Source organism: Aquarana catesbeiana, linkage group LG01, assembly GCF_042186555.1.
Source record: "Aquarana catesbeiana isolate 2022-GZ linkage group LG01, ASM4218655v1, whole genome shotgun sequence".
NCBI lineage: Eukaryota > Metazoa > Chordata > Amphibia > Anura > Ranidae > Aquarana > Aquarana catesbeiana.
The window spans coordinates 903,076,659-903,220,837 of record NC_133324.1 but is presented as its reverse complement, the minus strand read 5'-3'; the positions used below and the strand labels follow the sequence as shown (position 1 = coordinate 903,220,837).

Below are 144,179 nucleotides of genomic sequence, written 5' to 3'. Positions count from 1 at the left end.
ATAATGTGATGCAAGGCGGCGACAAGCGCCCTATTGCTTCCGGGGTTTGTTCTTCAGTGACAGGTTGACATAGCAACGGGGACGGGAACTTCCTCCGACTCCACTATTGCTAGGGCAACCCAAACTACAATGCATGTGCCGTGCCTTGTGGGTAGCCAGCAGCACCTCTTCCCAGAAGAAAAGAGTGGGCTCCACATGCCCACAATTAAGATGGGAGCGTGCTGGCAAAGGAATATAAAGGTTAGTTTACATTAAAAAAAAAAAAATACAAAAGCGGCATGGCATATAACTTATTTAATATTAGTTTAGTGAAAAACATCACAGGGTGTGTGTAATGTATGTATATATATATGTGTGTGTGTGTGTATATATATATATATATATATATATATATAAATAAAATGTGGGTGGAACTACGCTTTAGATTAGAATAGGATAGAAATTCAGACTAATTTTTTTTGTTATTTGGAAATTCAGATGTTTCCGAATTACAATAGTAAACAAATCTGAAATAACGAAACTAAATTTTGGACGAAATTTCAAATAGTTTTCGAATCGCGTTTGAATTTCCGAATAGAGATAAAAATACAATATAATAGAGTAAAACAGAACAGAAAAAACATGAATGGAAACAATAGAATATAGTAAAACAGAATAGAAAATAAAGAAATAGAATATAACATAACTATCTTCTGAAATTTGAATTTCAAATAGAATAAATTTGAATAGCATATGACTGTTTTCTGAGATTCGAGTAGAATATAAAAAAAAAAAATAAATTAGTATATAACCATCTTCCAAAATTCTAACTTTGAATAGAATAAATTTGATTTCAATTGGAATAGATCTACATTTAACTAAACAAATTTATGTAAATACAAAACTATTTTTTTGTTTTTTTACGTATAATTCTTTATTCAAAGATATTTTTTTTTTTTTCAGTTACATTCAATCATATGAAAAAATGCCAAATAATGGAATAATCCTATTACAAATAAACTTCGCTAAGCATATATAACAAATAAGCCAACACTGACACATTAAATTTATAAACTAAAGATAGAGATAGGAGGTTAATACAGATTACAAATTAAAACACTATCCTAGTGCGAATTCATTATCCAATCAAATAGTAACCTCTGAAATCTGTCTAATATGCGACAGTTACTACAATTGTTAACCTATATTTACATATACCTTGACTTAACTATTCATAAATTCCATTGTCCTAATTTCGTCTATCCTAGAGAACCAATGTTTCAGAGAGGGTGTAATCGTAGACTTCCACAAACCTGGAATACAAGCCCTGGCTGCATTCAGCATTTGCGCTAACATCGTCTTTTTATAGTGATAAGGGGGTGGTTCATTTAAATACAGGAGATAGCCCCAAGAGTCTGAACCAAGGTCAACTAATGTCAATTGTTTAATCATCTTCCCCACGTCCTTCCAGAATGATGTGATTAAAGGTCACAGCCAAAAAATGTGTAATAAAGTCCCTGTCTCTTTATTACAATGCCAGCATAACTTGGAGGTTTGCGGATAGAGTTTTTGTTAAGGTAGGAACCCTATACCACCTCACCAATAACTTATATCCCTGTTCTTGAAAGCTGCTTGCTATGGAGGATTTATGAGCCAATAAAATAATCCTATTAATTTGCGGTCTTGTGAAAAAAAAGTCTGAAGGTCCTCTTCCCAGCGTCGTATATACGCAGGAATTTGGCCTTCTAGAGGCTGAATAATCTGTTTATACAAAAGTGACAACGTGTGGTACATGAAAGAGCCCATGTCTATAAAACCGAATAGAGTAAAATAGATTAGGATTTGAATTTCGAATAGAATATAGCTGTCTTCCAAAATTGGAATAGAATGACAATTCTATGAACAATGAATTTGGATCAATTCAATATTTTTGATTTGAATTCAAATCTGGTCAATAACGAATAAACAAAATTAAACTAAACAAATTTTTGTTATGAATGCAACAAAATGAAATTAGTAACTAAGCAAATTGATCCAAAACAAAACTTAATTTTTTCATTGTGCACATGTCATGGCTGGTAGACATACCCTGCCTCCATGACCATATAGAAATTTGCATAGCAGAGAGCCTTTAAAAGATTGACAGGCTCTGATGAGAAAATATCTTAGGTGATCATGTTCACATATAGGTCTTAAGAACCCTACTATCCATTAAAATTACAATGAATGTATTCCTGTCGCTTCACATTATACAGGAACATAGTGTTTCCAAAAAGATGTATTTACTTTAGTTTAATCCACCCATCCCTACGTCAATAGTTTTTCCTGCACTAATGTAGGGCCAGAAGGATGCTGAAGACTCTTCAGGCAGTGGCAGCTCTTCAAGAGAGTGACGATGCTTCCTTGTTACATTTTTTTTTGGAAGCAACAGTGTCACTTTAATTAAAAGCTGGCCACACTGTTTACCATTTTATAACTTTTACTCTTCTACTTTCTTAGTTTCCTGGTTTATGCACCATGTTCTAAACCATGATTGCTCAACCTGGATGCCATTGATTGCTTATAACAGTGATCAGATGATGGCCTGTTGACAGTATGTAAAGAAATAAAATAAAATTATGACAAAAAATTACAACTTCAAAAAACTCACTAGGCCCCTTACTAAATAGCTCAGAATGTCTATTTTCCAAAAACGGGTCATTTGGGAGGTATTTGTACTAGGGATGCACTGATACCGATACTGGTATCGGCGCTGATACTAGCCATTTTTGAGAGTATCGGTACTCGCGAAAATGCTCCGATTCCGGAAACCGATACCGGAAGTGACGTCGCTTGGAAGAGGACTGCCTCCTCCTCCCCCCTGGACAGTGCCATCCCTGCCCCCTCCTCACAGTGGCATCGCAAGGTGCAGACCCGCCAGCCTAACAGCCTACAAGACTCGTCTCCTCGCTGCACACCTCTCTCCTCTAGCTCTGACTTCCGTCCACACAGAGCACTGGACCCAGGCTCTCCCTGGCTGGATACTGACGCAGAGAACAGGGGGACTCTGTATGAAGACACTCAGCAGCAGGGCTCTCTCCCTGTACCATGCCTGCAGTCTCTGGCTCTCTCCCTCTACCATGCCTGTAGTCTCTGGCTCTCTCCCTGTACCATGCTTGTAGTCTCTGGCTCTCTCCCTGTACCATGCCTGCAGTCTCTGGCACTCTCCCTGTACCATGCCTGCAGTCTCTGGCTGTCTCCCTGTACCATGCCTGCAGTCTCTGGCTCTCTCCCTGTACCATGCTTGTAGTCTCTGGCTCTCTCCCTGTACCATGCCTGCAGTCTCTGGCACTCTCCCTGTACCATGCCTGCAGTCTCTGGCTGTCTCCCTGTACCATGCCTGCAGTCTCTGGCTGTCTCCCTGTACCATGCCTGCAGTCTCTGGCACTCTCCCTGTACCATGCCTGCAGTCTCTGGCACTCTCCCTGTACCATGCCTGCTGTCTCCCTGTATCATGCCTGCAGTCTCTGGCACTCTCCCTGTACCATGCCTGCAGTTTCTGGCTGTCTCCCTGTACCATGCCTGCAGTCTCTGGCTGTCTCCCTGTACCATGCCTGCAGTCTCTGGCTCTCTCCCTGTACCATGCCTGCAGTCTCTGGCTCTCTCCCTGTACCATGCCTGTAGTCTCTGGCTCTCTCCCTGTACCGTGCCTGCAGTCTCTGGCTCTCTCCCTGTACCATGCCTGCAGTCTCTGGCACTCTCCCTGTACCATGCTGCAGTCTCTGGCACTCTCCCTGTACCATGCCTGCAGTCTCTGGCTGTCTCCCTGTACCATGCCTGCAGTCTCTGGCACTCTCCCTGTACCATGCCTGCTGTCTCCCTGTATCATGCCTGCAGTCTCTGGCACTCTCCCTGTACCATGCCTGCAGTTTCTGGCTGTCTCCCTGTACCATGCCTGCAGTCTCTGGCTGTCTATCTGTACCATGCCTGCAGTCTCTGGTTGTCTCCCTGTACCATGCCTGCAGTCTCTGGCACTCTCCCTGTACCATGCCTGCAGTCTCTGGCTGTCTCCCTGTACCATGCCTGCAGTCTCTGGCACTCTCCCTGTACCATGCCTGCAGTCTCTGGCTGTCTCCCTGTACCATGCCTGCAGTCTCTGGCACTCTCACTGTACCATGCCTGCAGTCTCTGGCACTCTCACTGTACCGTGCCTGCAGTCTCTGGCTGTCTCCCTGTACCGTGCCTGCAGTCTCTGGCTCTCTCCCTGTACCATGCCTGTAGTCTCTGGCTCTCTCCCTGTACCGGGCCTGCAGTCTCTTGCTCTCTCCATGGACCATGCCTGCAGTCTCTGGCACTCTCCCTGTACCATGCTGCAGTCTCTGGCTGTCTCCCTGTACCATGCCTGCAGTCTCTGGCTGTCTCCCTGTACCATGCCTGCAGTCTCTGGCTGTCTACCTGTACCATGCCTGCAGTCTCTGGCACTCTCCCTGTACCATGCCTGCAGTCTCTGGCTGTCTCTCTGTACTATGCCTGCAGTCTCTGGCTGTCTTCCTGTACCATGCCTGTAGTCTCTGGCTGTCTCCTGTATCAATCGGTATCGGTGAGTACCTGCAAAAAAATATCAGTACTCGTACTCGGTGTTGAAAAAATGGTATCGGTGCATCCCTAATATGTACTGTCCTACCATTTTAAGGCCTCTGGAAATGACCTTCAGTACATTGAGATTGATCAATTTTCAAATATTAATACCATAGATTGTAGACTCTATAATTTTCACATTGACTAAATAATACAGTAAAACCTTGGATTGCGAGCATAATGCGTTCCAGAAACATGCTTGTAATCCAAAGCACTTGTATATCAATGTGAATTTCCTGATAAGAAATAATGTGTAGCACTTGCCCCTTGAGGACTGCTGAGAATTACCTGCTCATCTGTACAACCATGACCAAGTGAACTGTCCAACCCACCTGACACTCTGGGTTCAGACATCCTTGCAACACTGTGAAGCAAGAATCAAACAACTCAGTAATATTAGGTTCTGAAATATTTTACTTGAGCCAGATAAAGGAAGTTATTTCACAAACAGAGGTAATGAATCTGCTGAGCTGGCTTAACAGCGCCAACTCAGCAAACAAATTCCTCCCAAGGACACAAACAATGGTTCAGCAACGAGCAACATTATATACATATGTAGTGATATGGACTATTACCAGAAAGCTTTGTATCTTCCAGGGTTCTAAACATTGTTTGCCCCCGTGATTTTTTGCGCAGCCAGTGACCTCATACCTGTGCCAATGGAGTGAGTTATGGGGTGTATAGTCCTCTTTGAATCTGCTGCTATGCATCCTTGTACCCTAAGACTACAAATCCTAGGGACCCTTGCAGTGGTCTGAAGGTTGCTGGGAGAGATGATAAAGGGAGCTTAGAAGCCCATGCACGCTCTCTTTCTCCTGGGCCTGATGCCAGAGAGAGAGAGGTCGCAGCCTACCAGGCAGAACGCTGCTTCCACCACGAGACCTGGGAGGCCTAGTCCTGCTACCCGCTGTCAGACTTCCTGTTACTAGCATCATTTACAGCGCCTAGCTGTCGGTGCAGACGTGTGGAGAAAATGACCACAGAAGACCGAGACAGAGGATCTGTTGCCGAAGTGTTGCCATCCGTGTTCCTATCTAGAAGACTGCAGATCAATTTGGGTCGTTAGTGAGAGAGCAAGCTGCTCAATCTTTATCTGTTCTCTACCCCATACAGAACACAGTGCGTACACATCTCTACCCAAGAACACTTTACTGCATTGCTGGAACACTGTACTCAGATGCCTTGAGCCTTCACCACTTGGAATCTATTGTTTCATCTGCAACCAAACGGATTACAGTTAACGAGCTCCAACTAGCTAGCGAAGAATAAAAGATATATATATATATATATATATATATAACACCAGTGGGGAATTAGCTCTCCCATTAAAATAGCATAGGCTGGCTAGATTACATCTCTCTCAGTGTAGCCACATGTATAGTTAACTAAAACATCCACTAGGAGGTGATTTCGGATCCGAATATAGTGTATCCTTGTGTATATAGCATTATTCATTGTTTAAACATTGTTGTGTCTTCGGGAGGAGTCTGTTTGCTGAGTTGGCGCTGTTATAACAGCTTAGCGGATTTACTCCTTTCCTTGTGAAATAACTTTTCCTATTTGGTTCAAGTAAAACATTTCAGAACCTTATACTATTTAGTTGATTGATTCTTGCTTTATAGTATTAACAGGATGTCTGAACCCAGAGTGTCATTGCTGACATAGGTTGACTTGATGGACTTGTGTCTTTTCAACCTCACCTATTATGTAACTATGTAACTATGTCAGGTGGGTTGGAAGGTTCACTTGGTCATGGCCTGTGCAGATGAGTAGGTAATTGTCAGCAGTCCCCAAGGGGGCCGTGCTACACATATATGTACACTATATTTAGACCCGAAGTCACCTCCTAGCAGATGTTTCAGTAAACTACTTATGCGGCTACTTTGAGAAAGATGTAATCTAGCCAGCCTATGCTATCCTAATGAAAGAGCAGGTTTACTAAAGGTAATATATAGGTTTTCCTATAAGTAACGACAAAAGAGTTCCACGTTGCAGATCTGATGTTCTTCACTAGCTAGATGGAGCTCGTTAACTGTAATAGGTTCCTAGTGGTGAAGATCTAAGGTGTCTGAGCACAGTGTTCAAGCAATGCAGTAAAGTGTTCTTGGGGTAAAGATGTCTGTGCACAGTGTTCTGTAATAGTGACAATGAATAGATAAAGAGTCAAACAATTTGCCCTCTCACCAACCACCAAATCGATCTGAGGTCTTCTGGACAGGAACACGTGTAGCAGCACTCAGGCAGCTGATCCGCTATCTCGGTCTTCCGAAGTGAAACTTGCCCCATGCACCCACACTGACAGACAGGTGATCCAAATGATGTTAGCATCAGGATGTCTGACAGCTGACAACAGAACTAGGCCCCTTAGGCCTTGGATTGGAAGTAAGGCTCTATGTGGTAGGCCGAGACCTCTCTCTCCCTGTTACACAGAGAGGTCCATCTCGCATCAGGTCCAGGAGGAAGAGACCCTGCGTGGGCTTCTCGCTCATTATATGATCACTCCCAGCAACCTTAATTTCACCACGGAGATCCCTGGGATGTGTAGTCTTAGGGTACATGGTTGCATAGTAATAGTCTGAAGGAGAACTATTGTCCTATAATTCACCTTGTTGGATGCACAGATATGTGGTCACTTATTGCACTTATAACCAAAGGGACAAGCGATGTCTAGAAACACTGAAAGGTACGGTACTTTCTGCTGACAGTCCATATCGCTACATCCTCCCCCCACTTGAAAGTCTTTGGTCCTTAAAGACAGGGTATAACCCATAATCACTTTACTGCATGACGCTAATCAAATTTTGGTCTACCAAACTAGAGGCTGCAACAGCTAATAACTGGCTTAATGAAGCATCCTCTAATAAAAAACTATACATCGACGAAAGAGGAATTCATGTTAAAGCGGGGTTCCACCCAAATTTTGAACAATATCTGTATGTATTCTCTTCCTTGCCTAGATGCTGACATGCCATTTAAAAAAATTTCAATCGCCGTAATTACCTTTTATTTTTCTATTCTTCTTTGCACTTCCTGGTTCTCCTCCCGTGGGAGTAGGCGTGTTTCTAGCCTCTCCCAGACTCCTGGGAGCTAGTCTCAGGCTTCCCAGGATGCCACTGAGCATGTGCGGGAATGAGCGGTGAATGCTGGGAGCACAGCATTCACCACATCCAGGAAATAAATGCTTGTGGGCTTCAAATGGCCACAATGAAGATGGAAACTGCCTGCAGTGAATAATATAAGTTATTCTTTCTGACGAAATCTGACACAGGCAGACATATTACACACAATATGTGAGTATGTAATGCTGAGAAGAAAAGTTTGTGAATTAACTCAAAAAAAAAAAAAAACGATAGATAGGTGGACCCCCGCTTTAAGTTTATGACAGGCCAAAAGTAAATCAGTGGCCCACCCAGTAGTGTCAGACTATGGATCAAGGTCATCCTTCACTAAAGACTTGGTAAAGGAGGCAAGTGCTTTACTGGGGCGTTGAGCAGTGGGTATGAGTTCATCTGAGTTTTCTCCAAGGGTGTCATAGGTCATCCTCTTTGGGGGACATATCTTTTGACTCAGTCGAGAGCATGTCTTCCAAAGACTCAGCTTCCTGTTCTGTTCCCCAATTACAGCATCCAGCTTCTGGTTCAGACCCTACCTCGGTCTCTGGCTCCATTTCAAGTTATGTTTCTATTGCAGGTTCTGGTTCTAGGGCTATCTCTCTCTGTTATGTTAGTAGGAGGGATGAGTGCATCAACCGGATCAGACACTTCACTATGTTCCAGCTTGACTCCTTCAGTTTCCAGAGGCGGATAGGGAGCCATGGCCTCAGTGTCAGGCATGTGAAGGCCTGTCCCTAAACAGTCTTCTTCTCCAGCTTCAGAGACATGGGGATCATCTCCCGAAGAGTGGGGCCACAGCCAATCCAGAGGTACTTCCTCATCATCACTTTCTTCCTCCGGAGATGTGAGAAGACAAGGTTTTTTTGCAGTGCATTATGATGTAAAAAAAATTCTCCTGGGTAAATATTTTGGTCCACAGGATTCACCTCTAATCTATGGTAGTGACACGCAAACCTCATCCCTATTCTAAACCCACCACTACCGCCAGCACCATCATTGTGTCATTGAAAAGAAAAGTTACTCAGCACAGAGCCATTAGATAAGAGACTGCCATATTAGCTGCACATGTGGGAAACTTGCAGAATTTGGCAACAAAGTATTAATTAGAATTCAGATAAGGCCCCTTTCACACATGCATTTTTTCATCCATCCGTTGACAAATGAAAAATGGACATCATCCATTTACATCAGTTTACATCCGCATCCGTCATCATTGTTTTTTTAAACTGATCAAAGCTCTATTTTTCTTCCATTAAAAAAAATGGATCAGATAAAAAACGGATGTTAACTGACAAATGGCAAGTGAACAAATGATCACAGATGAAAAACGAATGAAAAACTGATGAAAAGGGGATGAAAAACTGATGAGCACTGATGAAAACCTGATGAATACTTCATCTGTTTTGACGTGACTGAGTGGATGAAACGAATGGTCCTCATGGGTGAAAAGATACGCAAGAGAGTCTTTGAAACTATGCCACATGCCTGCCTACCAGGTTTGCCAACTCTCAGTAAATTTACAAACAGTTTGTAAAATCCAAAATTTTTGCATCTGTCCATGTTACAGACAATGGGGGTGATTTACGAAAGCCGTGCGCCATCAGTGGAGGCGCATGGTGAGGCGCAATGAACATTTCCATATTTACGAAATGGTGCGCCGGTAACAGAACGCGAATCTCCCATTTACTATAGCGATCTCGGCGCATGGAAGAATCTGTGCTCTGTGGCAATCTGTGCGTCACCATGGACATGGCGCATGGCATCTCCAAATCAATATTGACAGAAGATGGAGGTGCCAATATTATGGGGTGATGTGAGAAAGTTTAGTAACAACTGCCCAAGTAACAAATATGCCCAAAATAGAATGAGAAAGTAACTTTTTCAGAGAAAGCCTGCTGTGCATGTAAGTACGTTTAGAACTGCGTGAGATCAATGTAAGCAGTGCGCATGCGCAAACAGCTGTTGCGCTCGTTCACATGCGTTTGTTCACTGCGCAGCCAAAATCTTAGAAAATGTTAAGCAATGTACATGCAATTGCATGGGTTGAACGGGCGCACCTCTAAACTTGGCAATTTTTTTTTTTACGCTGGTTCATTCACCTATATGTATTTCTTTAAGAGCCCTTGCACACTGGGGCGGTTTGCAGGCGCTATTGCGCTAATAATAACGCCTGCAAACCGCCCCGAAAGTGCCGCTGCTTTCATTCTAGTGTGAAAGCCCCGAGGGCTTGCACACTGGAGCGATGCGCTGGCAGGACGGTAAAAAAAGTCCTGCCAGCAGCATCTTCAGAGCGGTGAAGGAGCGGTGTGTATACCGCTCCTTTACCGCTCCTGCCCATTGAAATCAATGGGATGGCACGGCTATACCGCCGGCAAAGCGCCTCTGCAGAGGCGCTTTGCGGTGGTATTTAACCCCTTCTCGGCCGCTAGCGGGGGGTAAAACCACCCCGCTAGCGGCCGCATACCGACGGTAAAACGCCGCTAATAATAGCGGCGTTTTACCGCTGACGCCGCCCCCCGCCCCAGTGTGCAAGGGCTCTAAGGAGATTTTCACACAGGTCATGTTAGCATGCTACGTTGCCAACATGTGACATGCACCTTGTTAAAATTATGTAAAAAGACTCTCGCTCCTCTAGCTCCTCCTAAAAGGGCATTTAACCTTCCCCCTCTAATGCATTTGATTTTCTTGGGCTAGCTTTTGCTTTTAAAGGGGAACTCCACACTCTATTCTCCAATGCTCTTGTCTCCCCCCTCTAACCCCTTGGATTTCCATGGGCTAACTTTTGCTTTTAAAGGGGAACTCCACACTCTACTCTGTACCCACTAGTTTAAAGGGGTTTCCACATTGCGTAAAGCCCCCTGTCTGCAGCCCCCTACAACTCCAGCCTAGGGTTGTGTGGAAGAGGCCCTTGTCCCCCTGAATATGGGAACAAGGTGATTGACTTTTGGGGTGCCCGAGCCCCTCCTGCCCCCAAGCATCCACCCCCCTTTCATGGGCTGGCTTTCTGTGTGTTTGGCTAGGGGTTTGCTAGTGTGTGGGTGGGGCACAATATTTTTTTAGTTTGGGGTGGTATTTTTCAAGTAAGGGTTCTCATTTTCAGCCTTAACAGACCCAAATGGCCTTGTATGTATTGGGCTATTTTTTTTTTAGGTTAAAATCTTGCAGCCCCAATGTAGATTTATAAGTTTTCTCTAAAGCCGTACATCTTTGAAGCAGCATTTTTGATACATGCTACAGATGCACCACTTTACAGGCAGAGTAAGCCCCCACCCAAGTTACTAGCTTTTAAGCAATTTAGCATTTTTAAAGGCACGTTTCCTTGTTTCGTTTTTGGGGTTGTCCAAATTGGTGACATTGATATATGTCCCTCAGGGTGGGACCTGGGTCCCCCTACCTATTTTAAGGCCAATAACTAGAATATAAGCCAGCCAAGTGGGGACTAGCAAAATTAACAAGTCATTTCCCATAGACTGCAATGGTATTTTTTGTATAACTTTTGTTGCCCATGTTAGGCCCTTTGTTTGCCCCCCCTGGACCGGGGGGGGGGGGGGGGTTGTCCCATCTGTAGTTTTGTAGCATGCTGGATGATGTGCTTAATTTTGGACAGGGGGTGGCTTATTTTGTGCTAGCTGCATTTGGGTTGTTCTGGGCATGCTCAGGGACTTTGGTTTTTTGCTGTGGCTTTTGGTGTGTGAAATGCATTTGTGTTGGTCTGGGCATGTTTGGTGCTTTTTGTGTGTGAACAGCACTTGGATTTTTCTGGGCATGCTCAGAGAGTGTGTTTTTTGGGTTAGCAATTTAAGGACATCCTTAACAGGTGTACCCACTTTGAAGTTCGGTCTCTACATTGGGTGAACTTGCATTTTGTGTATTTCATGTGTTTTCAATTGCCTCATTAGCACACAAAACGTATGTTATATAAAGCTTGAAGATAACGGAAAACTGAATACTTACCTTTCCGTAATTTTCCTTTCCTGGTGCCTACCCATGGTTTCTCTGCCCCCAACCAACCCACAGGACCACTTAGAACTCTATAAAAAAAGAGTTCCCCCCCCCCACAGGCATTCTTGTAACTAGTCTTCAGAACCTTAAGGATTATAGAAGGCAGGGTGTATGCTGCCATGGGTAGGCACCAGGAAAGGAAAATTTCAGAAAGGTAAGTATTCAATTTTCCGTTTTCCTGGTGCCTCCATGACTGCATACCAATGGTAAATAATTAGCTTACAGGGAGGGTTACTGCAATAAAGAAATGTAATGAGATTACAGAACCGACAGTTGCAAGGTCTTTTTCCCAAAATCACGGGAAATAAGAACTGCTGGGTCTAAGCCATAGTGTGTCATAAAGGTGCTAAAGGAGGACCAACTAGCCGCCCGGCAAATTGTTTCAGGGGAGACCTGTGCTAAAGCTGTCCAAGAAGAGGCCATGCCTCGTGTTGAGTGATCATTGACCGCATCTGGGACTGGAAGACCACTAGCCTGATACGTCTTCTGGATTAGCCTCACGATCCAGCTAGCCAAGGTTGTCTTGGATGCTGCCATTCCTTTTTTAACGCCTTTAGGGATAACGAATTGATGTTGATCCTTGCGGAACTGCTGTGTCAGCTCTAAGTAGCGCCTTAGGGATCTAGCTAGATCCAACTCGAGCAATTTTGAGTTGGTTGGATCCTCCTCGAAGGCTGAAAGAACCCATTCCTGGTTGAGATGGTAGACCGAAGGCACCTTGGGAATGAACTGGTGAATGGGCTGCAAAACCACCCTGTCTGGAAAAAAGGTAAGGCTCCTGCGCCCCTAGTACTTGAATTTCTGACACTCTTCGACCTGAGGTGATGGCAATTAGGAGAGCCGCTTTCAAGGTAATATCTTCCAGAGCGCATTCCTCGGTGGGTGCAAAAGGAGGGTTTGTTAGAGCATTAAGCACGATGGTCAAATCCCACTTTAGGTATAGCGATTTCCTGGGAGGTCTTAATCTTAAGACTGCTCTTAAAAAACGCTCTATGAGAGGATTCAATGCCCACCACGTGTCCGTTAGAGCTGATAAAGCTGACACTTGAACTTTTAGGGTGTTAAGTCCCAATCCTAGGTCTAATTCATTTTGTAAAAAAAGCAGTACATTCTGGACTCCTGGTTCTAGTGGATTGAATTGGTTGACTTCTGCTAATCCTGTAAATTATTTCCATATTCTGTAGTAGGTGGCAGTGTTGGATGATTTCCTTGCATGTAATAATGTTTGGATAACATTATGAGAACGCCCTAACTCGCCCAACCTTTTCCACTCAACTTCCAGGCCCTTGAGTCTAGGATCCCTGGATGTGGATGGAAGAAATTGGCTTGAGATAGGAGGTTGTCCACGCATGGAAGGGGTAACGGCTTGCACAGAGCCAACTTGACTAGGAGCGTGAACCACGGTCTCTTTGGCCAGTATGGAATGACCACCAGAATCGTGACCTTCTTTACCGTTAGGCACTGGAGAAACCTCAGTATCAGAGGGATCGGAGGAAATGCATATCCCATCTGAAATTCCCAAGGTTGGACTAGGGCATCTACTCCTGCTGACCTCAGGGATGGGAATCTCGTAAAAAACAGAAGCGTCTTCGTGTTGTGTGGGGAGGCAAAAAGATCTAGCTGGGGGGTGCCCCACTGCTGACATATCCAGTGCAAGATATCCGGATTCAGAGACCCCTTGTTGCTGCTGAACGTTCTCGAGAGGCGATCGGCCAATTGGTTTTCGGGAGCTGGAATATAGGAAGCTCGCAGATTGGCTAGATTCCTCTCAGCCCATGTTAGAATTGGGGCTACCTCATTGGTTAGGGATCTGCTGTGCGTTCCCCCTTGGTTTTGAACGTAGGCTACTGCCGCCCTGTTGTCCATCTGCAGCAGTATGGACTTGCCCCTGAGAAGAGAGGCTAGATGTATTATTGCCATCCATGCTCCTTTCCGTGTACTAACTGATCTTTGTAGTGTGCACCCCACCCTGACCGACTTGCGTCTGACGTAAGAGTGGTCCATGAGATGGACCCAAGGGGGCAGTGATCCAGAAGGTTTGATGGTCTCGTTCCACCACCAGAGGCTGGATTTCATTGTGAGAGTGATCAGTATCATCTGGTCTAGGTGCTTCTTCCTCCACTGTGATACGAAACCTAGTTGGGATCCCCGTAGATGCCACCTGGCCCATTTTACCATTGGTATGCATGACGAGAGGGATCCCAGGAGACTTAGACAGTCCAATGCTGGCATGGACCAGCTTGCCAACGCCCTCTTTACCTTCTCCATTAATATAGGGATCTTTTCTGGTGGAAGTGACACTGCTCTCTTCGGGGGGTGTTGAATAATACCCCAATATATATTATTGTCTAAGTAGGCGTGAGTTGACTTTTTGAGTAATTGATCAGCCATCCGAATTTGATAAATGTGTTTAGGACCAGTTGCACATGCGTTTCCAGAGTCTTCCTGTGCTGGGATAGGATCAGTATGTTGTCCAAATAATGTAGGACCCGTATTCCTTTCTCCCGGAGGGAAGCTAAAATTGCCACTAATAACTTTGTGAAGGTTCTGGGTGCCGTTGAAATTCCGAAAGGAAGACATTGAAACTGGAGATGAAGATTGCCTATTTTGAACCGAAGAAAATGCTGGAAGTCTTGATGAACAGGTATGTGAAGGTACTCATCTTGGAGTTCTATGGAGACCATCCAATCCCCTGGTTGTACTGACAATATCACTGTGTTTAGGGACTCTATCTTGAAGTGTTCCACAATGTATTTGTTTAGCCTTTTCAGATCCAACACAGGCCTCCATCCTCCCGACTTCTTGGGGACTAAGAAGACTGGGGAATAGAATCCTGAGTGCTTCTCCGAATCCGGGACTAGTACTATTGCTTGCTAATGTAGAACTATTTGCACGTAATGAAACAGAATTTTTTTTTTTCTCTTTGGAGTTCGGGATTATGGTGGACTGGAAGGAAAAATGTGGAGGATGGCTCCTGAACTTCAAAAAATGGCCTTGAAGGACTGTGGAGGTGACCCACTGATCCATACAATTTTCCACCCAAACCCGAGCGAACGACCTAGCGGCTACTACTGGACCAGCTTTGGTGGGAAAGGCGTCAAAAAGACTTCGGGTTCTCATTCGTGGATGTTGAGACCTTGGGCTTCCCCATTTTGAGAAAAGTGGCCTGAGAGCCCTTCCAGCCTCTTTTGTACTCCATACCTGGGTGGTACGCCCTGGTATCCATTGTTCTATGTTAAGTGACCGGCCATAGGAAACTTACCTGCCTGTTGCAGCCCCTTACCTAGTTGTATGTTGAGGATCTTTTTGATGCGGCATCGGGCTACTGGAGGCAGCTAAAAATATAAGACAATCTAATTTGCATTGAGGGGGAAAGGGGAAAACAAAAAAGATTATTATTTTTTTTTTATAAAATATATTTAACTCCTTATGATGGCTACAGCCCCGAATGATGGCTACAGCACAGATCTGCTTTGCCGGGAGTACGTCTATTGAAGTTCTCCCCTTTGCAGGCTCGCCAAGCCCCCCTAAAGAGGGCGCGCGGCGCGCTCTGTGATCACCCGAGTCAATGAGACTCGGGTGATCACAGATCCAAGTAAGGGGCTGATCCCCCTTACCACGTGATCAGCTGTCAGCCAATGACAGCTGATCACGTGATGTAAACAGAGGATCGGTAATCTTTTTTTTTTCTTCTCACGCTGACAGCATGAGGAGAAAAAAAGCCGATCACCAGCTTCTGTTTGTAGGGACATCGGTCCCGAAGAGGAACAGAATGTTATGTGCCCACAAGTACCACCTGCCAGTGCCAGCAATCAGTGCCACCTATCAGTGCCCACAAGTGCCACCTATCAATGCCCACCAGTGGTGCCAATCAGTGCCTCATCAGAGCCACCTAGCAGTGCTGCCTATCAGTGTCACCTACCAGTGCCGATCGGTGCCCATTACTGCCACCCATCAGTGCCCATCACTGCCACCCATCAGTGCCACCTATCAGTGCCACCTATTAGTGCCCTTCAGTGCCACCTATCAATGCCCTTCAGTGCCGCCCATCAGTGCCACCTCTCAGTGCCCACCAATGCCACCTATCAGTGCCCACCAGTGCTGTCTTATCAGTGCTCATCAGTGTCACCTTATCAGTGCCCATCAATGCAGCCTATCTGTGCCCATCAGTGCAGCCTATCGGTTTTTCCTCATTAATGTACACACAGCACCCCATATTGACAGAAAAACACAGAATTGTTGACATTTTTGCAGATTTATTAAAAAAGAAAAACTGAAATATCACATGGTCCTAAGTATTCAGACCCTTTGCCCAGTATTTAGTAGAAGCACCCTTTTGATCTAATACAGCCATGAGTCTTTTTGGGAAAGATGCAACAAGTTTTTCACACCTGGATTTGGGGATCCTCTGCCATTCCTCCTTGCAGATCCTCTCCAGTTCTGTCAGGTTGGATGGTAAACATTGGTGGACAGCCATTTTTAGGTCTCTCCAGAGATGCTCAATTGGGTTTAAGTCAGGGCTCTGGCTGGGCCATTCAAGAACAGTCACGGAGTTGTTGTGAAGCCACTCCTTCGTTATTATAGCTGTGTGCTTAGGGTCATTGTCTTGTTGGAATTTAAACCTTCGGCTCAGTCTGAGGTCCTGAGCACTCTGGAGGTTTTCTTCCAGGATATCCCTGTACTTGGCCGCATTCATCTTTCCCTCAATTGCAACCAGTCGTTCTGTCCCTGCAGCTGAAAAACACCCCCACAGCATGATCCTGCCACCACCATTCTTCACTGTTGGGACTGTATTGGACAGGTGATAAGCAGTGCCTGGTTTTCTCCACACATACCGCTTAGAATTAAGGCCAAAAAGTTCTATCTTGGTCTCATCATACCAGAGAATCTTATTTCTCACCATCTTGGAGTCCTTCAGGTGTTTTTTAGCAAACTCCATGCGGGCTTTCATGTGTCTTGGACTTGAAAAGAGGGTTCCGTCGGGCCACTCTGCCATAAAGCCCCGACTGGTGGAGGGCTGCAGTGATGGTTGACTTTCTACAACTTTCTCCTATCTCCCAACTGCATCTCTGGAGCTCAGCCACAGTGATCTTTGGGTTCTTCTTTACCTCTCTCACCAAGGCTCTTCTCCCCCGATAGCTCAGTTTGGCCGGACGGCCAGCTCTAGGAAGGGTTCTGGTTGTCCCAAACGTCTTATATTTAAGGATTATGGAGGCCACTGTGCTCTTAGGAACCTTAAGTGCATCAGAAATTTTTTTGTAACTTTGGCCAGATCTGTGCCTTGCCACAATTCTGTCTCTGAGCTCTTCAGGCAGTTCCTTTGACCTTATGATTCTCATTTGCTCTGACATGCACTGTGAGCTGTAAGGTCTTATATAGACAGGTGTGTGGCTTTCCTAATCAAGTCCAATCAGTATAATCAAACACAGCTGGACTCAAATGAAGGTGTAGAACCATCTCAAGGATGATCAGAAGAAATGGACAGCAGAGTTAAATATATGAGTGTCACAGCAAAGGGTCTGAATACTTAGGACCATGTGAAATTTCAGTTTTTCTTTTTTAATAAATCTGCAAAAATGTCAACAATTCTGTGTGTATATTAATGAGGAAAAAAAATTAACTTAAATGATTTTAGCAAATGGCTGCACTATAACCAAGAGTGAAAATTTAAGGGGGTCTGAATACTTTCCGTACCCACTGTGTATATATATATATATATATATATATATATATATATATATATATATATATATATATATTAAAACTACCTTGGCCAGGCTCCATTTAATATATAGCAAGGCAGGGAGAGGTACCGTTCCAAGAAAATAGAGGGTACTCTCCTTGTGGAGATGTTTCCGCTCTGACAGCTGGCTCCATATGAGCTGTCAGCCTCATATATATATATATATATATATATATATATATATATATATATATATATATACACATATATATATATATATATATATATATATATATATATATGAGAGACGATTAGGGTGTACCAAGATGGCCGTCGTTAGTATCAACATGTTACTGCTCATGCGCCGTGACGCCATGCAGCGACTCCGCCCACCAAGATGGCAAAGCGTCGCCCAGAGGCGTGCGCGAAGCACTGAGCACACACAGGGAGGGTACACGCTGCTGCTCCATGTGGGAACACTGCTAGGAGCCTCTATACAGGGGAAAGAAAGCTGAGGAGACCCACTCACAAGATGTCCAGGTGAAACATGCCGTCAGTTGGGAAACAATGAGAAGAATACAAAGGCTCCTAGATCCCTTTATAGCCCTAAAAAAGATCCACAGAAAAACAGGGCTCCCATACTTATATGGTGCTTTTAGCAGTGATGGGACTCCATACTGCAGGGAAGCATAAACCTGCAATGGTTACACCATATGGCGGTGAGGCGGGGGCTGATCTGTGATCCTGCAGGAATGAGCACAGGAAAAAGAATGCCTGGGGGGGGACCAACTCTTTTTTTATAGAGTTCTAAGTGGTCCTGTGGGTTGGTTGGGGACAGAGCAACCAACCATTGTTATGCTGCCATGGAGGCACCAGGAAAGCATTCTTTAACTTGCCCTGAAAAGAGACAATATTGCTTGATGGTGTCTGTGTGGCAAGAGAGTACATTTGGGTGTTTTTATAGAGTTTGTATTTTCTTATTGTATTTTGTTTGTTATGTATTTGCAAAACAGATGTGCTTTAGAGCAAGTATTTTTGACTGAAAATTTCACTGAAATATTTTTGATGTTGTCAATCTGTGTTGTTTGTAGGTTGTTAGTTTCACTTTGATTTAACTATCTGTGCTGCATTATTTTGCAAAATCTACCTCAAGCTATTGTGACTACTAAATGTTTAAATCCTTAAGAGACTGTCTGTTTGTGGTCGCAGTCTTTTTAACTCCTGTTAATTTCCTCTGCAAAATGGTCTGACCTCAAAACCATATTATGTTAGTATCTCAAATTAACATCCATGTGTTTTTTGCTTTCCTTGCTCTTTTCCAAGTCCTGTTTTGTTGACCAATAAAATTTGTAGCAAATTTTTATGTTTTATGTGTTTTGTTAATAATTTGTTTTGCAGATGCATGCTCAATCGAAGTAATGCATTTTACACCCCCCCCCCTAAATAATTTTCATGCAAGCAGCTTAACTAGGCTGATTGGCTTGGCAAAACAAAAAAAAAGTGTGATTTGTCTAAAAGCAACTTTCCTGGTGCCTTCATGGTAGCATATGCATGGATTGTGCGTATGCTGCCATGGATAGGCACCAGGAAAGGGAAATTACAGAGAGGTAAGTATTCAATTTTCCGATTTAACGCAGTGGTTCTCAGCCTCAGTCCTCAAGTACCCCTGACAGGACATGTTTTGGGAATTTATCTTAGCTAAAATAGCTGTCCAAACTACCAAGCCATTGACTGTGATTTAAAGCACCTGTGCAAGATGAAGGAAAACCTGCAAACATGACCTGTTGGGGGTACTTGAGGACATGGTTTGAGAACCACTGATTTAGAGCACTGAGCTAAAATCTAGCTCAAGACAATCCTATTCTAATTGTGGGCATTTGAGGGAAACCAAGTGTGTGTTAGAGCCCCTGCTTGTCATTTTTTAGGTTGGGCTTTGTGTCCCTTTTCCGAAAATTCGCTTCACTTCCTGTCACATAGCCAAACAGGAAGTGAGGGTAAAACCCTACCAATGTCTTTCCTTGGAGACACACAGGTCAATCTAACTAGTGTCCCCATTAGGCAAATTGCACTCTAGCACTTTGTTGTGTACACCCCAAATTATTAGGTATTTTGGGGTTTATTAACCACTTGCCGACCAGCCGCCGTCATCATACTGTGGCAGGTCAGCACCATCCCACGAATCGTCGTAGCTATACGTCGGTCCCTTTAAGCGGGATAGCAGGCGCCCGCTGCACAGCGGGGGTGCCAATGCTCGAGACCGGCGGTCACAATGACCGCCAGCCACAAGCGATCGCAGGCACGAGAGGCAGAACAGGGACATGTGTGTGTAAACACACACATCCCAGTTCTGTGAGGAGAGAGAGATCGTGAGTTCCTACAAGCTGGGAACCACGATCTCTCATCTCCTATAGTCAGTCCCATCTCCCACAGTTAGAACACACACATAGGGAACACAGTTAACCCATTGATCGCCCCCTAGTGTTAACCCCTTCCCTGCCAGTGACATTTATGGCATTTTTATAGCACTGATCGCTGTATAATTGTCATTCGACCTAAAAATGTGTCAAAAGTGTCCGATGTGTCTGCCATAATGTCGCAGTCTTGATAAAAATCCCAGATCGCCGCCATTACTTAATGTATAAAAAAATAAAATACTAAAAATATATCTATCCCCTATTTTGTAGACGCTATAACTTTTGTGCAAACCAATCAATATACGCTTTTTGTGATTTTTTTTACCAAAATAATGTAGAAGAATACATATACTGAGCAAAAAAATGTGCTTTTTTAAAAAAAAAAAAAAATGGGGATATTTATTACAGCAAAAAGTACAAAATATTGTTTTTCTTTTTTCAAAATTGTCGCTCTTTTTTTGCTTATAGCGCAAAAAATAAACACCGCAGAGATGATCAAATACCACCAAAAGAAAGCTCTATTTGTGGGGAAAAAAGGACGTCAATTTTGTTTGGTTACAGCGTCGCACACCAGCGCAATTGTCAGTTAAAGTGACGGAGTGCCGTATCTCAAAAAATGGCCTGGTCATTGAGCAGCCAATTTTTCCGGGGCTGAAGTGGTTAAAGGCAAATCCACTCCGCAATACAAGTGTACTCGCTTTAAATCTGAGGGGAAGCACTGGTTATTTTATCATCCAATCATGTAGAAGCAAAGATGCATTTTTTTTTTTTTCATTGCATGTCCCCCTCGGATCTCCAGCAACTGCAGTTCCAAGTGCACTTGTAGTGCAAAGTGGAGTTGCCTTTTGTAAATAAACCCCAAAGTCCAAGATACCTAATAATTTGGGGTGTATAGAGCAAAATGCTAGAGTGCAATTTGCCAAATGTGGAAACTATTTAGATTGACCTTTGTGTCCCCAAGGAAAAACATTGGTAGGGTTTTACCCTCACTTCCTGTTCGGCTATGTGACAGGAAGTGAATAAATTTGAAGGAGAAACTGGCAAAATTTGGGAGGTGTCTTTACCCTATCAGGGGTGCAGACATCCCCAAAAACTGACAAGACTTCAGATCCCTCTGTACTCTATCCCCAAGCAAAATTGAGAGAGGATTTCATTTAGTTTAAGTTAGCAAAGATACATTCCTAAGTTCAACTGTGATGCATGTCAATGGCCCATTTAGACCTTGTTTAATAGAAAATACCAGTTGCCTTTCTCTAGAAACATTTGTTAGTCCAGTCCTGAAAATCTGCATCTGCTTTACTATTCATTTCCATAAAAATTGGGTTTCTGTAGTTAAATGCACCAAATACATCTAGATGCGTAAACTCTGTGTATGTGAGATGCGCAACTGCTGTGTGCGTGGAGGTAAGTACCCGCGGCGCATATCTGGTTCCCGGAAGCGGTGGCCAGCACACAGGAATGACATCACGCCCCTCCAGGAAGTTGCTTGTACTGCTGCTAATTTCTGCCCACCACCATTCCCAGCTCACTGTTCTCTGAGGAAGAGATGATCCTTATATGAAAATTAAGATCATTTTTAAATTATTTTTACATGGGGTGGTGTTTGTGTGGGTCATGTGTGTATCGTCTAAATGATTTGGCCTCAAAACACACACCTACTTCCCGTGTACAGATTCACTTCCGGGCCAATATATATTGTTTCCTGCTTCAGTGTGTGTATATATAGATATATCTATAGATGTAGGTTCTTGTGTTCACCAGCAGAGAGAAGTTGGGTATAAGCCACACTCCCAATTCTGGAGGCATAATAATGGTCTAGCACAGGGGTCTTCAAACTACGGCCCTACAGTTCTTTAGGAACTACAATTCCCATCATGCCCAGTCATGTCTGTGAATGTCAGAGTTTTACAATGCCTCATGGGATATGTAGTTCCGCAAAAGCTGGAGAGCCATAGTTTGAAGATTCCTTATCACTCCAGCATGTCTTGAAAAAAGGTGTTTTTTTCATGTGCCTTGTATAATGCCCAAGAAATATAATTTGGAAAATACAAGTGGGTCATGGCACATCTACATTCCAAATTTGGCACTTAAGATGGCCATTCACTATGCAATCTGATTGGCCAATCTCTGTACAACTCGATATTTAGGCAAAATAAGTAATAGGAAGACGCAGTTGAACAATTAATTCTAATTATAAGAAATCAAACAGGCTCTTGCACTAAATCTAATTTATTTAAGATCTAACTGATTGCAGTGTATGGTCACCTTTAAAGATCAAGATCAGAAAATATTAATTTATTGGGTTTAGAAACTCTTCTCTGTTCTTTGTAATGTATTGAAAGATTTGGGAAAAAAAATTAAAAAACACATTTCAAAGATATATTAGAAGTGATAGGAATAAGATTAGCATCAAAAGGGTTAATTACCTGAGAACACCTACTAATTGCCTAACAAGATACATCCAATGAGATGAAATTAACCAATTGTATTGGGTGTGTGTTATTATCAATGAGAAAACCACAGTTACCCTAGCGACAGTTGCAGTTTACATATGCGGGTATTTATTATCGCTATTTGCGCTTCAATGTGCGCCAGTTCGCATGTTCAATTAATGACTTTCCCGGTGCACCAATTAATGTATGAACTGGTGCAGTGCCTTCTTCTTAGTAAATGGCAAATACCCCATAATGACAACATGAAAGACGTATGTTTGAAATCTCTGCAAATTTATTAAAAATAAAAAATGAAAAAATCATGTACATAAGTATTTACAGCCTTTGCCACGACACTCAAAATTGAGCTCAGGTGCATCCTGCTTCCACCGATCATCCTTGGAATGTTTCTACAACTTGATTGGAGTCCACCTGTGGTAAATTTAGTTGATTAGTCATGATTTGGAAAGGCACACACCTCTCTATATAAGGTCCCACAGTTAACATTGCATGTTAGAGCACAAACCAAGCCATGAAGTCCAAGGAATTGTCTGGTGCCTCCAAGACAGGATTGTGTCAAGGCACACATCTGGGGAAGGGTACAAAAAAATGTCTGCAGCATTAAAGGTCCAAATGAGCACAGAGGCCTCCATCATCCATAAATGGAAGAAGTCGGGAACCACCAGGACTCTTCCTAAATCGGGCCGCCCAGACAAACTAAGTGATCAGGGGAGAAGGGCCCCGATGGTCAATCTGACAGAGCTACAGAGTTTCTCTGTGGTGAGAGGAGAACCTTCCAGAAGAACAACCATCTCTGCAGCACTCCACCAGTCAGGCATGTATGATAGAGTGGCCAGATGGAAGCCACTCCTCAGTAAAAGGAACATGACAGCCTGCCTGGAGTTTGCCAAAAGGCACCTGAAGGACACTCAGACCATGAGAAACAAAATTCTCTGGTCTGATGAAACCAAGATTGAACTATTTGGCCTGAATGGCAAGTGTCATGTCTGGAGGAAACCAGGCACTGCTCATCATCTGGCCAATACCATCCCTACAGTGAAGCATGATGGTGCCAGCATCATGCTGTGGGGATGTTTTTCAGGGGCAGGAACTGGGAGACTAGTCAGGATCGAGGGAAAGATGAATGCAGCAATGTACAGAGACATCCTTAATGAAAACCTGCTGCAGAGCGCTCTGGACCTCAGACTGGGGCGAAGGTTCATCTGCCAACAGGACAATGACCCTGAGCACACAGCCAAGATAACAAAGGCGTGGCTATGGGACAACGCTGTGAATGTCCTTAAGTGGCCCAGCCAGAACCCAGACTTGAACCCGATTGAACATCTCTGGAGAGATCTGAAAATGGCTGTGCACCGACGCTCCCCATCCAACCTGATGGAGCTTGAGAGGTCCTGCAAAGAAGAATGGGAGAAACTGCCTAAAAATAGGTGTGCCAAGCTTGTAGCGTCATACTCAAAACGACTTGAGGCTGTAATCGGTGCCAAAGGTGCTTCAACAAAGTATTGAGCATTGAATTGAGTATTGAATATTATGTACATGGGATTTTTTTTTCGTTTTTTATTTTCAATAAATTTGCAAAGATTTTAAACATACATGTTTCACGTTGTCATTAAGGGGTATTGTTTGTAAAATTTTGAGGAAAATAATGAATTTAATCCATTTTGGAATAAGGCTGTAACATAACAAAATGTGGAAAACGTGAAGCGCTGTGAATACTTTCCGGATGCACTGCATGCAGAATTTTTAGGAAGATAATGAATTTAAGCCTGGACTTAAGTGCCACCTAAATACATTAAAAAAAGGTATTTAGAAATAATTAAAAAAAAAATAGAACAACCATTTAGGACTGTACTATGGGTGGGAATTGTGAGCCATGGAAAATGTCAAATGGGTGGAACTTCGCTTTTCCTGATATAGCTGGGAATAATGCTAGCTAATAATTGATTGTCGAACAGATATATCAAAATGATTTTAATTCTTTATTTAACAGACCATGAGGGAGCAAATCGGAGAAATTAATTGTTGGAGTTTATATACACTTTAAAACTCAAGTAGATAGGTAGCAGGCCTCTGACAGGAGGTAAAGGATAATCCATAATTCAAGAAGCATTCCATATCATGAAGAGCTAAGAAATTTTTTGTTCCCAAAAAATAAAAACACAAAAAGTCCAAGAAAAGTAAATGAATACACATGTATTCTTTAATAGGCAATCGCAGAAAGATAAAACACACAAGGTTGGATAACCTTTTAAAACTCCTGATTTTAAAAAAATGTCCAGATACATCCACATTATTTACAAGTTTTCTTGTTCTTCAGCCTTGGGTATTCACATAAAATACAACATAAACATTCCACCAAGGTCATTATCCCTCGTAAAATATTAAATAACCTTCAACTTTAAAATTACACTATTAAACTTCAATGACCTTAACTGTGACTTTCTATGGGGGGATGACTACTTGCTCCATTTTGTTAGAAAACCTCACTATCCCATTTAATAAACTTGTTTAGGGCACATATGTTCTTTAGTTTAGTTAAAAATAAAATAAAATAAAAGCATTTTATACAGTATATATTACATGGTGACACATTTCTATAAAACTATTTTTAAAAGAAAAGTCTTAATACATACCAGTTCCACAGATGATGACTCTAACCTTCACTCTCTTGCAGAACTGCACTGACCAAAGAATTTCCAGCATCCAGCAATTTAAGTGTATTGGAGGCCTGCATCCCCCACTGCAAGTTGTGACTATATCACCACCGCTCTGCATAAACACTTTTATCTTCCTTTTGTAGACTAATATCCGCATCCCCCATTTATTGGAGATAAATAAAAGGAAGATATGTTTCGAAGTCCAGCCTGAGTAGGAACCACGGATTCCTCCATTGATACAGTGATGGAGTGACCGTAGCCCAGACACAGAAGGTGTGTGAGTGTTTTGTTTTTTTTTTGTGAATTGCCAAGTGAAAAAAAAAGGAAAAACACTAAAAAAAAGAGCTACATTATCTAAATTCTGATAAGCGTCAATACAATATATTTTTGGGGGTTTTAGATATGATTTAATTGTACCCACTGAGGCTTTTACTGTGGTCAGTGGCTGGTACAGGTCATGGTACATAGTCATGGTATTTGCATTCATTCACGTTTTTATATTATATTAGATTAAGTAAAGCTATGTAACATGCCTTTATTTTCTGACGGCTCCATATCTGCACAGTTGGGTATAGGCTCCGCCCCCCCATGTTTCCAGGACCTAACTCATATAAATTTGAGCCCACCTACAGCCTCGGCGTTCTTCATTTTTTCCACCTATGTGCAGGACCTAGGTGTGCGTCTCTACCTTGCTGGTCTAAACGGCTGGCCGTCTGTTTGTCCATGCGTGTGAATTAGGCTGGATGCAGTCCCTGGTGTCTTGAGTAAATGGCCCATAAACCAGGGAGCCCCATGGCTGGTCCTTGGGGTGGCTTTTGTCATGGCTAACAGCCTTGTCTGGGGTCCGCTGGGTCCATGTGAAGTGGGCAGCGGTGTCGGCACCCGTGCTGTGCCAGTGTTTACAGGCGGATGGTGGAGGTTGGGTGAGCGAAATCTAAAAATGCTAGTATTAAAATGAATACTGCTTTGCTGGGTATTATTGTGCCTTGCTCCCTGAAGCCACTATGCATACCCTGAGTGCCTCCACAGGGAGTACTCTGCATAATAGGTGCACAAAGTAATACTTTGTCTATTCACACATGGCATTAACCTGTTGGGGGCTTCTCATACCAGTGCCACCTCATCCCTTTAAAACTAAACACATATTAATTACACAGGTTCTGAGTCTAATATAATAAAGATAAGGCACCAAGTGAGTTTAATTACCACCTTAATCAGCCTCAGAACCTGTGTAATTAATATGTGTTAGGTTTTAAAGGGATGAGGTAGCAACCCTAATTCCCAGAGAAGGTGCAGGAGTCGCCTGTGGATGACTACTGTAGCCAGATATTGCCTGTTGAAATATAGGACATCCTTTTATATTTTTTTGTGCTCTCCAGTTTTTTACCAAAAAAAAAAGACAGGGGGAGAAGCCTTTTTTAATGATGTCTACAATTTCTTTGGCTTATGTACATTGAAGAATATTATTGTATTTCTGTTGCAAATTCCTAACTTTTTGTTGCTGCTCTGAACAAAACATTTTCATTATGTCCTGATTGCTGGCAGGGCAAGGTTTAGTTCATTAACCACCTGGTGAATCAGGGATGTAGATGGAAGCTTCAGTCTCCTACTATCAGTGGTTTACAAAGCAAACTATTTACTGCCTTTAATTTTTTTTTGTGGGCTGCTTTGTTAAGTGGCACGCAAAAGTCTGTGAAAAAGTTATCTCTATTGGTAAAGAGCAGTCTCAGAGCTTTCCCAGGCAAAACAGCCCTCTTCAGGCTCTTAAATAAAGAAGATGCGGATGAACATGACTACATGAATCTTGCTTTGTTTATATGTTCATATGGTTATATGTTCTGACAATGACCAGTCTCATAGCCTTCCCAGGCCAGACAGCCTCTTCAGACTCTACAAAGGGGAAGATGTGGAGGAACATGACTTTATGAGTCTTACTTACACTCTAAAGGAGTGGTTTCTGCTCACCCTTTGAAAGGGTTATCTGCTCTGGCAATAAGAAGCCGCCTTGCCATACCAAGCGAAACAGCCCATTTTCTGAGTTTCCGGATGGACATGACTGCATAAATTCTGCTTTGTTCAAGCAACCATGGATAAGACACCTAACAGATTGTTACATGAGGCTAATACGCTCTAAAGGAGTGTTTCCACTCACCCTGTGAAAGGGTTATCTTTTCTATCAGTGAGCAGTCTCCTAGCCTTCCAGGCAAACAATCTTCTGCAGACTCTTCCAAAAAGAAGAGACAGATGAGCAAGACATTATAAGCCCTGCTGGTTCAAGCAGCTAGGGATAAAGATGTCCACACCTGCCAGGTTGTCACAGTCATTGAACATGTGGTCAATACGTTCTAAAGAAGTTGCTTCCACTCACTCTGTGAAGGGGTCATATATTGTGCCAATGAGCAGTCTCAAAACCTCCTCAGCCAAATTAACCCTTGTCAGCTTCTTCCCAAGAAGATGTCAATGAACATGTGTTTCCTACTTTGTTCAGGCAGAGAGTGATTAACCACTTGCCAACCAGCCGCCTCAGTTTTACTGTGGCAGAATGGCACGGTTGGGCGCAATGACGTTATGTTATGTCGCTTCGCCCTGTGGCCACTGGGGGCGCGCGCGTCCGCTGCTCTTCCCCGGAGCCGATGCAAGTGCCCAGCGATCATGATCACCGCCGGGCTCCCCGCGATCGATGCTGACACACGGAGAACTGGGATCTGTGTGTGTAAGTGACAGACAGACCGCCTGTTCATACAGAGTATGAACAGCGATCTGTCATCTTTCCTACACAGTCCCCTCCCCCTTCAGTTAGAACACACACTATTAAACACAATTAACCCCTTGATCGCCCCCTACTGTTAACCCCTTCCCTGCCAGTTAAATTTTTACAGTAATCAGTGCATTTTTATATCACTGATCACTGTATAAATGCCAATGGTCCCAAAAATGTGTCAAAAGTGTCCGATGCGTCCGCCATAATGTCGCAGGCCCGATAAAAATCACAGATCGCCGCCATTACTAGTAAAAAAAATAATAATAATAATAAGGCCATAAAACTATCCCCTATTTTGTAGACTCTATAACTTTTGCGTAAACCAATCAATATACGCTTATTGCGATTTTTTTTTTTTTTACCCAAATATGTAGAAGAATACATATCGGCCTAAACTGAGGAAAAACATTTTTTTTTATATATTTTTGGGGGATATTTATTATAGCAAAATGTAAAAAAGAATTGCATTTTTTTCTAAATTGTCACTCTTTTTTGTTTATAGCACACACAATAAAAAAAAATGCAGAGGTGATCAAATACCACCAAAAGAAAGCTCTATTTGTGGGAAAAAAAGGATGTAAATTTTGTTTGGGTGCACGACCGTGCAATTGTCAGTTAAAACGACGCAGTGCCGAATCACAAAAAAGGGCTCTGGTCAGGAAGGGGGTAAAATCTTCCGGGGCTGAAGCGGCTAAGATGATGGTGACCCAGTTGTCACAATTAAGCATATGGTCAAGACACTCTAAAGGAATTGCTAAATTCATCTTCTGCAAGGGCCATCTATTCTGGCAAATGCCTTCTTCCTTTCAGGGCCATTAAAACTGGTCTCAAAACCTTCTCAAGCCAATCAATCCTTCTGAACAGGAAGATAAGGACGACCTTTGTCCAGATTTTTTTATTCCACCTTTGGTAAGTTTGATGAAATGCCTTTAAATAGAAGTGAAGCTGTAGAAGTATTTCAAGTGCCTCCAGAGGACAGCTTGACAATTCCCTTATGGTGGATGAATCAAGTGCTCGTTCTACAAGATTGGAGTATGTTGTCAAAGTTAGGCCCTTTTGAACTGAAGAATTTGGGATCACCCCTTTGGTCAGTGTGTGTTCCTTGTGGGACTGGCCAGATACATGACCTTACCATCAGAAGATGTTGTGGCATTCAAGGACGTACTCAATCACTGCATTTTTCTTGATCTTAGATGGTCAAGCCTAAATTTAACAGTGGTCAGTTTAGCTTCCTGCCTCAAGATGAACATCTGCTGAGTTAAAGGAGACTGAAAGGCTCAAGAGTCAGTTTCACGCTCACTTCAGTTTCTGCATTTCTGGCTGGGAGTCCAGGAAAAACTGGTAAGCCAACACATAAGCCAAATCAGTAAAGAGCTCCATGTTAGGATGCTTTCTGGTATTTTGGGATTGTGCCACCCATACATGCCTTATAGGGACTTTGTGGCTCCTCTGTGGACATAGGTACAGCTTTGGTGATGGACACGTGGTCCCTTAAGGCAAACATTTTAGGCCATATTTGAAGATCTTTCATCCTTCACATCTAAGATTGAGCTATAGGAATCGCCTCTTTCCAGCAGCTCAGGTAGGCTCATTTGAACTCTTGCTCTCGTTCAAGTCGGGTTCCTGGACCAGTGGCCTAAACTTGTGATTGGAGAAACTAAACCATCTGCAATGTCATTCCCTTCTGACGACCTAGTGGCTGGTGGTGCAGTCAGACACCAGCAAAGTAGTAGGGGAGCCCTACTTCAAAAGGAATGGGATCAGGGTCAATGGTCTTTTTCAAGGGTCCAAGATGGTGTCCAACGTCCTGGAGATGAGAGCAGCATTTCAGGATCCTAGCCTGCAGTCACCTCATCTGGGGTAAACCTGTCCTGGTGAAGGTAGACAGTGCAACAACTGTGGCCTACATCTGGAAACAAGGCTTAGTCTCTGCCTCGTGAAGTAGGTTTCTCTGATTCTAGAATCTGCTCAAGTCAATCTTCTGCAGCTATCTGCGGTTTATGTGCCTGGTCAGAAGAATCTTCAGGCAAACTATTTGCCCAGGATAAGTCTGGATGACAATGAATGGTCCAGACTACTGGGAGACTTTCGAGAACTAAGAGAGCTTGGTATTTTTCTTCCAGAGGTAGACCCGCTCACATCCCAAGTCAACACCAAGTTGCTGAAGTTCTATTCCAGGGTCCAGAATCCCAGTCTCAGAGTGGATCTCCAAGACAGCTTATGCCTTTCTGCCGCTCCTTCTCATTCTCAGCTTCCAGCTGAGGCTGTGGCGGGGGAAGGTAACAGTTCTGGTGATGATGCCAGATTTGCCGAAGGGGCCTTGGTACCCTCTGCTCCTCCTTATGAGTGTCAAGGATTGACTCCCTCTGCCTGTAAGATCAATATTCTCCAAAGTCCCATTCATCCTGATCCGACAGGCTCAGACTGATGGCTTGGGTCTTGAAAGACAGAGGCTAATGGATCTCTTATGTTTTTTGCCAGGGGTTCTTCTACCATCCAGCACGCTGCCTTCTCAGTAACAGCTACATATCCCCTGCGGTAAACCACCCATGCTATGGACCCTCAACAAACATACCCCTATCAGAATACCTCCTTTACCATTTTTAAACGTACTATTGACTCTCTGATTTTCCACCCCCTGGACTATATGTTCAGATCCCAGGCATTTTCTACCTTTTTCCCTATCCCACGGATGACATAATCCTATGTGGTCATAATAACTTAGCGCAACAATTTTGTGTGTTTTTGTAATGGATCTCGAATGCTCTGTAAAGGTTGTGAATAATCTTACGACAACAAGAAAGGACAGCAATAGCCGTGCCTATAGTAGAATATGGCATAAATTCACAGGATTATTGCTGATCTGGTGACAATTACATCAGCCAGAAGAGAGCCAGTATTGGGGTTTAAAGAACCCATCCTCACGTTCTTCCCGGACACGGTGGTACTCGTGTCAATTCGAATTTGAGCCCGAAGTGATCTTCAGAGTCCATATCACACAAGAGGTTGTCCTTCCTACGTTCCTTTTGGGGAGTACCCAAGAAATTAGCCTATCGGATGTGGTCCAAGCTTTAAAATGTTTAATCAAGGCGACTTCTGGCATCAGGAAGTCGGAGCATCTGTTTGTCATTTCAGGTGAAACGCATAATTTCATGGCTTCCAACAGGATTATTGCCTTTTGGTTGGTGAAGCTCATCTCCTTGGCCTACAAGCAGGGATGGACTGGCCATCAGGACTACCGGGAGATTCCCGGTGGGCCGATGGCTCAGAGTGGGCTGGTTTCAGCTGCATCTGCGGTGCTCGGCGATCTACCCGTCAACCGCCGACAGCTGGCGCCTGACAGGTAGATCGAGATTTAGCCAGTATGCAGAGTAGCACAGTAGCGCAGGAAGCGTCTGTCTGTAGTAAGTTCTCTCTCATGTCATTGGCTTGTGACATCATCTGGGATAGACGAGAAGAGAGGAGGGGCCGCCAGGGAGCGTGCAGCGCTGCGTGACATGAGAGAGAACTTACTACAGACAGACGCTTTCTGCGCTACTGTGCTACTCTGCATAATCGCTAGTAAGATCCCATGATGTGCCCCCTCATGTGCCCTATAATGTGCCCCCTGATGTGCCCTATAATGTGCCCCATCATGTGCCCTGATGTGCTATGTGCCCCAATGTGCCCCATAATGTGCCCTGATGTGCTATGTGCCCCATAATGTGCCCTGATGTGCCCCATAATGTGCCATGTGCCCTGATGTGCCATAATGTGCCCTGATGTTCCCCGAGCCCTGATGTGCCCTGATGTGCCATGTGCCCAGTGCCCTGATGTGCCCCGTGCCCTGATGTGCTATGTGCCATGTGCCCCGATGTGCCCTGATGTGCCATGCGCCCTGTGCCCTGATGTGCCCCATGCCCTGATGTGCCCCATGCCCTGATGTGCTATGTGCCCTGATGTGCTATGTGCCCCAATGTGCCCCATAATGTGCCCTGATGTACCCCATAATGTGCCATGTGCCCTGATGTGCCATAATGTGCCCTGATGTGCTATGTGCCATGTTCCCCGTGCCCTGATGTGCTATGTGCCCTGATGTGCCCCGATGTCCTGTGCCATAATGTCCTGTACCCTGATGTACTGTGCCCTGACGTGCCCTGATGTGTTGTGCCTTGTACCCTGATGTGTTGTGCCCTGATGTACTGTGACCTGTGCTCTGATGTCCTGTACCCTAATGTGCTGTACCCTGATGTGCTGGGCTCTGTACCCTTATGTGCTGGGCTCTGTACCCTGATGTCCTGTACCCTGATGTGTTGTGCCCTGATGTGCCCTGTACCCTGATGTGCTGAGCTCTGTACCCTGATGTCCTGTACCCTGATGTGTTGTGCCCTGTACGCTGATGTGCTGGGCTCTGTACCCTGATGTGATGTGCCCTGTATCCTGATGTGGCCTGATGTGTTGTACCCTTATGTGCTGGGCTCTGTACCCTGATGTGCCTTGTGCCCTGATGTGCTGGGCTCTGTACCCTGATGTACCATACCCTGATGTGCTGGGCTCTGTACAATGATGTACCGTACCCTGATGTGTTGTGCCCTGGGCGAGTCTTGATGAAGTCCAGGGCCACATTTTTGTCCCAGTCCAGCCCTGCCTACAAGTTGAAAGGGTTGGCTGTGCCAGGGGAATCATGGCACTCTTCACTAGAACGGTCTTGACCTTAAGAGTGGCAGCAGGCCGAGTGTCCCAGAGACAATCTGCAAGGCAGCTTCAAAATTTCAAAAAATGGCATCAAAATATATATGCTCATGGCTCATTGCTGAATAGAAGCAGCCTTAATGACAATTGAGTTTGGTGGAGGAATCCTGGCTTCTGATTTTTAGCCAGGATTGAGGAGTGTGTAGCATTATCCCTCCCCTGTGTGGCTAGTTAGTTCTCAGCTGTGCTGGCATGGAGCCGTCAGGAAAACGGAAAATTGAATGACAAATACTTACCGTAAATTTCCTTTCCTGAATAGCTCCATGGCAGCGCAGATCCCACCCAGCTTGGTAGGACTAGTTACAGAATGCCGAGGCTGTAGGTGGGCTCAATTTTATATGAGTTAGGTCCTGGAAGCACGGGAGGCGGAGCCTATACCCAGCTGTGCTGCCATGGAGCCAGTCAGGAAAGGAAAATTATGGTAAGTATTTGTCATCCAATTTTCAGTTTTCTACACAATTATTTCCCTAAGCATAACCCTGCAAAAGGAAGGTTAAACTATAGGCCACAAGTGCTTTGATAAAATATTAAATTACATTTCCCTTACATGTAACCAGCTTTTGTTTGACAAGTTAGAAATTAACCAATCAAATGCTCATAAAGGATTAAGAAACTGCAGAGGATGAGAGCAGTGTGAGATTAGTCGGCAGCAGGACAATTTGAATGAGTGAGAATTGGTTGAAATTAAATAGAGAAAAAAAGTACATGCAGGTGTTTTATTGCAAGAATTAGGATGGCATAACAGTTAAAATTGTCTAGCAGGAGAGAAATGTTGAATAGCAAAGCCCAAATTTACTAAAAACAAAGAGCACATGCTGGGGCTTTACTACAAGAGTTAAGATACTGCAAAGAATACAGCAGTGTAAAATTGGCCAGAAGCGGATTTTTTATGTGAGGTGCAAAGTCTTGAATCCAAGTGGAATGGAAAGTGTATTGTTGAGCCAGGGTAGGTGTGCCTCTGACTATATGAAAGTATAACAGGCTGATTTGTGAGAACCAGTTTTCCACCATAGCATAGCCTAGAATGTGGTAATGGTGACTTGTCAGAATTGTTAGCAGTATCCGACACACCTGCCATTCAGCACCTTTTTAGAGTACCCAAGGCCCTGATGAAGCGGGGTAGCCCCAGAAACCAGCATATGGGATCCCAAGGCCTAAAATAGGATTTACATGGCCGTCTCATGTGTGAATATGTTTTTAATACATTTGTTTTAACTTCATGATACTGAATAAAACCTTATGAAATATTTTACCTATTTGATATGTTGGTGTTTAATATACCCTAGAAAGTATATTTAAAGAGGTTGCAAACCTCCCTGTGTACATTGTACCTATAGCTAAGCCTAGAATGTGCACCGTTTAGGAGATATTTACTGTATACTGAACCGATGATGTCATCGGCGTATGCGCTCTAAAGGGAACGGCTGCCTGTGCCATTTTTCTTCAGGTGTGTGAGCCGTGACCGGCTGCTCCCATGCGCTAGCACTGAAGTGACTTAACACGGCTCCGGCCAGTCACAGAGCCAGAGTCCATGGCCCCGGAAGGAAGATGGGCAAAGATCGATGCGGCCTCCAGCGGGGAAGACACAGGCTTCGTTTGCAAGTAAGTGTCACATAATTTGTAAGAATGCAATGCATACTAGCACATTATGCCTTTACTGTGCAGGGAAGAAGAAAGAAAGAAAAACCCACCAGTATTATCTTCCTCTTTAAAGTCTCATTCAGTTCCATGTTTTTTTGCACATTCCTGCAATTAGTATTTTTCTTCAGACTGGGTTCACACCTATGCGTATTGGATGCGGATTTTCCCGCATCCAATTCGCATAGCAGGAAAATGTGACTGGCTCTCTATGGAGACGGTTCACATAAATCTGGGGCGGCTGCGGAGTTTTGAAATTATCTTCTCAACAAAAATTTACTTTTTCAAATAGTGAATGCTTGACATGCCAGTAATTGCATGTGCCAGCACAGCTTGTATATTTTTAAGAAATGCAAGTGCCCTGTGATTGGAGATGGTGCAGAATGTGGAAGTCTCCTCTCCTCCAATCACAGAATAGTTTGCATTGACTGAAATGAATGCAAGGCTTTTTATTAATTAAAGAGGTGCCGAGTGAGCAGCCCACAGTGATCAGAGTACTGCAGCCGGGATTACACATCTCAGCACCGACCATTGAGCAGCGACAGATGACTGCCATTTGAGTGAAAGTAAGATATGTAACAAATGCTGCTGCCAGGGCTACTAATATGTCCTGTACACTCGACCGGTTTTGCCGTCTGAATAAACTCCGAAGCTTTCTCCGACGAAACTTCGACGGAATTCCATTCAAGCGGTCTTGCCTACACAAGGTCAAACCAAAGTCCGACCGTCCAGAATGCGGTGACATACAACACGTACGACGGGACTAGAAAAAGGAAGTTTAATAGCCAGTAGCCAATAGCTTCCGTCTCGTACTTGCTTCAGAGCATGCGTCGTTTTTGGTGCGTCGGAACAGCATACATACGAGCGGTTTTCCCGATAGGAATTGGTCTGTCAGAAATATTTAGAACATGTTCTATTTCTAGGTCCGTCAGAGTTTTCGAAAAAAAAGTCAGATGAGGCATACACATGATCGGAATAGACCATGAAAAGCTTCCGTCTGACTTTTTCTGTCGGACATTCCGCTCGTGTATACGCGGCATTAGAAATCACAGGGCCCCATACTGCCCACCTGACAGGGCCCTGCCACCCCACTCCTCAGAAAATGACAAATGATATTTTTGCTAAAAATACACTAAAATCATTATTATATGACATATTTACCGCCCCCCTAACCCTCCCACTCTCCATCCTGAAACATCCCCATGTGCTCGCAGCAGCTGCCAGCAGGAGAGGAAAGGAGGAAAGCCGGAAACACTGAGGGGGAAAAGGGGAGCACAAGGCCCAAGAAAGCAGGGGGATTGATCCCCCTGCAGCACAGCTGGAGAGAAAGAGTAGAGGCGAAGCTGACAGCCCCGCAGGGGAGTCAGAAGAGGATCAGTGTCTGCAGAAAGGCAGTTCAGCAGGTGTCTGAGCCCCCCCTTTTGAACTGATGGGGCCCGGGTCCAGTACAGGAGGGCTGGCTGTGCTGCCTTATCAGCGGCCCTGGCTGCTGCAGCAGCTAGAAATGGGGCTTGCAACATTAGGGCTAACTTATTTTTACTGTGACAAAAAGGCCAACAATAGTTTTTGCCCATACTTCAGCTTTAAACCTGGACTCCACATAGAGAATTAGCAGGTTTTGTATATGAAAAACCCTGCTGGAGATGTGTACGTGAAAATGTCAAGGTCACAATAAATATTTCATTCAAGTGGAATAAAATATCACCCCAATGAGCAAAAGTGCACTAAACAAAGTGTATGACTTTACCCGAGCTACAGTATATCTTCCCACACTCAATAGTTTACTTTGACCTGCTGGATCCAGTTTTGTTTTATAGTTGATTAGATTATAACGTCAGACTTTTGCAACCACTTTGTGTGAAGAGTTATAGGACCAAAGGTAAAAGACATTTCAGCCGCTCCTTGTTATCATTGTATTATGAATTACCGAATGAATCCAACTGTCTCAGGTTACCAAAAAAATCGAAATCCTCTGTTTCAATAGAGCTTCTTCTTGTAGTCTTATGGAAGGGGCTTTACCTCCTACAGCAAGATTTCATCCCTCAGAGGGAAGGGGGAAGGTAAGGTCCACTGTGCCGAAACTTTGCCCGTTCAGAACAGCTCGGCATTTGCCCATTGCCAAAGGAGATGAGGGTTGCTGCAGCTTTGTCTAGGCAACTCTAGAAAAATTCCTTTTTTAAGAGATAGAGTCACTTTCAGTTACCCAAACCCCTAACTGGTTTAACCACGTCTGTGTTCTAATGAGGAAAGAGGCAGTGTTGGCATCTCCTAAAGCGGTAGTAAACCGCAGGTGGAGAAAAAAAAAATTCCAAGCAAGGCACTGTCATAATGTGCTAGTATGCATCGCATACTAGCACATTATGAGAGACTTACCTTAAAACTAAGCCCTTTCCAGAGCCACGCTGTCACCGCTGAGAAGGCGTCCATCTTCCCCTGGTCTTCCTTCTGGGTTTGCGGCCTCCAGCTGGAGTGGCTGGGGGTGCAATAATGTCACATGACGCATGGGCGCAGGAGCCGTTGTTGATGGCACCGGCTCTGAAGGTCTGGTACTGTATGCTGGACTTTCATAGCACATGTGACAGTGACATCACCGGCTGCATGAACTCTGAATATCTCCTAAACAGTGCAAGTTTAGGAGATACAGTATTCACAGTACCTACAGGTAAGCCTTATTATAGGCTTATCTGTTGGTATAAGTGGTGTAACAGCATTTACAAACACTTTAATAGCCAAGCCTTAGGGTGTATCCCACCAAAAATGAAATTCCTATTGTAGGGGATGCCAAAATTTTTACTTGTATCTTAATGAAGACTTCTGGGAAAATTAATGAGCAAATCACAGAAGCAGGAAATTACATTTCTGGAGCATTTAGTACACCAAATGTGCACATAACTCTACTTAACTGGATTATATTATGATGGTTATTTTATGAGGTTACAGATTGAAATGGAAGTGTAATTTTTAATAACAGCTTGTGTAGCTATTTTAAATATTTTTTTTAACAAAGGTTTGCGTTTTCCTAAGGTTCATACCATTGCAAATTGGATGTGGTTTCCCGCAGGGAATTTGGACCGGCTCTCCATGGTCCGATGCATTTTGCAGAATAAGGCTGTGCGTCTTTTTGTCCGTTTCAGGTGCGAATTCAGCCCAAAATTTGGGCTGAAATCGAGCCTGAAACGGTGAACCAGCACTCACTGGACCCCTGCTGTGAGCCGCATGCGGCTCATATGTAAACCGAGTCTTAACGTTTAACCCTATCACTTAAAGTGGAAGGCAAGTCAAAACCTAACTAAGCTTAAATCTACTTCCACTGCCATTCTATACTATGTCTATACTTACCTTATCTGAAATCGCTCTGGTCCAGTCACATGATCTCTCCAGCGCCAGCTTCAGCTTAGAGAAGAGATTGTCGACAACAGCTGCAGAGCCTGGGCGATGAGGTCACCCATAGGCTTACTATAGGACATCTGTTATTGACTGTCCCTCCTCTAAGGCTGGATTCACACCTATGCAGTTTTAGTGCTTTTTGTATTTTGCAGAATTGCACTACAGTCCATTCAACATGGTTTCCTATGAAACCCATTCAGAAGTGAAAATCTGCAAAATGTCAAAAGCATTAAAACTGCATAGGTGTGAATCCAGCCTTAGACCGAAAGCAGACTGGAGGGATTCTAGAATAGGTAAGTATACAGATCTTTCCTTTTACAGGGTAGATAAAGTAGGCTTAGAATGGGGGTGGGAGTAGATTTACCCTACGTTCACACCAATGCGTTTAGTGCGTTTTGCAGTTTGCAGAAACGCACTACAGTCCATTTAACATGTTTTCCTTTGGTACTAGTTTACATCTATGCATTTTGCAGCCGGGGCTTTTTTCCCACAGTTTAAGGCTAATAGACTTCAATGGAGCTGCACCAGAAATGCAAGTGGTGCATTTTTTATGCAATTTTTTACGGTTCTTATTTTACCACTATATATAGCTGGTTGCTAAGTCGCGTCCTTCGCAAACGATGAGTCATCAGCTATCAGCGGGGTTCCCCGCTGATAGCTGAATGTAAAAGAAAAAAAAAAAAATCGCTGGAAAAATTGGCGTGGGGTTCCTCCCGAGGTCCATATCAGGCCCTTCAGGTCTAGTATGGATTCGGAGGGGACCCCCATGCCAAAATTTTAAAAAATGGTGTGGGGTCCCCCCAAAATCCATACCAGACCCTTACCTGAGCATGCGGCTCGGCAGGTCAGGAAAGGGAGGAGATGAGGACCCCCCCTCCTGAACCATACCAGGCTGCATACCCTCAACATAGGGGAGTGGGTGCTTTAGGGCAGGAGGGCAGGAGGGCTCTGAGCCCCCCACCCCAAAGCACCTTGCCCCCATGTTGATGAGGACAAGGGCCTCTTTCCGACAACCCTAGCCGGTAGTTGTCGGGGTCCCACTGGGCGGGGGGCTTATCAGAATCTGGAATATGGACCTGGGGAGGAACCCCTTACAAATTTTTTTGCCAGCTTTTTTGCTGGCAATTTATTTTTTTTACATTCAGCCGGGAACCCAGTTGACAGCTGATGACTCATCGGTTGCTAAGGACGCGGCGACCGGCTTCCCGGTCCCCCCTTAGCAACCAGCTATATACAGTGCCTTTTACAGTGCGTTTAAAGAGAGAGAAAAAAACAAATAATGCATGAAAACTGCATGCAAAACCGCATAAAAACGTTGATTTAAAAATGCAAAATCATTAACTCACTGAACTGTAAGCTTTAGCCCTTAAAGTAAAGTGGGACTTCACTCTCACCACCACTTTCTGGATTCTCACCAATGCAAAAATGACAAATGAAGTAGACCTCAGTTTCTTGGTAGGACATGCATCTCAGAAGGCCTCCCTGTGGTGCATCATCAGGGGTTTGGCTGCCTCTTTATGGTTCTTCTCATCCTCTATTGACACAATGCATGTATGTAATTAGGAAGTTGGCTGCAAGACCCTAGAACAGTGGTCTCCAAACTGTATGAAGTATGACTGCTGGGAATAAGGGAGTTCAGTCTGCTTGATTTCGGCACTGGTAGGTGTCCCTCATTCCCAGTTCAGAAAGTTGGTAGCTTTATAATGACAAGCTGTGCACTTGGCAGCGCTCCATGCCTCAATTTTCATTGCGTGTGTGAGGTGTCAGAAAACTATGAGGTCATCAATGTAGTGTTTGTAATTGGCCCCCATGTCGGGATTCCACCGAAGTAACACATCAGTAACCACTAAGAGAAATAGGGGACAGCTTGGAGACTGATCACACATAGTGAAATGGACGATAATCCTTGTCTTCTGTTTAAAAAAAAAAAAAAAAAAATTGTATAGTGTTGAGTGAGCTCTTCCCTGGGAAACACTATCATCTGTTCTCAAGGCTGTTCCCATCCCATGCTGCTTATTATCCCACATGTTACAGGATAGAGATCGGATGTTAATTATTATTATGCAGCCAGCTGTATGCAGTAGGGGTCTATGATAAATGACAGCAGCAGATGGCAGAAAGTTTTAAGAGTTTGCAAATTTGTTTTATTAACGTATTTTTCAGTGAGTGCACGGCATGAATTAACAAAGTTTTGTTTACCTTAAAGTAACTTTTGATATGGCTTTCATATTTTTACAAGATTCCTCTTTCAACAAAACAACCATTAAAGTGATATTAAACCCTCAGTTTGTAAGCACTTTCATCAGCTGATTTAATTACTGACTATGCAGCTTCTTTATGTTTTAACCCTTGCCTATGTTCCAATTTACCACTTGCTTGCTGGGCAATTAAACCCCCTTCCTGCCCAGGTCAATTTTCAGCTTTTAGCGCTGTTGCACTTTCAAGTACAATTGTACGGTCATGCAACACTGTACCCATATGCAATTTTTAACATTTTTTTCACACAAATATAGCTTTCTTTTGGTGGTATTTAATCACCACTTAGATTTTTTTTCTTTGCTAAACAAAGAAAGACCAAACATTTTGAAAAAAAAAAAAAAAAAATATTTTTTCTTTCATTTCATTTTTCTCCTTCATTGATGTGCGCTGCTGAGGCTGCACTGATAGGCACTGATAGGCAGCACTGGTAGGCACTGATAAGGCGGCACTGATGGGTACTGATAGGTGGCACTTATGGGCACTGATGAGGCGGCGCTGGTGAGCACTGATGAGGCTGCACTGATGGGCACTGATAGGTGACACTGATTGGCAGCACTGATAGGTGGCACTGATGATGAAGCACTAATGGGCACTGATAGGCAGCACTGGTGGGCATTGATAGGTGGCACTGGTGGGCACTGGTAGGTGGCACTGGTGGGCACTGCTTAGCAGCAGTGGGTTTGGAGTGTGCGGGACCGATGTCCCATTTACTCCAGACAGTGATCAGCTTTTTTTTTCTCTTCATACTGTCGGCGTGAGGGGAAAAAAAAAAGCAGATTACCGGCTCTGTTTACATCATGTGATCAGCTGTCATTGGCTGACAGCTGATCACGTGGTATGGGGCCGGGATCGGCCCGTTACTCTGATCTGTGATCAGCCGAGTCTCAATGACTCGCTGATCACAGAGCGAGCCGCGCACAAGCAGCTCATGCACGGAAGGACGTACATGCCCCAGCTCCCAGCCCCCCCCCCCCCCCAATTGGTGGTCAGTGTAAATTTTCATTATGTTTGTTGGCAGTGTAAAATCTCTCTATACATTGATGGTCAGTGTAAAATTCTTCATTACACTGGTGGTCAGTGTAGAACCTCTCTTTACTTTGGTGGTCCGTGTAAAATTCCTCCTTACATTGGTGGTTAGTGTAAATTTCCACATCATATTGGGGGTCTATGTAAATTCTCCAATATGTGCAGGTCAGTGTAGTGTGTAAAATCCCCCCCCTCCCCCCATATTGGTGTTGAGTGTAAACTACCCAATACATTGGTGGTCATTGTAAACCCCCCCAATATTGGTAGTAAGTGTAAATTACCCAATACATTGGTGGCCATTGTAAATCCCCCCATACTTGTGATCAGTGTAAACTGTAAATGTTCTCATTACTGTAGCACCCTCTAGTGTGCTAGAAGTGTAAATAGATTTTTTTCTAGTGTAGTTAAATTTGTGCAGGCTTGGCTGGCAGCCAAGCCTGTCTGTTTTTGTCCTGGGTTGGGCAGAGATCCAGGGAGAGCTGGATGACTCGCAGGCAGCATCACTGAGACCCCCCCCCCCATATTTCTAGAATGTACTGGAACCTTCTAGAAAAATGGGGGGGGGGGAGTAAGGCAGAGCTGCCTGGAGTATTCTGAGGGCCCAGACAAATCCCCAACTTGGGTTGGCAGGGGGCAGGCCCCCTCAAATACTTTGGGTCAGCCCAGTTGGGGAGGAGAGTTCAGGTGGAAGCTGGAAATGGAGTGTTAGACTGTCATGGCCTTGGAGGGAGCTCCCTAGCCTGGGGGGGGGGGGGGTTTGACCTTTGGGCCTGGGTTCGGGTGTGGACAGGACCTTCTTAAAACACACGGAGGTCTCCTTGCCAGGAGGCACTGGGTGCAATGAGAGGACAGCGTGAAAACACTGCCGGGCAAGTCTCCAGGAAGAACAACAGGAACAGCCAAGATTGCTGGTGAGTGACACACAGTCAGGAAGACTGGGAGGCACACCTGAGAGGACTGGGATGAATGTAGAGCCAGTGGGGAGGACAGTGGTGGAGTACAGAGTTTCATTAATCAAATAGGCATCCCATATGCACCCTTCTCCATCCAAGTTCAATTCCCCTAAAAAAAAAAATAAACAAAGCTGCAAGGACTGCTTCTTGTCTCTGGCTGGAAATTCGTGTGCCTGGCTGTGCAGGGTAGGAGACGACCACATTCACCAGCAGCCCTTACGGGGTAGTGCTACATTACATTGGTGGTCAGTGTAAATTTCCATTATGTTGGTGGTCAGCGTAGAATCTCTCATTACATTGGTGGTCAGTGTAAATTCCACACTAGGTTGCTTGTCAGTGTAAATTCCCCCATTATATTGGGGGTCAGTTTGCAGTATTGCTACGGTGTGGCTGTTTTCTCCTTGTGCCCAGCCTGGACTCTATGTCATCACATCCTGCAGCCAGAGTGAATAAGAACTAAGAATGGAGCAAAGCATCTTGGGACATGTAGTCCAAAAATACAAGTTCTATATTCAATCGGACTGTTGTGAACTACAAATCCCAGCCAGCTGGGGAAGTGGAACATAATGCTGGGAGAGGAGATATAAAGCCTGTGTAGGGGCGGGATCCCTCTCTTGGGACTGCAGTCTAGATCTGCAAGCAGTGACTCTGTGGTAGACTGTACTGTGGCCGAGTTGCGGCCTGTGCTACATCTAGCAGCTAGGTGACCACTCTCATCACATCCACTCCAGATCCAGCTGGGCTTCAGCACAGTGCGACACATGGTCGAGCTCCATCCCTCATGCCAGACTCTGTAGAGGCCTGCTGTGGAACCCTCATGCCACGCTTCAATACAGAGGTCGCTGGGATTGGTGAGTGGGCACTTGCCCAACCTCCTATAACAAGGGACACTGCATGCAGACACCATTGTCTTGTTTCCTGACTGTAGGACTTTGTGCTACACTTATTTTTGTTGAACAGCTACAGGGTAACTCCTGCTTGCCAAAACTCCACAAGCATACTTTGCATCACCCTGCTTGTCAGGACACCTTAACCAACTCAATACAGGGCACTTTTACCCCCTTCCTGCCCAGGCCATTTTTCAGCTTTTAGCGCTGTCACACTTTGAATGATAATTGCGCGGTCATGCAACACTGTACCCAAATACATTTTTAATCATTTTCTTCACACAAACAGAGCTTTCTTTTGGTGGTATTTAATCACTGCTGGGTTTTTTTATTTTTTACAAAAAAAAGAAAAAAGACTTAAAATTTTTAAAAAAAAGTTTTTTCTTACTTTCTGTCAATCATTTTGGAAATAAGTAATTTTTCTCTTTCACTCATGTGCGCTGAGGTGGCGGCACTGATGGGCACTGATGTGGTGGCACCTATGGGCACTGATGTGGCAGCACTTAGGTGGCACTGATGAGGAGGCACTATTATGTTGCACTGATGGGCACTGATAGGTGACACTGCTTTGCGACACTGATGAGCACTGATAGGCGACCATCGTGGGCACGGATAAGTGGAACAGGTGGGCACTGATAGGCAGCACGAATGGGCGGCACTGATGGGTGGCATTGATGGGCAGCACTGGTGGGCACTAAAAGGCAGCACTGCCTGGCACCAGTAATGGGCACTGATTTGTGTCACTGAGCTGGGTTCACACTATTGTGAATTGAATGTTGGTTTCCCCGCATCCAATTCACATGTCAGGGGACTGTGACCTTCTCTCAATGGGGACAGTTTACACAGCTCCGGGACGGCTGCAAAGCAAATTGCACAGGAGTCCTGTGCATCTTCTGGTCCATTTCAGGTCCGAATTCAGCCAAAAATTCGGACCGAAATCAGACCTGAAACGGTGAACAGGGACACACCGGACCCCAGCTGTGAGCCGCTCCGCACGGCAGTGTGAACCCCATCCTAAAGGTCTAAAGGCTTAAAGGTTAGATTGTTTGAACTGAACTAAATACAGTGTCTATACGGTTTATTGAGACTGTGGTGCTGGGGAGTAGAAGGGAGTGGTCTGACACAAAAACAAGTCATTTCTCTACCTTCCTCCTGCCTGAACACATAGGGCTCAATCTAAACCAGAGTTTGTTGGTTTACCATATGTGCTTGTTTTATATTTTCTCCAATTATTATTTTTTTTGACTGTATCTGCTTACAGGGTTATTTATTGCAGCAAATCTGTGGCTGATGTCAGTTGTAAGTTACTGAGTTTCATTGTAAAATTACAGTGAAACCCAGACCTATTTCCACTATCTCGGCGCTACACGAGTATCAGGTTTCTTAAATAATATAAAGTGACAGATACCCTAATAATATCTATTTGTCTATTACTCAGAAACCTAATAGCATCCATTGTTAGCCAGAGTAAAAAAAATCACACAATGTAAAATTACAGTGAAACCGGATCTATTTCCACTATCTCGGCGCTATGTGAGTATCAGGTTTCTTAATATAAATTATATAAAGTGACAGATACACTAAAATATGTATTAACCTTATTAATAAAATCACATCAGCAGCCGCTTAAATGCCATGCATAACAGTATTGTTAAAATAGTAATCAAAAAATAGTACACAGAGTCCAGCTCAAGTTGCTAAAATCACTACAGCAGCGCTATTGTTATAATAGATTATGACCAGCTTTCATGTGAAAAAAACACACAAGTAAGTTCAGTTGATAGATGGTGAATAAAGTCCGGGAAGATACAGGAGTGATGATCCTATGATAGTAAAACAATATTGCACCTCACATCAAAGTCCGTGCGCCACACTCCCCTTTGGGGTTCAAACTCACAAGAGAGATGAACACATTAGTCATTGATATGTATGGGCAACCGTCAGCCTCAGTTTCATGGAAAGGGTCACACTTTGTCCTGCGATCTCCACCGGTCCTCGGATAGAAGAGAGTCTCAAATAGCGTGACATTGTTTCATCTCACGTTTATTAAAGTGTTCAATCAATACATCCCATCCATTTCTATTTGTAAAAGTGCATATGAGGTTAACTTTAAAACGATCAGCGCTTAACACGACCCAGGTAGTCTAAGACTCACACTATAGGAAGGCAGCATCCACCGCTTACTTCCTGGTTCGTCACTTCCTGTTCGTGGAACGCAAAAGTAATTTTTGATCGCCGTAAGGTCACACACTGACGCGTTTTATCATCACGGCTTCTCTGAGGGCATTGCTTTACGGTGCGGCGGCCCGGATTTATATATCAGCCCACTGATATGCAGGGATTAACCCTGCGAGTGCGTGCAGCTCTCACTTCCACAGCACAACAATACTACAGCATAAGGGCAACATTCTAATATATATCCTACATAACAGAGACATCGATTATTTCCACATATATTAATCATAGTGTCTACTGATTAACAATAAGTCCATAACAACCTATCATAATACACTATTCTATATGTCAAAATCCTCCTAAGGACATAGCATAAAAGACTAAGCTGTAACACTCATTAAATAATAATCATATATAATGATGCATTAAAATACAGTAGATTCCTAAAATTCCTGCCAGAATAAACTAAAATGATATATAACTAGTAGATGACGTTAAAAACTAATATTAAGCAACAATAGAATACAATTAAAATTTTAGAAATCTGACTCCCGATGTTGGCGATGTTGTAAGGATAGGGGGACGCTATTTCATATCTACTGGACCTGCCCTCTACTCATCCCCTATTGGCAAATGGTGCACTCCCTGCTCCAATCCATCTTTGACACTGAAGCGCCCTTTGATCCGAGGATCTTCCTCCTGGGCCTTCCACGGACCTCCTTCTCTAATGCCGTGTACACACGGTCGGACTTTTCGTCTACAAAAGTCCGACAGCCTGTCCGACAGACTTTCGACAGACTTTTGGCGGACTTTTGACGGACTTGCAGCAGACTTTCTAATGAACGGACTTGCCTACATACGATCACACAAAAGTCCGACGGATTCGTACGTGATGACGTACACCGGACTAAAATAAGGAAGTTGATAGCCAGTAGCCAATAGCTGCCCTACCGTGGGTTTTTGTCCGTCGGACTAGCATACAGACGAGCGGATTTCTGGGTCCGGCGTAGTTACCACATAAAGGTTTGAAGCATGTTTCAAATCTAAAGTCCGTCAGATTTGCGGCTGGAAAACCGCTGAAAGTCTGGGGAAGCCCACACACGATCGGATTGTCAGCCGTATTTTGTCCGTCGGCGTCCGTCGGACTTTTGTAGACGAAAAGTCCGACCGCGTGTATGCGGCATAAAACGTCAAAAAAACTTCTAGCACATGTACTAACTGCAGCACGGTGTCTGGTGGCCCTAAAGTGGAAAAAGAAGGAATCCCCTTCATTATCTGAGCTGTACTCCAGGATCAGAGATGTCAAAAGAATGGAGTACATGACGGCTTCTCTAAATGACACCCTTGATAAACATAATCGAATATGGGAGCCCTGAGTCATGCTGGAGAATCCTACATCCTAATGTTTTGTAATCCCCGACTACCTCAGACTGACTTTCCCCGGGTGACGCTGGGCTCCGCAGACGGGCGGTTGTCCATTCTTCTTATCTTTCCGTCTCTATACTACTACTTCTCTTAATCTTTTCATTATATCTCTCATCTTTCTTTTCTGTCTTTGTGCCTTTATACGGGATAGAAACTGATGTACTCTCTGAGCAACATGATGTTTTCTTTTGCATACAATGGGTGTAAGTTATACACGTTCTCACTGAACTATGCCATTGGCCGCCTGTCTGTTGTTTACCTATCAGAAGTGCCTATTCTGCTACAAACTGTATTCTCCTGTAACCTTTGTTGTTTATACTTTTTCTCTTGAAAAATGAATTAAAAATTGTCAGTTAAAAAAAAAATGTAAAAAAGAAAAAGAAACAGAAAGTCCATCAACAATCTGAAAGCTTATTACAAAACTAAAACAATCATACTCAAACACATTACAGTGCAGAGCTAAGAACTGGAATAATACTCAATATTATGATAATCTGTACAGTATAACTCCACAATATCAATAAATAAATTATTAATATAGTGTTAAAATTAATCTTAAAATTACCACAACACCCCCTTCTGTGTAGTCAATCATAATAGCATTAATAATCACTAATGAAGCAATTTATGTCTAGCTCCACATTTAACCTCTTAGAGGTAAGGGTGTCAATCAAAAAGATCCAGTATGTCTTGCGTTTGGAGAGTTCCCTCACTTGATTAGACCCTCTCCACAATGGCTTAACATGATCCACCCCCCAAAATGTCAAACCTGAGGTGTCCTGATTGTGGTGAAGTTTGAAGTGCAACGAAACATTATAGTCTTTAAAACCCAGTTTGATGTTCTGTATGTGTTCGGCAATCCAGACCTTCAAGGGTCTTTTAGTGCGGCCCACATACATGAACCCACATGGACACTTCAAAACATACATGGTGTAGTGGGTAGCACTCTCACCTAGCAGTAAAAAGGGTCGCTGGTTCAAATCCCAACTACGACACTACCTGCCTGGAGTTTGTATGTTCTCCCTGTGCCTGCGTGGGTTTCCTCCGGGTACTCCGGTTTCCTCCCACACTCCAAAGACATGCTGGTAGGTTCATTGGCTTCTGTCCAAAATTGGCCCTAGTATATGAATATGAATTGGGGACCTTGGATTGTGGGCTTCTTGAGGGTAGAGACCGATGTGAGTGTGTGGAGTGCTGCGTAAATTGATGGCGCTATATGGGTACCTTAAATAAATAGGGATATTATAAACACGCACCCACACTCACTCAGGTTGAACTGGATGGACTGGTGCCTTTATTCAACCTTACTAACTATTTAACTATGTAACTATACACCACATGCGTAATGTTACATGTGATGAACTCTTTCACTTCAAATTCTCTGTGGTTCACAGTCGAGGTGAATTTGACTACTCCTCTCATAGGTACAGCCACTTCCCTACATGCTTTGCACTTACGACAGACGTAGAAGCCATCTTTATCCCAAAAAATAGAAGGCCTGGAAGGCGGATCCAAAATTTTTTTTACCACCCTATTTCCCACACTAGTGGCCTTTCTGTAAATGAACTTAGGGACAGTGGGCAATACAGGTTTCAAAATCTTATCTAGGCATAAGATATGCCAATGAGCTTTAAAGATGGACTCAATTTCCTTATACTGCAAATTAAATGTTGAAATAAAACTCCATTGATAGTCTGTCTGCATCCTAGCAATTGTCCCATTACTCAAACATTCTCCTTGTGGGATAGCCTTCACCTCACTTACAACAACATCTAATCTTTGGGGATTATACCCCTTCTCAACAAAACGTTCTTTTAATATTTCAGATTGTATCTCAAAATCCTCTATTTTTGAGCAATTCCTTTTAACTTGCATCTTTTGATCCTTTGTTATGTTACTTAACCATAAAGGATGATGTCCACTCTGGAGAGATAGAAAACTATTCCGGTCCGTTGGTTTAAAGTAAACCTTTGTCTCCAATTTGTCATTCACCCTATAGATGCTGACATCCAAAAAAATTGATTTGGTTTTTACTCCATTCACTAGTTAAAATTATATTGTTTTTATTACTGTTAAGGTAATCCAAAAAGTCTATCAAAGTAGACTCAGTACCTGCCCAAATAAACATAAGGTCGTCAATGTAATGCCTGTAAAATAGTAGTTCATCTCCCTTTTTCTGAAACAGGAATTTATCCTCCCACTCCCTCATAAATAAATTTGCTATACTCTGCGTAAATTTAGCGCCCATGGTTATACCTTTCCTTTGGGAAAAAAACTCATTATTAAACCAAAAATAATTATGGGAAAGGCAGAAGTCCAGGGCATCTCGTAAAAACACTTTCTGGGGGTGGGGTAAGTCCTCTCTTTGGATCAAGGCCCAATTCAGGGCCAATATGGCGTCGTCATGCTGTATCACCGTATATAACGATGACACATCCGCAATGACTAAGAAAATCTCCTCATTATCAGTGAACCTCACTTCCTCGAGCAGGGCTGGACTGACACATGTGGCCCTGGAATTCAACCAGACTGGCCCACTTTAATTTTGAGTGTCCCTATCAGCACCCTCTTACATCAAAGTGTCCCCATCAGCACCCCCTTACATCAAAGTGTCCCCATCAGCACCCCCTTACATCAAAGTGTCCCCATCAGCACCCCCCTTCACATCAGAGTATCCTCAAGAGCACCCCCTTACATCAGAGTGTCCCCATCAACACCCACTTACATCAGAGTGTCCCCCCCTCTCATCCCCCTCCCATGTGTACTCACAGTTCTGAAGGCAGCCTCTCGTTCCTCTCTCCAGTCATGTGATAAGTGACAAGTGATAAGGGGAGAGAGGAAGGGAAATCTGCCGGCTGTCTATCTCCCCCTGCAGGCTGGAGGGAGCAGAAAGCCTAATCATCTCTCCAGCAAGTGTAGGCAGCTGCTCCTTGATGACAGGAGTGAAATCACGATCACTCACTGTCAGTGAGGAGCGGCTCCAGGACTGTGCCTGACTGGCCCACTGAGCCATCGGCCCACCGGGAAACTCCCTGTAGTCCCAATGGCCAGTACATGCCTGTCCTCGAGCAACTGTAACAAATTTTTTGTGTCTCTGAGATACACTTTTGTCACTGTAACACTTTTTTGGAGAAAATGGTCCAAATACTGGCCCATCCTAGACGTGACCAACCCGATGCCATTTACAATGGGCCTAGCTGGGGGGTTTTGGGGGTCCTTGTGTACTTTAGGGAGGGTATAAATGATAGTAATATGAGTACTACTAAGGGCAAGATATATTCTCTCCTTCATTGTAAGGACATGTGACTGGTAACCAAATTCAACTAAGGCCTCTAGTTCTCTACTATATTGAGAGGTGGGGTCTTTCTCTAATTTTTTATATGTATCACAGTCTGATAACATCTCTGTTAATTAATTGTTGTAAAAATCTTTAGTCAAGACTACCACTCCCCACTCTTATCCGCAGGTCGAATAATCACGTCATTCCTAGTTTCTAGCTGTTCTATACCTTCCCGTATGTAATATGGGTTTACACCTTTTATAGGGACCACCTTTTCCAAATCCCTCAACACTAATCCTTTAAAAACTTCCAAATGATGTGCTGATAGGTTGGAAGGGTTGAATTAGGATTTATTCTTCAACCCACTATCCACAGATATTGAGGCATTACCATTTGAGCTAACTGGATTCAAATTCCTATTTAAAAAGTGTTTCTTAATACTGAGTTTCCTCATGTATTTATTAGCATCGACAAATACATCAAATTTATTGATGGGTCTTTTTAGACCACATTTCAAACCAAGATTTAAAATATTTGTTTCTTTTGGGGTCAATATGGGTTAAATTGTATATTCCAGTTAATGTCTCCCGCCTTCTTTTTTTGTTGGACTCTAGATCCTGCCCTACAACCCCTACTTCTTCCTGTCTTTGGCCTTGCTGTTGGTACTGATCCCTCTCTTTATATGGTTGCTCCCTCCATTGTGGTTTTCTGTAAATTGGGGCCATGGGTGGGTATGGGGGTGGTGCCGGCCTGCCCTTCCATGTTGGATACCGGGGCCTCTCCTCTGACCACCCCTCCCTCTCCCTAAAAAATGACGTGGAGGATATATATCATTATCGTTACCAGAGTGCCATAATGGCTTAAACCTATTGGGTACAGGTATATGGTAAGAGTTGTCATAAACTGGTGGCGGTGGATTCCTGTTGTTACCCCCTCTTCCCCTCATCCCCCCATCTCTATTTAGGTTGCCCCTCTTAGGGGTCAAAGACCCAGCAGTGTGATGAATCTGTTTCAAACTATCTGCACTATTCTGTACTGGCCGGGGAGGATGGGGAGTTTGTATTGAAATTATTTCCTCAAAACTATGGCTATCTACCATTGGTTCACTTTTATTGGGATCAAGTGTACTCTGCCAACGGTATATGGATTTTGTTTTAAAATCGTTCAGATCTTGATAGAATCTTTTAGTCTTTTTCTTATGGGTGTCCCTATCTACTTTCTCTAGTCTTTTTTTAATGCGGTTATTAAAATCAATAATTTGCTGGGATTCTTAAATTGGGTCCAGCTGCAATTGCAGTTGATTGATTTTATTCTCTAATTTATTCATTTTCACTCTTTTCTTTGCAGGATTAATTCCTGTAATCTCAAAACAACACCATTAAATAATCTCAGCCATTCTGCCATGGACTCAGGGTCATCCAGACCATTCTGTGGTGCTACCTCCCACCTCAAACTTCGTACTATAATTTGCTCTTTAAGATAATGTTCTATAGTACATATATCCCACCAGGTTCTCACCTGTTTTTCTAATGCGTTACCCAATGCTGTAATCATACCATTATAGTTCTCCTCAGGATTAATCTGTTCTTCAACTGAGAGCAGATTAATAATATCTATTTGCCTATTACTGAGAAACCTAATAACATCCATTGCTAGCCAGAGTAAAAAAAAACACACAATGTAAAATTACAGTGAAACCCAGACCTATTTCCACTATCTCAGTGCTATGCCAAGTATCAGGGTTCTTAAATAATATAAAGTGACAGATACACTAAAATACGTATTAACGTTATTAATAAAATCACATCAGCAGCCGCTTAAATGCAATACATAAAAGTATTGTTAAAATAGTAATCAAAAAATATTACACAGAGTCCAGCTCAAGTTGCTAAAATCACTACAGCAGCGCTATTGTCATAATAGATTATGACCAGCTTTCATGTGAAAAAAACACACAAGTAAGTTCAGTTGATAGATGGTGAATAAAGTCCCAGAAGATACAGGAGTGATGATCCTATGATAGGAAAACAATACTGCACCTCACAACAAAGTCCGTGTGCCACACTCCCCTTTGGGGTTCAAACTCACCAGAGAGATGAACACCTCAGGCATTTATATGTATGGGCAACCGTCAGCCTCAGTATCATGGAAAGGGTCACACTTTGTACTGCGATCTCCACCGGTACTCGGATAGAAGAGAGTCTCAAATAGCGTGATATTGTTTCATCTCACATTTATTAAAGTGTTCAATCAATACATCCCATCCATTTCCATCAGTAAAAGTGCATATGAGGTTAACTTTAAAACGATCAGCGTTTAACACGACCCAGGTAGTCTAAGACTCACACTATAGGAAGGCAGCGTCCACCGCTTACTTCCTGGTTCGTCACTTCCTGTTTCGTGGAACACAAAGGCAATTTCCGGTCGCCATAAGTTCACGCACTGACACGTTTCGTCGTCACGACTTCCTCTGAGGGCGTGGCCTTACGGCGCGGCATCCCGGATTTATATATCAGCCCACTGATATGCAGGGATTAACCCTGCAAGTGTGTACAGCTCTCACTTCCACAGTACAACAATACTACAGCATGGGCAACATTCTAATATATCCTACATAACAGAGACATTGATTATATCCGCATATATTAATCATAGTGTCTACTGATTAACAATAAGTCCATAACAACCTATCATCATACAATATTCTATATGTCAACATCCTCCTAAGGACATAGCGTAAAAGACTAAGCTGTAACATTCATTAAATAATAATCATATATAATGATGCATTAAAATACAGTAGATTCCTAAAATTCCTGCCAGAATAAACTAAAATTATATATTACTAGTAAATGTTAAAAACTAGTATTAAGCAATAATAGAATACAATTAAAATTTAAAAAAGAAAAAGAAAGACTATCAACAATCTGAAAGCTTATTACAAAACTAAAACAATCATACTCATAAACACATTACAGTGCAGAGCTAAGAACTGGAGTAATACTCAATATTATGATAATCAGTACAGTATAACTCCACAATATCAATGAATACATTTTTAATATTCTGTTAAAATTAATCTTAAAATTACCACAACACCACCTTCTGTGTAGTCAATCATAATAGCATTAATAATCGCTAATAAAGCAATTTATGTTTAGCTCTACATTTAACCCCTTAGGGGTAAGGGTGTCAATCAAAAAGATCCAGTATGTCTTGCGTTTGGAGCCTTCCCTCATTTGATTAGATGTCACTTTGAATGCAGAAAATTATTCATAATCCAATGGTTACATGCAACATCCTAATCACCATGTGGATAACTCATGCGGAAAAGTGAGTGTGACGAACCCTCCACACGGAAAGAATGAAGGCTTACCAGGGGGGTTGGACTCATAGGAACATATGCTCAATGAGTCAACCAGGCTTGTATCACCAACTGGTAATAAAAAGGGGGACCTCTCAACTGGATGACAGCGGAACTCCAAACTTGTCCGGAACCGTAAGGGAACCCTCTTTATAATGGATGGCAAACCCGTCCAATGGACCGTCTCAGGGGAATAGCATAGCACAGACTTCATCTGGGGTCTTGTAAGACGAATGCCTGCCATAATTTTACATTAAGCGCTTTTTTACTACAGAAATTTAAGTGGTTTACCTTTTTTAATAAATTTGTTTTACAAACGGTATTATGCTATGTGGCCCCTTTTTATTTCATATGGGCTATTCCCCTGAGACGGTCCATTGGACGGGTTGCCATCCATTATAAAGAGGGTTCCCTTACGGTTCCGGACAAGTTTGGAGTTCCGCTGTCATCCAGTTGAGAGGTCCCCCTTTTTATTACCAGTTGGTGATACAAGCCTGGTTGACTCATTGAGCATATGTTCCTATGAGTCCAACCCCTCTGGTAAGCCTTCATTCTTTCCGTGTGGAGGGTTCGTCACACTCACTTTTCCGCATGAGTTATCCACGTGGTGATTAGGATGTTGCATGTAACCATTGGATTATGAATAATTTTCCGCATTTAAAGTGACATCTGAAGATTACCAGAGACTGTGTTTTGTGCATTAGGAATTGATTAAGACTCCTTTTCTTTTCTTTCTTAATCTTCCTTATGTATATGTAACATTATAAGCTTGTAATACTCTAAGCGCTACATTTCTTTGTGCACTTGTAATTTTAGACAAAAATCCTATTTGTTGTGTGAGCTGCTAAGTTGTTGGGTAAGCGCAGGGTTAAACTTTTTTCTTTTCTGTTTACTCATTTGATTAGACCCTCCACAATTGCTTAACATGACCCACCCCCCAAAATGTCAAACCCTAGTCTTAGTCATGCAGATGTGTCATAGTTATATACGGTGATACAGCATGTCAACGCCATATTGGCCCTGAATTGGGCCTTGAGCCAAAGAGAGGACTTACCCCACCCCCAGAAAGTGTTTTTACGAGATGCCCTGGAATTCTGCCTTTCCCATAATTATTTTTGGTTTAATAATGAGTTTTTTTCCTAAAGGAAAGGTGTAGCCATGGGCGCTAAATTTGCGCCGAGTATAGCAAATGTATTTATGGGGGAGTGGGAGGATAAATTCCTGTTTCAGAAGAAGAGAGATGAACTACTATTTTAAAGGCATTACATTGATGACCTTTTGTTTATTTGGTACACTTGATAGACTTTTTGGATTAACAGTAATAAAAACAATATAATTTTAACTAGTGAATGGAATAAAAACCAAATCAATTTTTTGGATGTCAGCATCTATAGGGTGAATGACGAATTGGAGACAAAGGTTTACTTTAAACTAGGGATGAGCTTCGAGTTCGAGTCGAACTCATGTTCTACTCGAACATTGGCTGTTCGCAAGTTCGCCGAACAGCGAACAATTTGGGGTGTTCGCGGCAAATTCGAATGCCGCGGAACACCCTTTAAAAGTCTATGGGAGAAATCAAAAGTGCTAATTTTAAAGGCTTATATGCAAGTTATTGTCATAAAAAGTGTTTGGGGACCCGGGTCCTGCCCCAGGGGACATGGATCAATGCAAAAAAAAGTTTTAAAAACGGACGTTTTTTCAGGAGCAGTGATTTTATTAATGCTTAAAGTCAAACAATAAAAGTGTAATATCCCTTTAAATTTCGTACCTGGGGGGTGTCTATAGTATGCCTGTAAAGGGGCGCATGTTTCCTGTGTTTAGAACAGTCTGACAGCAAAATGACATTTGGAAGGAAAAAACTCATTTAAAACTACCCGCGGCTATTGCATTGCCGACAATACACATAGAAGTTCATTGATAAAAACGGCATGGGAATTCCCCACAGGGCAACCCCGAACCAAAATAAAAAAAAAAAAATGATGTGGGGGTCCCCCTAAATTCCATACAAGGCCCTTCGGGTCTGGTATGGATATTAAGGGGAACCCCAGCCAAAATTAAAAAAAAAAATTGACGTGGGGTTCCCCCTAAATTCCATACCAGACCCTTCAGGTCTGGTATGGATTTTAAGGGGAACCCCGCGCCAAAAAAAAAAAAAAAAAACGGCGTGGGGTCCCCCTAAAAATCCATACCAGACCCTTATCCGAGCACGCAACCTGGCAGGCCGCAGGAAAAGAGGGGGGGACGAGAGTGCGGCCCCCCCCCCCCCTCCTGAACCGTACCAGGCCACATGCCCTCAACATTGGGAGGGTGCTTTGGGGTAGCCCCCCAAAGCACCTTGTCCCCATGTTGATGAAGACAAGGGCCTCATCCCCACAACCGTGGCCGGTGGTTGTGGGGGTCTGCGGGCGGGGGGCTTATCGGAATCTGGAAGCCCCCTTTACCAAGGGGACCCCCAGATCCCGGCCCCCCCCCTGTGTGAAATGGTAAGGGGTTACTTACCCCTACCATTTCACTAAAAAACTGTCAAAAATGTTAAAAATGACAAGAGACAGTTTTTGACAATTCCTTTATTTAAATGCTTCTTCTTTCTTCCTTCATCTTCTTCTGGTTCTTCTGGCTCTTCTGGTTCTTCCTCCGGCGTTCTCGTCCAGCATCTCCTCCGCGGCGTCTTCTATCTTCTTCTCCTCGGGCCGCTCCGCACCCATGGCATGAGGGGGGAGGCTCCCGCTCTTCTCTTCATCTTCTTCTTCATCTTCTTCTTCATCTTCTTCTTCTTCTTCTTCTTCTTCTCTTCTTCATCTCTTCTTCCTTCTTCATTTCTTCTGCGGGCCGCTCCGCATCCATGCATGGAGGGAGGCTCCCGCTGTGTGACGGCGTCTCTTCGTCTGACGGTTCTTAAATAACGGGGGGCGGGGCCATCCGGTGACCCCGCCCCCATCTGACGCACGGTGAATTGACGGGACTTCCCTGTGACGTCACGGGGAATGCCACAGGGAAGTCCCGTCATGTCCCGTGCGTCAGAGGGGGGCGGGGTCACCGGGTGGCCCCGCCCCCGTTATTTAAGAACCGTCAGACGAAGAGACGCCGTCACACAGCGGGAGCCTCCCTCCATGCATGGATGCGGAGCGGCCCGCAGAAGAAATGAAGAAGGAAGAAGAGATGAAGAAGAGAAGAAGAAGAAGAAGATGAAGAAGAAGATGAAGATGAAGAAGAAGATGAAGAGAAGAGCGGGAGCCTCCCCCCTCATGCCATGGGTGCGGAGCGGCCCGAGGAGAAGAAGATAGAAGACGCCGCGGAGGAGATGCTGGACGAGAACGCCGGAGGAAGAACCAGAAGAGCCAGAAGAACCAGAAGAAGAAGAAGATGAAGGAAGAAAGAAGAAGCATTTAAATAAAGGAATTGTCAAAAACTGTCTCTTGTCATTTTTAACATTTTTGACAGTTTTTTAGTGAAATGGTAGGGGTAAGTAACCCCTTACCATTTCACACAGGGGGGGGGCCGGGATCTGGGGGTCCCCTTGGTAAAGGGGGCTTCCAGATTCCGATAAGCCCCCCGCCCGCAGACCCCCACAACCACTGGCCACGGTTGTGGGGATGAGGCCCTTGTCTTCATCAACATGGGGACAAGGTGCTTTGGGGGGCTACCCCAAAGCACCCTCCCAATGTTGAGGGCATGTGGCCTGGTACGGTTCAGGAGGGGGGGGGGGCGCACTCTCGTCCCCCCCTCTTTTCCTGCGGCCTGCCAGGTTGCGTGCTCGGATAAGGGTCTGGTATGGATTTTTAGGGGGACCCCACGCCGTTTTTTTTTTTTTTTTTTGGCGCGGGGTTCCCCTTAAAATCCATACCAGACCTGAAGGGTCTGGTATGGAATTTAGGGGGAACCCCACGTCAATTTTTTTTTTAAATTTTGGCTGGGGTTCCCCTTAATATCCATACCAGACCTGAAGGGCCTTGTATGGAATTTAGGGGGACTCCCACATCATTTTTTTTTTTTAATTTTGGTTCGGGGTTGCCCTGTGGGGAATTCCCATGCCGTTTTTATCAATGAACTTCTATGTGTATTGTCGGCAATGCAATAGCCGCGGTAGTTTTAAATGAGTTTTTTCCTTCAAAATGTCATTTTGCTGTCAGACTGTTCTAAACACGGGAAACATGCGCCCCTTTACAGGCATACTATAGACACCCCCCAGGTATGAAATTTAAAGGGATATTACACTTTTATTGATTGACTTTAAGCAATATTAAAATCACTGCTCCTGAAAAAACGGCCGTTTTTAAAACTTTTTTTTGCATTGATCCATGTCCCCTGGGGCAGGACCCAGGTCCCCAAACACTTTTATTGACAATAACTTGCATATTAGCCTTTAAAATTAGCACTTTTGATTATTCATGTTCGTGTCCCATAGACTTTAACGGTGTTCGCGTGTTCGAACGAATTTTTTTCCTGTTCGCATGTTCTGGTGCGAACCGAACAGGGGGGTGTTCGGCTCATCCCTACTTTAAACCAAGGGACCAGAATAGTTTCCTACCTCTCCAGAGTGGACTTCATCCTTTATGATTAAGGAACATACCAAAGGGTCAAATGATGCGAGTTAAAAGGAATTGCTCAAAAATAGAAGATTTTGAGATACAATCTGAGATATTAAATAAAATGTTTCGTTGAGAATCCCCAAAGATTGGATGTTGTTGTAAGTGAGGTGAAGGCTATCCGACAAGAGGAATGTTTGAGTAATGGGACAATTGCTAGGACACAGACAGACTATCAGTGGAGTTTTATTTCAACATTTCATTCGCAGTATAAGGAAATTGAGTCCATCTTTAAAGCTCATTGGCATATCTTATGCCTAGACTTTTAATTGTGTTCTAATTTTGCTTAATACTATTTTTTAACATTTACTAGTGTAGCACTAACTCTCTGTGGAGCTGCTGGTTTAAGCGGGCTGTTACCTTCACTCTCGATACCTCTGTTTCACCGACACCGGGTCTAGGGTTCCGTTGAGTTTACCTCTGGACGATATAAGCACCAACACTTGAGTACGTTTTCAATGCTTTATTGAACCAAGTAACAAAGGAAGTAGCAGGAAAGAGGCAGGAGGAGAACTGCAGGGAAGCTCAAATACCTTTCTTTAGGTTTCTTTAGAACATCCTTTAAAGTTAAATACTGTAATTAAATGCAATTCCCTTTTTGTGGGACACGATCTTTGCTCGCCTGGATAGGCCTCTCTCACTTGCCTAGCAGCCAGTACGTAACACAAACAAAAGTCTCTGCCACAGACTTGCTTGAAATAAACCCGTACGATCCTCTGCCATAGGATGTATTGGTTTGCAATGAATGTCAGACACAGTACTTGGACCTTTAAGCCAACCCGGCAGTACTATGCGGTAGGATCACTTTAGGATACGTCCTCCAACCGAGTCACCAGGCCCCTCTCCAGACCAGCACTCTGCATGATCCTTCAATGATGGGTCCTCCCCTCGGATCTCCTCAGTTGTCTAGCTTCTTCACTCTGGAAAGACAGCTCAGGATCATTCCTCGGCTGCTTTGGTAGGCCCCAGACAGGCTTCTGGGCCCACCCACGCGCCGCAGCGACGCGGGCCTCCAGAACGGAGGACCACGAGGTGGTACTCTAACACATACCTGTCGGCCAGGAGGGCCAGCAAGTGGCTGAAAACGAACCCCTAAACATGGCGTCTGTCCCATTAATACCCTCTCCGCGACAGAGGAGCACTCATACGCTTCAACACGTTGCTTTTCCAAACACCCGCCGATGGTGACAACGACACCCGCCGGCACAATGTGGAACCACACGCAACGTCAGCCAAGCTGGAACAGAGGCAAATCTAACTTCCTATAACGAGCAATTCACTATGTAGCACTAACTCTCGGTGGAGCTGCTGGTTTAAGCGGGCTTGTTACCTTCACTCTCAACACCCCTGTTTCACCGGCACCGGGTCTAGGGTTCCGTTGAGTTCACCTCTGGACGATAAAAGCACCAACACTTGAGCACGTTTTCAATGCTTTATTGAACCAAGTAACAAAGGAAGTAGCAGGAAAGAGGCAGGAGGGAAACTGCAGGGAAGCTCAAACATCCTTCTTTAGGAATCTTGAGAACGTCCTTTAAAGTTGAATATTGTAATCGGATGCGATCCCCTTGTGGGACACAATCTTTGCTCGCCTGGATAGGCCTCTCTCACTTGTCTATGCTTCTGGGCCCACCCACACGCTGCAGCGGCGCGGGCCTCCGGAACGGAGGACCACAAGAAAGCACTCTAACGCATACCTGTCGGCCAGGAGGGCCAGCAGGTGGCTGTAAAACGAACCCCAAAACATGGCGTCTGTCGCATAAATACCCTCTCCCAGAATGCAACTCGGAGGACCACCTCCACCCAGTTGTCTCCGGGACAGAGGAGCACCCATACACTTCGACACGTTGCCCTTCCAACACCAGCCAATGGTAACAGAGACACCCACCGGCTCAGTGTGGAACCACATGCAACGTCAGCCAAGCTGGAACAGAGGAAAATCTAACTCTCCTAACGAGCAATTCACTAAATTTACCTATCAGATGGTAGATCATAAATCTACCAGCGCTACATACTCCCCCCACTACAATAGACGTTGTCCCCAACGTCTGTCCAAAAAATAATGATAATAACTCCCAAGCCTGGGAGTAGGTATTTGAGCTTAAAACTTGGATTAGATAGAGAAGAAGGAAAGACAGTGGAAAGACATTATGAGATTAACATCTATAAAACAATATGTTCACGTCCATAAACAAAATCATCCTATGACTGTACACAACCTCACTATCTATCTAGCTGAAAAGTCTCACAGCTTGATAGGAGATCAAATGGTTCCTGAAAAGGAAAACATGTTAAACACACATATATCCTGTACAACTTCAGGAGCAAAGCCTCATTTAAAAATGAGACTCTCTTCCCATAATCCATTATCAAAAATAATTTTTAGAAGTCCATCCCTGTATAATTTTTTTTTTTTTTTTTACATGAAAGAAATCCGGCTAGCAAAAAGAAGTCCATGGATTTAAAACACTGAGATGAATATCCAGACCTTGACCACGAAGATCTCTTTATACTGACACTAACTAACTAACTCCAAAGTTATTTTGTCCATAGTTACCAATAAAACCGGGGATCTGGCAAGGTCAGTGTCTTTCCCAGTTTATCTACTGTGGTAATGAAATATACAACGTCCTCTTTTCCGGGCCTGCAGATAACTACTTTGTCAGCATAGATGTGCCGACCGAAGTTCCAGTGCATAAAACATCCACTAAAACGTTCATCCATTTTAACAGAACATCCAGTCTTTCGGAAAGGCTTAGGCACAGACAAATAGTCCCAAACAGCTTCATTGTACCAAAGTTCCCGGTTAACTTCAATCACTTGCATTATGTCCTGAGGGACATACAGGGCCGGACTGGGAATAAAAACCAGCCCTGGAAATAATCTCATACCAGCCCCATAGTATTTTTATACCACCCCAACCGCATAACGTCGTTATTTTCTTGTTCACAAAAGGGAAAACCATGCATTTTAACCGCTTCAATACCCGGCCATAGTCAAATGATGTCCACAGATGGGATCTCCCATCCTGGGTGGGCGTCATATGACGGCCTCGGCTTTCCGCCGCTACTGCGGGCCCCCGGGGGCCCGCAGAGCGGCGATCGGGGTACCGTTGTGTCCCTCAGGACACAGCCGTTCCCCGATTGGGGTAGTTAAGCGGCGGCGGCGGGCGGCGGTAACGGCGGATGCAGAGCGGCATTGGGAAGCGTGTATTAGGCGGGTTCCGGCGGAAGAGGAGTGATCAGGGCGGTGATCGGGGCTGAGGCTTTTCCCCTGGATACAGCTCAGCCCCGATCACTGTAGCCAATGGCATGGCTCTGCACCACATGACCGGCTGTGTCCAATCACAGCCGGTCACTAATGTAAACAAACACACACAGTCAGACAGTAACTGCTGTTGCTGGGCTCTTCTCCTCACACACCGATCCAGTGTGAGGAGAAGAGATCAGCTAACAGTGAGTTACTAATTACATGTACTACTGTGCCCAGATCGCCCCTCCTAAATAAAGAGTACCTGTCACCTCAGTACCTGTCACCTCAGTACCTGTCACCTCAGAGTACCTGTCACCTCAAAAAGTACCTGTCATCTCAAAGTACCTGTCCATCAGGAGTACCCGCCACCTCATCACCTGCCACCAGAGTACCCGCCACCTCATCACCTGCCACCAGGGTACCCGCCACCTCATCACCTGCCACCAGAGTACCCGCCACCTCATCACCTGCCACCAGAGTACCCGCCACCTCATCACCTGCCACCAGAGTACTTGCTACCAGAGTACCCGCCACCTCACCACCAGAGTACCTGCCACCTCATCACCTGCCACCAGAGTACCCGCCACCTCATCACCTGCCACCAGAGTACCCGCCACCTCATCACCTGCCACCAGAGTACCCGCCACCTCATCATCTGTCACCAGAGTACCCGCCACCTCATCACCTGCCACCAGAGTACCCGCCACCTCATTTTAATTTGTTTGTGATAACCGTCTGTCCATATTGCTTATATCTTCACTTTTTGATATATTAATTGGTTATATATTTTTTGGTTATTAATAAAGCTGGTTTTGTATTTGACAATAGTGTTCTCTGTTGACCTTATTTAGAGAAACCCTCTGTTTCTCATCCCCCCTTTTTTTGCAATATGTTTAAAAGGCCAACTTGAACTGCATCCAGGCTTTTTTCCTGTATGATAGGTCTATACTTACCCGCTGGAACTAGCCACCACTATTAATATTCATTGGTTGATCCGGGCAAAAAAATCCCTGTTTTTTTACCCGCCACCTCATCACCTGCCACCAGAGTACCCGCCACCTCATCATCTGCCACCAGAGTACCTGCCACCTCATCACTTGCCACCAGAGTACATACAGCCAGTCAGCCACTATGTCCAGAAAGATGTACACCCCAGAAGAGGCATACCAGATACTGAGTCTGACCGATGAGAGCAACGGGGAGCTCTCACCGCTCAGTTCAGATTCTGGTTCTGATTCGGAATATGAGCCCCCTGAAGGCAGCACATCAGGATCCGAATCAGAGGAGGAAGTAGTCCATCCAAAAAGACGACGGTCTGAAAACCAGGCAGCTACCAGCAGTGCCAGCGGTGGTAGACCCCAGGAGGAGAGGCCCAGTACAAGCGCTGCTAGACCCCAGGAGGAAAGGCCCAGCACAAGTGGACGCCAAAGAAGTAGGGCCCAAACCCATCTTCCAGATTCCTTGGCAAACCCATTGTGGCTGCTTTCTACCACATGGTCAGCCACGATCCCCCCTTTTACAGCACAGCCGGGTGTGCAGGTCAACACTGCAGGATTTTCACAAATGGACTTTAATTTATTTTTCCCGAACAATTTGATTCAAGGCATCGTGGACCAAACTAATCTGTTTGCCCAACAATTTATTGCAACCAACCCCAGCTCCAGCTATGCCCGCCCTTTTGAGTGGAGACCGCTAACAGTAGTGGAGCTAAAATTGTTTTTAGGCCTAACCCTGAACATGGGGCTTACAAAAAAAAAATGAAATTCATAAGTATTGGTCGACCAAACCAATCCACCATATGCCAATTTTTTCATTCGCCATGTCCAGGACCCAATAAGAAATCATAATGCGCTTCTTGCATTTCAATGACAACTCACAGTGCCCCCCCCGAAATCACCCAAACTTTGACAAATTATATAAAGTTTGCCCCCTAATTCATTTTTTTTCCCAGAAGTTTGCCGAAGTTTATGTTCCTGAAAAAAATATATCTGTGGACGAATCCCTGGTGCATTTCACAGGCCGGCTGGGAATCAAACAATATATCCCCAGTAAGAGGGCGAGGTATGGCTTGAAGCTTAACAAGCTTTGTGAAAGTGCCACCGGTTATGTGTACGCATTCCGCGTGTACGAAGGGAAAGATTCCCAGCTCCAGCCCCCTGAGTGTCCCTCGTACATGGGAATAAGTGGGAAAATTGTTTGGGAGTTGGCATTCCCACTCCTCCAAAAGGGGTACCATATTTATATGGATAATTATTATACGAGTTTGCCCCTTCTCCGCCACCTATATCTCAAACAAACTTTGGCCTGTGGTACAACTAGAAAAAACTGAAAGGGCTTCCCACAGCGTCTTGTCACCACAAACATTCCAAGGGGGGAATCGACAAGCTTGAGGAACGAAGAAGTGTTGGCTGTGAAGTGGAGGGATAGAAAAGACGTGTACGTCATGTCCACCATCCACGATGACACCTCGGTGGAACTTCACAGAAGACGCGGTACCGTTCGCAAGCCTACCTGTATCACTGAGTACAATAAATACATGGGGGGGGGGGGGTGGGTGGATTTAAACGATCAGTTGTTGCAGCCCTATCTTTCAACAAGAAAATCCTTATTCTGGTACAAAAAAAGTCACAATTTACTTTTTTCATTTGGCCCTTTTAAATTCTTTCATAATCTACCAAAAATCCACAGAAACACCCACCACCTTCTTAAAGTTTATTGAAGACATTGTCACTGCCCTGATTTATCAGCAAGTATCCCCCCCAGAAAGCATTCGCTCCGATTCTGTCAGCAGACTACATGAGCGCCATTTCCCAGACCATATTCCACCAACAGGATCCGGAAGACGACGCCAAAAAAAATGTCGGGTGTGCACCAAAAGAGGAATTAGAAAAGATACCAGCTTCCATTGTACCGACTGTCCCTCCCAACCTGGCCTTTGCATCGGAGAATGCTTCAGGCGATATCACACTCGGGTAGCCTCTAGGGTAGGTCTTGGCCACGGCTGCGGGAAGCCTTCACATATCCCACCTTCCTCTGGACAGGTACAACAGAGGCAGGCGTGGTGGACACAGAATTCAAAGCAATGTCCGCTGATGAGACGGCAACAGCAGTGTCTCTCTCCGGAACATTCTCGGCAACAACAGGCAAAGTGATGGCCTGCCGTTCTCTCTCCGTAGTAGTAGCAGCTTCTACTGTGGCGACACCTTTTGCCCAATCCCTCAATATCTCCTGAGGTATACAGAGCAAACCTCCCCTGGGGCTTCAGACGAACACCAGTGTCCATAAGCGGGGTTCCGGTCAGTACAACACTCGACAAAGTGCTTGCAGGGAACATTCTTGGTCCCATAATTGGCTGCATCGCTGAAAAAGACATGGCCACACTCTGATCTTCTCAGCACGATCACGAGGCCTCTCTTCTTCTCTGGCGCCAAACACATACTGTACATGCGTCCCACGCGGTATCAAGTAGGGTAGGCTCCTCCCACTTGTTCTTCTGATCACTTAGCTCCCGGGCCTTCACTAGCGCGCGCCGCCTACGCATTCAGAAATAAAGTCCTGCAACTTTTAACCTCTTCTCTTCCTGAAAAATTGACAAAGTCCAGCTCTCACCGTAAACTCCCGGTGAAACACCTCTCTGGGTTGCGAGAATTGATGGTCAACAAATCCCGGCCAACGCCCCCATGTGTAGCACTAACTCTCTGTGGAGCTGCTGGTTTAAGCGGGCTGTTACCTTCAATCTCAATACCTCTGTTTCACCGGGACCGGGTCTAGGGTTCCGTTGAGTTTACCTCTGGACAATATAAGCACCGACACTTGAGTACGTTTTCAATGCTTTATTGAACCAAGTAACGAAGGAAGTAGCAGGAAAGAGGCAGGAGGAAAACTGCAGGGAAGCTTAAATACGTTTCTTTAGGTTTCTTTAGAACATCCTTTAAAGTTGAATACTGTAATTGAATGCAATCCCCTTTTTGTGGGACACGATCTTTGCTCGCCTGGATAGGCCTCTCTCACTTGTCTAGCAGCCAGTACGTAACACGAACAAAAGTCTCTGCCACAGAATTGCTTGAAATAAACCCGTACGATCCGCTGCCACAGGATGTATTGGTTTGCGATGAATGTCAGACACAGTACTTGGACCTTTAAGCCAACCCGGCAGTACTATGCGGCAGGATCACTTTAGGATACGTCCTCCAACTGAGTCACCAGGCCCCTCCCCAGACCAGCACTGATGATCCTTCCATGACGGGTCCTCCCCTGGGATCTCCTCAGTTGTCCAGCTTCTTCACTCTGGAAAGACAGCTCAGGATCATTCCTCGGCTGCTTTGGTAGGCCCCAGACAGGCTTCTGGGCCCACCCACGCGCCGCAGCGACGCGGGCCTCGGGAACGGAGGACCACGAGGTGGTACTCTAACACATACCTGTTGGCCAGAAGGGCCAGCAGGTGGCTGAAAATGAACCCCTAAACATGGCGTCTGTCCCATAAATACCCTCTCCCAGAATGCAACTCGGAGGACCACCTCCACTGAGTTGTCTCCGGGACAGAGGAGCACTCATACGCTTCAACATGTTGCTTTTCCAACACCCGCTGATGGTGACAACGACACCCACCGGCACAATGTGGAACCACACGCAACGTCAGCCAAGCTGGAACAGAGGCAAATCTAACTTCCTATAACGAGCAATTCACTACATTTACCTATCAGATGGTAGATCACAAATCTACCAGCGCTACACTAGTAATATATCATTTTAGTTTATTCTGTCAGGAATTTTAGGAATCTACTGTATTTTAATGCATCATTATATATGATTATTATTTAATGAGTGTTACAGCTTAGTCTTTTACTCTATGCCCTTAGGAGGATGTTGACATATAGAATAGTGTATTATAATAGGTTGTTATGGACTTATTGTTAATCAGTAGACACTATGATTAATATATGAGGATATAATCAATGTCTCTGTTATGTAGGATATATATTAGAATGTTGCCCATATGCTGTAGTATTGTTGTGCTATAAAAGTGAGAGCTGCACGCACTCGCAGGGTTAATCCCTGCATATCAGTGGGCTGATATATAAATCCGGGATGCTGCGCCGTAAGGCCTCGCCCTCAGAGGAAGTCGTGATGGTGAAACGCGTCAGTGAGTGACCTTACGGCGCCCGGAAATTACCTTTGCATTCCACAAACAGGAAGTGACGAACCAGGAAGTAAGCGGTGGACGCTGCCTTCCTATAGTGTGAGTCTTAGACTACCTGGGGCGTGTTAAACGCTGATCGTTTTAACTTTAACCTCATATGCACATTTACTGATGGAAATGGATGGGATGTATTAATTGAACACTTTAATAAATGGGAGATGAAACAATATCACGCTATTTGAGACTCTCTTCTATCCGAGTACCGGTGGAGATCGCAGAACAAAGTGTGACCCTTTCCATGATACTGTGGCTGACGGTTGCCCATACATATCAATGCCTGAGGTGTTCATCTCTCTGGTGAGTTTGAACCCCAAAGAGGAGTGTGGCACGCGGACTTTGGTGTGAGGTGCACTATTGTTTTACTATCATAGGATCATCACTCCTGTATCTTCTGGGACTTTATTCACCATCTATCAACTGAACTTACTTGTGTGTTTTTTTTCACATGAAAGCTGGTCATAATCTATTATGACAATAGCGCTGCTGTAGTGATTTTAGCAACTTGAGCTGGACTCTGTGTACTATTTTTTTCATTACTATTTTAACAATACTGTTATGCATGGCATTTAAGTGGCTGCTGATGTGATTTTATTAATAACGTTAATACCTATTTTAGTGTATCTGTCACTTTATATTATTTAAGAAACCTGATACTCGCATAGCGCTGAGATAGTGGAAATAGGTCTGGGATTCACTGTAATTTTACATTGTGTGTTTTTTTTACTCTGGCTAGCAATGGATGTTATTAGGTTTCTGTGTAATAGGCAAATAGATATTAATAATCTGTTCTCAGTTAAAGAACAGATTAATCCTGAGGAGAACTATAATGGTATGATTACAGCATTGGGTAACGCATTAGAAAAACAGGCGAGAACCTGGTGGGATATATGTACTATAGAACATTATCTTAAAGTGGGGTTCCACCCAAAAAAAAAAACTACATGAAAAATCCTAAAAAAAAATACAAAAAAACATTTGGATATTTTTTTTTTTTTTACTCACCTCTAAATGCCTGTTGCTAGGGGGTCCCTCGTAGTCTGCCTCTTCCAGTGCCTGGGCTGGTGACATCACTTCCCACTCGGCACAGGAAGGGCTCAGCTCTGCTCCCTCCCTCCTGTAAATCATCTGGGACCCATTACAGGCCCCAGGTGACTGAGCGGCCAATCACGGCGCTCGGCGCCGCTCGCGCATGCGCAGTGGGTGCCAGGCTGTGAAGGAGGGGGAGACGAGCGGGGCTTCGATCCCCCGCATCGCTGGACCCAGGGACAGGTAAGTGTCCAATTAAAAGTCAGCAGCTGCAGTATTTGTAGCTGCTGACTTTTCATGTTCTTTTTTTTTGACTGGAACTCCTCTTTAAAGAGCAAATTATAGTACGAAGTTTGAGGGGGGTAGCACCACGGGATGGTCTGGATGACCCTGAGTCCATGGCAGAATGGCTGGGATTCTTTAATGGTGTTGGTTTGAGATTACAGGAATTAATCCCGCAAAGAAAAAGAGTGAAAGTGAATAAATTAGAGACTAAAATCAATCAACTGCAATTGCAGCTAGAACCAATTAAAGAATGCCAGCAAAATATTGATTTTAATAACCACATTAAAAAAAGACTAGAGAAAGTAGATAGGGACACCCATAAGAAAAAGACTAAAAAAATGCCATCGAGATCTGAATGATTTTAAAACTAAATCCGTGTACTGTTGGCAGAGTACACTTGATCCCAATAAAAGTGAACCAATGGTAGATAGTCATAGTTCTGAGGAAAGAATTCCAATACAAACTCCCCATCCTCCCTGAGCAGTGCAGAATAATGCAGATAGTGTGAAACAGATTCATCACACTACTGGGTATTTGACCTCTAAGAGGGGGGGTAAGGGGAAGAGGGGGTAACAAAAGGAATCCACCACCACCAGTTTATGACAACTCTTACCATATACCTGTAGCCAATAGGTTTGAGCCCTTATGGCACTATGGTAACGATAATGATATATACCCTCCATGTTATTTTTTAGGGAGAGGGAAGGGTGGTCAGAGGAGAGGCCGCGGAAATCCACCACGGAAGGGCAGGCCGCCACCACCCCCATACCCACCCATGGCCCCAATTTACAGGGAACCACAATGGAGGGAGCAACCATATAAAGAGAGGGATCAGTAACAACAGCAAGGCCAAAGACAGGAAGAAGTAGGGGTTGTAGGGCAGGTTCTAGAGTCCAACAAAAAAAGAAGGCGGGAGACAAATTAACTGGAATATATAAGTTAACCTATAGTCAATTGACCCCAACAGAAACAAATATTTTAAATCTTGGTTTGAAATGTGGTCTAAAAAGACCCATCAATAAATTCAATGTATTTGTCTATGCTCATAAATACATGAGGAAACTCAGTATTAAGAAACACTTTTTAAATAGGAATTCGAATCCAGTTAGCTCAAATGGTAATGCCTCAATATCTGTGGATAGTGGGTTGAAGAATAAATCTTTATTCAACCCTTCTAACCTATCAGCACATCGTTTGGAAGTTTTTAAAGGATTAGTGTTGAGGGATTTGGAAAAGGTGGCCCCTAAAAAAGGTGTAAACCCATATTACATACGGGAAGGTATAGAACAGCTAGAAACTAGGAATTACATGATTATTCAACCTGCGGATAAGGGTGGGGGAGTGGTAGTCTTGACTAAAGATTTTTACAATAATAAATGAACAGAGATGTTATCAGACTGAGATACATATAAAAAAATTAGAGAAAGACCTCACCTCTCAATATACTAGAGAACTAGAGGCCTTAGTTGAATTTGGTTACCAGTCACATGTCCTTACAATGAAGGAGAGAAAATATCTTGCCCCTAGTAGTACTTGTATTCCTATCATTTATACCCTCCCTAAAATATACAAGGACCCCCAAAACCCCCCAGCTAGGCACATTGTAAATGGCATCGGGTCGGTCACGTCTAGGATGGTCCAGTATTTAGACCATTTTCTCCAAAAAAGTGTTACAGTGACAAAAGCGTATCTCGGAGACACAAAAAAATTGTTACAGTTACTTGAGGAAGTGAGGTTCACTGATAATGAGGAGATTTTCTTAGTCACAATGCCATATTGGCCCTGAATTTGGCCTTGAGCCAAAAAGAAGACTTACCCTACCCCCAGAAAGTGTTTTTACAAGATGCCCTGGACTTCGGCCTTTCCCATAATTATTTTTGGTTTAATAATGAGTTTTTTTCCCAAAGGAAAGGTGTAGCCATGGGCGCTAAATTTGTGCTGAGTATAGCAAATTTATTTGTGGGGGAGTGGGAGGATGAATTCCTGTTTCAGAAGAAGAGAGATAAACTGCTATTTTACAGGCGTTACATTGACGACCTTATGTTTATTTGGGCAGATACTGAGTCTACTTTGATAGACTTTTTGGATTACCTTAACAGTAATAAAAACAATATAATTTTAACTAGTGAGTGGAGTAAAAAGCAAATCAATTTTTTGGATGTCAGCATCTATAGGGTGAATGACAAATTGGAGACAAAGGTTTACTTTAAACCAACGGACCGGAATAGTTTCCTACCTCTCCAGAGTGTACATCATCCTTTATGGTTAAGGAACATACCAAAGGGTCAAATTGCTCAAAAATAGAGGATTTTGAGATACCATCTGAGGTATTAAAAGAACATTTCGTTGAGAATGGGTATGATCCCCAAAGATTGGATGTTGTTGTAAGTGAGGTGACGCTATCCCACGAGAGGAATGTTTGAGTAATGGGACAATAGCTAGGACACAGACAGACTATCAATGGAGTTTTTTTTCAAGATTTCATTCGCAGTATAAGGAAATTGAGTCCATCTTTAAAGCTCCATGGCATATCTTATGCCTAGATAAGATTTTGAAACCTGTATTTCCCACTGTCCCTAAGTTCATTTACAGAAAGACCCCTAGTGTGGGAGATAGGGTGGTAAAAAAAATGTTGGATCCCCCTTCCAGGCCCTCTATTTTTTGGGATAAAGATGGCTTCTACGCCTGTCGTAAGTGCAAAGCATGTAGGGAAGTGGCTGTATCTATGAGAGGAGTAGTCAAAATCACCTTGACTGTGAACCACAGAGAATTTGAAGTGAAAGAGTTCATCTCATGTGGTGTATGTTTTGAAGTGCCCATGTAGGTTGATGTATGTGGGCCGCACTAAAAGACCCTTGAAGGTCCGGATTGCGGAAGACATACAGAACATCAAACTGAGTTTTAAAGACCATAATGTTTAGTTGCACTTCAAACTTCACCACAATCAGGACCCCTCAGGTTTGACATTTTGGGGGGTGGGTCATGTTAAGCCATTGTGGAGAGGGTCTAATCAAGTGAGGGAACTCTCCAAACGCAAGACATACTGGATCTTTTTGATTGACACCCTTACCCCTAAGGGGTTAAATGTGGAGCTAGACATAAATTGCTTCATTAGTGATTATTAATGCTATTATGATTGACTACACAGATGGGGGTGTTGTGGTAATTTTAAGATTAATTTTAACACTATATTAATAATTTATTTATTGATATTGTGGAGTTTTACTGTACTGATTATCGTAATATTGAGTATTACTTCAGTTCTTAGCACTGCACTGTAATGTGTTTATGAGTATGATTGTTTTAGTTTTGTAATAAGCTTTCATATTGTTGATGGTCTTTCTTTTTCTTTTTAAAATTTTAATTATATTCCATTATTGCTTAATACTAGTTTTTAAAATTTACTAGTAATACATCATTTTAGTTTATTCTGGCAGGAATTTTAAGAATCTACTGTATTTTATTGCATCATTATATATCATTATTATTTAATGAGTGTTACAGCTTAGTCTTTTAGGCTATGTCCTTAGGAGGATGTTGACATATAGAATAGTGTATTATGATAGGTTGTTATGAACTTATTGTTAATCAGTAGACACTATGATTAATCTATGCAGATATAATCAATGTCTTTATATGTAGGGTATATTTGAGAATGTTGCCCATGCTGTAGTATTGTTGTGCTGGGGAAGTGAGAGCTGCACGCACTCGCAGGGTTAATCCCTGCATATCAGTGGGCTGATTTATAAATCCGGGGTGACGCGCCGTAAGGCCACGCCCTCAGAGGAAGTCGTGATGATGAAACGCGGCAGTACGTGACCTTACGGTGACCGGAAATTACTTTTGCATTCCACGTACAGGAAACGACGAACCAGGAAGTAAGCGATGGATACTGCCTTCCTATAGTGTGAGTCATAGACTACCTGGGTTAGATTAAATGCTGATCGTTTTAAAGTTAACCTCATATGCACTTTTACTGATGGAAATGGATGGGATGTATTGATTGAACACTTTAAAAAAATGTGAGATGAAACAATATCACGCTATTTGAGACTCTCTTCTATCTGCGTACCGGTGGAGATTGCAGGAGAAAGTGTGACCCTTTCCATGATACTGAGGCTGACAGTTGCCCATACATATCAATGCCTGATATGTTCATCCCTCTGGTGAGTTTGAACCCCAAAGGGGAGTGTGGTGCACTGACTTTGGTATGAGGTGCACTATTGTTTTACTATCATAGGATCATCACTCCTGTATCTTCTGGGACTTTATTCACCATCTATCAACTGAACTTACTGAGTTTCATTGCTAAGAAATCTCCCAGTAAAATAAGATTAAATTGCTTTAACGTGTCTAAGTGTATTTCTGAGTGCTTATTGTTACCGCAAGAATGTCAGAACCCAGAGTGTCAGAGGTGTCGGAGAATTTGCAAGGTCATAGCAACCAGTGAAGTACAGATCCTGTAAGCGGCCCTCATTTTGGTAGCGCTACATGTAAATTACCCAATACATTGGTGGTCACTGTAAATCCCCCCCCATATTGGTGACCAGTGTAAATTTTCTCATAACATTGGTGGTCAGTGTAAATTTTCATTATGTTGGTGGTCAGCATACAATCCCTCATTACATTGGTGGTCAGTGTAGAACCTCTCATTACATCGATGGATGGTCAGGGTAAAAACCCTCATTACATTGGTGGTCAGTGGAAATTCCCCATTAGGTTGGTTTTCAGTGTAGAATCCTTCATTACATAGGTAGACAGTTTAAAATATCCCTTAAATTGGTGGTCAATGCAGAATCACCCTTGTATTCATAGTCAGTGTATAATCCCCATTAAATTGGTGGTCAGTTTAAATTCACCCCCTGTCTCAACATCCAGGGTTTCTTGGATGGGAACCATGCAAGAGGCCACCCTAGTCACCTCTGGCTCTGCATATAGGTATGCGACAACTGGAGTCACAGTTACCCCTTCCCTGCTTCAGCTCCAGATCTTTCCCTGTGTGTGTGTGAACACCTGCGCACACGTGTAAAATGTTAATTTAAAGAGGTTAAAATTCCATTCTGAGAGCTAGAATTTATTTTAATCGTGTATGTGCAAATATGTGCAATATAAACACAAGAAATTTTGCCCAGGATTCGGAATACTGATATTCAAATATCAGCTCTAAGTGCAAGTACCCCAAGGAGCTCAGCAAAGGAAACCTCTGCTTTTCCCTCAGTCTGGCTACATTCACAATGGCAGCCAGGGGCGGCTGGCAGCGAGAATCTGAGGAATCTTGACAGCGGTTTCTAAATGCTGCCCACACACATGCGGCAGCTGTCAAATTTTACTCTCTCAATGATCGGCGCCACTGCTGTTTGCATGTAATCATCCATCTTAACAAATACATGCGAATAGATCCTCGGACCAACCCTGGACACAGACATTGGGGTTGATTTACTAAAACTGGAGAGTGCAAAGTCTGGTGTAGCTCTGCATAGAAACCAATCAAAGCTTAATTGAACTAACTGACATTAGAAGCTGATTGGCCACCATGCACAGCTGCACCAGATTTTGCACTCTGCAGTTTTAGTAAATCAACCCCAATGTGCACCCAAGGATGGCATTTCTGCAGAATTTCTGGCCGCAGCTGATCAGCCAGTTTGTATGTAGGCCATAAAACACAGAGCAGCTGCAGCAGTATTTAGCAACAAACAATTCGCACCCTATTGCCTGTGTGAATGTAGCCTAAGGTGTGTTGTAAAAAGGTAAAAGGTGCTGATTGGTAAATGAATAGATATTTTATTACACGTGTTGGCAAACGTGGCAGCAGTAATTCATTCAATCTTATCAAACCTTAACTTGTGATATAGATCAAAGGTTGTGTATGATCTTCTCCAGACCATCACCTTTGCACACATTTGATGCACATTGGACACCCTTCCAATGAGGATTTTAGTTTACATTTGGTAAATATTTTTATGCACATTACAAGTAATGTGAATTTATAGGGCAATTGCCAGGGAATGCAGATGAATATACATAAAAACAATTATTGGTGCATTTCTGCCATCTGCTGGTAGAATTAATTAATGCAGGTCAGTATAAGTATATCACATTATGGGGTTTATTTACTAAAGCTGGAGAGTGCAAAATCAGTCTCCCTTTTCTGAAGAGAAACCAATCAGCTTCTAACCTCTGTCCGTTGATCTCCACTGAGCCGGCGGATGACAGGTCCCTCTCTGCTCACTGAGCGGGGAGGGGCTTGTCAGGCGCCGCTGCCGCCTATGGAGGGATCGGATGAAAACGGACAGCGACGGACCTGGACGTAGGGCCATCCGACCGCTTTTTGCGGATCGGACCGGGTCGGATGTCAGCAGACATGTCTCCGCTGACATCCGTCGCTCCATAGGCTAACATGGAGCGCCCGCTCAGGTCCGCCGTCAAAACTGACAGGCGGACCTGAACGGTCCAATCGTATGAAAGGGGCCTAAACCCTGGAAGCTGAATGGTTTCTATGCAGACGTGAGACTGATTTTGCACTCTCCAGCTTTAGTAAATAAACCCCTATGTTCAATAAAATACTTGCTTTCAGACAACCACCCAACCTCAGACTAGAGCTGCACGATTCACAATTTTTTTGCTTAGAATAAAGATCGCGATTCTCGCGGTATAACATCATCTTTCACATTACACAAAAAAATTGGGCTAACTTTATATATTAGTTTTGGTTTTTCTTCATTAAAGTGTATTTTTCCCCTCCCCCCAAAAAAATTGCATTTGAAAGACCGCTGCAGAAATACAGTGTGACATAAAATATTGCATCAATCTCCATTTTCTTCCATAGGGTCTCTGCTAAAAATATATATAATGTTTAGAGGTTCCAAGTAATTTTCTAGCAAAAAATACTGATTTTAACTTTGTAAGAAACAAGTGTCAGAAAAAGGTTTAGTCTTTAAAGCGGAAGTAAACCCATCCATAAAACAGTTTCATTTCTGGCACGTGCCCGGAAATGTAACACTCCCATTGGTTGTGCTCTCAACCAAACTGTCAAACCATCCAATGGCTGGTGTCATAACTGATCACATGTGCAGCATCATGGCTGTTGTAGATTAAACAGAGGCAAAGATGGCAGCTTCCTCGGCTGAAAACAATAGGGGGGGTTTACTTACACTTTAAGTGGTTAAACTTCCCTTATCTACAGACCGAAGTTCATCCCTTTGATCTTATGCCCCGTACACACGGTCAGATTTTCCTTTTGTCGGAAATTCCGACCGTGTGTAGGCTCCATTGGACAGTTTCCATCAGAATTTCCGTCGCACAAAATTTGAGATCCGGTTCTCAAATTTTCCGACAACAAAATCCGTTTGCGTAAATTCCGATCGTGTGTACACAATTCCGACGCACAAAGTGCCATGCATGCTCGGAATCAAGCAGAAGAGCTGCACTGGCGATTGAACTTCATTTTTCTCGGCTCGTCCTACGTGTTGTACGTCACCGTGTTCTTGACGTTCGGAATTTCCGACCAACTTTGTGTGACCGTGTGTATGCAAGACAAGTTCGAGCCAACATCCGTCGGAAAAAAAACACGGATTTTGTTGTCGGAATGTCCGATCGTGTGTACGAGGCATAAGAACGATAAGTTACAATGTCTATAGTTATCTAGCAGCGTGGACAGTGTTGTGAAAAAACTTGGCAGGCTGCCCTTTTTTTTTTTCTTTTGACAGCTGAGTGAGCAGAGAACTCTACAACTGTTCACCTGAATGAATCAGGAAATTCTGCATGGAGATCGTGAGGGGGTTGAATCGAGATCACGATTTTTTTAACGATTAATTGTGCAGCTCTACCTCAGACATAAACTAATCAGCAGGAAACTTCATTCTGATTATGAAGTCCCAAATAATCAAAGCAAACCCTGCAATAAAAAAACACTGCAAATTGTGCAACCAGATCAATCGATCTAAAAGTGACACACAAATGGGATCTTCAATATCATACAACTGTACCTCCAGGAATCTCATGTACCTCATCCAATGCAAAAGATGTAGCAAAGGATCTTATGTTGGTGAAACAGGACAGAAGTTGCAAGCGAGGATGAATTGGCACAGACATACCATCAAAGACAATAAAGAGGATTCTGCACACCTCTGAGACATCATTTCTTTCAACCAGACCACACTACAGAAGACCTCAATGTTTTAGTTCTTAAAGGGAATTTCAGAATTATCCAGTAAAGGAAAACTTTTGAACTAAGAATGATACTTCTATTTGACACAAAAAATAATGGCTTAAATTTAGATATTGGTTTTCTGACTCATTATCCAAACGTTTTACGACCCCCTGTCTTATCTCACTAACTATGCTATATTTATTACCATTGCCATGTCCAGTGGAATCTTGGTTTACAAGTATCGCGGTTAACGAGCGCTTTGAAAGACGAGCAACTTTTTTTTTTTTAATTCTGTCTCGGTTTGCGAGTGTTGTCTCGCAAAACAAGCAGAATTCAAGCTAATGGTTGTGCAGTACAGCATTTGGCCAGAGGTGCGTGCGCGCCGGGGTTAGGAGCCGTTCAGAAATACTCGGAAATACTTGGAAACACTTGGAAATACTCCGTTCCTGAGTGTTTCCAAGGCTTTCCGAGGCTTTCCGAGTTCAGCCGAGCTGTCTCCGAGTATTTCAGATGCTCTACGGCGCCCCCCCCCCACCTCTGACCACATGTGGCATTGCATGTAATAGAAGTCAATGCAGAACGAATTATCTTGGTTTCCATTGATTTCTATGGGGAAACTCACTTTGATATGCGAGTGCTTTGGATTACAAGCATTCTCCTGGAACGGATTCTGCTCGTAATCCAAGGTTCCACTGTACATTTGTTTGTGTGTGTTTGTTTTTGTTTTTTTTTTCTTTCCCTCAGATATTGTGTTTTTTAAACATTCTGCTAAAACATTTGTGAATCAGTACTGCTAGGACCTTGAAGAAGGGGACATACCCCAAAAGCCTGTCTTGAAATATTGTATGTTAGTGCAAACAAAAAAAGTATCATGGACAGTACTCAATTGTCTCAATAAAATAAGAGAAAGATACTTTACTTTACCTACATAAAACACAATTTGAGGCTTACTACTCATTCACATGGGCAGCTGGGGGAGCAGTTGATGCACGGTTTTAGTGCCCTCAAGCACCCACCTAAACTAGGGCATGCATCGGGGCTGCACACATGCCACAGCAAATAAATACCAATTCCCGCCTATAAACCTATAAACAAATGACGGCCGGGCGGGACCACTCTAGATCCGGGAGGCCGTCATATGTCCACAGGTCGCGCTGCGGCATGATATGACTGTGTCCACCGGATAGTTCTGAAATTCGAACACAGCCGATGACAGATCACTGTACTAGGCCAATCAAAGCTAATCATACAATACACACTGAAAAAATCGATTTCATCCAGAAAAAATGGTTGCTTATAACAGTAAATATCACTGTTATAAGCAATCATAATGTGTAAAAAAAAACAAAACAAAATCCTGATCACCTTCCTAGAGTAGCATAGTGTTACTTGTTACAGTGGTAACTCTGTATTGCTCTGGTCACAGTATGTAAAAAAAAAAAAAACATTAAAAAAAAGAAATAAAAATGTACTAAAAATAAAAAATAGAATATTAAAAAAAAAAGAAAAAAAATACTATGTGTGTGAGTGTGTGGGATTTTTCTTTAACTACTTGCCGGCTGTCAATTGACGGCCAAGCGGAGCAGCTCTCCTTGCAGGAGGGCGTCATATGACGCCCTCGCTTTCCCGGCCCACCAGGGGGCACGCGCGCATTGCCGACGGCCAACACGAGCGCCGTCGTGTCACTGGGGACCCGGTGCGCGTGCTCGGCGGCCGCGATGTCCGCCGGGCACCCGCGATTCCCTGGTAACTGAGCAGGACCGTGTATCTGTGTATGTAAACACACAGATCCAGGTCCTGTCAGAGGAGAGGAGACCGATGGTGTGCTCTCAGTACAGAGGAACGCCGATCGGTCTCCTCCCCTTGTGAATCCCCTCCCCCCACAGTTAGAATCACTCCCTAGGAACATAATTAACCCCTCGATCACCCCCTGGTGTTAACCCCTTCCCTGCCAGTCACATTTATGCAGTAATCAATGCATTTTTATAGCACTGATTGCTGTATAAATGTGAATGGTCTCAAAAATGTGTCAAAAGTGTCCGATATGTCTGCCGCAATATCACAGTCACGATAAAAATCGCAGATCGCCACCATTACTAGTAAAAAAAAAAAATAATAATAAAAATGCTATAAATCTATCCCCTATTTTGTAGACGCTATAACTTTTGCGCAAACCAATCAATATAAGCTTATTGCGTTTTTTTTTACCAAAAATATGTAGAAGAATACGTATCGGCCTAAACTGAGGAAAAAAATTTGTTTTAAAGAAAAAAAAATGGATATTTATTATAGCAAAAAGTTAAAAATATTGTGTTTTTTTTCAAACTTGTCACTCTTCTTTTGTTCATAGCGCAAAAAATAAAAACCGCAGAGGTGATCAAATACCACCAAAAAAAAAAAAAGCATTTGGGTACAGTGTGGCATGACCGCGCAATTGTCATTCAAAGTGTGACAGCACTGAAAACTGAAAAATGGCTTGGGCAGGAAGGGGGTGAAAATGCCCTGTATTGAGGTGGTTAAATACTGTCACCAGTCAGTGTCCCTGATCACCACCACACCAGTTACAGTGAGGGAAAAAGTATTTGATCCCCTGCTGATTTTGTACGTTTGCTCACTGACAAAGAAATGATCAGTCTATAATTTTAATGGTAGGCTTATTTATTATATTTTTATATTAACAGTGAGAGACAGAATAACAAACATATCCAGAAAAATAAAATACAAGGGGATATAACAAACAGTGAATAAATGAAGTCCAAAAACGTGTATATCCAATGATATAAAAGTGCCCAAATAAATTAGTCCAAAAATTTGGTGAATTTCACATATCCTATCTTCCAAACTGTGCCACCAAAAAACATGCTATGGTGTCTTCCAGCCGCCCCCACAGGTGTATATGCTCACCTTCCTGTGTGTGACACAGCGATTAGACTATGTCAAACAAAGCCTTGGAGCCACTCCTGTGCTCATTAGGAACCAGCTGTGCAGACTTCCAATGTTCTCAAGTGGAGATGGTTTATGCAAGAGAAAAAAACTCCATAGCGCAATATGTAGGTATAAAGGATTTTAAAATAATCAGCTCCCCTCACATATATGTGCATGCGTAAAACTACCCCTAAGTGCTAAAGTATAAAGTGCACAGTGCTATGTGAAACACAGCAAGTGAGTGATCAAACAAAACAACATATCAATTAAAATATCAAAATAAAATACAAGAGGATATAACAAACAGTGAATAAATGAAGTCCAAAAACGTGTATATCCAATGATATAAAAGTGCCCAAATAAATTAGTCCAAAAATTTGGTGAATTTCACATATCCTATCTTCCAAACTGTGCCACCAAAAAACATGCTGTGGTGTCTTCCAGCCGCCCCCACAGGTGTATATGCTCACCTTCCTGTGTGTGACACAGCGATTAGACTATGTCAAACAAAGCTTTGGAGCCACTCCTGTGCTCATTAGGAACCAGCTGTGCAGACTTCCAATGTTCTCAAGTGGAGATGGTTTATGCAAGAGAAAAAAACTCCATAGCGCAATATGTAGGTATAAAGGATTTTAATCAAATAATCAGCTCCCCTCACTGGGGTACTCACATATTGTGGGTGCGTGAGTGCACCATCCTTAACAAGCATAAAACGGTCAATCTCTCGGTGTGGTGTGCGGTGCGGCGTGTGTAACGAAAATCTCCTGCTCTCTCTCTGCTGACAGCTCCGTCCAGGCCCCTCCCCTACGCGTGTTCGGCACCGGGACCACGTGCCTTCTTCAGGGGGAATCTCCCTGAAGAAGGCACGTGGTCCCGGTGCCGAACACGCGTAGGGGAGGGGCCTGGACGGAGCTGTCAGCAGAGAGAGAGCAGGAGATTTTCGTTACACACGCCGCACCGCACACCACACCGAGAGATTGACCGTTTTATGCTTGTTAAGGATGGTGCACTCACGCACCCACAATATGTGAGTACCCCAGTGAGGGGAGCTGATTATTTGATTAAAATCCTTTATACCTACATATTGCGCTATGGAGTTTTTTTCTCTTGCATAAACCATCTCCACTTGAGAACATTGGAAGTCTGCACAGCTGGTTCCTAATGAGCACAGGAGTGGCTCCAAAGCTTTGTTTGACATAGTCTAATCGCTGTGTCACACACAGGAAGGTGAGCATATACACCTGTGGGGGCGGCTGGAAGACACCACAGCATGTTTTTTGGTGGCACAGTTTGGAAGATAGGATATGTGAAATTCACCAAATTTTTGGACTAATTTATTTGGGCACTTTTATATCATTGGATATACACGTTTTTGGACTTCATTTATTCACTGTTTGTTATATCCTCTTGTATTTTATTTTGATATTTTAATTGATATGTTGTTTTGTTTGATCACTCACTTGCTGTGTTTCACATAGCACTGTGCACTTTATACTTTAGCACTTAGGGGTAGTTTTACGCATGCACATATATGTGAGGGGAGCTGATTATTTTAAAATCCTTTATACCTACATATTGCGCTATGGAGTTTTTTTCTCTTGCATAAACCATCTCCACTTGAGAACATTGGAAGTCTGCACAGCTGGTTCCTAATGAGCACAGGAGTGGCTCCAAGGCTTTGTTTGACATAGTCTAATCGCTGTGTCACACACAGGAAGGTGAGCATATACACCTGTGGGGGCGGCTGGAAGACACCATAGCATGTTTTTTGGTGGCACAGTTTGGAAGATAGGATATGTGAAATTCACCAAATTTTTGGACTAATTTATTTGGGCACTTTTATATCATTGGATATACACGTTTTTGGACTTCATTTATTCACTGTTTGTTATATCCCCTTGTATTTTATTTTGATATTTTAATGGATATGTTGTTTTGTTTGATCACTCACTTGCTGTGTTTCACATAGCACTGTGCACTTTATACTTTAGCACCTAGGGGTACTGCACTTTGAGTGCAGCGATTTTTTCTAGCGCAGACACATTGTTTTTTTATTTTAATACTTTGCACGAATATGGAACGTGACTGAGTGTTTGCAGCTGGTCTCCACTGTTCACTTATTATTTTGTAGGCATTTATCCGTAAGTGGCTCGCAGGGTTTCATATATATTTTATATCCAGAAAAACGCATTTCAAAAAAGTTACAAAATTGATTTGCATTTTAATGAATGAAATAAGTATTTGATCCCCTATAAATTAGCAAGATTTCTGGCTCCCAGGTGTCGAGCTGAGATTGGGAGTACTCTCTTAAAGAGAGTGCTCCTAATCTCAGCTTGTTACCTGTATAAAAGACACCTTTCCACAGAAGCAATCAATCAGATTCCAAACTCTCCACCATGACCAAGACCAAAGAGCTGTCCAAGGATGTCAGGGACAAGATTGTAGACCTACACAAGGCTGGAATGGGCTACAAGACCATCACCAAGCAGCTTGATGAGAGGGAGACAACAGTTGGTGCGATTATTCGCAAATGGAAAAAACACAAAATGACTGTCAATCTCTCTCGGTCTGGGGCTCCATGCAAGGTCTCACATTGTGCAGTTTCAATGATCATGAGAATGGTGAGGAATCAGCCCAGAACTACACAGGAGAATCATGTCAATGGCCTCAAGGCAGCTGGGACCATAGTCACCAAGAAAACAATTGGTCTCCCTCCTCATAAAAGCACATGTACAGGCCCGTCAGAAGTTTGCTAATGAACATCTGAATGATTCAGAGGGGAACTGGGTGAAAGTGTTGTGGTCAAATGAGACCAATATCAAGCTCTTTAGCATCAACCCAACTCGCCATTTTTTAGAGGAGGAGGAATGCTGCCTATGACCCCAAGAACACCATCCCCACCATTAAAAATGGAGGTGGAAATATTATGCTTTGGGATGTTTTTCTTCTAAGGGGACAGGACAACTTCACCGCATCAAAAGGACGATGGACAGGGGCATGTACTGTAAAATCTTGGGTGAGAAGTGAACCTCCTTTCCTCAGCCAGGGCATTAAAAATGGGTCATGGATGGGTATTCCAGCATGACAATGAGCCACAACACACGGCCAAGGCAACAAAGGAGTGGCTCAAGAAGAAGCGTATTAAGGTCCTGGAGTGGCCTAGCCAGTCTCCAGACCTTAATACCATAGAAAATATATGGAAGGAGCTGAAGGTTCGAGTTGCCAAACGTCAGCCTTGAAGCGTTAATGACTTAGAGAGGATCTGCAAAGATGAGTGGGACAAAATCCCTCCTGAGATGTGTGCAAACCTGGTGGCCAACTACAAAAAATGTCTGACCTCTGTGATTGCCAACAAGGGTTTTGCCACCAAGTACTCAGTCAGGTTTTGTGAAGGGGTCAAATACTTATTTAACTCATTAAAATGCAAATCAATTTATAACTTTTTTGAAATGCGTTTTTCTGGATATTTTTGTTGTTATTCTGTCTCTCCATGTAAAATTATAGACTGATCATTTCTTTGTCAGTGGGCAAACGTACAAAATCAGCAGGGGATCAAATACTTTTTTTTCCCTCACTGTATATGCTGACGCTGTACTGCAGTTTCAGCATATAAAAAAAAAAGAAAATGTGAACATTTTTTTTTTTTTTTTAATTCACTTTTTAAAAAACTGTGACAAAAACAATGACACATTCCAAAAACTCACCTGCCTCTTGCTAAATAACTTGGATCCAAAAAGGAGTCATTTGGAGGAAATATGTACTGTCCTGGCATTTTCAGGCCCCAAGAAATGAAATAGGCCATCATTACATCAGGACTGATCATTTCCAGATATATATATATACCATAGTTTGTGGACTCTAAAACTTTCCTACAGACTAAAAAATAAACACTGGTTTGGGTTATTTTTACCAAAGAACAGAAACAAAGTAAAATGTGTTTTTTTTTTCAAAATCTTCGATCTTTTTTTGTTTATTTAGCAAAAAATTAAAAATCCAGTGGTGAATAAATACTACCAAAACAAAGTTCTATTTGTGTGAACAAAATGATAAACATTACATTTAGGTAGTGTTGCATGATCGTACAATCGTCATTCAAAGTGTGACAGTGCTTAAAGCGGAGTTCCACCCAAAAGTGACTTTGACAGGTATCCCGTTCCCATTTCCGGGAGTCCAGGTCGCGGCCCATGACATCACCGCGGGGGCTCCCTCCTCCTCCTCTCCCTTTCGCCGAGCCAGTAGGAGAGAGGAGCGGGGCCTCGCGCATGTGCAGTAGGGTTTCCGGCGAGAAGCCGTAAGGCTACACTGTCGGGTCCCCTTACCTGCACTTCCGGCAACATCAGCTGCAGTGCCGACATAGCTGGACTCCAGGACAGGTCCTATTGTTAAAAGCCAGCAGATGCAGTTTGTGTAGCTGCTGGCTTTAATTTTTTTTTTTTTTTTTTTTGGGCGGAACACCGCTTTAAGTCTGAAAATTGGCCTGGCAGGAAGGGGGTGAAAGTACCCGATACTGAGGTGGTTAAACCCTGTTGTGGGACAAGCTTATGCAGGCGGTGAGCCAAAGATTTGTTTGTTGTACCAGAGTTATAGTACAGTTATTTTGTTTATCAAATGCTGAGGTTAAGCTGCTTTGCTTTTTGTGCAAAAAATAAAAACTGTTAGCTTTTACAAAGTTGGCTGGCAGGTGAACCCCAAAATATCACAACACATACAGTAGTTGAAATATCAGTTTTTGGCAAACTAAGTGAGCTGAAGCCACACCAGTCACTTGATATTTACATTTCTGACCATTTTTTATGTAAAAAATCCATCCAAGGCTTTGGCCAGGCAGGACAGCAGGGGATTGTCTGTGACCACTCACAACAGCTTCTGTAAGTTAGAAGAGTGCAGTCACTGACACACCCCTTCTTTCATCCACAGCAATGTTATACTTATAGAGTAGGGATGCACCAATACCATTTTTTTTGCAATGAGTTTGAGTACCGATACTTTTTTTTTTTTAGTACTCATCGATACCTACTGCAACTGTTTTGTTTACATTTCAGCTGTCAGCAATGGTACAAAGCATTGAAAAGTTATCTACAAATGGAATATATATATATATAAAAATGTGAAACATGTAAATATATGTTACAGGGATAAAAATATTAATAAACAAAGCAAACAAAAAAAAAAAAGTTTGAATTAATTAGCGGTGTTCCACTCGTTTTTACGTTTATTGAGGCTGGGTTTACACTATTATGAATTGGATGAGGGTTTCCCCACCTCCAATTCGCATAGCAGGAGATTGTGACCAGCTCTTTATGGAGCCAGTTCACACATCTCCAGAGCGGCTCCTGTGTGTCTTTTGTTCCGTTTTATGTCCGAATTGAACATGAAACGGTGAATGAAGACACACCGGACTCCTGCTGTGAGCTGCTGTGTTCTCTTCTCAAGTGTGAACCCAGCCTAAAAGTCAGCAGCTACAAAAAGTGTAGCTAGCTGCTGGCTTTTAATAAACAGACACTCACCTGTCCCACGGTTCGGCGATGCGGCTGCCCAAAGCATCGCTCCTCTCCGCGGCGCTGGCATTGCAAGTGTGGGCACTCGGCTGTGACAGCTTGCGAGTTGCGCTGCGCCTTCTCAGTGGCTGGGCAATCTTCTGGAACCTGTGATGTGTCCCAGAAGATTGCAGGGAGGGAGGGAGAGGAGGAGTCGTCTAGGTGGCGACAGCGGAAGTGGGAGCTGTGTACCTGTCAAAACTTGGTACCCGCTCCCTCTCCAAAAAAATGACATGCCAAATGTGGCATGTAAGGGAGTGAGGAGTGCTTAAAGCAGAAGTTCCACTTTTGGATGGAACTCTACTTTAATAGTTCATTAAAAAAGTTAAAAAAAAAATAAAAAATCGGCAGGATATTAATTAAATGGAGAAGGAGAATAAAGAGTTAATTAAGGTTGATTAGAGTAAATTAAGGGTTAATAACGGGTTAAACAGAGGAAAAATTAATTTAAAAATAGTATTTACCTGACAGGTTGCTTTAAACTGACTGCATCTGCAGACCGCAGTTCATTCTTTTGGGCACTTTCACACTGAGGTGGTGGGGGCAGTAACAGTTAAGCGCCGCTAGTTGTAGCAGCACTTTACTGCTGTTTAAGCGGCGCGCTTTCAACCCCCCAAAGGGGTTAAAAAGGGGTCAAAAGCGCCTGCAGAGCGATCCACTCAGGCTTTCACACTGGAGTGACAGGAGAGGCGCTTTGCAGGCACTATTTTTAGCTCTAAAACGCCTGTAAAGCGATTCAGTGTAAAAGTGGCCTTAGATCTGTAGATGTATAAACAGGAAAATACAAAAAGAAACAATGTTTCTTTTTATCATTCTGTTTCAGCGGCAGAGCAATGTTGTTGATAAAGGCTGCCAACTCCAATTGCTTTAGCTGTCAGCAGGGGAACCCCACTGACGGCTGAATGAATCATCAGTTGTTAAGGACGCGGGAGCCCCGCTCCTTAACAAACAATAATTGCCAACTTTTTCTTTTTACATTTTAGCTGTCAGTTTGGGAATCCCGCTGACATCTGAATGAACCGAGCCTGAAAATATCGGTTGCAAATGCTTAGTATCTGCACCAATACCGGTATCGGTGCAATCCTAATTAAGTAAGTAAGTAATGAGTGAGTGGGGCCTGTTTCCTGAATCCCTCCCCAAGGCTGCCTTCACACCTGAGTGCATAGTTTTCAGGCTGAAAGTCACGTGATTTTACGGCAATCTTTGCCGCGTTTTTGTACACATCAAAAGGTCACCAATGTAAAAAGCAGAAAAACACCTGTAATCTGCCCAATGCTCCGTTCACATCTCTGCGTACGGGGGCGACAATGGCGGTTAAAAACGCGCAAATAGAGTTGTGGGACACCCGTCGCCCAAAAGAAGCCCCTGTATTCTTTTGGGTGACGGGCGTCCCGTGATTCTGTTTGCGCGTTTTTATGACGAGTGTCATCCGACGTTTGGGGTGCTATTAAAATCAGCGGGCAACACACCACGAATGAACGGGCGTCCCGCAATTTGACGCTATTGCAAATCGCAGGCAGAAACGCGGCGATTCCACCCGCAATTCGGAACGCAGAGCCTTAAAAGAAGCTCATGTACCTATCTGGCCCCCACCTAACCACTGTACATTTATCTTCTCAATCAGCACATCACCCATAGTTTACCTCTTGTATCTCTTGACCTTCCCTCTTAGATTGTAAGCTCTAAGGAGCAGGGCCCTCTGATTCTTACTGTATCAAATTGTATTGTATTTGTACTGTTTACCCTCAAGTTGTAAAGCGCTACGTAAACTGTTGGCGCTATATAAATACTGTATAATAATAATAATAATGTACTTTTTTGAGCTTCAGGTGACAGAACACTCAGATGTGAACAAGGGCCATTTAAATGAATGGGATTTTGCTTGTTGGGCGTTTTGGAACTTTTGAGATGAGCTTTTTACAAGCTGAATGGGCCCAAAATAGGCAGAAAGCAGACAGTTTTGAAAGGTAAGGAATTAAAGAAGAGAGATGGCATTTCCAGAAAAATGACAATCCAGTTGCATTTTCCTAGAAGGCTGTGGTTCAGCAGTAACTTTTTATAATTTGCCTCCAATCATAGAACCCATTTTCATCTTCATCTTTCATTTTCATATCCACCCTTGCAAATGATATCAGTGGACTACAAAGCAGCCGTTGTGCACACTGATGTTTCCTAAACAGTCTTTATTATCTGTTGTAAAATATGAATTTGCAATTTACATACATTTGCATAAAATTAAATAAAGCACAGGGGCAGGGAACACTAAACGCTAACTGCTCAGCAAGTTTACATCATGAAGCAGATCTAGTTATCGGTGATGTCAGAAGAGGGGGTCCCTGTAGTTGATGCACATTGGTCAGGTCCTCCCGCGGTGTGTCTCCTAGTCCAGGAAGGTCACATGACTGGCGGCCCACTCTTAAGTTCTCTCTAGGGCTTTTTATGGAACAAGGTTGTCTCGTTCTCCTTGCTAGGCTCCTCCATGACACACATGGGTTTGTTGGACAAAGCTGCTTCTCTCATCTTGTAATATACAAATTCATTCTGCTGAAACATTCTGAGCTCCATTTCTGTCTGCCCCCTCATCACCTGCCAGGAAACAATACATAGATCAAAAGATATCATATAATGGTGGCTGGTGACTAATACAGTATTTTTTACAGGGTTTTTAACACCCAGAAAACAAGGGACTGTGATGGCACTAAGCAAATCATATCACAAATTACTGTTAAAAATGTGCGCGGTGATTCCATCTCATTAAAAACATGCATAATCTCAAAGTTATTCATAGGGCGTTTCTCGATTTCTGATCTGTGAGTGCAATGTTTGTTTTTTCATGTGTTAATAAATGGAAGGTGTTATAGCAGGTTGGCGTGAGATGTTCACCTTTTTGTAGACATGTGCACTGCCAAAAAATTGTTTTCGTTTTATTCGTTTTTTTTTTTTTTTCGTCTTTCGGGTCATTCATTATGATCGCAATTAGTAAATTCGTACATTCATAAATTCGTACAATCGTAAATTAGAAAATTCGTATATTCGTAAATTCGTACATTCGTAAATTAGAAAATTCGTACATTCGTAAATTCATACATTCGTAAATTAGAAAATTCGTATATTCGTAAATTCGTACATTCGCATATTCGAAAATTTGGAAATTCGAAATTTGAAAATCTGAAAATCTGAAAATCCGAAAATCTGAAATAGTAACTAACTATCAAATTATAGGCATTGTAATTTCCTTTTAAATTTGGCTGTTAGTGAATGTAACGTATACGAATTTATCCGAAAGTTACTAATTATTATCCTGAAATAACGAATGCCGCATCTACACAAATGGAACGGAACAAATTAATAATAGATAATAATAAAAAAGTTTTTTTATTATTATTATTATTGTTATTTATAATTATTAATTCATTACGTTCCATTCGTTTGCATATGGCATTCGTTATTTCGGATAATTCGTAACTTCGAATAAATTTGTATTTGTTACGTTCACTAACAGCCAAATTTGAAAGGAAATTTAAATACCTATAAGATAAAAAGTTAGTAATAGTTAAGTTATTATTAGTTAATTATTATTTCAGATTTCCAAATTTACGAATTTACTAATTTACGAATTTACAAATGTGCGAATGTACGAATTTACGATTGTGTGAATGTACGAATTTACGATTGTGCGAATGTACGAATTTACGAATGTGCGAATGTACGAATTTATGAATGTGCGAATGTACGAATTTACGATTGTGCAAATGTACGAATTTACGAATGTGTGAATGTACGAATGTACGAATTTACGATTGTGCGAATGTACAAATTTACGAATGTACGAGATTACAAATTTTTGAATTTTCCCCCTCTTTCCAGGGTCAGACTGGCAGGAAAGAGGGGGAACAAGGGGCCAGTGTTTTTGTGATGAGCCCCAGCCCCCCCCCCCCAGCATGTGTACAGTAATGGGAGAACATTCACCATTTAAAACAAGAGGAGCATTGGTATGTACTAATCACAGGATATGGAATTGAATAGGGGGATTTTAGTAAGTGGGTCTTTCATGACTTAAAAAATATATTTAATTATAAATGACTTTGAAAATATATGTAATTACAAATGACTGTTGTACAGACCTCCAGATCTTTGGTAATAGGGTGTGAAGGACCATGAGTAATCAGCAGAATGGCATAGGCCTTGCAGATCATTCCGTGCCCAACTTCAATAAGCCCAGCATGCCAGTGTGTGACTCCCGCCCTCATCACTGACATCCCAAGTTGGGCATTGTTTGGGTGGTATATTTTTCTGTTGGAAAAAAAAATTGATCAGTGTCATTAGGGAAAAATACGTTTTATTTAAGCTTAATATGTTATATGGAAAGTACAGACTTTTGAGTTTTTTAAATGTAAATATAGTTAGCTTAAAATTAAACCTATTGGTACCCAAACAGCACTTACAGACAGGCTCCAGAACTGCACCCAGATAGTATCTGTACATACTTTATATGCATTCTTCTTCAGCCCAGGAACTCCAAATCCTGAGCTGATGTTACTAGAAAATTTGGACACTTCTTGGTATAGCTGAGTGCAGGCCCCATTCCCTACTGCATGTCCATGTCCTAGGGCAGTGATGGGGAACCTTGGCACCCCAGATGTTTTGGAACTACATTTCCCACGATGCTCAACTACACTGCAGAGTGTATGAGCATCATGGGAAATGTAGTTCCAAAACATCTGGGGTGCCAAGGTTCACCATCACTGTCCTAGGACATGACCCTACCATAGTTCAGAGCAAGTGGACTGGGACAAGAGGGCATCTAAATTTGTACAGGAAACATTATCGCATACTAGTACTAGGCCAGTAATTGACAACCACAGCTCTGTTGCCAATATGGGATTTACACCTCCACCGGTTGCAACGGAAGCCATCCTGAAGCAATAGACATAAGTCAGTAATAAGTCATGTGGCAAGACTGTAATAACTTACATATATCCGGGACAATGGTCATCAGTTATAACATATTTGCTGAACTGTTGTGACCGAATTGCATTCCATATTACTTTACAGCTGCTCCAGTTTGTAAAGGATATTTAAAGCAGAGCAAAAGTTAAGAGCAAGGGCTCAGTCACACCAACGCATTGCAGGATCAATTTACATTTGCCATTCAGAATCGCACACCTCTGCACCTTCCTAGCATATCTGCATTGCAGCACACCGCACCCTGTGTTATGCTGCACTGCCGAAAATTCTGCTTGCACAGTTTATGGTCTACTGCAGAGCATTAGGCAGCCTATTCAATTAATAAGCTTCCTTAAAGTGATATTTAAGTCTATTGGGCACCATCATTTGGACACAGGATACCCATGCAAGGCTGGTTTATATCCAGTTTCTGGAGAGTGCACTGTATACTGGTGGCGGGTATTCAGTGCATCGCACCGAGTGGTGGATTATTTTTTATATCTGGATGAAGAACAGTTTGAAGTAATTCACCAAGCTTATCCACAAGCAATCTTTTTTCACTAATTGTTGACTGATTATTTTATATTTTGTTTTTTTATTTTTTTGATCTTTGGATATTCACATATTATAAGTTTTCTAGCGCTGCACTGTTATATATTTTATATTAAAGTCTTGGGTTTTTTTGTTGTTTAAAAATAACAAACATGTCATACTTACCTGCTCTGTGCAGTGGTTTTGCACAGAGCAGCCCAGATCCTCCTCTTTTTGGGTCCCATGCCAGTGCTCCTGGCCCCTCTCTTCTGCCGAGTGCTCCAACAGCAAGCAGATTGCTATGGTGGCACTCAAGCAGGCTCGCTCCTGAGCCGCAGCTCCGTGTGTCCATTCAGACATGGAGCTGTGGCTCAGCCCTGCCTCCTCTCTCTCATTGGCTCACTGACTTTGATTGACAACAGCGAGAGCCATTGGCACCCGCTGCTGTCTCAGCCAATGAGGAGGGAGAATCCCCAGACAGCCGAGGCTCTTGTGCAACATTGCTGGATTGAGATGGAGCTCAGGTAAGTATTAGGGGGGCTGAGGGGGGCTGCTGCACACAGAAGGTTTTTTACCTTAATGCGTAGAATGCATTAAGGTAAAAAGCCTTCTGCCTTTAGAACCACTTTAACACAACACATGTTAACAGGTTGTGGGTAGGTGCAGCGTGGTGCGGCGGCAGAAAACACTCAGAGTCCAGGTAAAGAGAGACACAAATATATTGTAATTGAAGTTCGAAAATACTCAAGCCTGGCAGGAAGGCAACCCGACCAGGAGCATTCACAGAATGTAACAGTGATGTGTCAGTAGTAAAGGTCTCATCTGTCTTGAGGAGAGGAATGCAGCCTGGCTTGTCCATACCCAAGTTGAGAGGCTTCCAGATAGGATAGCGTGTCCCTGCACTTTCTCTACTTTCTCTACTCGACTGGAACCTCTCCCTGAAACTAAGCACTGTCCCTGACAGACGGGTGACCTGTCCTTACTTTAGCCAAACGTGAAATGCATGCCATGCCTGGGAGCCAGGGTCTTAAATAAACTCTGCCTGACCCAATATGGCCACTAGAGTCACATGGGACTCCAGTATTCAATCAGATAGCTGCCCCCTAGTGACCCAGGAAACCATAGAGGAACTAGGGTGTTCCCCTGCAGTTGACCGCCACCAGCAGTGGAGAAAATAGATTACGCCTGCCTACAAGTTGATGAAACACTTGTTAACTCATGTGCATTAAATGCTCCTCGGTGAACCAGGCTGGTGTGAATAGGTTCAAAGATTCTAGTAGTTTTAGTTAGAGTAATTATAAATTTGTTTGCGCTGTTTATCTAAAGTTAAAGTAACTCTGTTATGTGAATAAAAAGTGGTCAGCGGCTTCATTGTTAAATTTCAGGTGGTACACAGCAGCATCAAGAGTCAATCATGATATTTACCAAAAAATGTTAAGATTTGCATAGAACTTCACCCGGATTACTTACAAGTATCCATCTATCATCTTCTTGGCATACTCAGCAGCATCATCAAACATCTGCAGGTAAGAGAGCACTTCGGAAGCTATGCTCTGAACTCTCAGCATGTGAATGTTTGTGTCCGCCAGGACCGGTTCTTGCTTTTTGAGGCATTCCCGGCAAAGCTTAACCACCTGCTCACCAAATTGGAGACAAACACAATCTCAGTATAATCAGCTTTTAACAATGAGACAAAGGCAATCCTGTAGAGATCTATAACATAGGCCACAACACATATACTGCACCAAAGCAAAAAAAATAAAAGAGAGAGCAAAGCAATTTTAATAATGCTTAAATGCTTAAATTTACAAAGACTAGAAAATGCGTTTTAATTGTCAGTAAATGACAGCGCCCAGCTGCTTCATTCTGTTTGTGAAAATAGTGACCAGGGAACTTTATCTATCAGACCTTTATCCCACAAAAAAGTGTGGGGTTTCCCATTAAAAAAAAAAAACATTCTAGGCCCTTATCCTTGATAGTTCATAGGGGGACAATGAGAGAATGCTCCTTTTATTGGTGGTCAGTAGAAAAGATGAAACCTTTATGGTGGTAGCAGAGGCATAGCTAGAACCTTCAGGGCTCTGGTGTAAGAAACCATGAAGCCCCCCCCCCCACCTCCCCCATTTTCCATCTGAGCCCTGGGCTTCCAGTTCTGAGAGGGCATCCATGGACATCCTCCTACAACCCCGCCACCCACGTAACCCTGGGATGTGCATCCAGCGAGCTCTGTGACCTTCAGACACAGCTGGTCACAGATCATGGTAAAGGGCCAGTCATAGCAGCCCTTTACCATGTGATCAGCTGATCACATGTAAACAGACTTGCTGGTTATCAGCAGTCCTTTCCTCCCACGCTGGGTCTGTGTGAGGAAAGGAGAGCCATTAACCAGCAAAACAGTCAGTACATTGTTTACACTGATATTCAGTGCTCTGTTTAACAGTGCAGCCCCATCAGTGCAGCCTATCAGGTCTTCCTATCACTGCAACCCATCAGTGCTGCCTATCAGTGCTTATCAATTTCAGGTCTCCAACACAAAGATGCTGCATCATCCTCAAGGGTCCTTGCAACTGCACTTTGCTGAAGCATTCATCTGGAAGTATCTCTATAGATAACTATATACACCAAGGTATATATGCACAATTCCACCAGGACTCCTATCAAGGCCTTTGCTGATAATACCTGTTTGTACATTAGACATATGTACTATTATTAATCTTTTGTTGTATAAAGCTTGTATTTTTTTTATACTGGCGTAGATCTGTTTGCTTGTGCTTAATGTTATATGCTGGTTGCAGTAGTTCTTGGGCTCCCAATTACTTTGATCACTGATTCATTTCCCAGGAAAGGCATCCCTTCTGTTCACAGAGGCCCTGTCCTGGGTGGAGGCACTACCAACTTTATCATTAAACCCCCCCTTCCACTTAGGCTACTTTCACACTGAGGCACTTTGCAGGTGCTATTTTGAGTGCTATAGAGGTTAAAAGCGCCTCTAAAACGACAGTAAAAAGCGCCGCTTTACCGCCGATGTCCCCACACCTCAGTGTGAAAGTGCCCTTAGTGATGGTTCTGGTTCTCTTATTTATCTACAGGTTTAGCACAGTGGGGGTTATTTACTAAAGGCAAATCCACTTTGCACTACAAGTGCAAACTACAAGTGCAAAGTGCACTTGAAATTGCACTGAAAGTGCACTTGGAAGTAAAGCCACTGTAGATCCAAGGGGGACATGCAAGGAAAATAAAACAGCATTTTAGCTTGCACATGATTGCATAATAAAATCAGGAGAGCTTCCCCTCATTTCAGATCTACCCCTCAGATTTACAGCGACTGCACTTCCAAGTGCACTTTCAGAGCAATTTCAAATGCACTTTGCACTTGTAGTTTGCACTTGTAGTGCAAAGTGGATTTGCCTTTCGTAAATAACCCCCAATGTCTTGTTTGAGGAGGGTCATTTCTCACACTCTCCCCCCAAAAGAGGGCTTCAGTAGTTTACAGAATACATCTAGGGAGCAGCTCACTGGAATCAATACTCTATGGACACTTTGTTTTGGGCAGGAGTCTCAGATATTTTCTGTATGTGCTGAAAATGTTCGCAGCAGAAAATGTATGCAGCCACCACATTTAAGGACTTGTAGCTACAACATATTACATTTTCCTTCTTGGGCTTAGTTATGCTTTAACAAGTGCTTTTCCTTTAGTTCTAAAAAAAATGACCGTATACCTACCTCATGGTATGCTCCTTCAGAGCGGGCTTTATCAATCTTTTCCATTGTGTTCACTGAGAATTCTATAACCTCCTTAATGACACTTTCTGAAGGCTGCAAAAAGAAAACAAATGTTTAGTAGCTGTAAGTCAGCAAGCAATGTCCAGTGGCCCATAGCATCAGAATTCAACATTTACCAAACTGACAGCAATCAGAAAGCTTATAGTCTGTAAACTTTGCTTGGGACTTCAGCTTTGCTCTTTCGGGTCTCATAGGACAAAGCTGTTCATTTATGTTAAATTTATTCCCAACATTGTTTCAGTTATGTGTATGAGAGAACTGCATAAAATAGCATTACATGTATTTCGTACATGTTGTATGTTTGTACCCCTCTCTCTCACCGTCTCTCTCCTACACCCCCCTCTATCTCACCTTCTCTCTCCTACACCCCCCTCTCTCTCACACCCTCTCTTTTACCCCGAGAAAAGAAAAAAAACAAGGGCTCACCAACCTTGTGCATTATCCTTAGGTAAATTTTATTAGAAGTAAAATATGAAACTACTCACAAACGTATAGACGAAAACTCGTAACACAAATAGTCTCCAGATGATAGCAATTGGTCAAGGTGACAACAGACTCCAGATCATAACAGAGGAGATTACAGGGGTCACTGCTGGCTGACGCGTTTCGAAGGATTACCTTCTTCTTTAGAGCCCTGCAGTCACTCTCTTTTACCCCTCTCTCTCACCCCCCGTTTTTCACCCCTCTCTCTTTCCCTGTCTCTCAGCCCCCCTCTCTCACCCCCTTATGTCTCACTCCCCACTCTCTCTCACACCCCATTTCTCAGCCCCCTCTCTCTCTCACCCCCTCTGTCTCAAACCCCCCTCTATCTCTCACCCCCTCTCTCTCACCCCCCCTCTCTCTCTCACACTCCTCCTATCTCTCTCTCACCCCCCTCTGTCTCTCACCCCCTCTCTCTCACCCCCCTCTCTCTCTCACACTCCTCCTATTTCTCTCTCACCCCCCTCTGTCTCTCACCCCCTCTCTCTCACCCCCCTCTCTCTCTCTCACTCCTTCCATCTCTCTCTTACCCCCCTCATCTGTCTTTCACCTCCCATCTCTCTCTCACCCCCACCCCCGTCCTCTCCCATCTTTCTCTTATCCCCTCTTCTCTGTCTCCCAAACCCACTTTGTCCCTCACATCCAATCTATCTCTCACCCCCTCTTTGTTTCTCATCTCTCCCTCTCACCCCCTCCTCTCTATCTCACCCCTCCCTCTAACTCACCTATATCCCTGTATCTCACCCCCCTTCTCTCTAACCCTCTTCTCTCTCTCTCTCTCCCTCTTCCCCCTCCTTCTCACCTTCCTATCTCTCCCCCCACCACTCCCCCCTCCCCTTTCCAATCTTTCTCATTCTCTCCTATTGCTAACTCTCCTTACCCCTCCTTCTCATTCTCTCTCTCCCTCCTCCCCTTTCTATGTACCTTTACTCTCTCTTCCTCTCTAAATTTCTAATGGGAGTTTCTAGCATATTTCAGATTCTTAGTAAAAAATGTGCTATATCAGTAGATTTTCCATGTTTTGTCAGTAAAATAAAATAAAAAGTTGTAGGAGTTGGCAACTCTGTCAGAAATTAGCTCAGTGGGAGCTGAACGGCCACACAAGGCAATTAACCTCTTAATCATCAGGCATTTTTACTGTACTGTGTAACCAGCAGGCTCAACCTACAGCCTCCGAGAATCACACCCAATGTTTGCCGTGGACCACTGCATGCTCTGCACTTCTTCCTCTGGTATTAGGGCCCAAATTATTATCTCGCACACAGGCCCACTGCTTTCATAAAATGCCCCTGGTTGCATCATAAAGATGGCTGCCACATGGCAGCCCCCATTGAACCTGGAAGTGCGTACCGGCTTCTATGTAAGGCTTTGCTGCAATAGATATTTAAATGCCCCCTCTATGCAGCTGAGCTGCAATATGTAGGTGGGGCTTTGTGTGGGTGTGGCTTGAGTGTGGACACAGGGGGCACCATGATCTTCTGTTGCCCAGGGGCCCCATGAGTTTTCAGTCCACCTCTGCTTGCAAACCTGCAGGGAGATGGCTTCTCCAATAAACTATAAAGAAAAATCGACACGCAAGTGAGGAGAACAGGATAGTCACTGGCCTATGGCTTCTGCTTCAGCCTACTAATCTACACAGTATGCATTTTTAATAATTTTTCATCTAAAACAGAACCGAGCATAGATCAAAAGAATATCAACACTCCTACCTTAGTTTCACCATCTATGACAGCCAGCAACAGTTCATCCTTAGTCTTCTTGGTGCAGTGCTCACACGTGCAGTCAAAATAGTACTGTTTCTTCAGCTGTTTTCTTCTGTCTTCACTGAGGTTAAGGAAATCTACGTAAGACACATTGAGTTCTTCTCCCTTGTTGATCTTTCCAAGAGCGCGAAGCTCAATTCTGTAATAACCAAGCATGAGAGATCAGAAAAAATGCCTGTAGGAACCTTTGGGATGAGTTCAAGAGTGCGTCAACCCTTGGCATTCCAGCTAGGGGCACCATGCATTATTGTGACTGCAAGAGTGCTGAAGGTTGTCAATCCCATAACCAAAGTTTTTAGAGTTATTTTAAGAGGACCTGTACCATTTGAAAAATCTTACTCATCAATCTTAGTGTTTATGCAAGTTTTCCCATTTTTACATCATCATTTATTTGCCAAAGACTTTTAGAGCTACCTTCTGTAGACTCCTCTACTGAGCTGGACTATAGAGTAAATTTAAGAAAATTCCAATTTTGACTTTTCTCACTGCAGTAAATAAATTAAGGTGAACTGTATACATCTAAAATACCATATAATGCATCTTAAATTGTGTCTTTTTCCCTAATATAGCATTCCAATATCAATCCTTTACTAACTCCATTTTCTGTTTAACAATTGCCTAGGAGTCTGGGTGCAGAATTGTAATAGGGGAACTGCTCAGAAAAATAAGCTTTCCCACTCAGTGCATGTACTGTAAATTGAATGTTGCTTTGGTTGAGAGATGGGGCATAGCAGTGACATTTACTGTTCTAAGTCAGAAGGCTTCTGCACTCAATGGTCATAGACATTCCACTGCTGTCCGTGGGGGAAACTGTGGAGGGAGGAAATGGTTTAATCTACAAAAGCTTGGACTTTACATGTAATAGATACATTTCACAATCTAACTTTACATCACAAATAAAAATATAACATTACTGGGGTGGCTACAGATCAGCTTTAACCTTTTCCTGTCTGCTACCTGTATATTACAATTCTCCAGTATGATGCCCCTTGCTGAGGTTTACATTTATAAACGTCCACTCTTCAAGAGCCACCAATTGTCACATTGCACAATTGGTAGCACTCAATCTTAGATGGCAATGACAGCTCTGGTCCCCACTGATTATTGGAATCCAATCTAAGTGTTTCGGCATGTCAGTCAAGGCTTGGTGATTATATGCTGGCTGGAGGCTTCATTGACAAAATAAGCCTTCAGCTGCATAGCACTACAGCCTAAAGGTGGCATTGCGACTCTGTTAATATTGTAATTGCCAGTTACAATTACAATATTAAAAAATAATAATTTAATTTTAAAAAAATGGAAAATATTATATTTTTACATGCTTGTACATGCATTAGCCTATAACAAAGAAGAGCATTAAAAAAAAAATTAAACAGTATACTAAATAAAGGCCTCGTACATAGTTGGGACGTCCTACAATGAACACAGAAGTCTGATTGATACCTCTTAATTTAATAATTTCGGAAAATAAATTCTATTAAAAAGTTTTATAACTTTATCAAACTGATTGATGAATAACATACTTCAAAAGAGACAGATCCATTTTAAAGGGTCAGTCAAACCCAAACTGATATATTTTCTCCTAGTAGATGCCCGTTGGTTGAATTACTACCAACGTCCAAAGTCCCTTAGGTACATGGATAGTGACATCTTCTGCACCCAAGTTTCCAGGTCTAGCCACCTATCACAGTCATTGCAAGGGTGTTAGAAATTTTACAGAAGGATCATTGAAATAGTTTACAATGTGCAGAATGCAACATTAGAGTAAAACTCAATGGTGGAGGAAGCATAGCCAACAAGACTGAAGTTTACGATATATATTTAGGACGCTGGTGGGTCATACAGCCTAACACCATCTACCCATAACCAAAATAAAGGGGTGAGTTGAAAATCTTTTATGGTTTAGTCAACCCAAAAAGAGATATTATTGTATTAGCGTGAAGAAGGTTGAGTCAATTAGTGGTTGCCTGTGCTATATCTCTTGGTGATTTTAGTGATCATCTCCCTGCTGTAGTTCCTACCTCTGTTCCTGCCTATTTTTGTTTTTGGTATTCTTGTCCACCTTCAAGTTTTCCACTCCTCCTGTTGCATTATCCACGATAGATAATAAAAAATTCATACAGAGACAATGGGACCCCCTCATAATTGTTGCAGCAGGTGTCCAGACCTGGTATTTCAAGAGAGATCTCACATCTAAATCTTTTAATTGTCCAGCTTCTACTAGAGCTGAGATATCAGTTTTGGATAGACTGACCCTTTAAGTGAATATTAGTTGTGAATCCTGCAAGCATGCATCATCAATGGGACATTCTCTTTACCATCCCAGTCCATTGTCCGAACTCTCAATGTCATTCAAAATATATTATGCAAAAATAAATCCATTCTTTGTGCATTCCTCTTGTTTTGCACCATTTACATTTTCTTTTTTCATACCTTTCACATCGTAATGAAAAAAAATACATCCCAAAAATTCGGACAGGGTAACTAAAATTATAGAATACATATGACAAACATGGCCTTTGCCATTCCAACATGTCAATTCAGATCTGTGAGGAAAGGATTAGTGAGTACATTCTGTGAAAATGTTAGTGTAGAATGTTTAGATGGATTACATGGGTTACAGAAGTCACTTTGTTGTTTAATCACAGTGTTATTAATATAATAAACTATCGTTACAAAAATGGCAGAGAGACTTATACAATGAGTATTTTTTATGAAAACCTTTAAAATTGTTACTGTGCCCCTAGCAGCCAGCACCAAGATATCTGGATGATTCCAAAACAAAAAGTAAAAGTTGGTGGATTAAGACTCACACTCTGTTTCCTTATATCTCTAATGCCCCGTACACACGGTCGGATTTTCCGACGGAAAATGTGTGATAGGAACTTGTTGTCGGAAATTCCGACCGTGTGTAGGCTCCATCACACATTTTCCATCGGAATTTCCGACACACAAAGTTTGAGAGCTTGCTATAAAATTTTCCGACAACAAAATCCGTTGTTGGAAATTCCGATCGTGTGTACACAAATCCGACGCACAAAGTGCCACGTATGCTCAGAATAAATTAAGAGACAAAAGCTATTGGCTACTGCACCGTTTATAGTCCCGACGTACGTGCTTTACGTCACCGCGTTTAGAACGATCGGATTTTCCGAAAACTTTGTGTGACTGGGTGTATGCAAAACAAGTTTGAGCCAACATCGGTCGGAAAAAATCCATGGATTTTGTTGTCGGAATGTCCGATCAATGTCCGACCGTGTGTACGGGGCATAACAGATACCAATGGTGAGAGATTTCTGATGGAGTTACAGAATACTAGAAGAGAGCAGCACTAGGATGAGGAAATTGTGAAGCTGGAGTCCCTTAGTGATATAAGTAGCGTTTACTTTATTAAATAGGACTGAAACATTCCAAAAAAAAAAAAAAGGTCTCCTGCTCTCCCCATTTTCTTAAAGAGACCCTATCGCCAGACCATTCTTTCAACAACAATCTTTCTATAAGATTATATGTGCATTTAAAGTGGATGCAAACCCCATTCATGAAATCTGACCTGGGCACATATATCTGTAGTGTTTACTTATCTCTCTCCAAAGCTCTAAGTGCCGTGGCTTTCTGCTGCTCTTTTCCTCTATTAGCAGCATGATAACTTCAGACAAGCTCTCCGACATAGGAGCTAAAAGCAGCTGGAAATTTGTGTCTGGGAGGGAACTTAGAGATACTGTAGATAAGCAGAGGACTTGTCTATTCACAGCACAGCTCTGCAAGTTCCTTCCTATGTGGAGGGGGGGGGTGCCTTTCCTCCAATCAGCTGTCACACAGTATAAGCCCAGACTCCACACCCACTGCTGAAACAGGAAGAAATATTTCTAGCACAATGTGCACTTTCTAAAGAATGTAGAAAACTGAAGACAGCAGATATACATGTAAAACTTATGTAGAGGATTTGTTTCATCTCTGTGCATCATCTGAGGCTGTTCACTTCACTTGGTATAGGAAAGGGTTTACATCCACTTTAATGTGATTTATGCATGTTTTTTTTACTTGTAAAAGTCTTGTTTGTGTAGGCTTTCGAGAGTCCTGTGACTACTGCTGTGTGCCGCCATCTAAGACTCAAGCAACACACTCTATCAGTGGTTCCCAACATGGGGTACACATACGCCCAGAATGAGATAAGGGTAGGCCAAACAGCGGTTTTACCGCCACCCATCCCTACCTAAACACAACAATGCTGCCACACAGGGATGTACCTATGCTCCAGCAACGATGTTTTGCTTCCTAGCTGCAACAAAAATTAAACAGCATGTCACATTTGGCAGGCAGTGCTGACGCCGAGTACAACTCATCCAAGTGAATGCAGGTGTGCTGCAACTGAGTGCCATGCACACAGTTGCAGTGTGGTGGGTCAGCATTTTCAGGGTTAAAGTAGGTGGTTAAGAGGCTACATATCACCTCCCCACCGCCTGTCAAATGCCTATGAAAAGCAGCCCCCCACTGATCACTTTTCACTAGGGCCAGCAAGCAAGGCTGCATGGGTGAAGAAGACCTTAAAGTGTAAGTCATGGTACAATACAAAATGCAGTACATCTTTGCTATTCATGTACATTTCATGTTTATCCCTTTAAACACCCTGCAAATACAGAAAAATACCTGTTGATTTATCACAAAATACACTCAGTTCCTAAAGCCTAGTAAACACCCAATGGGTTGAAGGAAAAAAAACTGACAGCTCCAGTCGGAGCCACTGTACTAACAATCCGACATTAGTACAGCCATCTCGCCAGCTGAGCTATTGTGTTCTGATAGAGGGATGGCCCCACTGCCAGAATACTCAGGTCAGCGTTCTCAGCCATTGGCTGAAAGCGATGATCGGGAGCCAGACAGTCGCTGTTTTTCCAGCATGCATGTCTGACAGAATCCAGCCAATTGGCTGGCTTCTTTCGGACTGGCTGCCATAGACATGACTTGAATGTTGGCCAGTTTTTATTGAATCGGCCAATGTCGTCCGACATTAGGTCCGTGTGTACTAGGCTTTAATCCAGTTGTGAGCTGACACCACACAGCATTTTTGTGGTGTCAGCAAATTGTGGGAAGGCTAATAAGCCTCTTTGAGATAACACAGGAAATGTGCACAGGATAGCTCTGAAATGATGAACAGGTTTTATTTTAACTTATCAAGCCGATCCTATATTTAATAGACCAAGAGGTAGCAATAAGATAAGTCCATTGTTAGAGATAACATACACTTTAACCATTCCCTACTCTATTAAAAAAAAAGTGTGTACCGATATTCAATAAATTGTAGCGCTAAAGAACACATGTGTCATAAGAAAAGAATGTCTCTGTAATCATAAACTAGTGTCCCAATAGTGACGTATAGTCAAAGGGAAAACGTGATAATCCGCAGTGGATAAATGTGAACGGTGTAACAGTCCCTTCTGCTTCCCAAATCTCAATTCAGATGTCATCAAACTCATGAAAGGATGGGGTACGCTTACCGGAACTGTTGGATTCTACTGCCATGAGCATAGAATCAATCGAGCTGTGTGCCACCCTGGGCAGGTGAGTGAAGTGGTTGAAGGCAGATGGAGCCTCTATGAGGCCTGGATGTCACCTCTGGATACACGGGAAATAGGCCAAAACCTGGTTCCAAGGTTGAAGATGTTTTCTCAATTCCCGAAGATATATGGAAAAGAAGAGGGATGCCTCCACATGGTGTAAATCAGGGTAATTTATTTACTAAAAAAACGCTATACATAAAAGTGATCACAAGTATAAAAAAGGCAGTGTACAGGGTATAAAAACCGCCCTACGCGTTTCGATCAACAGACCTTCAACAGGGGCATAGAAGACCCTCATAACACTGCCCTGCTTTATAAAATACTATAAACTTACTAAGTAATTACAGGACCAATCAGCTGTGAGAACATTAACAATAGTGAATCTTATTGGACGAGGGGAGGGTCCCATAATGGGATGTGGTCAGCCCTCTCCTGAAGTCCAATCAATACACACATAATTAAGTATAGTTACAAACTTAGAGATCTGTCCACCAATAATAGAATCACAAAATTTCATGACCTTACTGGGATCCTAAGTGAGCGTCTCGTGCTGGGAGCCCGGGAAGCCGGCAAACCTGAGCACGTGGCGCTAACATCCGGAAATGTGTGTGCCCGGCGTGGGGGTTGCTTGGCAACCCCACACGCTGTGTCAGGAAAGTCCGTGAAACGCCTGACACGTGTTTGCGGAGCCGTCACATGGCAATCGGCTGCTCTCCCATGTGATAACTGACGTCACTCGCATAAGGAGAGTGTTGCCAGGTAACGGCGTGCGCCCTGTCGAAGCACGGGGAATCCTCGCGCTACGATCACCTGACGCTCAGCTGGTCTCCAACGTGACCGCTGACGTCAGTTCAAACAAGGGGAGCGTATCTGCATGCTGGAAGCACTGGCGCACGGCTGATCCTCTATGTGTCAGCCGACGTCAGTCAAACAAGGGGAACATGTCAGCATATAAGGTCAACATGTGCATCTTGCTGAAAAAACGTTTTTTCAGCAAGATGCACATGTTGTCACTCCTTATGCGAGTGACGTCAGTCATCACATGGGAGAGCAGCCGATTGCCATGTGACGGCTCCGCAAACACGTGTCAGGGGTTTCGCTGGCTTTCCTGACACAGCATGTGGGGTTGCCAAGCAACCCCCACGTTGGGCACACACATTTCCGGATGTTAGCATCACGTGCTCAGGTTTGCCGGCTTCCCGGGCTCCCAGCACGAGACGCTCACTTAGGATCCCAGTAAGGTCATGAAATTTTGTGATTCTATTATTGGTGGACAGATCTTTATGTTTGTAACTATACTTAATTATGTGTGTATTGATTGGACTTCAGGAGAGGGCTGACCACATCCCATTATGGGACCCTCCCCTCGTCCAATAAGATTCACTATTGTTAATGTTCTCACAGCTGATTTGTCCTGTAATTACTTAGTAAGTTTATAGTATTTTATAAAGCAGGGCAGTGTTATGAGGCTCTTCTATGCCCCTGTTGAAGGTCTGTTGATCGAAACGCGTAGGGCGGTTTTTATACCCTGTACACTGCCTTTTTTATACTTGTGATCACTTTTATGTATAGCGGTTTTTTAGTAAATAAATTACCCTGATTTACACCATGTGGAGGCATCCCTCTTCTTTTCCATATATCTTCGGGAATTGAGAAAACATCTTCAACCTTGGAACCAGGTTTTGGCCTATTTCCCGTGTATCCAGAGGTGACATCCAGGCCTCATAGAGGCTCCATCTGCCTTCAACCACTTCACTCACCTGCCCAGGGTGGCACACAGCTCGATTGATTCTATGCTCATGGCAGTAAAATCCAACAGTTCCGGTAAGCGTACCCCATCCTTTCATGAGTTTGATGACATCTGAATTGAGATTTGGGAAGCAGAGGGGACTGTTACACCGTTCACATTTATCCACTGCGGATTATCACGTTTTTCCTTTGACTATACGTCACTATTGGGACACTAGTTTATGATTACAGAGACATTCTGTTCTTATGACACATGTGTTCTTTAGCGCTACAATTTATTGAATATCGGTACACATTTTAGTCACGTGGTTTGTAGCAGCTTTGCTATTTTTTTCAAGGTAGCGCATTAATCATTTTCCTTTCTATTAAAAAAAAAGGTTGGGCTTTACATACACTTAAAGGATAAGTAAAGCCAAAGCTCATTCTGCACTCCTATGACCTGTTTTCAGCAGGCAGCGGGCTGAAGCCTGCTGTCAGCTGATGTCAAATAGCAGGTCCAGGATCAGGCAAGATCACAACAATGGAGTTGAGATCTGCCCTCATGCCTGGACCAACACCGGGCTCAGCCTCTCAGCAAGCCACTGAGAACCTGAGCCGGCCTCTCCTTCCACCTCCACAGCTCAGGGCTTCAGTGAGCACGACCGGGGGGCAGAGCAGAGAGCTGCTGACTGACCGATTGGACTGATGCTGCATCCACCGTGTAAGTAAGAATCTTAAACCTAGGTAAGTATGAATCTTAAAAAAAAACATACATCTCTTTTAAATCAAGTCAATCTGAGTATCACGTCCTGTTAAGGTGGTCATTTTGTCCTACACATGATCTAGTTATTTAATTACCTAGAATTGTAGTTCTATTCTACCATGAAAAAGGGTTTCCAAAACTGTTCTTTCCCATGACACTTTGATATAGCCTAAGGTAAACATATATAATTTCACTTAGATACACTCCCTTAGAATTATGCCTATTGGACCAAAAAACAGCTTCCTCCACCAGTTTTGTTATTTCCACTACAGAGTAGATATAACAGATGCAAAGAGACCAAAGACATCTTTCTATCCTAAGTTAGGCTTGGTAGTCAAGTTATTCCTTTTTTAGTAAGTTTATTGGTGTTAGAAATTGTCGTTAATGGGAAAGGAGCAGATCAGTAGGTGACTTAGACTCATTTATTTTTCAAAATCTGTATTGACAACAGCTCATGCTTTTAGATGATATGATATCTCCAAGGAGTCATTGATGTGGGAAGTGCAATGCATGGAACAGAGGGTGAGATTAGAACGGGATGGTCAGGCTTCAGAAAGAACAAGATTAATGGTGGTCCCAAACATGGATACAAATATGGAGGAGGTGATGGGAATCTGGGGACTAGGACATGGAGTGGGTTACTGGGTCCATGTGATGGAGAGTGAAGGGTGGACAATGATTCTTGGACACCGACCCACCTCATCTGTGTATGAAACATTGATTTTACAGCCTCATGACTGAAAAACAAAACAAGAGTCTACAATGCATATTGGAACAAGAGCTTCAATTAAAAGGGTGGGATCATGGGATCACTAAGGCATTCATGATTAACAGAGGCTATGTATCAATTCAGCTTCTTCGTTATATGCTTTGACGCAAAATATTTTCAGTAGCTCAAATGAGCTACTCATTTGGTTCAGATACTATTTTGGCTATTTTGGTTCAGATACTCACTGCTTTCTAGAAATTGAAATACCTACAATTTGTATAATACATAATAAAAATAATAAATTGTTTTACTTCCCTCATTCATGATACATAGCCCGTAACATTCACAAAGTAATATTTCTGTTCAATTGCCTCAATCATAATAGTAATATACAAACATGATAGAGCATACGTTTTTTTATTTGTGCAACTATGACTTCAGATTAAACATGACAGATTTTTATTATATTCTTTATTTTTATTATTTTCAAAGTCTTATACATTCTGAAACATAAATTCTGAAACGGTGGCTGCGCAAATCCTATATACCAGAGCCAGCACCATTTTTCCCAACACAGCACCAGAGTGCACGGTGGTGCAGTTCCGTGTGTTTTGGTGCACTACACAGCAGATATGTTGCCTTAATGCATCAGGGTGCCATTGAAACGGCACAGTGCTGCAGCGAACTAATACATACACTGTCCGGTAATGCAACCTAATGTATAGGTGTCATTGGGCTCTAAACGAGCACCGGCGTTCTGAGCATATTTTTAAAGGCAGCCTACATGTCCACCTGTGTCACATGCCATTAGAGATAAGTGGGAACTGTACATGCCTCTGCCAGCTAGTGTCAGCCAGTAATCCAGATCAGCTGTTCTTGGAGCAGAGGGCAAGACTGGATGGTGATGCCTCAATGAATAAAATGACATTTAAATGTCAGGCATTAGGAACACATAGGACCCTGCTTGTAAAATGGCTTCATCACAGCATGCTAAACTAACTTGCTAATAGAGAAAGACAGATATTATTATATCACACCCCCGAGTAAAAGACTGCCAAAACAACAAGCCCAATTTAAGGTTCTATGTTATTTTACAGCACGAATGAGATTAACCTCACAAGCTTTACAACAAATCCTTTGAGTAAAAAAATGTTTCTAGCATCAATAGGATGTACAGTGGAACCTCAGATTACGAGCATAATCCATTCCAGGAGTATGCTCGTAATCCAAAGTGCTCGCATATCAAAGCGATTTTCCCATTGAAGTCAATGGAAACGAAAATAATTTGTTCCGTATTGACTTCAATGGGATGCAATACCGCATGCGGCCAGAGGCGGGGGGGGGCGCCGGGGAGCCTCGGAAACGGCCGAAAAGGCCCGAGCGCACTTCAGCTTACCTCAGCAAACCTCAGCCGAACTGTCCTCGGGCCTTTCCGTGCATTTCCGAACGCCGCCAATTGGCGCTGTTCGGCTCCGGCGCCCCCCACCTCAGGTCAAAAGCAGTACTGCACACCGCTTTTGGCCTGAATCATGCTCGTTTTGTGAGACAACACTCGCAAACCGAGTTAGGATTTTTAGAAATACAGTGCTTTTTTTTACATTTCTGATGATGGCTTGTTTTTTCACTTTTTAGGATACCATGATAATGCATAGATTTTTTTAGAATGAGGAAGGCTTTCTTTTGGTCATAGTATCTTCCAAAGAAAAAGGAAACAAATAAAAATGAAAAATAGAAATAGAAATAAAAATTAAAAAATCTGGAAAATATGAGGAGCAAAATAAGTTAATTAGAGCTGATTAGGGTAAACTAAGAGTTAATAAGGGTAAATACAGTAGAAACTAGTTTTATTTAAAATAAAAAATAAAAAAACTCTTATTTTACTTGTCAGGTTGCTTTAACTATCATCATATGCAGATCAAAGCTTACTCACTTGATGTGCAAATTAATGGAAAAGAGTAAATAAAAAAGTAATAATAATGTTACTTTCTGTCTCTCTCTATCCCCTGTTTGAAAAGTGTTTATAAACAATGTTCAGAAAGTCCATCTTCGACAGCAGAAGCTGTAATAGCTGCTCTATTTGCACAGCAACTCCATGCTGTCAAACTGATTGCCAGTAATGTAGGGGGAGCAGCAGCAGGAAAGAAGGACAGAATATGCTACACACTCTGTAAAGTTCTATGAAGTTTTTGTTGGGACATGTGTAGCGCGCCCAATGTCTACAGCTAGTCAATTTATAAAATGCAAAGGGAAGGCTGAAGGTTTTTTAACTTCATGCATTCTATGCATGAAGATAAAAACCTTCTGTGTGCTGCTCCCCCCCACAGCCCCCACGAATGCTTATCTGAGCCCCCTTTTGATCCAGCAATGTAAATGAGCATCTCGGCTGTCCCCAGGACTCCCTCCCCTCATTGGCTGAGCCGCTGGCTCCCACTGCTTTCAATCACAGTCAGAGAGCCAATGAGGAGAGAGCAGGGGCAGGGCTGAGCCACAGCTCTATGTGTTTTATGGACGCATAGAGCAGGGCTCGGGAGTGAGCATGCACCAGTGCCCCTATAGCAAGCGGCTTGCTATTGGGGGCACTGGTCAAGGGAAAGGACCTGAGAAGAGGAGGACTGGGGCTACTCTGTGCAAAACCACTGCACAGAGCAGGTAAGTATGATATGTTTGTTTGTTTGTTTTTTGTGACTGACAGGTGCCCTCCTCCTGGCAACTTTTTATTACTCATTCTATTGAATAACAATCCGCTAGCATTGGGGTCCCAAATTACATCATTGAGTGACCCCATCACTTTGTTTACTTTAGTAGTAGGGACTGGAGATGTAATTTGGTGCAAAAAAAGCGATGGGGTCGGATGTGCCTCGGTGAGGTTTTTTTATTTTCCTTTTGGTCGGTTGGCAGGTGTCGATCTTCATGATTGATATGAACCTGCATGACTGGGCAACATGACTGATGAAGGATGTACATTTCTCTTCTTTTTTTTTTAAAAAAAACTTGGCAAAAGTTTAGGTGTGTTTATCTCTAGTTTTTTTAAAACAGGAAGGCTGGCAACTCTTGAATAAAAGTACTCTATTGGTTACATGGGTACACGTGTACAGGCTATACACTGACGCGTTTCGGCTAAGAAGCCTCCATCAAAGCAAGCTTTGATGATCACTCATCATCACTCAGTATTAAAAAATGTTACAATCTGGGTCGGACCCTCCCAAAGAGGAGTACCTAAAACTCTGCTTAAAGTGAACCCATGCCCAGATCATGCATATTCTGATCAAGCAGCAAAAGCACTTTAAAACAAACCCTCATTCACATCTGTATGATACTGTATCTATAGGCATTGTGAAGAAATTTATTTTCAACATTCACAACACAGACAGTGGGTTTTTCTATGAAAACTGAATCTTGGCTGGCTGTCAGCCCTCTAATATAAACACACAACAGATGTTTTTAAAGGAGAAGTAGGGCCAAAGCACTTTTTGTCCTTCTCCTTTCTCCTAGCGATTACATGAGTGCAGAAGGAAGTGCTCAGCGCGTTCAGCCAACAGCGGCTAAAGTCCACTGTCAGCTGGCATCACTCAGCCGCTCCAAACTCTAGAGAGACTCTGGAGAGATTCCGACTTTAATGTTGGGATCTACCCAGATGCCTGGACCAACAGCTGGCTCAGCCTCTCAGCACACAGCTGAGAGGCTGAGCCAGCCACTCCTGCCCCCTCCAGAGTCCACCACTCCATTGAGCACTGGAGGGGCAGAGCAGAAAGCTCAAAGAAGACTGAGAACTGAGCGACCAGCAGTCTTTGATTGCTCAGTTCTCGGTGTAGATGGGGCATCCACCTAGGTGAGTAAGTATGTTTATTTTTTTTAATATCCCACACTTCTCTTTTAAGCAGTTTGAGGATCTTAGAGAACGCATAACTTCACATTAACCACTTGCCGACCGCCGCCTGTACATTTACTTCGACAGAATGGCATGGCTGCGCAAATGGGCGTACCTGTACGTTCCTTAGAATTTGCCGCCGTGCCATCGCGTGAGTGCCGTGAGTAGGATACCCACGATCGTCTCACAGAGAGGAAGAACGGGGAGATGCTAATGTAAACAAGCATCTCCCCGTTCTGCCTAGTGACACTGTCACTGATCACCGCTCCCTGTGAAAGGGAGCGGTGATCAGTGACGTGTCACTCGTAGCCACGCCCCCTAACAGTTAGAATCACTCCCTAGGACACACTTAACCCCTTCCTAGCCAGCTAGTGGTTAACCCCTTCACTGCCAGTGTCATTTTTACAGTAATCAGTGCAATTTTATAGCACTGATCGCTGTAAAAAAGACAATGGTCCCAAAATTGTGTCAAAATAGTCCGATTTATCCGCCATAATGTCGCAGTCACGATAAAAATCGCAAATCGCCGCCATTACTGGTAAAAAAAAAAAATATTAATAAAAATGCCATAAACTATCCCCTATTTTGTAGATGCTATAACTTTTGCGCAAATCAATAAATAAACACTTATTGCAATTTTTTTACCAAAAATATGTAGAAGATTACGTATCGGCCTAAACTGAGGGAAAAAAAATGTTTTTTTTTATATTTTTTGGGGATTTTTATTATAGCAAAAAGTAAAAAATAATGCGTTTTTTTCAAAATTGTTGCTCTATTTTTGTTTATAGCGCAAAAAATAAAAAACGCAGAGCCGATCAAATACCACCAAAAAAAAGCTCTGTTTGTGAGAAAAAAGGACATCAATTTTGTTTGGGAGCCACGTCGCACGACCGCACAATTGTCAGTTAAAGCGACGCAGTGCTGAATTGCAAAAAGTGCTCTGGTCTTTGGCCAGCCAAATGGTCCGGGGCTGAAGTGGTTAAAGGCTCGTTTACACCAAGTGCCCTAAGGACTATGCTGAATGGTCTTACCCAGCACAGTCCCATTACAAGACAAGGCGAAAAGTCTTGCTTGCCTATGAGGGCAGTTCACACCACTGCGTTGCAGGGGTGTGTGCTGAAAAAGTACTGCTGCATTGAAAAAAGTACTACATGCAGTACTTTTTATCAACGCAGCAGGGTGCGATGCAAAAGACCACATTGCAAAGTCACTGTGTGAATAGAACTTAAAGTAGAAGTTCAGCCAAAAACAAACTAATCCTAAATCTACTCGCAGCTAAAATCGCTACACATTCCTTTTCTGAAGCCACTCCGGTCTGGTCCCATGCTGAGCTGTCAGCGGCTTCTTCAGTGTGTTGGCAAGTGCAGGAGAGGCAGCCAACAACGTGGCCCCATAGTAAGTCTATGAGTGACGTCACTTCCCAGGCATTTCCCGGCCGTTGTTGGTCCTCTCCTGCACACAGCATCTGTCACTGGAGACTGGACCGGATCGGCTTCAGAAAGGGTATGTATAGAAATGTTTGCTTTACAGGATTAGATAGATTTAGTTTTAGAATGTGGCTGCGAGTAGATTTAGAGTTAGTTCGTTTTTGGCTAAACTTCTACTTTAACCGCTTGTCACCCACGTAAAGCATTTGAGCGTCAGAAAAGATGGTGGGCTTAAATTTGTCAATAGGTAGTCAAGGTTTCTGTACTAAGAGCGTTTTCACAGCTTAGTAACCAAGCTGTTATAGACAGCTTCCGTTCTCTAGTAATGATCGGGAGCCAGCAGGACCATGTGACCACTGTGACAGCCAATTACCGTGATCAGGTAGTCCTTCCTGATCTAACCAGGCATAAAGATCCTGTTAAAAGAAAGCTAGGCTATGTGGGAAGGGGTCAATGAGATGACATTTGTGATGCTTCAATAAAGTTCCAAAAAAAAAAAAAGTCAAAAACAGTTCAATACACTGAGATCAGCACATCGGCATTGTTTCCTTCCAGACAGTGCATGCCAATGGTCATGCAATCAGTGTGGCTGCTGGTGTGCAAGATGCTTAAAGCGGAACTAAACCCCCCTATCGTTTTCAGCCAAGGAAGCTGCCATCTTGGCCTGTATTTTATCTTCAACCACCATGATGCTTCACATGTGATCAATTATGACTCCAGCCATTTGATGGTTTGATTGGTTGAGAGCTCAACCAATGTGACAGTTACATTCCCGGAACGTGTCGGGAATGTAACTTTTTTTTTAAACTGTTGAATCGATGGGTTTAGTCCTGCTTTAAAAGCAGCTAGAAGGAAATATGTAAATTCTAATTCCAGTCATGTTTAAGTGTCTGTTGTTTTGTGAAGGTTGAGTTACACATTTGCAACAAAGACTACTCTTATTATTTTTATACAAAAATCAAGGTAGTCAGATAGCACCACACCTTGTCAGATCTGTATGACAGAATCCTATTTTTAGTGCATTTAGTGTGTGCGTTACGTGACATTATGCTTCTTCTACTGAACAAGGACACATAAGGTCACTTGGCTGAGTGTTCATATACAAATCACAGAGTTCTGATATTACATCTGCTATTACATATTTATTAACCTTTCTAGACCTTGCTATGAGAAAAACCTTAGACTTCAAAAACAATCTGCAAAACAATCCTTACGTAAAGCACTAATAAACCCAAAACCAAAATTGTAATATATTACTCTACACCTTTGGTATCCTTCACTACCCAAACACTCAGCATCTCCTGCACCACTTGTACTCCCACTGCTCTAGGACTCTACTCCCCCTGCATCCCCCACCACCCCACCTTCTGCACCCCTGCATCCCCCCATTACACCCGACTCTGAACCCCTTGCATTCCCCATTATCCAGCCCTCTGCACAGCCTGTATCCCCAACTACCAGCACCATGCACCATCTACTTCTCCCACTACTCCATCTGCACCCTCATTACACCTCACAATGTACCCCTCAGTCTTCCACTACCCCACACCCCCTTATTCCCCATTACTCCAGATTCCTTATATCCCTATTACCCTACACTCCACACCCCTAGCCACCCCCATTACCCCGCATTCTGCCCCCTCCTCCCAATACTCCACACTCTGTACAGCCTATATCCCTAAATACACTCCACACCCTGCACCCCCCCATTAACCCACATTACCCACATTCTCCACCCCTGCATCCCTGTGCCAAACACCAGATTTGTTCCTCACCACAGAGTCCTGTATCTGTTGCAGGTTTTCAACACCTAGACCCAAGTAGGTGGTATATCAGCAGCCTAATTTGTCCAAGTATGTATAGCTTAACAAAGGGTGGTGGGTCCAAATTAGATTAGAGTAGGGTGCTAGGGAGGGGTGGTTGGGTTTTTATTGGAAAGTGTAGTAGTTCTTTTAGTAAGGTAGAGGAAGCTTGAAGGCAACCTGTTTCAAAACTTTTATAGACTTTATGAACCTTCGCAGATATGTAACTAGCTAAAATAAAATTGACCATCATTTTTGAGTCTAGCTTGGCAAGGTTACCCTACTGAAAGCAAAGTTTGGTTCTGTGTGTATTATCCTTAAAATATACCAAAACCATACAACCAAAATGCAATATATTGCAATTTTCTAATCCTACGTGTGGTAGCTGCATTGGTTAACTTTTTTCAGTTTCTTTCCATTTATGTTCACCTGGCAATCCTGCCAGTAACATGACCTATCCAAGTGTGACAAGGCTATCTCACTGTACTGTATTTATAGAGGAGCATCATTGTCACCCTTGGATAAGAAGTTAGAACTAAAAAAACACCTCCCCTTCTCCTCATCACCATAAAAAAGGGAGGATGTATTCTGTAGTCCACAGAGACAAACTGGGCAGGGCTGATAATAATATTGGGGATTTTAGAGCAGCATGTGCAGAGATCCCAGGTAGTAATGGGTTTACTGTATTTCTGGCAGGATCAAGGTGTTTGTTTGTTTTTTACTTGTACAGCAAAACATGAGGGAATGTGCATGTAAAGCTGAGAGGCATTGAATGTTTTTTTTTATTTTGTCCTTGTATACATTTTAAGGTGTTTCTAATGCCGCGTACACACGAGCGGACTTTACAGCAGACTTTGCCCGGCGGACGGGATTTGGTCGGACAATTCGATCGTGTGTGGGCTCCAGCGGACTTTGTTTTCTCAAAAGTTGGATGGACTTAGATTTGAAACATGTTTCAATCTATCCGACGGACTCGAGTCCGGTCGAAAAGTCCGCCGTCTGTATGCTAGTTCGACGGACAAAAAGCCACGCTAGGGCAGCTATTGGCTACTGGCTATGAACTTTCTTGTTTTAGTCCGGTCGTACGTCATCACGTACGAATTCGACTGACTTTGGTGGATTGTGTGTAGGCAAGTCCGTTCATTCAGAAAGTCTGTCGTAAAGTACGTCGAAAAGTCCGCCGGGCAAAGTCTGCCGTAAAGTCCCCTCGTGTGTACACGGCATTAGACCTTAAGGGAGGAATAGTCCATCAGTAAGTTCTGGGTCTGCTGTGATGTGTCCTCCCAACTGGAGTTACTGAAAGAGCGCTGTCTAATTCACCTAAACTGTCTTTTTATGATTCTAATGGCACCATTTTAACTTTAGAGACTTCACATTGTTTCCAATAGGCTACTTATTAGACATTAAATAATGATTATAATTATTAGACATTCAATAATTATTATAATTATTAGACATTTTTAAATTAGGCATACCACAATACTGAGCCAGATTCAGCAATTTCAGTATGACTACTCATTCTACTGGTAGGCACATTTTCATTACCATTGATCCCTACAGTATATAGAACATATAACAGGTTATCTAAAAGGTCTTCAGTAAATCTTACACAATAATTCACAACATTGCTCTAGAAAATAGTTGACTTACTTGCCGTTGTTGAATATAACCGTGCAGTTAGGCCAGCAGTCATGGTTGACTAGACAGAGATTTGGGAAAATTCCAACGCCGACAGCTTGAAGACCCCTTTGGTCACTTAAAGTAAATCCATTGCAGTTTATCTTTCAATTTGACCAACAACCCACAGGAGAGGGAAGAAAATGAAATAATCAAAATGAGCAAATTGCTATGCAATACAAACGTGGTAATTGGTACGTATCATTAGCAAATCTTATTCCAAACTGGGCAAAAGAAACCACTTGGTCCACCATCAGTAATGCAGAAAATAACCATGACCTGTGATTATCTCTAAATATGCTGAGGTAGTCTTCTGTCTCACTTTAAAGACCTATAGTGAGCTCAGCATGCATGCCGTTGCAATTAATAGGTAGTCAATCAGTGCTGCTAATGTCATCAAAAAACATTCCAACCAGATTCCAAGCAGGACAACAATGGACTCAGCAAAAGGGTAATACTAGAATCATGATGAAACATTCAAGGCTCAGGTGGATAAATATTCATCAAACTGGTCAGCCATGTATGTAGATTATACTAAAATGTAAATTACAGGCATTCCGCAGGTAGGCGCTTATCCCCTAAATCAGTTTAAATGCAACATTTTCACGTCTGTGTGGAGTGTTACGGTAAAGTAAACCTAAAAATGTAGAGCTGTTTTTTCATTAATAGATCAGCTGGGCATTAGAGAGACAGTAAAGCAATCAAACACTAGAGCTATAAAAAGATGGTCCTAGTTCCAAGTCATATTAGATGATGCTTGCATGTTGGGTGCATACAGTTCTGCACTGTGGGTGCTGATATCCAGGGCCGGGACAAGGGGTGGGCGAGAGGGGCGGTTGCCCTGGGCCAAATGGTTTCTTGTAGGGATGAGGGTGCCTTCCTTCTGTTACAAGGATGACAGGAATAGTGACAACAGCAATGATTTTGACAAGCTAGTGACTGCTGGGCATAGGATCCTCTAAGCTTGCACATCATGAATGTGGGAGGAGGGGGCACTGTTTGGCACCTTTGCCCTGGGCGCTGGATGACCTTGTCCCGGCACTGCTGATATCAACAGGGCTTTATTTCATTTTCAATGTAGACTCTGCTGAATTTAGTCGCCCAATACATGTTGCAGTGGGTCAAAGACGTGTAAAAAAAGAAAGCTCTGTGCAACCTGCTTTTTTCAGCTTTCAAGTAAGTGCTTGACTTTACTATCCCTGCTTTGCTTCCCTATTGCCCTAGTGATCTGTAAAGTAGACTTACATTTATTTCCTTAAAGTGTCACTAAACCTAGGACCCTGCATGCACTATATCTGGTCTCCCACAGTACACAGAACATGGAAATGCAATAGTTTTAGTAATTATAAACTGCTAAATACCTTTTTTTCATCAGCAGTATATAGCAGTCTTGTGACTTTTATCAGTGTCTGGTTAAAGCTTGTAGGAGGAGTTTTCTTTCTTCTCTGACTGTCTTATCAGAATGCAGGACCCCACACCCACTGTCTGGACAGTGCTGATTGGCCCTGTGCTGATCACGTGCATTCTCCCAAGAAAAAAAAACTCTCTAACAATACACACCAAACTGAGCATGTGTATTTCCCGCCTCGACTACTGTAACTCTCTCCTCACTGGCCTACCTTTACACAGGCTATCCCACCTTCAGTATATTAGGAATGCTGCTGCTAGACTAATACACATTACTAACCGATCTGTGACTGCTGCCCCTCTCTGCCAATCCCTTCACTGGCTTCCACTACCCCACCGTATAAAATTCAGAATACTAACCACAACATACAAGGCCATCCACAACCTTGCCCCCAGCTACATCACCAACCTCATCTGAAGATATCACCTAAACCAGTGGTTCTCAACTCCTGTCCTTGGGACCCATTAACAGGCCAGGTTTGCAAGATAACTGAAATAAATCACAAGCAATATCATTTGCTGCTCAGTGATTGCAGTATTCTAGTCTGCATCTCCCCAGGGCAATACTTAAATTCTGGCCTGTTAGTGGGTCCTGAGGACCGGAGTTGAGAACCACTGACCTAAACTGTCCTCTCCGCTCCACCCAGGACCTCCTGCTCTCTAGCTCCCTTGTTACCTCCTCCCATGCTCACCTTCAGGACTTCTCCAGAGCCTCTCCCATCCTCTGGAACTCCCTGCCCCAGTATGCCCAGTCAGCCCATACCCTGTCCACCTTTAGGCGATCCCTGAAAACAAGTGTATTCAGAGAAGCCTATCCCACCTCCACCTAAGAACCGTACCCAAGCCACCTCCATCAGATCATCCCCCGCATCTATTACCTTTTGTACCATCTCCCCCTTTCTTTAAATTGTAAGCTCCATGAGCAGGGCCCTCCTGTCCCTTCTGTATTGAACTGTATTGTGATTGTACTGTCCCTCCTACATTGTAAATCGCTGCGCAAACTGTTGGCGCTATATAAATCCTGTATAATAATAATAATGTGCAGCTTGACCCCAAGGTTCTGTTTTATCAGGAAATGGATTGGGGACTGTGGAAAAAGGGGAATATTAGAGAAGACAGGCTCAAACAGCCTTTTTACTCAATGCAGAGGATTAACCCCTTAGGTTCCACAGTGAGTATAACAAGCATGTTTTACTGCATATACACTTTAAATACATGTACCTGATTCCATAAGGAGTCAGGCAGATTTAGTTTACGACAATTTGGACTTACCAATCCAAAGATATGAGAGATGTACTGCATTGCAAACTGTTTACTCTGACTTGGCCAATAATCAAGAAAGCTTTGAACATCTTCCATAAGTGCGCCCTTCTCCTCTTGGTCAAAATGCTCAATGTGGCTTTGGAGGTCATCAACGGAGACTAAGCATCCTTCAGTGAGGCCTCCTCCTTCTCGCTCTATCCGCCACAAAATTCTAGCTGCAAGCCTGATATGTAATAAAGACACACATTTCAATCTACTGTGTAAGGAAATATGCCAAAGTTTTACTGAAATGTCCTTTCTTCTTTAACCACTTCGTCTCTCTTACACCTGTTCACAGCCTATGGACCAGAGCAATTGTTACATTTCTGCTATGGAACTGTTTATTTGCCAATAACTTTGAAATTACTAAAGATAACAAAGTAATACATATGTTGTTTTTTTTAAAGTGATTGTAAAGTTTTTATTTTTCTGTTAAAATAACAAACATAATATACTTACCTGCTCTATGCAGTGGTTTTGCACAGAGCAGCCCCGATCCTCCTTTTCTCGGGTCTCTGGCTGGAGCTCCTGGCCCCTCCCTTTTGTTGAGTGCCCCCACAGCAAGCAGCTTGCTATGGGGGCACCCGAGACGAGCTGCAGCTCAGTGTAACCATTCAGACACGGAGCCGCAGTTCAGCCCCGCCCCCTCTCTCTCCTGATTGGCTAACTGAGTTTGATTACTAACAGGAGCCAATGGCGCAATGTGTCTCAGCCAATCAGGAGGGAGAGTCCTGGAACAGCCGAGGCATTCGTGGACATTGCTGGATAGAGAAGGGGCTCAGGTAAGTATTGTGGGGCTGCTGCACACAGAAGGTGTTTTATCTTAATGAATAGAATGCATTAAGATAAAAAAAAAAACCTTCTGCCTTTACAATCACTTTAAGGACAAGCAAGGCTTTCTTTTCATGATATTGTCTTGCAACAATTTTTTTTTTTTTCTTTGCAATCCTTGGACCATAAAACGCAACAAAACTAAACAAACTCACTTTTTTCTTTTTTTCTTTTTTGAGCAGTGTTAGTTTAAAAATAGATATTCCTGCACATTATATTCTGTAATTTGCCCTGTGTAAAATGACACTAAAATTATGATTCTGGTACAAAGCATTGCAAAGTTATTTATAAATGAAATACATTTTTGATTCAAAATGTTTCCCTTTTTTTAATGGTAACTGTGTAACCATATGTTAAATGTGTGAACATGTTAATAAACAAAACAAAAAAAGTTTAAATTATTATAGTTAATGAAATAGAAACAAACAAAAAAAATCAGCAGGAAAATAATAGTTGAAGAGAGATGGAATCCAGAACACCCGTCCCACCTGACCCATGTATGGTGTGTTATATGGCCTCAGCCAGAGCTACTCCACTCTCCATGCCCCCTGGTGCATTTTGCTCTACCTATCAAGGCTTAGAACTTTATAAATAAAGCCCAGTGGCCAGGGCGAAACGCATTAGAGGCCGTGGTCAGTGGAATAGCTCCAGCTGAGGCCATATAACACACCATACATGGGTCGGGTGGGAGAGTGGCATTGGTATACTGAGAGGGAGGCTCCCAGAAGTAAGGCAGAGAGACTGGACATGCTTGCTACACATGCCCTGTGTACAACGATGATTTTTTTAGGGCATGTGTAGCATGCCCAAAGTCTGCAACTATTTAAAGGAGATTTTTTTGCATTTTTAATGCAGTTGCCATCTTAGATTTTTTGGATTTGATGCAGACACACACTAGAGGGCTTCAACTGCCTTGTAGAGGTAAAGTCTGGGCTTCTGGTGTGTTGTTATTTTAACTACTTTAAAATCAAGCACTTTCACTCCCTTCCTGCCCAGGCCAATTTTCAGTGCTGTCACACTTTGAATGACAATTGCGTAGTCATGCAACATTGTACCCAAATTAACATTTTTATATATTTTTTGAGACAGATAGAGCTTTCTTTTAGTGGTATATAATCACCACTGGGTTTTTTTTTTTTTTTTTTGCTATAGAAACAAAAAAATATCAAAAATTTTGAGAAATAAAAACAAACAGTCTTTCTTAGTTTGTTATAAAATTTTGCGAAGGCAGCTGCTCTGTGTGGTATCACGTATCTTGTACGTGATCAGTGGTTCCCAGCCAACTGATTTGTTACAGCATAAGCCGATCAGCAGGTCCCGATCGATTGATTGCCAGGACCTGTTGATTGGCTCCATCATTCACAAAATGGAACTCTTTGTTGTAAACAACACAAAGCTCCAAACACTGACAGGCGATCTTGCTGTTTTTTTATTCCCTGCAAAGGGAAAAAACAGAAAGATCACTTAGTAAAAGCAGCGCATATTACACACATTGTTAGGCACACATTTAAACAAAATCAAAAAAAGAGCAGCGCTGTGATAGTGATTACCTTAAGGTTACCCTATAGGTAAACAGATATATAAAGTGAAAATACCTATTTAAGTGTTAATAAATTATATCAAATATGTGAATAAGGAATTGATCACATGAGGATTAGTCCCAAAATCAGTAAACGAAAAAACAGTCCAGATATAAGTCCCAACAGAAGAAATGGACTGATGAGGGGAGATAGGATAACAATCCCGATTGCCAAAATGAAGTACAGTTGGATAAATGAGACCTTCACCGCACCAATGTGACAAACTGATAAAATTGTGCGCTTACCAGAAGGCAAGCTAATATAAAGCGCACAATTTTATCAGTTTGTCACATTGGTGCGGTGAAGGTCTCATTTATCCAACTGTACTTCATTTTGGCAATCGGGATTGTTATCCTATCTCCCCTCATCAGTTCATTTCTTCTGTTGGGACTTATATCTGGACTGTTTTTTCGTTTACTGATTTTGGGACTAATCCTCATGTGATCAATTCCTTATTCACATATTTGATATAATTTATTTACACTTAAATAGGTATTTTCACTTTATATATCTGTTTACCTATAGGGTAACCTTAAGGTAATCACTATCACAGCGCTGCTCTTTTTTTGATTTTGTTTACTGAGTGTGTGTATCCCACTTTTAGCGGCTGCTTTTTTGTCAATATTGATTCATCCTTTATACACTTGTTTTGTTCTTGATTTGTAGGGTTTTGCTCATCTAATGTTATATCAGTGTTTATATCCAGCGCGGCTGTTTTCTTTATTTTTACATTTAAACAACCTCTTGATCGCCCCATTAGTACAGTGACAGTGTATAGCATAAGACCTACCATATTTATCGGCATATAACACGCACCTTCATTTTAGGAGTGAAGTTTCAGGAAAAAAACTTAAATTTTAAATAAAGAACTTTGAAGCAAAATAAGGGTCAGTGCCCATCAATACAGCCTCACCATTGCCCATCTGCAGCCTGATCAATGCCCATCTGCAGCCTCACAATTGCCCATCAATGCAGCCTGATCAATGCTCATCTGCAGCCTCACAATTGCCCATCAATGCAGCTTGATCAATGCCCATCTGCAGCCTCACCATTGCCCATCAATGCAGCCTGATCAATGCCCATCTGCAGCCTCACCATTGCCATTACTGCAGCCTGATCAATGCCCATCTGCAGCCTCACCATTGCCATCAATGCAGCCTGATCAATGCCCATCTGCAGCCTCAACTCAGATTACTGCTGCCTCAGAGGGGACAGGGAGGGGGGTGGGACAAGCGCTGTCAGATTACATACATTGAGAATCTCCTGTTTAATCAGCGGCCTCTTAAATACAAAGTCCCGCCTCCTGGACCGGCTTCTATGATAGACAGAACACTGGTCCAATGCCGACCCAGGAGATGGGACTTCCCATTACAGAGGCCGCTGAGTAAACAGGAGATTCTCGCTGTATATAATCTGACGGCGCTCGTCCCACCCCCTCCCCGTTCCCTCCCAGGCAGCCCAAATTGCAGTATCAGCGTATAACACACACACACTATTTGCACCCAATTTTCAGGGTGAAAATGTACATGTTATACGCCAATAAATACAGTAATCACTGTATCTGTACCACTGATGATGTCAGGGTAAGTTAGTCAGTTAGTGTACCCCCCAGCCAGTGTCAGCTAGTGTTAGATTGCCCGCCTCACTCTCACAGTCCCACTATAAGTCACAGATCACTGCTATTACTAGTATAAAAAAATAAATAAATAAAAATTCCATTATCTATAAGAGATGCTATAACTTTCACGCAAACCAAATAATATACACTTATTGGGACTTTTTTACCAAAGACATGTAGCAGAATACATTTTGACCTAAAGTCATAAAGAAATTTTTATTGGATATGTTTTATAGCAGAAAGTAAAAATAAAAAATGGTCTCAAAATATATATTATTTTATCACAAAAAAAAAAAAAAGTGGTGATCAAATATCACCAAAAGAAAGCTCTATTTGTGTGAAAAAATGATAAAAAAAATCTTTTGGGTACAGTGTTGCATGATCGTGCAATTGCCAGTTAAAGCAACGCAGTGGCAAATAGCATAAAAATGCTCTGGTCATGAAGGGCGTAAAATCTGTGAAAAGTGATTAAAGCAGAATTATAGTCTAATGTGAAAATGTGGGGGCAGGTACAGTAGGCTTTTATTGCAGAAGAGAAGGCTAGCATCTTCTCTTCTCCTAAATGTTATCCTGGGCTGGCTAGTCAAGACACCCAAACAATCCAAACCCAGAAGGTGGCAAAGATATCAGTGCCAACAAGGGACCTTGTGGATGCCAAACAGGTTGAGAGGTGGTAATTTTTTTATTTTTAAAAAGGAAAAAAGGCAACAAAAAAAAAGTAGCTGCATTAGGTTCTTTAGAGGGAGCATCTCATTTCTTTTTATTATTCTTTGCAAGAGACATTACCAATTTAAAAAAATAAGCACAGACAGAACACAGTTTATCCAGGGTGCTCTGGATCAACATATCTCTGAATGAAACCCATTTTGGTAAAAATTCAAATCTGTCTTGATTTACAAAAAAAGTTCCAAAAAACATTATATACATAAAATCTTACCGAATGTTTTCATTTGGACCTTTTCCAAGTTTCTTGATGGCAGCACATTCATATTTGTGGTTAACCCAGGACTCCTTCTGACAAGTGCGGTCACAATAATGAGCAAATTTACATTGTCCACAGCGCTGGAGCTTCTCCTGCCTCTTGAAGCATGTGTGGCACACACAGTGTGTGAGGCTGGAAGAGATTTATAAACATTTGTTATTAGGAGACTATTATAGGGGATCATCATACTTCTGTCAGATATTGGTTACCTGTGCTCCTCTCTCCCTTCATTGACGTAGATCAGGGGTCTCCAAACTCTCTAAACAAAGGGCCAGTTTACTGTCCTTCAGACTTTAGGGGGGCCGGACTGTGGACAGTGGGAATAGATAATACCTCCCATTTGATAGTCAGTGGGTGTAATAAAAATACATAGCACCCCTGTTGCAGTGACGTGCAGTCAGGGGAGGCAGGCTCACCTGCAATGAACATACATTAAAAAAAAAAATCAAACTTTGAGGGTCATAGCTCGGCGACCTGGGGTCACAAAGACCCCAAATTTTGGGGGGTATGTAGCTGAAGTCCTGCCCCACCACTGGTCAAAATTGGGGGTCCTATCATCTATGGTTCCAGAGATACAGAGCTCCTTGCGCAGCCTGGCAGAAGCTACATACAGAGCAGCCAGTTTAAATACAAGCTGGCACACTTTGCATCAGACTGAGAGGATGATCTCACAGTGCCACTCTTCGCTTCTTGTCAGAGGCACTGAGCTCAATGGACAGCTTGGAGCCTTGGACCAATGGTAAAGCACCATTGGCCCAAGCTGTCCAATAAAAATGCTACAGTGGAGGCACGCCTCTCACTGCAGTGCCATAGAAAGGGGCATGTGTATAAAAGACAAATGCTCCCTTCCAGCCCAGCCGTCCTACACATGCCCCTTTCTATGGCACTGCAGTGAGAGGCGTGCCTCCACTGTAGCATTTTTATTGGACAGCTATTTAATATTTACCCATATATAATATTTACCCATAATCCCATGTTTTTCTCACACAGATTGAGAATCTGCTGCTTTTGAAAAGATACTGTTTTAATCAAGCTGAATCATATATCATTATGCTATATGTTATAACACAATAATTTATTATTTATCTATTTACTGTGAAATGACTGGTTTGAAGTTATAACTTCAAATTTCAGTAATTTGTCCGTTAAACCACCTGCTTGAGTACAGTTTTTGAAAATATAGTAAATTACCTTAAAAGCAATATATAAAAATGATTTGTCTATTACTTACGTACGGTAATTAACCCCTTGCCATCCAGGCCAATTCTGACACTTCTCTCCTACGTGTAAAAATCATAATTTTTTTGCTAGAAAATTACTCAGAAACCCCAAACATTATATATATTGTTTTAGAAGACAATCTAAGGAATAAAATGGTGGTCGTTGTAACTTTTTATGTTGTGCGGTAATTTTTCAAACAAGCTTTTTTTGGAAATAAACTGTTTCTTGAAAAAATAAAAAACAAAACACTAAAGTTAGCCCGAGTTTTTTGTATAATGTGAAAGATTATGTTGCCGAGTAAATAGATACCTAACATGTCACGCTTTAAAATTGCACACACTTGTGGAATGGCGCCAAACTTCAGTACCTAAAAGTCCCCATAGGCGATGCTTTACATTTTTTTACAGGTTACCAGTTTAGAGTAACAGAGGTGGTCTAGCGCTAGAATTATTGCTCTCGCTCTAACGTTTGTGGCGTATGCAACCTGTGTGTATCTGGCTCTGATACTAGCCAGTGCCTCACCAGCCACTGACCTCACCGCACGTCCCTGCCCTGTGGTTAGGTGGAAGGGGAATAGATCCCAATCATTGGTATTAGTGGGAGTAATAGTGTCCCGTTGTTGGTGTCAGTGGGATAAATAGTGCCCCATCGTTGGTGTCAAGAGGAAGAATTTATGCTCCATCATTGGTGTCAGTAGAAAGAATAATACCCCATTGTTGATGTCAGAGGGAGAATAGTGTTCCAAGGGCCAGATAAAGGCAAGCAAAGGGCTACTTCCTGCCCGCAGGCCAGAGTTTGGAGACGACTGATGTAGAGTATCCAATTGGCATATGTAAAGTAAAACTGCAGTCAAAATAATAATCTGAGTTGACCAGAAAGTACTAAGGGGTTAGAAACCCTGTCTGGTCTGGATTGCTGTCTGTGTCTTCACCAGAGATTCACCCTCTGTATTAGTCCTCATGACCAATGCCTCAAAGTGACAGAAAATCCAAATTTTGAGTGGTCACCAGAACAGGAGCAGAAGGAAAATGTTCCAACAGGAATACATGTTAAGGTGATAAAAGTCTAAAGCTGGCCATAGATAAAATTTTAAATGTAAACCCACTCTCATCCTTTCTAAACTACTGGTTATCTATAAGAATATACATGCCTCCTGCATGTATCTTTACTTGTCAAATGTCTTCCCTGTCTGTTATGAGACCCGAAAAAAAATGCAGATTCTGTGGGCAGGTCTGTTGTCTGGCGCTCGGTGGGCGGAGTCATGATGTCAGTAAACTCCCTACCCACCTCTACACTCCCCTTGGCCAGGCATCGATATTTCTTACACTGAACTTCTGCTGGTCTTGTGGATTATGCCTCATGATCACTAACATCCAGTCAAAACCCAGGAAAGGCCCCACATGACTTCAGCATGCCCAATCGTGCTGTGGTGTGGAGCAGCCAATCCTAGGAGAGCTGGAGAAGAAAGGAGGAGGGGAAGTACACAGAATGCCTCTCTCACACTCATGCATGAGATATGTAAATCACCTGTCACTCACAGTAATGGGGAGTAACAGACATCTATTTCTCTGTCTGTCTGTTTTAATCTCACTGAAAAAAGATAAGAGGACTGCTCAGAGCTGGATTAACTCTCTGTGGCAAGACTGGGCACAGATGACATGAAATCCTATACTGTATAAGGTGCAAGCCTTAATTTAAAAAAAAAAAATCGAGTTTTCATCTACTTTAAGAAAAGTCTTAGGAAAGTGTATCCAAAAATTCTCAGAACATTTGTTTGTCATTCGTTTTTAGACATTTGCACAATTAAATATTCGGAATTTCGGTTTCGTCTGAAAAATAAATGTATTTAGTTACTCCCAAAATTCGTTTTAATTTATTTTGTTTACTTAAAAAAATGCATTTGTACGAAAATCCGAATTAGGGTCGAATCTGTCAATTGAGGAACTTATGGTATCTGTCGGATGTTCTAAGAAGATTTGACGAAGCAGCTAAACTGTATGACGCCGCGATCGTACATTTCCGGTCGAATGCTCCGCCCACAAGCTATAGTAGAATTCTAATGTTGTTTGACTAGTAATAATTATAAATATTAATTATTATTACTAGTCAAACATTAGAATTCTTCTATAGCCTATGGGCGGAGCATTTGACCGTAAATCTCCGCTCGTGGTGATCGTATATTTTTAGCTGCTTCGTCGAATCTTCATGTCGAGCGATATTACAGCAGGTTCGATAGACACAGATCGCTATTGTCACCGTCATGTCGAATCTTCTATCTATATTGAACTGTTGTCGCAACAATGCATTTTTTATTTCGGATCTTTCGGATTTCGGATTCTGCGCGTTTGTTACCGTTTTGTTAAAATGAACACGAAAATCCCTGAATTTTGGACAAAAATGCATTCGGACCATAACATCCGAATAAGGGGATAAACTACACAGTGACCATGAATGATCTAGTTGCCTTTTGCCTGATTATAAAGGTAGAGGGGTGCTTTACCAAGGCAAATGAGTCTGCATGCAAGCACTATCATACCACCACTGGTTGCCTGCTGCGGAGGAGAGGATGGCTGAAGTCAAACCACAAGGTTGGAACTATGAAGGAATATAAATAGTTCTCCTGATCTGCATTGGGAAACTGTGGACAAGTGGATGATTGTATGTTGAAGTAGAAAATTACTGTGATGAAAGGGGGGGAGCCGCATTGGCAACCAGCCTCTGACACAGCCGGCAGGGATCGGTGAAATCAGTCAGGCCAGCACGACCCATCTCTGGACTACATGTTTTTAACCCGTCTATGGTATTAGATACTTTACAAGGCTGTCGTTTTCAAAGATAAGGGAGGAACACACCCTGTGTGCAGGGCTGGACTGGGACAAAAATTTGGCCCTGGACTTCACCCAGACTGGCCCACTTTGACAGGTCTCTCCTATGCCGGCTTGCCACCCAAGCCCCCCCCCCCCCCCCCACTAGCTATTAGCCGTTCTACATTATTTCTCTTATAGGCAGTACCAGTGGGGAAGCTAGACATTATTTCACCTGGGGCAAAGAATCAGTTTGGTGCCCCCCCCCCCCAATGGAACAAGATTAGGCAGGAAAGTGAGGCCGCCCTCCTTCCAGATCGTATGATGAGCTTCTAAGTGTTGACTCCTGAGCATCATGTCTGTATTCAGGTGCGCTGCATAACTAGCCAGGGAGAGGAGGTGAGCACTGCGGGGGGGACAGAGGACTGGAGGGAGGCAGCGGTCCACTGTCACTGAAATTGGCCCACTGAGCCATCGGCCCACCGGGAAACTCCCTGTAGTCTCAATGGCCAGTACATGCCTGCCTGTGTGGGACTTTGGATCTGTGGACTTGATCACAAGCTGATAAGTATACCTCTCATTTTTTGGAAAGGACCATCACCTTTTGGAAATATTTACTTCTTCATATGGCTGTCTCATTTGGGGTTTTAGAGCGAGTCTCAAAGGGACTTTGATTGGTACAGTGAGAGGGGGGTTAAGGAGGACTGTGCTCACCTATTTATGGTTCCAGCAAGCCACACATCACCTTATTGGAAATTTAAACACATATACCACCCCACTTGTATGCCTCCTTTTCACCACTGTTACATACTCCCCAACTTTTTGAAATGGGAATGAGGGACACCTATCAGTAAAAGTATGCAGACATATGACACACCCCTTGCCATGCCCCCTTAAAGGGGAATTGTACAAAGAACAAGATTGGTTAAACACACAAGTGCTTTTTTTTTTACCACTACTATTCCTTTATATTGGCTTTTGTAATTTACAAATGCAGCAATTTACAAATCAGATGAAAGGTTTAGCGCTGGAAAAATCTTTTTGATAGATAAAAAGTGCATTTTATATACAACTATATAGATCAGACCAAAATGAGGGACAAATGAGGAGGAATGAGGGACAGAGGGACATTGCTCCAAATCAGGGACAGTCCCTCGAAATCACGGACAGTTGGGAGCTATGCTGTTACCCAACAAGGCTCCCCCCTTTCATCACAGTCATTTTCTACTTTAACACACAATCATCCACTTGTCCACAGTTTCCCAATGCAGATCGGGAGAACTATTGATATTACTTCATAGTTTCAACCTTGTGGTTTGACTTCATTCATCCTCCCCCTTTCCGTACTAGTTCAACCTTGATTCAACACCAGGGTCACTCTTCATAGGTCATTGGATCTGGGGATATTATCCCAGCTGTATTACAGCATTAACAACCTTTGAAACCTGGGTGGAATTACATCACCTATCCAGAGATGGTCCTTTTGTTTTTATAGCTGCAATGTTACAGTCAGACCAGTCTGCAGTTAAAGCACATCTTGTTCTTTTCATTTCAAATCCATTGTGGTGGTGTATAGAGCCAAAAAGATTAGAATTGTGTCAATGTCCCAATATTTATGGGCCTGACTGTATGTATACATGTTGTTTTTAATGTCCTTTTCTTAACTTGGACATCAATAAATTTGTTTTGCTGATCATGCTTGTAGGGTGAGTGAAGTTCCATAGATATGTACTACCATAGGATTGGTTGAGCTATTACAGGTTTTTATTTCTAAGTTTGCTATTTAATCTTCAGCATACCATGAGCTCCCATCCCCTCCTTCTCCCTCCCTTTTTTTCATTTTGATTCTAATAATTGAGGGTATCCAATCCCCACATGTTAGTATTGTTCACTTTTTCTGACTTATTAATAAGGTAGGCAGTACCTTGAGGGTCCGGCATATAATAGATTTTTAGTGTACTACTGCCTAGTGACAAATGACTGTCCGCAGTGTCAGTGAAATTTGCCATCACTAGCATCCCTGTTACACGACAAACTCCCAATATCTGATAGACTCTGAGCTCTTAGAGCTGTAAATTACAAAGCCAACTGTTGTAGTCAATATAAATTAGCTCTTGGGATCTTGTCAAGACAAGTAATGCTAGCCATACAACTGTCCAAAAATCATTCGAACGAATTTTCAAAAAAACGAACACATGGCTGTGAGAGAAAACGATTGCCATCGTGTAATGACCGAAATTTGATCGATAAATCGTACAACTGACATAAAATATTCAATTTTTCATTTGTTTTATCACATAAACCCAGTGCAAACTGTTCAGACAAGAAACACATTAACCTTTCAATTTATCGTCCATTTGGCCGAAGTTTTCCAAACTTCTCCTTCTGTTTTTCAGCTCAAAAACATCACAACCGATTTTCGATTTGTGCCCATTAACTAGACGATAAACTAACTAACTGTCCAAATGACAGATTTTCGAAAGATTTTTTGTCTAGTGTATGGCCAGCATTACTTTAAAGATTTACAGATGTACATTGCATGTACATTCATTCTGTGCTTATGGGGGCAAAATCAAATATTACTAGGCTATTTTCCCTCCAGGTCTAATGTTATTCATTCTTAGAGAATAGAGCATATCAGGAAAATACCACATTTTGGCCACTAGATGGAGCTGAAGAAGAATCATAAGAAATAAGTATTTATTAGCTATGATCATCAGCTCCATGTAGTGGCCATAATGCAATATTTTCTTGATTCACCCTATGAATGGAAAACATTTGACCTGCAGAACAAATAGGGGTTGTAGCTACTAAAGTCAAACAGACAGTCCAGAGCTTAGTAAATTAGGTAAAGCTTCACTTTGCAAAGAATACCCAATCACATGCAAAGAAAATTAAAAAAAAAAGCATATTTGCTTGCACATGATTGGAGAATGGAAGTCAGCAGAGCTTCTGCTCATTTACTAAGTTCTGGAGCAATGGCACTTCGCAAATTGCACAGTCTATTTGCCTTTTGTAATTAAACCCCATAGCCTAATAACATTCAAGTTTGCCCTCATTTGCACAAAATGAACGTACATGAAGTCTCGCAGTACCTTTTATGAATACACCCCAAGAGCCTGTGACCGTTATATTCTGCAAAGACTTTTTACATTTTTTTGTTTTACATTCGGTTGTAGTTTCGCTAAACCACTATAATAGTTCTCTTTAACTACTCATATATTAGCTTTCATTGTTCTGGTCAATAAAGAGCCTAAGTAAGGAAAGACTGTCAGTTTATGCAGGTGTCCCTTAAAAATAATATTATATATTGTCTGTGCCAGGGAGGAATGACCACCAGTATTCACGCTGATTTCGATCCAGCTCGGCACTTCAAGTGGGTGTCTATTCTGGCCATGAAATGGGAATTATGTGCGACCTTTACATTTATACTGCCTATGCAGAGGTCAGTCTGTGCGGATGACTATGGACAAAAATAATCCAGCAAATGCACTATGGTTTAATGCAGTCAAGTCCTCGTTAGCAAAAGAGTGTATTTATTTTATTTATTTATTTATTTATTACAGGTTCTTATATAGCGCCATCAATTTATGCAGCACAACATATAACTCGCATCAGTCCCTGCCCTCAAATAGCTTACAATCTAAAGGTCTATAACTCACATTCATACAGACTGCACACATACTTATATTTAGATACACATATTTAGACAGCAGCCAATTAACCTACCAGCATGTCTTTGGAGTGTGGGAGGAAAACGGCAGTGGCGTCGCTAGGGGGTGCAGGGGGCGCAGGTCCCACCCGGGTGACATCCACCAGAGGGGTGACACCTGTGGGCAGTGGCACCGCTAACACCGCACCCCTACACTGATCTGCGTCTCTCGCGTCTCCCCGGATGTCTCCCTATCTCGCACAGCGGAGCGGACCAAAGCCGCCTCCCCCTCCTCTCTGTTTACATCTACAGAGGGACTCTGAGGGACACACACCGCTGTGCATATCCTGTGCTGTTCTGAGGTCTGTACAGTTTATTGTAATGTAGATGGACAGAAGAGGGGGACAGTGACCAGGAAGGGGGGCAATTTTAAAAATTATGGAGGAGTGATGGGGGGGGGAGTTAAGAGGATATGTGCTGGGGGGAGCTATGGGGGGGGGGGGGAGTCCACTAGCACAAGTGGAGATGGGAATCTGCACTGAGGGGGGTCTATACTGATAGAGGGGGGTTTGCACTGAGGGGGGGTATCTATTCTGTGGGAGGAGGGTCTGTATTTAGTGAGGGGGGTCTGTACTAAGGGGGGATCTATACTGCAGGAGGGGGGGTCTGTACTGAGGGAGAGGTGTCTATACTGAAGGAGGGGGGTCTTTACTTAGTGGGGGTCTAAACTGAGGAAGGGGGGTCTGTACTTAGTGAGGGGGGTCTGTACTGACGGAGGGTTATCTATACTGCGGGAGAGGGTCTGTACTTAGTGGGGGGGTCTATACTGAGAGAGGGGGTCTGTACTTACTGGAGGGGGGTCTATACTGAGAGAGGGGGGGTCTGTACTTATTAAAGGGGGCTGTACTGAAGGGGGACTATAGTTGGTGGAGGGGGGGTGAAACCATGTTTTTCCACACTGGGTGACACCAACCCTAGTGACGCCACTGGAGGTACTTGGAGGAAACCCATGCAGGGAAAGTGAGAACATGCAAACACCAGGCAGGTAGTTAACCAAAGATATTTTCAAATTTGATGACTGCACTAGTCTTGCACCCAATAGGAACTAGATTTGAACAACAGTGTGGAAATCCCCCTCCACTCCCATAATCTCCTGTGCCTTCCTGTTGGCTTGCTCTCTCTCTCTCTCTCTCTCTGAATGGAGTGTGTACAGCCAACGCTCCTGAATGAGGGTGCAAAAGGCAACTAGGTAAGGATTGAAATGACCCCTTTTCTAGTTCACATTGGGGACATGGGGTTTTAGGCTTCATACACATAGCTGTACAGGGGCTGTACAGCATGCAGAGCCGGTGTAGTGACATTCCCAAGATCGTGCCAACATGTACAGCCAACCACTAAGATGCATTAGAAAGGGGTGACTTACATGGTTATTTGTGTAAAGCACCTGTATGTGCACTGACGTTTGCTCCAAATGCATACAGTGTGCGCTTGTAGGATAGGTCAGTGCACAGGCTGTGCTTTAACTGTGGCGCACAACAACATACAGACACCTCTCCTAACTCATCTCAATTGGTGGCTGTATGAAGCAGCAGTGGATCCCATGAGTGTCATTACACAGGCTCTACAAACTGTCCCGCTCTCTGTATAGCAATGTCTCTGTGAGAGATGACTAATTAGCTGGGGAAAACACTGAAATAATGACTATTTATACTGTAGGTGGTCAGCCAGATACACCCTGCTCATCCACTTTAATTGAAGGATATCTAAACCAAAAAACAAAAAAAGTTATAAATGGCATCTTACCAGTCCTTAGATGTGGTGACTGCATTCATTTTTTTTCAGGCTATAAGCATTTTCAGCAAGTAAAATGCCTGTTGATCCTGCCAGAAATGCAGGGTTCTTGTCACTTCCTGTGTGCTGAACTAACAAACTATTTTACTTCATTATTATACTAATTCCTCCCATTTCCCATGTAATGGAGATGAAAAGAGGAAGAGAGAGTTATGCCGCATACACACGGTTGGATTTTCTGACGGGAAATGTTGGATGTGAGCTTGTTGTCGGAAAGTCCGACCGTGTGTATTCTCCATCGAACATTTGCTGTCGGACTTTCCGCCAACAAACGTTTGCTAGCAGGTTCTCAAATTTTCCCCCAACAAAACTTTGTTGTCGGTAAGTCCGTCGCACAAAAGTTCACGCATGCTCGGAATCAAGCAGAAGGAGCCGCACTGGCTATTGAACTTCCATTTTCTCGGCTCGTCATACGTCTTTAACGTCACTGCGTTCCCACGTTCGGAATTGTTGGCCAACATTTGTGTGACCGTGTGTATGCAGGAGAAGTTTGAGCCAACAACCTTCGAACAAAAATCCACGGTTTTGTTGGCGGAAAGTCCAGTCGTGTGTACGGGGCATAAAAGTTCAGTCTGAGTGACAACCATCATTCCTTCCAAAGATGTAGAGCAGTGGGCTCCAAACTGTGGCCCAAGGGCCAGATGCGGCCCTTTGCTTGCCTTTATGTGGCCCTTGGGTAACTTTCTCCCACCAACACCAAGAGTATGGCATAATTCTTCCTTCAGGCATCAACAATATGGTATTATTCTTCCCACTGACACCAATGATGGGGCATAACTTTTTCCTCTGGCTCCACTCGCTCACACCAATGATGGGGGACTATTCTTTTCACTGAAACTAATGATGTGGTTCTATTCCTTCCAGCACTATTCCTTCTACTGGCACCAACAATGGGGCAATATTCTTCCCCCTTACACCAACTATTGGGGCACTATTTCTCCAACTAAAACAGTGATGGGGAAATATTCCTCCTTTACTGACCACAAGGGCACTATGTAATTTTTGTACTCCCATAGACCACCAAGACTGAGGCATTATCTACTCCTACTGGCCACAATCCGTCCCCCTGCTGTAGTCTGAAGGACAGTAAATTGGCCCATTGTTTAGAAAGATTGGAGATCCCTGGTGTAGGGGATTGAGTATAGCCACCCAGGGGCAGGAAGTGTGTTATTCCCAGGATTACCAGGTGAAAATATAGGGGGGGGGAGCATAAACCACATCTAAGGACCGGTTAGCTGCAATAAATTGAATGAAAAAATGCTCAGAAGGACATTGGATGCATCTGTGGGTAAAGGTTCCCATAGACAGTAGATTGAAAGTCTTCACATTCTGTAATTCCAATGAAATTCTCAAATACATCGCTGGCCGGGGCACATTTGAGGAATAGGAATCAGACAGATTAGAGAAACCTAAACTGGCCACACACTATACAATCTAGCTGTACAGATCTCCTTGATTTGCCAAAACTTTATAATACAAAGAAAACCTAAACAATTAATTCAGGTGGTATCAAAGCAAGCCAGTCCATGTACTACATAGTTGAAGGAAGGTCTACAGAAGATTGTAGAGTGTCTTAGGACTATCTGCGGCATGCACAAATGGTCACCTAAAGTGAACGTTTGTGTTTAGGAGACTGCCAGGCAGCACAGATGCCTATCAGTGGCCAGATCGATATGAAGAAGCCGGGGTTTCTATGGGCAGCTTAAAACTGAAACCCACTTTATTTGTGCATTAGTCTGGCTCCGGCTATTCCACAGTGCATGCTTTTCTTTCTGGCCTGGTGTATGGTTTGCATCATCTCAGTGACAGATCACAGCATTTACCAAATGTCACATCTGTTCCTCCTCTGTAAGAAAAGCCCTGTAGTTCGTTTTCAGCACCCTGTTATACTGTCATCCGTGATTTCAGATAGATTGTAAGCTCTGACGTGCAAAGCCCACCTAAACATCTTAAAATTTAAAATTTTTGTCTCCCTTGAAATTTACTCCCTTATATTGTAAAGCACTGATGGCACAATATAAAACTTGTATAATAATATAAATGTATATATATATATATATATATATATATATACATATACACACAGTATCTCACAAAAGTGAGTACACCCCTCACAGTTTTGTAAATATTTTATTCTATCTTTTCATGTGACAACACTGAAGAAATGATACTTTGCTACAATGTAAAGTAGTGAGTGTACAGCTTGTATAACAGTGTACATTTGCTGTCCCCTCAAAATAACTCAACACACAGCCATTAATGTCTAAACCGCTGGCAACAAAAGTTAGTACATTCCTAAGTGAAAATGTCCAAATTGAGTCCAATTAGCCTTTTTCCCTCCCCGGTGTCATGTGACTCGTTAGTGTTACAAGATCTCAGGTGTGAATGGGGAGCATGTTTGTTAGATTTGGTGTTATCGCTCTCACTCTCTCATACTGGTCACTGGAAGTTCAACATGGCACCTCATGGCAAAGAACTCTCTGAGGATCTGAAAAAAAGAATTCTTGCTTTACATAAAGATGGCCTAGGCTATAAGAAGATTGCCAAGAGCCTGAAACTGAGCTGCAGCACAGTGGCCAAGACCATACAGCGGTTTACCAGGACAGGTTCCACTCAGAACAGGCCTCGCCATGGTCGACCAAAGAAGTTACGTGCAAGTGCTCAGAGTCATATCAAGAGGTTGTCTTTGGGAATAAAAACGTTTGGGTGCTGCCAGCATTGCTGCAGAGGTTGAAGGAGTGGGGGGGGGTCAGCCTGTCAGTGCTCAGACCATATGCGCCACACTGCATCAAATTGGTCTGCATGGCTGTTGTCCCAGAAGGAAGGCTCTGCTAAAGATGATGCACAAGAAAGCCCACAAACAGTTTGCTGAAGACAAGCAGACTAAGGACATGGATTACTGGAACCATGTCCTGTGGTCTGATGAGACCAAGATACATGTATTTGGTTCAGATGGTGTCAAGCGTGTGTGGCAGCAACCAGGTGAGGAGTACAAAGACAAGTGTGTCTTGCCTACAGTCAAGCATGGTGGTGGGAGTGTCATGGTCTGGGGTTGCAAGACGACCACTGCCCTGCTAAAGAAGCTGAGGGTAAAGGTGATGGCCTGGCCAAGCATGTCTCCAGACCTAAACCCTATTGAGCATCTGTGGGGCATCCTCAAATGGAAGGTGGAGGAGTGCAAGGTCTCTAACATCCACCAGCTCCGTGATGTCATCATGGAGGAGTGGAAGAGGACTCCAGTGGCAACCTGTGAAGCTCTGGTGAACGTCATGCTCAAGAGGGTTAAGGCAGCTCTGGAAAAAAATGGTGGCCACATAAAATATTTACACTTTGGGGCCAATTTGGACGTTTTCACTTAGGGGTGTACTCACTTTTGTTGCCAGCGGTTTAGACATTAATGACTGTGTTTTGAGTTATTTTGAGGGGACAGCAAATTGACACTGTTATACAAGCTGTACACTCACTACTTTACATTATAGCAAAGTGTCATTTCTTCAGTGTTGTCACATGAAAACATATAATAAAATATCTCCAAAAATAGTGAGGGGTGTACTCACTTTTGTGAGATACGGTATATCTATATGCAATTCACTGCAATAGAGTTAATAAACATTTTAAATATTGTGCAAATTATTATTTTTATTCAGGATTTATATAGCACCAACAGTCTATATAGTGCTTTACAATATAAAGGAGATGGTACAGTTACAATACAATTCAATACAGAAGGATTAGGAGAGCCCTGCTCATTCAGTTTACAATCTAAATGAGAGGGGGGAGTGGTACAAAAGGTAATAGCTGTGGGGTATGGGCTGATGGAGATACTCAAAATACAGTTTTTAGGTGGAGGCAGGGTAGACTTCCCTAAATAGATGGGTTTTGAGAGATTGTCTAAAGGTGGACAGGGTAGGAGATGACCAGACCGGTAGGGGTAGAGAGTTCCAGAGGATGGGAAAAGTTCTGGAGAAATTAAGGAGGTGAGCATGGGAGGAGGTGATGAGGGAGCTAGAGAACAGGAGACCTTCAGAGGGACAGATTGGACAATTTGGGTGATATCTTGAGAGGCTGGTGATGTAGCTGGGGGCAGTGTTGTGGATAGCTTTGTATGTTGTGGTTAGTATTTTGAATTTTTTTACCTTGGGCTAGTGGCAGCCAGTGGAGGGACTGGCAGAGAGGAGCAGCAGCCGCGGTTGGTAAGGTGGATGAGTCTAGCAGCAGCAATTATGATAGACTGGAGGAGGGATAGCCTGTGCACAGATAGGCCAGTAATAAGAGGGTTGCAGTAGTCGACGCGAGAGATAAAGGAATATTTGTTATTTTGTTGTGTTAAAGTGATTGTAAAGTCAGAAGGTTTTTTATCCTAATGCATTCTATGCATTAGGATAAAAAACCTTCTGTGTGCAGCAGCCCCCCTAATACTTACCTGAGCCTCATCTAGATCCAGCGATGTTGCACGAGACACTCGGCTGGCCGGGACTCTCCCCCTCCTTGGCTGAGACAGCAGCGCGGCGCCATTGGCTCCCGCTGCTGTTAAAGACAGTCAGCCAATGAGAAGAGAAAGGGGGCGGGCCGCAGCTCCATGTTTGATTGGACACAGGGAGCTGTGGCTTGGGTGCCCCCATAGCAAGCTACTTGCTGTGGGGACACTTAACAGGACGGAGGAGCCCGGAACACCTAAGAGGGACCCATGAAGAGGAGGATTTGGGGTGCTCTTTGCAAAACCACTGCACAGAGCAGGTAAGTATAACATGTTTGCTATTTTTAAACCCCCCCCCCCCAAAAAAAAAAAAAATCAAGACTTTAGTATCACAAATGATTTCTATGCTAAATATTAAAGCTGAAGTTTAGGAAATAGATATTTATACATAGTTACATTGGTCCAGCATGGACCAATGTTAAGCATACATATTCCATACCTGGCCGACCCCTATGGAAGAGGGAAATCACTGTAGATCACAGGAGGTCCCTTGCGCCGCATGGGAAGACAGACTAGGGAAGACAGAGATCCTGTGTTTCTGCTAAGCAGGAACACGGATCTCTATCTTCCCACAGTTAATGCATCTCCCACACAGTTAGAAAGCACTCCCTAGAAACACATTTAACCCTTCGATCGCCCCTGATGTTAACCCCTTCCCAGCAAGGGTCATTAGTACAATGGCAGTGTATTTTTTAGCACTGATCACTGTGTTAGTGTCACTGGTCCCCAAAAAAGTGTCGGAAGTGTTACTTAGTGTCCGTTTTGTCTACCGCAATGTCGCAGTCCCACTATAAGTCACTGATTGCCGCCATTACTGGTAAAAAATAAAGAAATAAATAAAAATTTCATAAAAATATCCCAAAGATTATAGATGCCATAACTTTTGCGCAAACCAATCAATATACGCTTTTTGGGATTTTTTTTACCAAAAGTATGTAGCAGAATACTTATTGGCCTAGATGAAGAAATTTGATTTTTTTAAATGTTTTTATTGGAGGTGTTTTATAGAAGAAAATACTAACTATTGGGGATTTTTTTTTCAAAATTTATGGTATTTTTTTATTTATAGCGCAAAAGATAAAAACCGCAGAGGTGATCAAATACACCCAAAAGGAAGCTCTATTTGTGGGGAAAAAAAGGACATAAATTTTATTTAGTTTACAGCGTCGCACAACCGCACAATTGTCAGTTAAAGTAACGCATTGCCGTATTGCAAAAAATGGCCTGGTCATGGGGGGGGTAAACCTTCTGGAGCTGCAGTGGTTAAAACGGGTCTGTTTTTCTTTCTTTTTTTTTTTTTTTTTTTTTTTTTATAATTCAGATCTTTTGAGAAGATTTCCCTTTACTTTCTGTCCCATTGACACAAGATAGTCACAGGATTTTTTTTTTTAAATGAAGGGAAATTCTCCCAAAGACAATTGTCACCAAAACAGGTATCCCCATTAAAAGGCTTTCCCTTTATTCCTGTTCTGGTGACAGCTGTAAAGCCTGGATTTCTCATTACTTTCTTTCCTGTTGACATTGGTCACTAGGACAAATGGAGAGGGGGGATCTCCCCAGCATGGACACTGGCAGCAATATAAACCTGGCAGGTGTTAAAATCACCATAATATCCAAAACTAAAAAAAAAAAACTAAAAAAACTACTAGCAGTGAAAATCATACAATGTTTATTTTTCATTAAGGCCTCATGCACACGGAAGCTGATGTTTTTTTGGGAGTTTGGGTGTTCTTTTTAACAGCCTGTAAACTCCCCTCTATGCTATCCTACGTGTCCATGCACACATGGACGTTTATAGAAGTTTATCAGCAGGGGAGTTTATGGGCTGTTATCTGAACGCCCTAAATTTGCGTTCAAGAGCAGTTCTTCTGACCACAAAAAACGCTGAAAACGCACTCATAAGGATTTTTTTCAGCGTTTTTTACTTTGCAGAGCTGAATGTAAGCTGGCTGCAATTAAAAAAAACACCCAAAAACGCTGAAAAAACGCTCAAAAACGCACATAAACACGTTTAAAAAACGCTGTTAAAAGCATGTTCCTAAAGCAGCGTTTTCCTGCCAGCAATCCGACGTCCAGAAAGAATTTTTAAAACGTCCTGTGTGCATGGAGCCTAAATCTTTGAACATCATTATCTTACCCCCCATGCAGGCATCACACTTGCATCAGAATTATGCTAAAACAAAAGTTAAAGGTAAAATCCATCCCAAGTAGTGCGTGACTGTTCTGGAGCAATGAAATAGGTAGCACTGTTTATATCTTTACCCGCCATCCTAGGAATTTTTGGTTACATGAGTTAGGAATAACAAATACTAGCCAATGACCCAGAATTGTTTAATCTACATTTATAATGATACCGACATCCCAGGTAAAAGCAATATGTAGGAGAGAAAGATTTGGTGATTTTCAAGGTACCAAAAAAAAGTCATAAAGTATTCTATAATATAATAAAAAGTGATAGATTGTTTTTAACACTCTTAATTTTTTAGAACACTAATGCCCCGTACACACGGTCGGATTTTCCGATGGAAAATGTGTGATAGGACCTTGTTGTGGGAAATTCCGACCGTGTGTGGGCTCCATCACACATTTTCCATCGGATTTTCCGACACACAAAGTTTGAGAGCAGGCTATAAAATTTTCCGACAACAAAATCCATTGTCGGAATTTCCGATCGTGTGTACACAAATCCGACGCACAAAGTGCCACGCATGCTCAGAATAAATAAAGAGACGAAAGCTATTGGCTACTGCCCCGTTTATAGTCCCAACGTACGTGTTTTACGTCACTGCGGTCAGAACGATCGGATTTTCCGACAACTTTGTGTGACCGTGTGTATGCAAGACAAGTTTGAGCCAACATCCGTCGGAAAAAATCCTAGGATTTTGTTGTTGGAATGTCCGATCAATGTCCGACCGTGTGTACGGGGCATAAGACTCACATATAGTAAAACACCCTAAGGTGGAACTTCACCCAAAGGGGGAAGTTCAGCTCTTCCTTTTCCTCCCCCTAACCGCTAAATTTGGAATACATTTTTTTGCAGGGAAGGGGGAGTGGGTAACTGGCTTTGACAGGTACCCACTCCCATATTTCCAGCTGGATTGCTGAGGCGATTCCACCGTAACATTTCCTCCACCCAACAACCACCCCCATGTGCAACCTTCTGGGCACATCACAGGTCCCAGAATGTTGCAGGACCATTCACAAAGTGCAATGCAGCTCCCGCGCTAGCATGTTAACTGTGGGCATCCGGCTGTGACTCCTTGCGGCTTCACAGCCGGTTGCCCACAGTTAACATACTGGCGCCGGGAACCCGAAGATCGGTAAAGAACCAGTTCGGGTGAGGACAGCGCTGGGTCCTTGGACAGATAAGTGTCCCTTTATTAAAAGTCAGAAACTACAGATTTTGTAGCATCTGACTTTTAATTTTTGCAGACCGGACTGAAGCTCTGAGGACTACACCACCATGCTCATGTTCCTCAGTTGCCTGTCTATTAATCGAAATGAAGAGAACACCGTCTTGTAAATGTACAGTACATCATCTATTGCAGCTTTTGTCAAACTTTTTACCCAAAACCCTTGAAATAATTTTCAGGTCTCAGGGAACCCCTACTGAAATTAATTAGGAGTCAGTGAAAATAATGCCTTCTTACATTGGTAGCCAGTGGGAAGTATGCCCTCTTTACAGTGGTGGTGTCATGCTGGTGGCCATAGCTCTCAACGGTCCCTGATTTCGAGGGACTGTCCCTTATTTGGAACAAAGTCCCTCTATCCCTCTTTCCTCCTCATTTGTCCCTCATTTTGGTCTGATCTATATATATGTACATAAAACGCACTACTTATCTATCAAAAAGGGTTTCTCAGTGCTAAACCTTTCATCCAACTTCTAAATTGCTGCATTTGTAAATTTTAAAAGCCAATATAAAGGAAGATTAGTGGTAAAAAAAGCACTTGTGGATTTAACCAATATTTTTTTTGTACAATTCTTCTTTAAGGGGGCTGTGACAGGGGTTGTGTTTTATGCCTATATACTTTTGCTAATAGGTGTCCTTTATTGCCATCTCAAAAAATTGGGAGGTATGCTGGTGGCTCTACCAAGTGGTATTGTACCTGAAAGTTTCTGGCACCATAAGCTAGGAGGTCAATCAGCCACAGCTCAAGGAACCCCTAGCAACCTCTGGAGGAAACGTAGGGTTTCACGGCTGGTCTACAGTAAAATTACAACATTACTGGAAAAACGTGAGGAATCGATTCAACAAGTTTCGATAAATATTTCCAATCTTTTGAGGTGTTTTCATCGTTAAGAATAATAGGCAACATGGGAAACATGAGCACGGTGGTGCCGTCCATAAAATGTTTTACTATGTGTGAGTGTTGATGTATTGTGTTCAATTTTATGACTGTTCAAATCAATCTATTTTTATTACATTTTTTTTTTCTTTGGTACTTTGAAAGTCCCTTAGTCTTTCTCTCCTATATACAGCAGGTAACAATGAAAGAATTGAAGCTGAGTAAGAATAAATAGTGAATCTACAAGCATTTATGGAATGTCTCGGAACCCTATTTTCTATATATATATCAGTGAAAGCCCTGCGTTTAGAATAGCTGGTGACACCGTGACATTGAACAGAGACATTCTGCAACGAACGTTTCTGAAACAGATGTAAAAATGACATAAACTTACTTGTCGAACACTACGGCCGCATAGGCTGTTTCTGCGAAGATCACATCCCCAGCCCAGAAATCCTTGGTGGCTTTCAGCCCTCGACCCTTAGCTTCAGAGTTGAAAACTTCTACGTTTTCCATTCCTTGCAACTGTTGTAGCCCAAAATTGGACAGCACTGAAGAGAGCCTGGCTGATAATCACAACTTCAGTTCTTAGTCACGTCTGCTATTTCAGCACCTTCACATTCCAGAAGAGCAGTCCTATAAAAGGAACATTGACCACCCCTCCCTCTCCACGCCTGTCCCACCACTTGAGGGTGACTGCTAATGCTAACACTCTACCAGGCTGCTGGATCTGCTACTGAGTTTCTGCAGTGTCTAAGGTTATGTATGCTCTGTCAAGCTGCACAATGTACACCCACAATGATCTAGTACAATCTTCCACTTAACCCAAGGCTCTGCGAAACAACTTGTCCCTATTTTTAGGAAGCAGTTGCTCTCTGGCTTCAAGTCACAACAGCTGAGAGAGTGCAGGATCGACACTGCTCTGCCTCTTATAGTCTCTCTAGACTTTTAAATGGACTCTGTAATATTTTTTGTTTTGTTTTTCTTTTTAAACTCCTTGAGGTGATGTGATCAGCTTAAAGACTTATGCCGCGTACACACGATTGGACTTCTCGTCGGAAAAAGATATGATGGCTTTTCCAACGGGATTCCGCTCAAGTTTGCCTTGCATACACACGGTCACGCAAAAGTTTGCTGAAATTAGGAACATCAAGAAAGCGGTGACGTACAACAATACGACGAGCCGAGAAAATGTTCAATGCTTCCGAGCATGCGTCGAATTGTTTCCAAGCATGCGTAGGAACTTTGGGCGTCGGAATTGCTACAGACGATCGCATTTTCGGATAGAAACTTTTTCCGACCGAAAAATTGAGAGCATGCTCTCAATCTTTTGCTGGCTGGAATTCGGCAAGCAAAAGTCCGATGGAGCATACACACGGTTGCATTTTTCCGACGAAAAGCTCTCATCGGTCATTTGCGGGCTGGAATTCCGATTGTGTGTACGCGGCATTAGACTGGCCATAAATTATACAATTTACAACTTGTATATACTTTATTTTCCCCATATTGGCACTATATCCACTGTACATTTGAATTTAGCAGAGCACATTAGCGACTGGCCATACTTTGATGCAGTTGGCCAGCTTTAACATGTATTGCAATATATGTGAACTAAAAATCTAAAAAAAATGTTTTTTTGCAACGTTAGAAAGGGTATATAGCTATGTTCAGATAATATTCCATATAAGAATGAATTCCATATAAGAATGAACACATAAATGTATTAGGTATCTTTGCACATTTTTTGCATCATAAACAGTTAAAGTTAAAAACATTTTTTATCATAAGGGAAAAAAAAAAGATTTTAAAAACTAAAGTAAAAATTACTTTAAAATGCAATTCAGTGCACTAAAAAATAAGGGTGACCATAATTACAAGCGCATCTGAAAATTGTTCTGAAAATGCTCGAGGTTTCATAACAGAAATGTAAATTAATCATTAATTAAGACATAATAAAAGTAATATTAACAGCCCTTTAACTAGCAGCTCTGGAAGTAGTTTGGGTATGACAGCCAGACGTAGTAAATATCACAGAGACTCAGGGGGCCTCTGGAAAGGTCCAGAAGGTCTCTGTGATGTAATAACGTTAAATATAGGTGGTGGTGTAAGGGAATACCCCTCAGGAACTAGAGGGTTGTATCTAAATTGTTCAGGAAACTTCTTCAGCTTTCCACAGAAGACTTCTCTTTGCAATTTAGCCAGTCAGTGTGAGTGTCAATGTCAGAGAGAGAATATAAATATAATTTGTAGAGTGTCTAATTGCAGAAGTTAATAAACCCCTGATATCCGCGCTGGGCTCTACAACAGCAACACCAGGGGGAGGATTGAAACTCCCCTTTCTTATGAGGCTGGACACGGTACATATTCCGCGTACACATGACCAGTTTTGCCGTCGGAATAAACTCAGAAGGTTTCTCCGACAGAATTCCATTCAAGCGGTCACCTACACACGGTCAAACCAAAGTCCGACCGTCCAGAACGCGGTGACGTACAACACGTACGACGGGACTAGAAAAAGGAAGTTCAATAGCCAGTAGCCAATAGCTTCCGTCTAGTACTTGCTTCAGAGCATGCGTCGTTTTTGGTCCGTCGGAATAGCATACAGATGATCGGTTTTCCCGATAGGAATTGGAAATATTTAGAACGTGTTCCATTTCTAGGCCCCTCTGAATTTTCGAAAAAAAAAGTCAGATGAGGCACACACACGATCGGAACAGACGATGAAAAGCTTCCGTCGGACTTTTGCTGTCGGACATTCCGCTCGTGTGTACGCGGCTTTAGGGGCAATTAAAGTCTTATTAAACCTTTTTCTTTTTTTCTGTAGCCTGCCACTTATTTGCATTCTATCTTGGAGGTCCCTCTTCTCTATTCCTCTCCTGAGGGTGGCCCCGCTGCCTTGCAGGGTCACCTGGAGCAACCCCCATGCATGCTTCCGCCTGTGACCAGCACATATGCGTGTTCTAATCATGGCACCGAGGACTGGGGTGGTCATGTGATGATGGTGGGATGCATCTTGGCTGCACATGCTTTGGGGTGCATGCACTGTTGTACCTCAGGTGAAGAGAAATCATATGTACAGCTCACAGGCACTCTGCTATCAGTGGGATGAAGGACCAAGAAATGCTGACGTGAGTGGTCATGTGACCTCTACAGTGCATGCCGTAGATATTTGCCAGCATACCAAGGATCGGCACAAAGTAGTTTATTGCATGATCACAACACAAGAAAGGTGCAACATTTCTGAGTCACGCAGGGCCCCTTTGTCAGGCATCACGTGTTTGGACACCACTTTGTGCTGATCCTTGGTGTGCTGGCAAATATCTACGTTGTGACTTGAACCAGTATCCAGCTGGTTGTTGCTGCAGCATCAAAACTTTGAGAGCTTATACCAGGAACATGTGCGATGAGAATATGAAGTATTACTCTACAGTGCATGCTCCCTGTCCTCCCTGACCAGATGTTCAGGCTAGCACCATTGATACATATGGAGCAGGTGACAATAAAAAAGGAAGAGATTAGGGATATTTTCTCAAAAAAATACATTAATTACCAAAAGTATTGGGACACCTGCCTTTACACGCACATTAACTTTAATGGCAGCCCAGTCTTCGTCCATAGTATTCAATATTGAGTTGGCCCATCCTTTGCAACTATAACAGCTTAAACTCTTCTGGGAAGGCTGTCCACGAGGTTTAGGAGTGTGTCTATGGGAATGTCGGACCATTCTTCCAGAAACGCATTTGTGAGGTCAGGCACTGATGTGGGCGAGAAGGCCTGGCTCGCAGTCTCTGCTCTAATTCATCCCAAAGGTGTTCTATCGGGTTGAGCTCAGGACTCTGTGGAGGCCAGTCAAGTTCCCCCACCCCAAACCCACTCATCCATGTCTTTATGGACCTTGCTTTGTGCACTGCTGCGCAGTCATGTTGGAACAGGAAGGGGCCATCCCCAAACTGTTCCCACAAAGTTGGGAGCATGAAATTGTCCAAAATGTCTTAGTATGCTGACGCATTAAGAGTCCCCTTCACTGGAACTAAGGGGCCAAGCCCAACCCCAGAAAAATAAGCACACATCATAATCCCCCTCCACTAAATGATTTGGACCAGTGCACGAAGCAAGGTTGCAGGAAACAAAATCGCTGGATTCCCCCATCCCTCCCATGGAGCCATTGTGTTCTCCTCATGGGAGGGCAGGTAGAGCGCTCTGTGCCAGCAGAACACAGTGATTACTCCTAGCGGCTATAATAGCCGCTAGCAGTTGTCGCCTGTAAAATCCGACATGCTGGTTGTACCCAAGCTAAATGATTGATCCGCCGGTCCATACATGGTTCGAATCTTGGCCGGTCCCTAATGAATTGGCCGAGTTTCAACTGTCTGTGGCCGGCTTAAGTAGTTCAGGAACTCTGTCTCACTTTGTTTGGAATGTCATGCTCAGTGTGTATCTGCCCTGATTGTCTGTCTGCAGCCCGCCATTACACTTGGATTTTGTGTGAGTTACACCCTTGAACATCAGAGTTGTTACATCTCTACTAAAAACAGCTCAGGTAAAGACCGAACAATAACAGGGTTGCATTACAGAGGATGTCTAGGCCTATGGTGCAGCAGCCACTGAGCCAAGGCTACGTGATAATGTCCTTCCAGGGGGTGTGTCCACGATAGTCTGGGTCCAGAGGAAGTAAATTGAATGACACTGGTCGTGGCTGGTGATATAAAGTGTCAGAAAGGAATGACCATAGAGTAAAGCTCCAGATTGAAGGTGAGTATTGCAACAAAAGCTGTTTTTATGTTATTTTTTCTTTTATGTTTTTCTTTAAGTTGGAGTTCTGCTTTAAGTAGTTTTATTTAAACCTAAATTCAACTTTGGTTTTCAAACCCATTTTGTCACCATGGAGAGGGATATACATACCTGCACCACATCATGGAACAAAGTAGTCAGCAATGAGACTCCTACCAGATGAAATAAATGGAATAATTCTCAATGTATACATAAACTCTCTATTGTTTTTCATTTGCCTGTAGCTAAGAACTCAACTGTGATTCAATGCAGAGATCCAACAATCTGAAGAAAACGTAAACATACGGGGAGGCATTTCAGACTAATGGAATCTAGACAACTAATTGTCACCCTTGTAACACCATGTGTAATGTACTGTATATGGGGGTATACAGTGCATCCAGAAAGTATTCACAGCGCTTCACTTTTTCCACATTTTGTTATGTTACAGCCTTATTCCAAAATGGATTAAATTAATTATTTTCCTCAATATTCTACAAACAATGCACCAAAATGACAACGACGAAGAAGTTTGTTTGAAATCTTTGCAAATTTATTAAAAATAAAACACAAAAAAATCCCATGTACATAAGTATTCAC

At 43.0% G+C, this 144,179-nt stretch overlaps 1 protein-coding gene across 2 annotated transcripts; it reads right to left on the bottom strand.

Moving 5' to 3' along the window:
* Positions 1 to 85,929: 85,929 nt before the first annotated feature.
* SMYD1 (SET and MYND domain containing 1) lies at positions 85,930 to 140,014 on the bottom strand. Of its 2 annotated transcripts, XM_073610988.1 has the most exons (10): positions 139,204 to 140,014; positions 120,473 to 120,649; positions 115,477 to 115,690; positions 112,771 to 112,901; positions 104,013 to 104,051; positions 95,212 to 95,404; positions 92,963 to 93,055; positions 90,710 to 90,873; positions 87,886 to 88,054; positions 85,930 to 86,347 (listed from the first exon to the last, which is right to left on the bottom strand). In XM_073610988.1, the coding sequence occupies exons 1-10, from the start codon at positions 139,323 to 139,325 to the stop codon at positions 86,189 to 86,191; spliced, it is 1,461 nt and encodes a 486-aa protein (XP_073467089.1). In that variant the 5' UTR covers positions 139,326 to 140,014; the 3' UTR covers positions 85,930 to 86,188. The 2 variants fall into 2 exon arrangements, with proteins under 2 accessions (XP_073467089.1, XP_073467090.1); XM_073610989.1 differs by lacking the exon at positions 104,013 to 104,051 and having other exon boundaries at positions 139,204 to 140,011.
* Positions 140,015 to 144,179: the final 4,165 nt, after the last annotated feature.

What these genes read in the sequence shown, in the direction of transcription:
- SMYD1 (XM_073610988.1), bottom strand. Translation starts at nt 139,325, where the DNA reads ATGGAAAACGTAGAAGTTTTCAACTCTGAAGCTAAGGGTCGAGGGCTG. An exon ending in GGTCCAAATGAAAACATTCG is followed by an intron (nt 115,691 to 120,472) that starts GTAAGATTTTAT and finishes ATTACATATCAG; the next exon opens with GCTTGCAGCTAGAATTTTGT. An exon ending in TCATAGATGGTGAAACTAAG is followed by an intron (nt 93,056 to 95,211) that starts GTAGGAGTGTTG and finishes TTCTTTTTGCAG; the next exon opens with CCTTCAGAAAGTGTCATTAA.